Raw genomic sequence first — 144,179 nt, 5'->3', positions numbered from 1 at the left:
TGTTTTATTCCTTTTCTTTTTTAATTAAAATAGCTGTTATAACAATTATTAGTGTGTATGTGTGTATGATGTGTGTATTGTGTGTGAAGGATGTATGTGTGTGATGTGTGTGTGAAGGATGTATGTGTGTGTGAAGGATGTATGTGTGTGATGTGTGTGTGAAGGATGTATGTGTGTGATGTATGTGTGTGTGAAGGATGTATGTGTGTGATGTGTGTGTGAAGGATGTATGTGTGTGTGAAGGATGTATGTGTGTGTGAAGGATGTATGTGTGTGTGAAGGATGTATGTGTGTGTGAAGGATGTATGTGTGTGATGTGTGTGTGAAGGATGTATGTGTGTGATGTGTGTGTGAAGGATGTATGTGTGTGTGAAGGATGTATGTGTGTGATGTATGTGTGTGATGTATGTGTGTGTGAAGGATGTATGTGTGTGTGAAGGATGTATGTGTGTGATGTGTGTGTGAAGGATGTATGTGTGTGATGTGTGTGTGAAGGATGTATGTGTGTGTGAAGGATGTATGTGTGTGATGTATGTGTGTGATGTATGTGTGTGTGAAGGATGTATGTGTGTGTGAAGGATGTATGTGTGTGTGAAGGATGTATGTGTGTGTGAAGGATGTATGTGTGTGTGAAGGATGTATGTGTGTGATGTGTGTGTGAAGGATGTATGTGTGTGTGAAGGATGTATGTGTGTGTGAAGGATGTATGTGTGTGTGAAGGATGTATGTGTGTGTGAAGGATGTATGTGTGTGTGAAGGATGTATGTGTGTGTGAAGGATGTATGTGTGTGTGAAGGATGTATGTGTGTGTGAAGGATGTATGTGTGTGTGAAGGATGTATGTGTGTGATGTGTGTGTGAAGGATGTATGTGTGTGTGAAGGATGTATGTGTGTGATGTGTGTGTGTGAAGGATGTATGTGTGTGTGAAGGATGTATGTGTGTGTGAAGGATGTATGTGTGTGTGAAGGATGTATGTGTGTGTGAAGGATGTATGTGTGTGTGAAGGATGTATGTGTGTGATGTGTGTGTGAAGGATGTATGTGTGTGTGAAGGATGTATGTGTGTGTGAAGGATGTATGTGTGTGATGTGTGTGTGAAGGATGTATGTGTGTGTGAAGGATGTATGTGTGTGATGTGTGTGTGAAGGATGTATGTGTGTGATGTGTGTGTGAAGGATGTATGTGTGTGTGAAGGATGTATGTGTGTGATGTGTGTGTGTGAAGGATGTATGTGTGTGATGTGTGTGTGTGAAGGATGTATGTGTGTGTGTGAGAGTGATATATAAGTGTGTGTAGGCAGAGACCAACTGGTTCTCTTCACCCCACCTTCACTTCTGGTCTCGAGCCCCAGCCTTTGTGACTGAGACCTTTCTGCAATCCTCATTCCGCCTTTAGTTCTTAGTTCCAGGGATAGAACTCAGGCCATGAGGCTTCCAGCACCCAGCAGCAAGCGCCTTCACCTTTGAGCCATCTTTGCCAGGCCCCTTCCATCTCCTTTAATGACAATGTGACTGAAGTCTCTAAAGAAACTGCGTCTGTATCGAAGACTGACTGACTGGCCCTAACCTCACCATAGAGTTAGTCAGTAGAGATATGCGTGGTTACGTATGAGAGTCACTTCAGTCCGTTCATGGCTCTTTGTTGCCAATCCATGTCTCTTCTAGTTAAAACTTTTGAAATGTGTTATTATCTGACTATGGACTTCTACCACCTCTAAATCTAAACATTATAAGTTAGCCTCAGAAACCTCCAGAATGGGCGTCATCCCGCACTGCTTCTGCTGTACCTGGCCGCTTCCTGTCCCCATTGACGCGTTTCATCGATGTGTTGATTTGGACTTTTTTTCTTTGTTCTGTGATCCTAAAACTTCACGGAATCTCTCTGAAGTGAGGTGTATATTTTCAAGTGCCCCGAGGCTGTGGTCCTGAGCTATGAATACTGATGTTTGGCTTGAGAGAAGTGCTCTTCCGTTCCCTCTGGAACAAGACCTGTGTTTGCATGAACACCGTGTATCATGAATCGTATGGAAGATTCTTTTGAACTTTTATCATGAATTGTATGGAGAATTCTTCCATAGCTTTTAGATGTGGGCTTGTTTTCCCCTTTTTGCCCCTCTGATAAAAAGTCCTGGTGGGTACATGGCTGTCTGTCAGGCCTCTTAACGTTAGTGGTGCTGTGTGGGGATGGGTGGGGGCTGCCTGTGTGATGCAGGGCATTTAGACATCATACCTTTGGCATTTATCCCCCCCCAAACAGTCATCCATCCCCTCCTGCTGTGACATCAAACACTGGTCCAGACACCGCCCAATGTTTTCTCTGGGGCACAGTTGGACCCTCCCCACCACCATTGACAGCAATGACAGACAATGACAGATAAGTCACTGTCTCACCTTTAGCACTGTGGGTCAATTTTTCATTATTCTTGCTTTCCGAGAAAGCTATACCTACATAAATACATTTCCTTCAACAGTAAGAATTCTAAGTGTGGAAAAGCTGAATTAAATATCCATTTTATTTTAACTTATAAAATAGTCTTGAGGCAATTAGAAAATGTTTTCAGTATTTCCCCTTAGCCCTTTAAACAGTATTTTTCTTTGAAAAAGCTTATGAAGACATGCGTTGCACTCTGTATTCTCGTGAGTCTGTGAACCGCCACCTACTGGCCTTTTGCCGTAATGACATTATCCTGTTCCTTCCAAAAGGAAAATTGTGGCAGTTGAAGGTGACTTAATTCATAGAACATGTGTATATTTGTGAATAAAATAATGAAGCTATATGGCAAAATTAGCATTGGAGAGTCTGTGAAAATTGTGTCTTCTTTGTGTAATTTTGAGTTTAAACAGACATTTTAATTTTAAACTTCATCAGTCTGAAAAATAAAGGTAAAACCTAGAGAGCGTTTAAAACCCCTGACTTGCCCAGGTTGTATTGGTCAAGGAGTGGACCACAGAGACAGGTCCTCATGGGTATCTAGCATTGCAGGTGAGGATGCAGGATGACCCTAGCAGGTCCCGCAGCATCACTCTCGGAAGTAATCTGTCTGTGTTGGTGTCCGGCCATTTGATGTTTATGCCAGTATCAGGGGATGGATGGTCTACTTAGGAAGAAGCTAAAGTTGGATGATGGGCTCAGGGCCAGGGAGAAGCTGTTGAAATAAGAGCGGCAGGGCTGCGTCCCCAACACCCCGGCTGCCTGCTTGGCTAGCTTTTGCCCCGAAATAATTACACACAAACTGTATTCATTTAATCACTGCTTGGCCCATTTCTATCTAGCCTCTTCTAGGCTAATTCTCACATATTAATTTAGCCCATTTCTAATCATCTGTGTAGCGCCCCTAGGTGCGCTTACCGGGAAGATTCTAGCCTATGTCCATCCTGGGTCGGAGCTTCATCTCGCGTGCGTCTGCCTGGGAGCTGGGAGCATGGCGTCTCTCTGAGGCATCTGCTCCCAAGAGGAGAGCTGTGGAGTCTGAGCTCACTTCCTCTTCCTCCCAGCGTTCTGTTCTGTTTACTCCTCCCACCTATCTTCTAACCAATGAGGACCAAGCAGTTTTTTATTTAACCAATGACCTTCCTCCATCAAGAAGCCAGTGTGCATGCTTAGCCGGTGGGCTGCAGAGTCAGGACGAGGCAGGGGTCACGGTCATCAGCAAGTCTGAGATAGAAAACCCTAGTGTTCAGTAACAGGAGCACAAGGGCTTTCTGTAGTTTCCTCGGAAAGGTCACAGATTTTCCTGGGGATAGGAATAGAGGCCCGGTGGATGGTGTTTCAGACTCTACTGACCCCAGTCATGCTGAGCAGTAGCCACCAGGCACTATGCTAACTGTCCTCCCTCAGCTGTCCCTGGAAACTAGACCCGTTTGCTGCTGTGGCCACCACCATCTCCAGAAGGATTGGAAGGATTCAACATGTTGGCTGTTTCATTATGCAAACATAATTTTCCATTATTATTATTATTTGCAGGAAACACCTTGCTCAAGAAGTCAATGTCAAGCTGCGAAGGAGACTGGGAAGGTGATTACCTGGCCATTTTAATCGCATCACCAAGAGAGTAGCAAATGTCTATCCAGAAAACAGGCAAAGAAAGGAAGGAAGGAAGGAAGGAAGGAAGAAAGGAAGGAAGGAAGGAAGGAAGGCCAGTCATGTAGTGTGTAGCTGTCATCTAGAGAAAATTTCTCAACCCAAACATGTGTTTCTGTGGAAGAGGAAAACTTGCTGTGTTAGACAGGAAGCCCAATGAAGCCTTAAGTGTGAGGGTGGACGGTGGAGGAGATGGGGTCCAAGAAAAGGCAGGAACTGGGCAAGGTTGCACCTTGTAAAGTAACATGGCTTTTAGTGTAAGCACAATGGGAAGTTGCTTGTATTCCGTTCCTTGGGTGCCACGCACCGCACCCCCGTGTCTGTGTTTGGTGCGCTATTACCCAGTTACCCAGCTTCGGGCAAGGGGCTGGAGGTTAAAATACACAGACACACACAGACAGAGAGACAGTGACACGGGTCATCCTTGAATTCCCCAAGAATGCCCCCTTTATTGTGTTCAGGGGCAGATTATATAGAGATAGCCATGCCCCAGCCAAATCCACCAGAAACCACTCTCCTGCCATCAGGAACTCCTGAAGGTCTCGTGCTCAGAGCAGCTGTAGGTACTCAGATCAGGGGAAAACAAGTTGTTTACAAGAAATTCAGGATCTGGGGTCTCATTGCTCCAAACACTTGGGGGCTACTGTAAAAACATATCACAAACTTGGTTGGCTGAAATGAAATAAGCCCCCCTCCCCGCTAGTTCTAGAAGCCAGACTTACCAGGTTACGGTGTTGGCAGGATAGGATACTTGCAGATGCTTTGAAAGAAGGATCTGTTCCACACCTTACCCAGCCTCCGCTGACTTTGCCAATCCCGTCTTCCCTTGCCCAGGAGCCCAGCACTCGCCTCTGCTTCCATCTCCACATAGCCAACCCTTGAGTTGCTGCGTCAAGTCTCCCTGTTAGTTCTAAGGATACCAGGAGAATCTTTGCCCTTAGGTCTGCGACTTAGTCACATCTTCAGAGACGCCACTCCAGTTATTCACAGGCTCTGGTGTCAGGGCTTGCATGCATCATTTCAGAGATACTCTGAAGGAGTTTTGATGCAAGGGGGTGGTGTGGTGGGACAATACGGTATGTGATTTGATGAGCTGGATCTAGGAAGGTAACAGAGACAAGCAGGAGGCTAGACGAGGGTTAAGACACGTGGTGATCTTTGCGGAAGTACAAAGAAGTAGCCTTAACGATCTTTGCTGAAGTATAAAGATGTAGCCTCGGAGAGACAGCGAATGGTTTGGAAGGAGCCTTGGTGACTGACTTCCTGTTGGTTGCATAGAGAATGTGGGAAGGGAGGGCATCAGGAGGAATCCGGGCTCTGAGCCTCCATGAGTCTGGACATTTCCTGAGACAGAGACATGGGAAGGAGAGATTTAGGTAGAACCCAAGATTCTGTGGTAAACATGTTTTAGTCTGAGGAATTCCATCTGTGCTGTGTGCACTGGGACTTCTGGGGCCACGGCAGAGGGAAAACATGGTGACTCTGCTGCCACCTGCATTTGTCCCGGGTTATTTTGCTCTGCTTTTCATTTTTAAAATACCCCCTTCTTTATTTTTAAAATTTTATAAGCTCTATTATTAAAAAAATAACTTATGAAAACCCCCTAAAACATCATACAGCAAAATTAACCAGACCCAACACCTGTACAACTCCATGAACTATTCTAACTCCAGTTAGAATATGTAGTAATAAGAGCGGCGGGCTGCGTCCCCAGCACCTGGCCGCCCACATGGCTAGCTTTAGCTTATGACCCAAAATAATTACACGGAAACTGTATTCTTTTAAACACCGCTTGGCCCATTTCTATCTAGCCTCTTCTAGGCTAACTCTTGCACCTGGACTAGCCCATTTCTAATGTTTGTAGCATCCCATGGTGCGCTTACCAGGAAGATTCTAGCCTACGTCCATCCTGGGTCGGAGCTGAATCGCGTCTGCCTGGGAGAGGGGAACATGGCGTCTCTGTCTGAGGCATCTTACCTCACTTCCTCTTCCTCCCAGCATTCTGTTCTGTTTACTCCACCCACCTATGTTCTAAGCTATGAGCCCAAGCAGTTTGTTTATTACTTAACCAATGAAATCAACAGATTGATATATGACACTCCCACATCAAGAATAGGCATTTGAATAAAGAAGGAGAGCTTTCGATATCACACGTATTTTATGTTCTTAGTCACCACCCAAATGAAAAAATAGATGTCAGAGTTAGAACTAGAAGAACAAGTAGCTCGGCACCCTTTCTTCTTTGTAACTCATGCATATTACCTCCACCCAATCCTTCCGTATAGTTAGCCCTCTTGTCTTTCCTCAAAGTTATCCCTCACCCACATTTGTTTACAGATCTCCATGTATCATTGGCTAGATTCTTCATGGAGAGACACATGGGGGACACCCTTCCTGGTATTGGGGTCAGGAAGAGCTTTTGAAATAGAACACCAACAGCACGGGAGTCACCCCAAGCAGCAACAGATGGGGCTGCACAGCAGTGATACACCATGGAGTGCTACACAGAGGTAAAAAATAATGAGATCTTGAAATTTGAAGGCAAATGGATGGAACTAGAAAACATCATATTGAGTGAGTTAACCTAGACCCAGGAAGACAAATATCATATCTCCTCACTCATAAGTGGCTTTTAGACATTAAGCAAAGAAAAACCAGCCTACAGTTCACAATCCCAGAGAAACTAGACATCAAAAAGGACACTAAGAGAGACCTACATGGATCTACACAGAAAGGTAAAAAAGACAAAATCTTCCAAGTAAATTGGGAGTGTGGGGGTCATGGGAGAGGGAAGAAGGGGAGAGGGAAGAAGGGGAGAGGGAGAAAAGGAAGTGGAGTGGAGAAAAATGTATAGCTCAATAAAAACAATAAAATAGTCTAGTGCTGAGTCCTCTTCTGATTGTACCAAAGGCCACTGAAACAGACACTTTCAGTAGGGGGAAGCCATCTCGACTGTGTAATTAATCCTGGCAATCTCTTCTATAGTTTTTCCATGGCTTTTGAAACCTTTTCTCTCTTCAAACTTATAATAACCTTTCAACTCTGTTTTCTTCCAGTTTTACATATGGCCTCTAATCCATCTGGAAACGATTTTGGTATGTGGTATGTAAAGTATTTATTGAAAAAAATAGTTTTAGTAAAACTGATGCGGTAGGCCAGACTCTTTGAGAACAGGAAGCATGTTTTGATTCACTCTCGGAGATCCTGGCCTTTCCCAAGCAGAAGCATGATACACTTACCCTCTGTCCTTAGGGCTCTAGAAGCCGGAGTAAATTTAGAATCGATGGCTTCTCATGATAGACAGTATGCCAGTGACAGTATTCATGACACTCTATTGATGTCAAGACATCTCCCACTTGACCTGCGACATCTTCCACCCTAGGTCTCCATAGACTCAGGAAAATGTTCCTATAGCCCTGGCGATTGCCCTGCCACTGGTCAACAGCACCCCCTGGTGTCACCTTGCAGTTGCCTGCACTGTCATGCCATGTGGGCAAATTGCTTTCCACTTGAATAGTGCCTCCCCATTATTAAGAGGCAACCATTTCCTGGTTACCTCCTAATAATAATGGTGTCGACGACGACGATAATAATAATAATTTGATATGGATTAGAGGAACTATTGGGGGTGGAGCTGTTAACTTGGCTCCTTAGTAACCAACACTATGGTCTTCCCACACCATTGTCTGGAGCTGAGAGTTCCAATCGCTGCTCTGCCTGGGGATTTAAAACAAGGTCCATAAAATGTGCTGAAATTGAATTTTATTAGACAAGGAAGAATCCTTGAAATTTCCAGAGAGCAGAGAGTTTAAAGAATCTAGTAGTACGTGCTCAACCCAAATTAAAGGCAATACAGGATAGTATTGCTGTACAAAAGATGTAGTTGATGCTAGCAAGCAGAAGCCAAAACATGAATACTAAACAAAGCCCTGGTACAACGCTCTGCCTGCATACCCGAGACTGAACTCAACTGACTGTATGTAAAAAATAGCCCTGGTGAGGAATCATTGTGGCTAAAATCACAGTAGCCACAAGTCGTGAATAAATACGGAGAGATACACTGGAGTGGGTCGTTAAGGATGGCTACAGGGACTACTAAGGCACCCCTTGCCACAGCATTTAAAAAACGTGGGAGAAAACATATATGATTTATTCTGGGAGGGTACTGTGGCAGGACTCCCCATCTGTCTGGAACCCAAACCTTCCTCAGCTTTTCACAAACGTTTGCTTAGACTGACAAACTGTGTGTTCTATGCTTCACTGCACCTGAAAGCGGGAAAATCTGCTTCCACTTCTAAATCAGGGAAGTTCCGCACCTTGACCTCTTTTGGAAGGGCACGAGCCTCTGGCCCTGGCCAACCTCCTGCCTTTCTTTAAAGGTCTTCTGGGGGCCGTCTTTGTTCTGTAGACCTTCCGGTTTCCCTCTTTGTAATCTGACTCCCTACTCAGCAGTGCGCTCACTTTGGTTTCTTTTTCCCCAGCTGCCTTTCCTTAGTTGACCACGTGGACTTTTTCATCTTTCAGGTTTTTCCCCTTCGGAGGGACCATGCTCAGTGTTAATAGTGTGGGCGTAGAAAGAGTGGTTCTCGCGTGAGTTGACTCACATATATCAAGGCAATTGAGAAGGATGCTTTGTTTGTCTCTGTGTGTGTTTCTTAAAACTCGTGCTGGGTTTATTTCAGTCCAGCATGTACAGCACCTATAATCTCAGCACCAGGGAGGCTGAGACAGGAGGATTGAGAACTAAAAGCCAGCTCGGGACCATCAAGATGGCTCAGTGTTTTTTGCCAACACTCAACACCTGAGTTCTCTCCCCAGAACCCACACAGTAGAGAAGACAGACTCCTGCAGGCTCTCGACCGTCTTCCACACATACCATACATGGTATGACCGTGTAAACACACACACACACACACACACACACACACACACACACACACACACACACTAGAACAATAGATACAAAATAATTTTTAGAAAAAAGAAGGCAGCCTGGGCTACACAGTGAGACCCTGTCTCAAAAACAAACAGAACACTATTTCATGGTTCAGAATTAGAGTGACATTGCTGAAATACATCCCTAAGATGTACCTACACTTCCATTTTCCTGTTCCTTTTTTAAAATTTATTTTAAGTTTTCATCAGTTACACATAAACAGGAGCCTCTATCTAATTCCTATTTGATGCTGTAAGTACTTCCACACATGATGGTGTGAGGGTAAAATGTGCTAATACATACCTGAATAGAAGAATACAGAGAAAATGATCTTATGCTCGGGAGGGCATGAACAAAAGGATTAGGTGTACACCCGGGCTCTTGTTCCCTTGTAGCTCATATTTTTCACATGTCTTTTCTGTTCCATTTATAGTAAGTACCCTAACATTTGTACGAAGGAATGCCTTATTTTCTTATGATTCAGATAAATTCTTTAAACACTTGAAATAATAAAGCTAAAAATCTTTGTTTTTTTCTGCCACTACCACCATCCCAGGTAGAAGAATATGATAGTTAAGGGCATGGGTTAATGTTCCCATCCTTTGTCTGTGTGACAGGTTGTCCTCACTGGGTCTCAGTATCCTGATATTTAAAAACAAAATCACAATAATAGTAAACAGGTTGGTTGTGAATAGTTATCTCTGTAAACACGGTTCTTGGCATATAATAGAGTGTTTCAGACACGATAGTGGGGGGAAAGGGGGATTTGCATCAAGAGAAAAGAGGGTGATTTGCAGACCAGCAAAGGCAGCAGAGGACAATACAGCAGCAATGCTTAGCTGAAGGATGGGACAGAAACCGGATGTCTGTCTCTTTCTCCTTCAAAGGCCGTGACCATGTTGGTTGCTAAGGACCACAGCTGCTTTGAACCTGAGGAACTAGCTAGGGAGAAATGATGCTCCTGGCGTGTTTCAAAGCATGTTTACTGAGATTCTGTTGGCTGAAGGAGGATGGGGGAATGGCAACGGGAAAGGTGCATTGAAACTGTTTGAAGGCAAGCTTTAGCGAAGAGGTCTTTGACTATGTGTAAATGCTTTCTGCTGTTAGATTTCATTATTTTCCAACAGGAACTATGGTTCAGTTCTCAGATTACTATAAAAGATACACACTGCACAGACTCATTTCGTCCTAGCATTTAGTTTTCCTCTGGAGTTTGTACACAAATTCAAATAGGAACTCTTGCTTTTTTTCCCTCTTTCCTTCACAGAGGAAAGCTGTTAGCTGCATTCATTAGTCCTGTCCCTCGCTTCTAATTGAAAATCTGAAGGCTTCCCAGCAAAGTGGAGGCTCGTTTATTTTGGTCAGTGCACAGGGCTTTATGATGGGGTAAATAAAGGCCAGTTCCTATTGAGAGACACTTACCTTTCTGCTGCTGCTGAGTGCGGCTATGAATGAGCTTGTTCTTGGGTCTCTGTGTATGTATAACAGCTTAAACTTCCAGAAGTAGAATTATTGGGCCACTAAGTAAGGATCTCGTGGTTGTAAATGGATGTTTGCAGGTTATTTTTTCCAAGGATTTCTACTAATCTTGGATTTTACAAGCACTGTCCCGCAGAGCCTGGCTTGTGATTCCCCTCTTGGCTTTGGAAGCACCGCTGACGCTTTCCCACGCACCCATGTTCCTTCTCACAGATGGGAATACACGTTTTCTTTTATGGCTTTAGGAAGGCATCCCCACTCTGATATTTTAAAGGAATTCACACCTGCCTTCTGGGGCTTCTCATCACTTCATGTTTTAATTTTTGAGTCTGACCCTTTGGGAATGTATCCTTTGTGGTATGAAGTCTGGATGCATCCCGTGTTTCCAGTTGGCTACATAGATGTCTATAGATGATCGCATTAGAAATCCGGTATTTCTCCTGTCTTCAAACACCATCATATTATATCCAGAACTCCCCTGTGTGTCTTCATGTGTCTGTCTGTCTTTATTTTTAATATGCGTTTTTTTGTCCCAATGGCCCTGTAGAGTCACACTCTGAAGGCAAACATGAATAAATTAATCCTGTGGTAGCTCAGGGTTATGTATAATAAAGGGGTTCTTTATTTAGGGGGAACTCTGTACCAACCAGAAACAAGACTGAATCCAATATCCAGGAGAGAGAGAGAGAGAGAGAGAGAGAGAGAGAGAGAGAGAGAGAGAGAACCATTTTGGTATCCAAGACCACGCCCAATCTGGTGCAGCCTCTCAAAGCCATTGGCTGAAGGATGTTCCCCATCAACACTCTGGTGTTATCATAGTTCAGGTTTTACAGGCTGTGTTGAATCTGATAGATAGAAGCAGTGCCTGATTGTTGCTTTCTGAATTTTTCTGGGTTTTTGTCCCTCCTACCAGGTTTGTATCTGGAAAAAAAAAAACAAACAGAATTTGCTTTTCCTCGCTATAGTTACAGAACTCACATATTCTTTCTTTTGAGTACCATTGATCAATAAAGGTACTAAACATCCACAGCATAGTGGGCATTCTATTGCTCCTAAGTTTGGGGAGAATGACTCCCATGATTGCTGGTGAGATAATTGCTATTGTGCTGATATTCATGTGTGATTTTTTTTATGTGTATGAGTGTTTTACCTATGTCTGTGTACAGTGTATGTGTCTGGTGCCCAGAGAAGCCAGAGGAGTAGGTCAGATTCTTTGGGACTGGAATTAAAGGTAGCTGCATATGGTGTTGGGACTTGAACTCAGGACCTCTGGAAGAGCAGCCAGTGACCTTAACTGCTGAGCCATCTCTCTAGTCCCTATGTGTGTGAAATTTTGAACATTTAGAAACCCAAAAGATGCACAAATATTTAGAGTTGCAAAGATAACACAGATGACTAACGTATGTCTTCTATTTAGAGTCCGTGGATGCTAGCATCCTATCTCATCATGAAATAATTATCAAAACCAAGAAATGAACGTTGGTTACATGTGTGTGCTGAATCAGATTAAAGGGGAAATTCATTTATTCTTCTTTCTGAGTCTCTTTTGTAAAAGTTGCACTCTGTCTTGAGAGGGCTGCAGGCAGTGAGGGTATCGAAGTGATGACTGGTCTGTGACCCTCACAACTGCTGCAAGCCCAAAACCCTGGGGAGGGAATGTGGGGTAGGGGTGTGTGTGTGTGCACGCATGCGTGTGTGTGCACTCAGAGGTTTTCTTGAGCTGAAGTGCCCTCACTTCTTAGGCATTCCTAACAGTCCAGTGCCAAGACCACTGCGGAAAATGGAAGGTAATGGATGATTGATCGACACCTTCTCAAAGCTCCAGAGAACCAGTCCCTGCAGGCTGTTGAACTAGTGGGGAATCACTTGGATTCAGAAATAGAATCACATTGAAGGAGGTGAACTGAGACTCCTCGAAGAACACGGACTCCAGAAAGCTCAGCTGAAGCAGGAAGAAAGGCTTTCTGAAAAACGTGGGGAGTACAGAGAAAACCCCAGTGAGAGAGACTCCATCCAAGGAGGAGCCCTGAAAAGTGGCTTTCCCTTTCCACAGAGACTTCACACTCACGTGTCAAATACTAGACAGATATTTAGCAATAATGGCCGAAAAACATCTTGAAACCAAATTTTCGAAGCTGAATGTGGAAAGGGCACCATTACTTTGTGGCAGACTTTGGATCAAAGTCACTCCTACACTGGCTCTCTCAAGAGAGAGAAAATGCAGGATTATGCTGTAGGACGCACAGCTGAGTTCGCTGTGAAATTTTTGAATGGGTGCTCTGATATCACGAATCACTTAGAAAATTCAATGGCGCCGCCTTCTCAGAGACAAGAGAAGTTTGGGACAAACTTCACAGAGCTGGGAAGGGAAGCTGTTTGAGGGAAGAGATAGGATTCCAATCCTGCTTCAATTCTGTGCAAACTGTCTGTTTATGTGAGATTTAAACACACTTTCTAAATTCTATTGATTTTGGTTCATAGACCATCTGATATTTATATTCTGGCATTCTTCACTGATCTGTTATATGCAAAGACAATTTGACTAGTTTGTCTGTGGCCTCGTGTCTTAAGTGAGCCATCTCTCTAGCCCTTGTGGTTTTTCTTTCTTTTTTTTTTCTATTTTAAAGTAATCTTAATCAGGTTTCTGTATAAATGCTGCTCTTTCAAGAGTGTCTTATGGGGTAAGTTGGTCAGAAGTTGAATAACTATGTTTCTTCCAGTTTGCTGGGGGCTAGTTTGGGGAAGTTGCCTAGAAAGCCATAAATTCTTCTAGGTATTCAGTTTTATTTCCAAAATTTAGCAAACAGCATTTTTCTTAACTTAAAAAATAATCTTGTTTTGATCTGCATATTCTACTTTGTAGACTTTTTCTCATAGCAGTATGCATGTTGGCTTTTATTTAACAAACTTATTTGTTTTACAGCTTTTTAACTTTTTTTTACTTTTATTCCTGTGTTTTTTTTTTAAATTTTTCTCAGTTTTCTGTTTTCTCTAAGTGTTGATGCGTGTTTAATGCTTTTATTTTTTTCATGTTACTATTTGAGATAGGTCCTAACTCCTTCATGCTTATCCACTAGTAGTAACCTATTTGCATTACTATTCTCAATATTCCTAGAGTTTTAATTAGTTTTTTTGTTTTGTTTTTTTGTTTTTCAGCACAGTTGCATAATAGCTGTGACAATGAGATGCCTCACTTGCCACCAAGGGCCTAGTGCCCCGAGTTTCCATTCTGGGAACCTGTATAAAGGTAAAAGGAGAGAACTACCTCCTTAAATTTGCCCTCAGATCACTACACACGTGCATGCACAACACACACTAAATAAATAACTATAAAAAAGGAAGGACAGGTTTTGGGTTGGTGAGATAGCTTAGTGCATAAAAGCACTTATAGCCAACACTGATGAAACCCACATGAAACCAGGCCCTGAAACCCACATGTGAAGGAGAGAACCAACTTCCACATGTTGCCCTCTGACCTTTACCCGATGCTTGTTCAACACCCTTCCAAACACATTTTTTTTTTTTTGGTTTTTCGAGACAGGGTTTCTCTGTGGTTTTGGAGCCTGTCCTGGAACTAGCTCTTGTAGACCAGGCTGGTCTCGAACTCACAGAGATCTGCCTGCCTCTGCCTCCCGAGTGCTGGGATTAAAGGCGTGTGCCACCACCACCCGGCCCAAATACGTTTTTTAAACACTCTGATTTTGCTAACATTTTTACCTTTATCTATTTCTCTTTAGATTTAGGGCATTGAATCTTACTGCTGGATGCTATCTACTTGCTATTTCTGTGAGCAAGGGTTACCACTGGTAGGTTGTGTCTCTTCCTACCATAGCCTGACTCAGTCTTCATTTTCTTTTCTTTTTTTTTAAGATTTATTTATTTATTATGTATACAACATTCTTTCCATGTATGCTTGCATGCCAGAAGAGGGCACCAGACCTCATTACAGATGGCTGTGAGCCACCACGTGGTTGCTGGGAATTGAACTCAGGACCTCTGGAAGATCAGTCACAGTGCTCTTAACCTCTGAGCCATCTCTCCAGCCCTCAGTTTTCATTTTCTGTCTTGACCTTTGTGTAAATATTCTGAGCTGATTTTTCAGACACACCGCTGCCATCTGACCAGACTATTGGATGCAGAGCAGCCTAGACACAGGCTCAAGCTCAGTCAGCACATCTTCCAAAGCTCAAAGACTTCCTTCATCTGCCTGCTTCCTGCAAACACGGCACTTCTTCTACACGGTCCCTCTTTGAAGCCACAGCTTTTGCTCTCCAAACAAAGTGGGGCTCAGGTGGCCTCTGAGACTCTCTAATGCTCTGCCCTGCCCCCAAGGTGACCCTCTCATGTTCAGGGGCCCTTTCACTGCCATCGTCCGAGCTCTGTTAATGATGGGACATGGTAACACCTTTTCTTCCTCTTCCAACTTACAGGAGCTCGGTTCTGCTCTCAGTTCAGTTCTCAGAGTTAATCCCTATCCATACCTCCTAACAGTGCTACTCCCTATGGGATTATGGGGGCCAATTACGTTCAGACTTTTACACACACACACACACACACACACACTTCCCAAGGGGCTCTCGTTCTGTGGATATCTACTTTTCCAGGTGTCTCTAGGACTTATTACTCATGGGTCCCTTTCCCTCTCATCCCTACACTCTCCTGTGCAAATGGTTCAGTCTCACTACATTTTGGAGCTTCTCTGTGTCTCATAAGATCACGAATTATGGAATGTATAGAGTTGGTTCTTCTGTGCTCACTTGTTACCTGGTAGTTTTCAGAAAGGAAGATGTTTGGACCTCGGCTGTGGCCAGGCTCCTTTTAGAAGGGTTTCATGCCTTGTGTAGCTAGATGGCAGCCTGAGGATGAGGCATTCCATATAGTTAGAATCATACTTGAACACAGTAGAACAAAACAGACTCATTGTAGCCTTTTTAATGTCTTGTATTGAAGACTTCTAATGATAGCTTTTTTTGCTAAAATAAACAGAAAAAAATATATCTTAAATGAATTAGTTTTATATTTCTGGAAGTTGAGGCTGGGGCCGTGCACATTCTAGAACACTCTACTTGAGCTGCATCCCTGAGGAGGGAAGCACAGGTGTCCGACAACTTACATGGGTGTTAGGTCCAATAAGGCATCATGAATTGAAAACATCACTCTCAAAATTTACCTGATCTACCGAACATCACAGCTTCACATAGCCTACCACGCACAGGTTCAGCGTACTTAACCCCGACTACAGTTGGGTGAAATCATCTAACCTAAAAAAACCCTCCCTAATAATAAAGTAGTGACAACCTTTTCCATTTGTTGAATACAGCATTTCTTGGTGTTCTTGGGAGGGGGGACACCTAGATCTAGGACTCTTACAAGTCCCTTAGATAAAATGCTACTGTATTTGCACATAAACCTACACACCCTATGTTCCTTAATTATCTGCCAACTGATTGCAATGCCTAATAAAACGGATCGTAAACATCAGTTACAGTATGTTGTGAGAATAACAAGGGGGAAAGTTTGTACAAGTTAGTACAATTCTTTTTTTCCCCTGAATAATTTCAGATCTGTGGTTGGTTCTCAGCCTAGAACTCCCAAAGTGCAGCCAGCCTTCCGCTCCTTTAACCAGGACTGCAACAGTGGGCCATGCCAGTGACTGGAGGCTGAGCCAAGCTCTTGCTGCCTAGCAATGGGCCTGGGGTGGGGGGAGGTCTGTGGGTTCAGTCTGCCTACTGATAGCTTAGGAAAAGACCCGAAGGGTAGTTTCCACTGAATGACTTTGTCACAGTGTTGCAGCAGCCCAGAGCAAATGACCAACCATAGTCTGTAGCGACCTGGACAGAGTTAGCAACATTATATCACACTACCTGGCCCCAGACAGCTCCCTTTGGCTTTCCCCAAGAGCACTTCTGTATCAGAATTTCATTCTGTAGATTCCCTACCCACCACTCTAGACAGAGGAAGCCCAGAGCCTTGAGTTTCCAGAGCGCCTCTTCCAGCCTCACGTCCACTGGCAGCCCGGCCCCATGCTTGCCTCCTATCCTGGGAGAGATGTCCCTTCTCTCCAAGACTGCAATCTTCCTAAAGCTCCTTTCTGCTCTTTGACTTTTAGAATTTCACCAGTTATCTTTGTCTCCTCAGGTTTCATTTACAAATAAATTTTTACCTCTTCATCCCAAACCACCACACACATCCCTTCTCTTGATTCGTCCAGCGTTCTGCTCTTCTTTCTCTCTGAAGCACACACAGCCTTTTTCCCACATGGGCCCCCAGCCCTCCCAGCCATTCTATTTGTCTGTCCCCCTCCACAAATGGACACTGTTGTCACTAAGAGAAAGCCAACCCCGTCCCAATCATTTCCTTCTCTAGAAACCTCATCAAGTCACGACACCCAGTATTTCAACTTCTAGAAAACAATACAATCACACTCTTACTGGTCTTTTCTTCCCATCACTAAACCCTCACTCTTCACCGGACTCCTGTCTGCAACCACGGCGCAACTTTTTTTTCTTTTTTGCCATCTTCTTTGGAATTCAAATCTGAGGCAAAATATACCCAGTGGAGAAGTATTTTTGTTTTTTCGAGACAGGGTTTCTCTGTGGCTTTGGAGCCTGTCCTGGAACTAGCTCTGTAGACCAGGCTGGTCTCGAACTCACAGAGATCCGCCTGCCTCTGCCTCCCGAGTGCTGGGATTAAAGGCGTGCGCCGCCACCACCACCCGGCATGGAGAAGTATTTTTACAACTTTTCTGCTCCTGGCCATGTTCAAATGTGAGCAATTACAAGCCATTTAGATTATTACTTGAAAAAGTAATTTACTTCAATTTGCAAAACTTATGTGAAAGGGACTGCAAAACACATTTTTCTTATGGACCAGAAGAGAAAACTACCCATTCTTTTTAAAAGTGTTGGTTTTGTTGTTTGGTTGCAGGTGAACTGAAGCTCAGATTTAGGTGGGGGAGATGTGACACAAGAGAATTAATTTACAGGAACAATGAGGCATGTCTAGAGTGGCACTCTGTTTCAGAAAATTGTTCTTTATCAGTAACTGCTAGGTTTCAAATCCAGGACAAAAGGTTGAGGTGCCTATTTAACATAGCCAAGTGGACTTGGAGGCCAGGTTTCTCCTGCATCCCTCAGTTCCTCCCAGCCTATTACAGGGCCCTCCTGTTGGCACACCTCACCCTCTACCCTTAATTCTCCCTCCCACCCAGCTGTCCTTCCTCCAGCTGCCCCTCCCTATATAATCCAGCCATTTTGGTTACTCCTTCCTTTTTGGGGTCTCCTGGTTAATGCACCCAGTTCCCCTCTCCCATCATTTCCCTTCTCCTCACATGGCTCAGGGCCATGTCCACTCTTGTGTCTTCCAGATGTTCCTGCATTTCTATGTCGCCTTTTATCTACAATAAACTTTCTCCTTCACCATACCTAGCTGCAGTTGTGTTCCCCCTCTCTCTCTTTCCCTCCCTCCCTCTTTCATTCAGCAACAACTCGTACTGACAGTAATATTACAGAAATGATGCAGTAGGCCAGGAGCCCAGAAAGGGGACACAGAACCATAAAGGAGGTAAGGCTGCCAGCAGTGATGTCCATGAGACCTGTAGCCTCGTTAGTCTCAGGAAAAGCATTTCAGTAACTTTATTTTCCAAAAATATGCCCCACGGGTATGTTTTCTACCACACCATTCTTACTTCTTTAAAAAAAAATAAGCAGAAATAAAAAGCTTCTCTCAGCCCAGGCTGGATGGAGTCAGCCTAGTGCTGCTCGAAAGGCGTTCAGGTCCCTCAGGAGCAGTTCTGCACCGGGCCTCTGCAGGGCGCGGGCCTCCCAGCAGCTACAGAGGATGCTCTGCAGCATCTGCCCCGTCGGGGAGGCAGTGAACACCGCCCCTGCCAGCGAGGGGCGCAGCTTGTAGGCCACCACGGCGTACAGCACCTGCAGAGGCTCCCCTGAGTAAGGCACTTCCCTGGTGGCCATCTGCCAGAGGGTGATACCGAAAGAGTAGATGTCGGCTTTGGGCGTGGCGCTCTCTCCTGTCAGGAGCTCGGGAGCTTGGTGCGTGTAGGTGCCTCCTATGTGGTGAGGGCGCGTCTGACTGCACCACAGATCTTGCAGCTTCTGGGAGCAGCCAAAGTCGCCAATCTTACAGATGTCCTGCTCACTGATCAAAATGTTCGCTGGTTTCAGGTCCAAGTGCAAAATGCTTTGTGAGTGGAGAAAAAGCAGGCCGCGAACAATATCTAGGGAATACTGAAGGCACTTCCCCAAACTCAGTGGCTCTCTGCTGCAGCTTAGAGTTCCTGGAGAGCTGGTGGCACCGTAGATGACTTGGTGTAGAGTGACATTGCCCCCAAACTCCATGATTATGGTACCCAGGCTGTTGGAGCCTTTGGGCGTGAGCGTGCTGGCAGCCACAACCCCGACTATGTTGTCGTGGCGCAGTCTTGCAATGTTGAGTTCAGCCCAGAAACTCTGCTGGGATGCACGTAGGTTCTTGGTGCGCTTGTTCACTTCCTTTATGGCCACGGGAACACCACGGTAGGTGGCTTTGTACACCGACCCAAACCCTCCGGAGCCCAGCTTGTACAGCAGGCATACCTGTTCCCAGTCGATGGAGCACCAGGCCTGCCGGCGTGGCAGCCGCGGGGCCCGAGGAGAAGCGGCCCCCAGTAACAGCTTCCTTGCTTTCCTGGGAAGCACCAAGGGGCTGCTGCAGGGCCGCGAGTCCACCGAGGGTGACAGCTTGCCATGGGCGTAGCGATACAGGGCTAAAGGCGATGGCATCACACCTTCAGGTAGGAGAGGCACGGGGGCACTAGGGAGAAATGACTAGGAACAACCAGGAGGCGTTGGAAGCGTGGTGGAGTGTTCCTGCCTTCACCCTAGCCCCTTTTACTCCTTCCTTGTATTCTTAAAACGAGCCACAGCTGCGCTATTACTTGGCAAGATAGGGTGGGGGTGGGGCGCAGGTGAAGCAGGGCAGTCTCTTTCAGATGAAACCATTGCTGTCTCACAGCTAAAGTAAATCCTTAGCAAAAAAACGACCTCTCACAGGTTAGAGAGCACCGGCCTGCCTCAGGGCTCACCTCTCCTTTAAACTGTCTCTTTAATCATAATACGATGAAAGCGATGTTCAAGTATCATCTGATACACCGGCCCTTAGACTGAAGAGGAAAAACAGAAAAAGCAGTGACCTTTGGTACACTTTCCAGGCTATAATGATTGTCGGTGCTAGTCTTCACCTGCATTAAATCACTGTCAGCAGCTACTGGCTGCGAGAGTCGCAATACAAATAGCAGACATTTGTGGAACCACTTGCCAAGATTATTAGGTACAACCTTCATAAGAATTAACAATTGTAACTTCGTGTCATTGATCCAAATAGGAATTCTGATGCTGTATTCAACTTCTACAGAGAGATAACAAGACATCTTAGCAGCACCCTGACTTCCTACCAGTCTTTCCCTTCCAAGGCAAGTCAGGTCACTCACAGCTCGCTCACTTTCAAGACAGATTCCACAGTCAAGGAGCTACTTGGAATTTAATGCAGTGTTGGAGGAAGGGAAAAGGAACACGATTCTGATGGGCACAGCTGTAAATAACAACAAGCATAGAAAAAGCAGGAGAAACAGACACGGCACAGAATCACCTACACTACAGAAAATCAGGTACTGAACGTAAATTCAGAGTCTGGACACCAAACCACAGACCCATCTTTTCTGATTTTTACAGTAAAGCACTCTTTTTCTTTTCTCTCTCTGTCTCTGTATCTCTCCTCTCTCTCTCTCTCTCTCTCGACAGGGCTTCTCTGTAGCTTTGGAGCCTGTCCTGGAACTAGCTCTTGTAGACCAGGCTGGCCTCGAACTCAGAGATCCTCCTGTCTCTGCCTCCCGAGTGCTAAGATTAAAGGCGTGCGACACCACCGCCAGGCCCCTACAGCACTCATTTTCATGCCATATCTTTGGGGGAAAAGAAGAGAGCAACACTATTACCCTGTCATTCAAAAACAGTCCCTAAAAGAGCTACATTTTCAGCTGCTTGGTAAAGCTTTATTTTCTTTTTTTGCTTACAGGTGACAAGTGACCACTTTTTTTTTTTTTTTTTTTTTTTTTTTTGGTTTTTCGAGACAGGGTTTCTCTGTGGCTTTGGAGCCTGTCCTGGAACTAGCTCTGTAGACCAGGCTGGTCTCGAACTCACAGAGATCCGCCTGCCTCTGCCTCCCGAGTGCTGGGATTAAAGGCGTGCGCCACCATCGCCCGGCAAGTGACCACTTTTTATGTGACAACTATGTGCTTCTGATTTTAGAACTACAAGTTTTGAGGAGGCAAGTTAGTATTCCTATAAACAACTCAGAATTCAATTAGCCATTCCTATAAACAACTCAGAATTCATACAACTCCAAGTCTCTACTCGATGGTAATAAATATGGCTTAGTCTGTAACCTTGGGCATAATATTTTGTTGATTGCCTTGGTGGGTTACTTAGTCTAGGGGTTGTAACCCACCTGGCAGTTCAGTTATTCCAGGGTCACGGAGAGGCACTATCTGGAATATAAATGGGCTAAGAAAGAGGAAGGAGGCTAAGCGGGGTTCTTGTCAAAGCCTCCATTTATTAGAGATGGGGTACAGCTTATATAGGGTAAGGAGTTGGGGGGTGGGCACAGGGGCCTGGGCTCTTGCCGCATGGTTCACGTTGGTCACATGGTCCGTGTTGGTCACGTAGCCAGGAGGTTACCTTCGGTCAGGTCACCTAGGCCAGGAAGTCACGAGTTGACACACCTAGTTCTCTAGATAGTTTGGAATGTGAGGTGGGTTCCGCTAACAGATAGCTCTCCATTAACAGCCAATTTGGGTGTGGGGTAGACTCTGTCAATAGAATGATTCCTAACACAATTAGGGATGTGGGGTTCTCTGCAGACTCCCCAGGGTGATGGTTCCTGCAATGATTTTAGGAGGAAATTGGCTCCTGCCAGATCTGTAGATTCCCCAGGGTGATGGTTCCTGTAATGATTTTAGGAGGAAATTGGCTCCTGACAATATTTAATTGTTTAGACCTCAATGCATTATGTAAGAAATTGGGATAATAATAATTATCAAAATAAATATTTTGGAAGAATAAAAGTTGGGTAGTTCTGAACAGATTAACAGGATAAACTATTTAAAAAGCAAACTATAGTGCATTTTAATAAAATCTTCATTCTCTGCTGTTTTGCCTGTAACACCCAATTCTGTGTTACCCCCTTGGTACAATTCGCATGCCACTGTATCGCAAGTGAGCTGGGCAAGGGCCTGGAGATTGAAAGAACACACAGAGACCTGGGTCTATTCAACTTTGGGGAAATCTTTTATACCTAGCTGCTGCACAAGGAGTTCCCCCCAGGCAGGTGGGAAATTGCCACACCCAAGATGGAGTAAACAATGCCCTACAGCTAATCACCGGGCAGGGCAGGGGGAGCACAGGAACAGAATGCTTTAGCTGGCTGACCAGAAACTGTCCTCAAGATGAACCCCAGGAACAAGGGTAGACCCAGGCCCTACAGGTCCCCCTTTTATGTAAATTATATGACTAGGCCTGTCTTAGGTGGCATTGGACGTCAGGCAATATTCCTTACCCATCATGGGAAAGCATCCAGGTCAAAACACATTTTCTGTTTTAGGTTGGGGCAGCCCCCCCAAAACCTTTCCCGTCATTGGCTCAATAATCACCCATCACCGAGTTCAGCCAGATTTGTGCTGAAAGATTCTCTGGGGCAATAGCTAAGAGGACTTGCCACATGACATGAGCTTGCCCATGGCTCTGGCACCATGAAGATGATGCTCCAGCACATATAAGCACTCCTTAAGTAGACTGTGCCTGCTCAATCCTTAATAAGTCTGCCCAAATTGGAGCCCTTTAAGTAAGGTCTCAGTGCTGGTGAAAGGAACCCTGGTATAGCTAACTAGAATAATCTCAAGAGCCAATTTGTAAATTGTACACTCCAGGGTCCATGAATAACAGCAATAAGCCTTTTACTGTATAATCTAGCAGTGGTCTTCAACCAAAACCAATAGCAAAATTAACTGCAATATTCATTTGTAAATTTAGCTCAATTTGAATGGCCAAGGCATTTTCAGCCTGTCCTGAGAAGGTATCCATTGTGCTAGCAGAAGCAATTGACTAATGAAAAATCCAGCAGCTCTAGCTGCTCTGGCATCCACAGCAATGGCTTCATTATCATGGGATGGGCTGATAAGTAGAGGAACAATTTTTACAGGTGACACATGTTCATGTACGCATAGAATGGGTTCTTTCTGCCAAAAAACTCCAGTAGGACTATGCTGATAGGGAAAAATTATCAACAGCAGCGGCTGACTATAGTCAATATAATGAATATGAGCAGAGGCAAGCTTTTCTTCAATTAAAGTAATACATTGCCTTGCCTCAGGTGTCAACTCACAAAAGGAGGTTGGATCTGGATTCCCCTGCAGAATGTCAAAAAAGTGGTTTTAAGACTCCAGTAGGAATTCCCAGACTGGGCTGGACCCAATTGAGGTCTCCAAGCAATTTTTGAAAATCATTCAAAGTTTGTAGTTTATGTTATGGTTTCCTGCCTCTTTAAGAGACAAGCCATGCCCACTCCCTCCCCCATCCCCTGAGGCAGGCTGATCTTCAGCTTCCGGCCTGAGCTCACTCTCTTTTCCATCTTCCTCTCATAGAGGCGGCTTCGCTTCTGCCTTTCTCCCCACTTCTCTGCTTCCCCCCTTCTCTGTCTCTTTCTCCTCTTCTCTCTCTCTCTGTCCCCACTTCCCCCTCCACAACACCCTGAATAAATATTCAACCTAACTCTGCAAGTCGTGTCTATCCATGTCTCTGTCTCCTGCCAGCCTGCCATGTGTCTCCCTTCCTGGGACCAGCCACTGCTCGAGGACAGGCAGCCATCTCTGGCTGCTCCCAGGGCCCGCTGCCTGCCGCCACATGGCCCGCCACCACCGCTCGGGCCACCACTCTGGGACCAACAGCTGTGTCTGCCTGGGACTGCCTGCTTGCAGGGCATGCTGTCTGCCACCACATGGCCAGCTACCACCATTTGGGACCTACAGCATTTCTGCTGCCTACTGCTGCCAGGACCTTGCACCATTTAAAAAAAAATATATATATATAGTTATTCTTTCGGTCCCTGCCCTAGCCACGCCCACTCCTTTTTAACCTCTGATCTCCGCCCGCCATCGCTCTTTCTCCGTTTCCTCTCCCGGCGTACTCATGAGGCTTTGCCTCTCTCCTTCTCTCTCTCCCTCCTTTTCTTCCTTTCTTTCTTCTCTCTCTCTCTTTTCCTTTTTCTCTTTCCCTTTCTTAATAAATGTTTATGGCTATTTTCTGTGTTTATATGTCTGTTACCGCCGCCACCGCCAGCGCGGCTCGTGCCCTCCCGCTGGTGGGAAACTGTAGCCGCTTTTCTCATGGCAACTCTGCCAGCCCGCCCTGGGGACCAACAACCGTCTCTTCGGGGCTAGCAGCTGCTTTTATGGCTCCATGGGTCTGCTCACATGCGCCCGCTGCATTGGGGGTTCCGCCGCGTGGCTTCCCGCTGCCACTGGGAACCCCCCATATATTTTTAAGAATAACAAATGGTGTTGTGACTCGGATGATTTGCATGCCCCGGACTTCTACCTGGGGCTGGAGTTCCGGCTTTTGGCACCGGCCGGGACTCTGAGCTCCCTCTCGGGGCAGAATCAGTCCCTGAGGACCTTCTCTGCAATGACCACGTGTTCCATCTGCCTGGATGCAGCTCCTCCAAACAACAAATCAACTAATCGTGAGTGTCCCCATCTTGGCCAGCTTAACCATCTCTTTTAACCCAAGGGATTGACTGTTGAGCTCCCAGCAACCCTTCACGGTTTTTAGGGATGGGGGGACCTCCAACCGCGGGCTTTCAGGGCCTCAGTTGTTCCCTTCACTGGCATTCAATCGGCTTGTCTCCTGTGCTAAGCCTGTGCCGAGACGGCTGGCCTTAGCCAGCTCCCTCAGCCCACCCGCGCCTGGAGGCCCGGGGCCTCCAGTCTTCCTCTTTTTCTTTTTTCATTCTTTTTCTTCCTTCTTTTCGTCGTAACTGTTGTGCTTTCCTGTCGCTTTAAGGGACAAGCCACGCCCATTCCCATTACCTCGGACCTGCCTGCCACCATCTTGGGCTCTTCCTTTTCTGCTTCCTTGACGTGTGTGCTTTTTATTATAAGGAAGACCTGGGAATGTTATGGTTTTGGTCCCTTTAAGAGACAAGCCACACCCATTCCCCTCCCCATACGCTGAGGCAGGCTGATCTTCAGCTTCTGGCCTGAGCTTGTTCTCTTTTCCATCTTCCTCTCGGAGAGGCAGCTTCGCTTTTGCCTCTCTCCCCACTTCTCTGCTTCCCCCCTTCTCTGTCTCTTTCTCCTCTTCTCTCTCTCTCTCTCTCTCTCTCTCTCTCTCTCTCCCTCTCTCTCTCTGCCCCCCTTCTGCCTTCCTCCTCCATAACCCCCTGAATAAACATTCAACCTCACCCTGCATGTCATGTCTATCCATGTTTCTGTCTTCTGTCCGCCCGCCATGTGTCTCCCTGCCTGGCCTGCCACCACTGCTCTGGGACCAGCAGCTGTCTCTGCCTGGGACTGGCTGCTCCCAGGGCCCACTGTCTGGCCCGCTACCACCATTTGGGACCTACAGCATTTCTGCTGCCTACTGCCGCGGGGATCTTGCAGCATTTTTTAAAAAGAATAACATTTTGGTGCCGTGACTCAGATGATTCGCGCGCCCTGGACTTCTACCCGGGGCCGGAGTTCCTGCTTTCGGCGCCGGCCGGGACTCTGAGGTCCCTCCCGGGGCAGAATCAGGACCTGAGGACCTTCTCTGCAATGACCACGTTTTCCATCTGCCTGGATGCAGCTCCTCCAAACAACAAATCAACTAATCGTGAGTGTCCCCATCTCAGCCAGCTTAACCATCTCTTTTAACCCACGGCATTGACCATTGAGCTCCCGGCAACCCTTCACGGTTTTTAGGGATGGGGGGACCTCCAATCGCGGGCTTTCAGGGCCTCAGTTGTTCCCTTCGCTGGCATTCAATCGGCTTGTCTCCTGTGCTAAGCCTGTGCCTGGGATGGTGTGTCCTTAAGCCAGCTCCCTCAGCTCACCCGCGCCTGGAGGCCCGGGGCCTCCAGTCCTCCCTCTTTTTCTTTTTTTATTCTTTTTCTTCCTTCTTTTCATTGTAACTGCTGCTACGGTGCAGCACGCCGCTACGGTGCGGCCTGACCTAGGCTGAATCCCTCCTGCCTGCGAGTCGATTCAGCTAGGTTATAGCTCCCCCCATGGAATCGGATGCCTTTTCATAGGGCCCGGGTGTTCGTGCCATCTGCATCATGCTTTAACGGGGAGCCGTTCTCGTTGTAGGCTTGAGGTGCCACGGTTTTTGCGGGTGTTTGCACGGCCTTGACCATGGGAGCCAAGCCATCTAGACCTATCACTCCGGCCTCATGCTTTAATGCCTTACACTTATCCGTCTCTGTCCAAATAAATGGCCCCATTAAAACTATACACAGCCGTTTTTCGGTTCCAGCCTTTTGCCCCTTCCCTGTGCGGCTTTTGTTGTGGCATGGCGGGCTCTCTAATAGAGCAGACAACATGTGGCGGGCAGACAGAAGACAGAAACATGGATAGACACGACATGCAGGGTAAGGTTGAATGTTTATTCAGGGGGTTATGGAGGAGGACGGGAGAAGGGGGGCAGACAGAGAGAGAGGGAGAGAGAGAGAGAGAGAGAGAGAGAAGAGGAGGAAGAGACAGAGAAGGGGGGAAGCAGAGAAGTGGGGAGAGAGGCAGAAGCGAAGCTGCCTCTCCGAGAGGAAAATGGAAAAGAGAACAAGCTCAGGCCAGAAGCTGAAGATCAGCCTGCCTCAGCGTATGGGGAGGGGAATGGGTGTGGCTTGTCTCTTAAAGGGACCAAAACCATAACATATATAAAAGTTTATCTAAGCGAAGATTAACTTTCTGTGGTTTTACTCCTGTTTGTAACAGCCGATGCCCCAAGTATTGATACGGAAACTGTTATTGTACCTTTTTAGAAGCAATCATTAACCCAGCTAGGCATTCTTGCAAGTCAGCAAAAGACTCAAGGACTATCTCTGGGTCCTGTCCAGCTAATAGAATGTACCTTATTGGGGCAATAACCTGGGCTACAAACATTTGGCAAATGACAGGACTATTGGCCATGCCCTGGGGCAATGCTACCCATTGGTAGCACCTGTATTGTTCTTTGAAATTTATAGATGGTACAATGAAAGCAAATTTATCAGTCTTTTGGATGCAAAGGAATGGTGAAAAAACAATCCTTCAGGTCAATAACTAGAAGATGGTATCTTGCAGGAATACCCACAGGCTGAGGCAACCCAGGTTGAGTTGTCCCCATAATTTTCATACAATCATTTACTGTTCTAAGATCTTGCAGCAGCCTCCATTTACCAGACTTTTTCTTAATAACAAAAATAGGAGTATTCCAGGGAGAAGTGGATGCCACTATGTGTCCTGCCTCTAGCTGTTCCAGGAACTCATTCTGTAGACCATGTTGGGCTTGAGTTCCACCAGTCTCTGCCTCAAGTTGTGAATCATATCAGCTTTTTTTCTGGGATGATTAACTGTCCCTTTACCTGTAGGGTAGTTTCTTTAGATGTGTCCTGACCTTCTGCATTGAAAACAAATCCTTGACCTAGCTCCACCTTGACCCTCCTTAAGGACAGAAACAATTACCTGACCCATTATGTGAGTGCCATCAATGTCCCTGCATAACCGGATAAAGTCATTTAAATCTCCATTTCTATGGGGGCATAAAACCTCTTGACAAAATCTGTTAGCATTTTTTTTCTATTTTTGATTTTCGAGACAGGGTTTCTCCGTAGCTTTTGGTTCCTGTCCTGGAACTAGCTCTTGTAGACCAGGCTGGCCTCGAACTCACAGAGATCTGCCTGCCTCTGCCTCCTGAGTGCTGGGATTAAAGGTGTGGGCTACCACCGCCCGGCTAGCATTTTTTAAAAAATATTTATTTATTTATTTACTTTTTATGTATACAATATTCTGTCTGCATATATGCCTGCAGGCCAGAAGAGGGCACCAGACCTCATTACAGATGGTTGTGAGCCACCATGTGGTTGCTGGGAATTGAACTCATGACCTTTGGAAGAGTAGGCAATGCTCTTAACCACTGAGCCATCTCTCTAGTCCCCCAGCTAGCATTTTTATAGGCCAATTGCTTTATGACTGGCATAGCTGAGTCCACATCCCCAAAAATGCGACTTCCCACCTGTAGCAGGCGGTCAATAAACTCAGAATAAGGTTCTGAAGATACTTGAAGGGTCTTAGAAAGCTGTTCTCCTGCTCTTTTGTTAGGTAAAGTTTTCCAAGATTTAACGGCCGCAGCTATCTGAGCATAAATCGTGGGATCATATGCAATCTGTGCTGCTACACCAGCATATTGTCCTTCACCAGTTAACATGTCAAGGTTATGATGGGGAAAACCTGCAATGGCATTATTCCGTGCGGTCTCTTTGCAATTTTCCTGCATTTCACCTCTCCATAACAAATAATCTCCTCATGAAAGACAAGCCCTGCAAAGCTGCATCCAGTCACTGGGTGTAAGGTTGAGTTCTGCAAAGGATTCCAATAAAGCTATAGTGAAAGGAGCATGAGCTCCATAGTCCATAACTGCTTCTTTTAACTGCTTAATATCCTTAAAGGCCAGGGGGTTATGTTGCCTGATCCTCTGTTCTTGCGGATCAATAATTTCCACAACAGGATAAATCTGCCTCTCTACTTAGATTAATCTGTTCTGGATCTCTCGGATTTCCGCCTCTAAGTCTATAGGGGCAGAAGCAGTAGTACAAGGATTTGAAGTGTCAAGGAATGTTTTTTGAGGCGGAGGTCTCATGGAGACATCTGTTTGCTTCCTTCCTTTCCTCTTTTTCTAACTTTTTATCAGTGCAATCTCCTTTTCTAAAATTTCTTCTTCCTCTTCTATATCCCTACTAATACTCTTAACTTCCTGCTCCTCAAAACTCTTAATAGAACTCACAGATTCTTCCTGAATCTCCTCAAGGGTTTTGTTCAAATTCTCTAATTGCTCTTTTACTTTGACATCATCACTGAGAAGAGCATCTCTGACTAAGTGCCATAGTGAAAATATCACTGTGGGGAATTCTCTGGCCCTCGCTCTTTTGAAGGTCAGCCTTTACCTGTTCCCAATCGGTAGTATTAAAACTTCCTGAATGTAGAAACTAGGGACTAAACTCTAAAACTGTCTTAAAGATCTCTTGTGCTGTCTCAACTTTAATACCGGTGCCTTGTTTCTCCAAAAGAACTAACAATTGGCTTGTCAACCGGCCCCTTAACACTGGAACAGAATTAATTGCACCCATTACCAATACACCCCCACCACTCAATTTCTTACCTGCTGGCCAGCCTTCCGAGGGCGACCTCTCAGGGATCCTACTTCCCGGTCTCGCAGATGGGTCTGATGATCCCAGGGGTGCTTCCAATTGTAACACCCGATTCTGTGTTACTACCCCTCGGTAAAGTTCGCGCGCCACTGTACTTACGGGCAAGTCGGGCAAGGGCCTGGAGATTGAAAGAACACACAAGAGACCTGGGTCATTCGAAAGGAAATCAGTGGAATGCCGTTTATTCAACTTGGGGAAATCCTTTATAAATCCTTTATACCTAGCACAAGAAGTTCCCCCCAAGGCAGGTGGGAAATTGCCACACCCAAGATGGAGTAAACAATGCCCCACAGCTAATCACCAGGCGGGTCAGAGGGAGCACAGGAACAAACAGAATGCTTTAGTTAGCTGACCAGAAACTGTCCTCAAGATGAATCCCAGGAACAAGGGTAGACCCGGGCCCTACACATTTGGGTAAATACTAAATTTGCATTTAGAAATGAAATATTTACAGGTCTCAGGAGTGGATAATGCCGGCATATGGAGATAAATTACAAAGGTTCTGGGGTTAGATGGATGGGGTTGCTTACTGTCCCATCAGCTCAGTTTCCACCCATGGACAAGGTGCTGAACACAGCCAACCATGGGCTTGTGATGAAGACTCAGATTTTCAAAACTCCTTCGCTCAGGGTTTATGATAGATGGCACGTAACTACTAACTATTGTTTATGAAACCCATAGAAATAAAACTCTGGTGTGTGTGGGCTTATCCCAAGTAAGAAACACAGATGTGTTAAGAGCACTAGTTTAAAAAATAATGTACTGGGGTTAAATAAATTCATTTTATTTTAAGTTAAAAGTCTAAACTGTGTTTTCCGGCACTTTTGTTTTCAAATAAAGATGTAAAAGCACGGCCGGGCGATGGTGGCGCACGCCTTTAATCCCAGCACTCGGGAGGCAGAGACAGGCGGATCTCTGTGAGTTCGAGACCAGGCGAGACCAGCCTGGTCTACAGAGCTAGTTCCAGGACAGGCTCCAAAGCCACAGAGAAACCCTGTCTCGAAAATCAAAAAAAAAAAAAAAAAAAGATGTAAAAGCACGTCACAGTATCCACGTACGGCCAATCCGTGGAGCGTTAACTTTTATCTCATTAAGTACAACAAGGCTTTGTGATCTCCACAGGCAAAAGGCAACTCCTGAAGGTCAGGGCACGTGCGACCTAAGGTTGGGAAGAGGCTGCGCTGGTCCAGACCGCTCCTGGCAGCCTGCACATCCTCTGTGTGTGTCCCCCCCCCCTCCCCGCCCCAGATGCAGACTTCGGGATCTGCAGACCTCAGCACGTTTATCAGAGGCGACAACAGACCGGAATCTACAGCTCCCGGGACGCGGTTCCCTACGGAGCCCCTCGGGGAGCACAGGCCGGCCCCGCCCCGTCGGGCGGCCCGGGCGTTTCCTTCCTGCTCCGGGTCCCGGAAGTCGAGCGGCGGCGCCGTCGGACCCGCCCGGTGGCTGAGGCCTCGGGGGTCCCCAGAGGAGGACCCCGCCACCGAGCGGCGCCCCGCCCTTCCCCACAGGCTAGCGCGTCCCAGGGTCGTCGTGTAACCGTCGGGAGACATTTTGAAAATGCTTTGAAACTCCACAGACGTCACAACGACGCTCAAGACCCTCCGGGGTGGGGGAGAGCGGCACGGGCGACGCCGCGTTCGCGCACGCGCAGTCTTGAAGATGGGGGGGGGGACTCGGAGAGCTGGGGGGCGGGACCGCTGCAGGGAGCTCGGGTTACGTCCAGCAGGATTTCAGAATGGCGAAATTAGAAGTAGGAGAGTATTGGAGCCCTTGGCAATCCCACCCTCAACCCCGCCCGTTTACAAACGCGAATTAAGGCCGAAAACTCACTTTTGAGTTAAACCAAAAACCCAAACGTTCAAACATAGACAAATACTTATCTTACTAAGAATTTCAATGCAGAGATTCTTGGGTCAAACTTGAAATAGCATTATGCTACTTATATTCTTCTGGAATTTGAATTTCATACCTTGTAATAGAACACCGACTTGTTTCTAAATCTGTGAAGTGCGCATAGAATTACTGCCATTTCTCTGCGATCAACTTCGAATTTCAGAGCTTGATCTACATTTTGTAGAACGGAGGCAAGTCCCTGGGTGAGATTTGTGTACATGCCTTTGTTCTGTTCTAGAAGCGGCACTCTCTACCATTTGGGTTGGTCACTTGGATTTTGAATTTTAACTCTGAAAATATATATCATATAAATACATATATATTTAAATACCTTCTCACTTGACAAGATTTTAATAATTCAGATATTCTATAACAGCTTGCTATAGAAACTTTTGAGTTGAATGATATCCTGCAATTTTTTTATCTTATTGAAAATAAACAGGCTCATGGACTTTTGAGAGCGCATCAGACTGAGATTTGGCCATTCTTAATGTCTTTGTCACAGCTTAAGAGAACATTCTGTTGCCATCCTTCTCTGAGCCAGAAAGCATTACGTGTTTAATACTTATAAAGTCTGTATTTCTCACTGGTGGTAAGTGAATCCAAATAACACTTTTGATTAAAGGACTCAAAGCTAATACAGGCTATTCAATTGATGATCTTTATTCAATTTTAAGCATTTTTGTTAATATGGACACATGACTCTTTTTCATACATCCAATGTGTCTTAATGCACTACAGTGCCAGCACCGCCCGGCTTACAGTAATAATTATCTTTTATTGCTCAAACTGCCCAACTTTGGTCCGTGGATTTGACCTTGTTGTTTTTGTGTAGCATTGTCCCTTTGATCTGAATTATTTCTTGTCCTCCTAACCTTAAGTTGGATCAGGCTCACAGTGGCTTGTGGAATCCATTCCTCAAGTGTGCCCTGGCAAAACAGAGTTGGAAATCATGACTGTAGAGGTATTTCACACATGAGGTTCATTGTCTTCCCTCTGTTCCTCTTCCACTTCGAGACAAAAACTGGAAAACATACTCTTTTCTTTTAATAGACAAGTGTTGCTATTGCTTTTTCTAATTCAGTCTTAGCAGCACGGTTCCCAGTTAAATCTTCTTATTGTGTTTTCTTCCCATTCTTAGTTATAGCATCTTGAGTCAAGAAAATTAATATAGTTACTGATTTTTTATCTTAGAAATTACAAATGAATTTCAAAGTTTTTTTTTTTTTGCAGTTAACTTGTCCTTACACTGTAAGTCATCAGAAATATGTAGTCAAGTTATTTTCTTACATAGTAACTTATATTGTAAGGGCTCGATGGCATATAGAATGCATAATTACAGTAAAGTTTGGTAGTGTGTGATTATATTGAGAGAAGCACACCATATATTTAAAGAAAAATTTAAAAATTAAAAAAGAGGAAAACATTTAAAATATTGTTTTCAGTTCTGGGGGTGTTGTTGGTGAACTAGATGGCAGAGTTCTTGGATGGTAATGATTTTTCATGGTTTGGGGCCAGACATGGAGAGGAAGCCTGCTGCAAGTCTGAGGTCAGCGTGAGTTACACAATGAGTTCAGATCCGGGGTGATAGTTAAACTCTGTCTCAAAATAAACAGCAAACAAAGAGCAAACTAAAATAAGATAGTGAATCCTGGAGGATGGTCAAAAACTGTCCTTAGAGTATACTTCATGAGCTGGAGGGAGCTGAAAATAGAGCCTGTTTGTCTTGTTCTCAGCCTTCTGCTTAACCAAGTCATATGGAAGAAACTTCTCATCTACTACTGTAAATATTTCCTATGATTTGCTAAGCAAATTTTTAATCTTTGCTTTATCACCAATCCTGGCGTATACTACACGTCAGAGAGAAATGTAGTAAATCCACTTTGTGGGGCATAGGCAGACACAGCAGGGCTAACATGTAAAGTTAGAGCACCAGATGCTAATGGCAGGAAAGAATTAAAGTCTCAGATCAACAATCTGCAATTCAGCACAAGAACCTAGACAAGGCAGTAGACCGAGCCCGGAGGAGCATACAGAAGGAAATAATAGAAAGAGAAAGTCAACTGGGAAGATCTGTAGAGCAGAGATAGCTTTTCAAAAAGTTTGGCAAATCAAACCAATCTCTACCAAGGCTGACATGCGAAACAGAAGACACCCATTCCCAACCATACTGGTTAGAATAACAATGGCCCCTCTGGAAGTGCAGCTCTTAACTACTGAGCCATCACTCTTGTCCCTGCTTTCAAAACTACATTAGAAAGTTGTGTGCTATTTTGATTGTGTTCTGACAAATGAAGCTTGCCTGGAGATCAGGGGGTAGAGCTAGTCAGAGTTAACCAGAGATGTGGGGGCGGGGTGGTGCACGCCTTTAATCTCAGTACTTGGGAGGCAGAGACAGAAGTGATAAGGTAGGGTGTGGACAGGAGCCCTTTGGACAGAGGCATGAGAGAGGAAGGAAGCAACTAGTTTCTGCTCCAGGTTCTTTGATCTCCCAGGTTTTGCCCCTTTATCTGAATTGTGGTTTTTATTGATTAAGATTAAAATTAATTAGATTCACGCTTCAGAAAGCAGAAGAGGGGCTAGTTGGGGAAAAAGTGGCTCAGTGGGAGTGGGAACAAGGAAAGGTAATGTGGGGTGAACGTTTCCAAATCATATGTATTTATGAAATTTGAAAGATACAAATAAAAAGAAAAACACTTTAAAAATGTTTAATGATGCTTTAAGGCTATGATATAAATTTCCTTATTTCATGACAGTGGAATAAGGAGTAAAACAGAAGTGTATGTGTAAATATACATAAGCATATGTTTATAGCCATATGAGTTCATGGAGATATGTATGTCAGTTACAGTGCTCACGTCTGTCACTGGTCATATGGCCACAGCTGGCTATGTCTAACTACAAACGTCCATTACTCATTCTGGATCTTTCTGCCTTCAGCAAGCACTGGTTGGGCTCTCATCTAGTGAAGGACCTGACACTTCATACCTAAATGGTCTGGGCCATTAAAGGTCCTACTTGGGGTGGGATATCATTTTCTAGCAAGCATAACCATAGGGCATAATAATAGCAGAAGCCGTAAGAGATTTCCTATACGGCAGATATTTTCTTTTTTACCAACACTGTGTAGGAGTTGAACTTTCCTTTGGTAACCAGGGTCAGCCTCCCTTGTAACAGGGGAACAAACATCCCAAACATTCTAGAAGCAGATGAAGTCTTCTGGAGAACCTTGCCCAACCCTTCGGAGTGCTGTTCTCTCACTGGGACTAGAAAAGAGTCTTCAAAAGACAGCCCTTCCTTCTGTCAGTCCAGCTGATTCAGGATGGTGGGAACATGCTGTGACCCATGGAATTCACGAGCATGAGACTTTATCAAGTTTATTTTGCTGTGAACTCAGTTCTTTGCTCGAAAGCAATACTATGCAAGACACTACGGCAGAGGACAAAACATTTTGCAGTCTGTAGATAGCAATTGTGGCACAGCGTTAAATGCAGGGAAGAAAACCTATATTCGAAACAAGAATCTGTACTGGCAGGAATAAAACACCATCCCATCCTGTGTGGTAGTAGACCCACGTAAGCAACCTGCCATTAGGTAGCCGACTTCATTCCCCTGCGGGAAAGAGGCCATATAAGGCATTCAACATTAGTCTCTACCGCACCGTAGTCAGGATTGCCTTGCAGAATATAGTTCATGCTACAAGTCTGTACATAATCCTCATCCTTGCCTCGTGGCACTGCTGAGCATTGATTGAATCCATGGAACAGCTACCTAGCACGCACAAATGGCTCGTCCATCCCTGCGCTTATTAAAACATTTTTTTTTTTTTGGCTGAGGTTACCCCCGGGAATCATCCCCCCGGGATGCCAACACTTTCATGCTCACACCTCACTGTTCTGAGTTCTGCCAGCGGGAGGGCTTCTCTCCACCTTTCTGTAGGGATGGCTCAGAAAGGGCTGGGGTCCCGTTGCTGTCCAGTTCACAGTGTCAGAGCACTGCACAGGAACACCTGTAGCCAGACTTTTCTTTCCTCTTCCTCAGCTTCTGATCACAAGAACCACCCAAGAGGCCATCAGCGCAGGCTGGGAGAGAGAAGGGAAAGTAGCAGAAACAGGGACCTGTGGACACTGATTTCTTCTTCATGGGACTTACTTTTAGAGATTCAGGATGTGTTCGGGACCAATGGCCTGCACACACATTTCATCTGATGGTAGCATATAACTGTGCGAGCGTGTCCAATGTTATATATTAGTTAATCAGGTAACACCCAGCCCATGACGGGCAGCTCAGGTCTCACAGTAATGTGCTGGCTTACGGTGCTGATTTCATAATGAGGTCCAGGTTGTTAGCCATAGTATTTCAGATGATTGGTTATAAAGCTGGGTGCTGGGTGCATATATTACTTCCAGATAAAGAGATACATTTATACATTATTATTTGATTTATTTCTTTTCTTCTGCTTCCTCCTCCTCTTCTTTCTTTGATTATTCAAGACAGATATTTTTTTCTGTGTAACAGCCTTGGTCATCCTGGAACTCTCTCTGTAGATCAAGCTGGCCTTGAACTCAGAGATGCACCTGCCTCTGCCTCCTGAGTACTGGGATTAAAGGCGTGCACCACCACTGCCTGGCTATATTCCTTAACGAATATGATTGGTCTGCTCGTAACTGATAGATCTGTGTTATGGTCCTCAGCATATTTGAATATTTAAACTTGTAGATATCTGCAGGTTATTGACTATTTTGCCATGCAAGACCTATAAAGTAAACTGCTTTCCTTTTAAGTGTTTCTTAAATAAACTCTACATAAAACATATATACATATCTTTTAAAGATGTTTAAACTATTTATTTCATGAATTATGTTTTGGGGGCCTTGAATCTCTTGTGACTTCAACATTCAGGAGTGTGGAACTCAAGACTGTTTGTTCCCCACAAATCTATCAGTGTGGTAAGTTTCTAACTCAGACCATCTAGATCCCTCTGAACTAGATCACAGCACTGGACTGGAGAGCTGACAGCTTTGAGAGAGGAGGGGCACAGTGAAGGTGATTGTTGGCCTAGCCAACTAAAAGCAAAGTCATTTTCAGTATTTTTTTTCTTAGTGGGTATTGGAATTTTTTTTCTTTCAAAATTAGAAATTGTACACCAATCCCCAGGAAGTAATATACCCAAATCTGCCCAGCAGCTGTGACTATGGCCGTGGCCTGGTTAAGACATAGCCTGCTGCCAGTCTCCCAAATTCACTTATCTTTTGTAGTAGTCATGCAGATGAGTTAAACGAGGTGCAGGAAGAACCGCACTCCCATGGTGTTAGAGTCCTGGATGGTGGTTAAGTCCTCTGTGACACCTTCAGGAACTCACTTTCTCCAATCCCAACTTTCCTGGGGGGAAGTCAATCTAGCTGCTCACACTTACTGGTACTGTCCCCACAAGAACAGTCCCCATTCCACAGGTTGAGGGACAAAAGTGGGGATCATTCCAGAACTGAAGAAACAGTGACCAAATTGGTTCAGGAACCCTGTGGGCACACTGAGAATTGATCTGAGCTAAAATGCCAGTGTTTGCTTCCAGCAGGCTCTACATGGCTGGGCTGGTAACACAGTGGGTTCCGTGGAATTAGTGTCACATGAGAGCCAGAGTTCTTGTAGTTTCTGAAAGCTTTGGTGACTTTGTCCGAATGTGTGTACTCATTCTCATAAAAATCTGATACCTTAGGGGAACTGGAGGAAAGGTTAACAATATATACTTTTGGTCATATCCTTCCTTAAGGGGACATATTCTTCCCTTCATTCCAGCTATTATTAATCTGTAGATTGACTTAAGTCTGGGTACTGATTAAGTAACCATGCCTCTGTTTTTGACTCAAGTTTCAATCAATTGATTTAGAAATATGAAGTTATATAAATAGTAAGAGTTTAGTAGGCTTCCTATATTAGCTAATTTTTGGTTGTTGTGTCTGAAATACCACAGACTGGATAATAGTTTAATCAGCCAACAGTTATATAGGCTTGGAGGTTCAAGGTGGGGAAACTCATCTAATGAGAATGTTCTTGCTGGTGGGTGCTCTTAGCAGAAATGCAAGGTGATTCAGGAATTCTACACAAGGGAGTACAGACAGGGGATGAGCCAATCAGGACTTAGTAACAGATCCATTCTGAAGTACCTCATTAATTCACGGATGTGTGATTTGATGGATACATTCATGAGGGGCAAACTCACAGGACCCGAGGCAAAAACAGACAGAATCCTAATAATCTGACATGAAGCAAAATTCAAGATACATCAGTTAAGTAAAAAAGCAAAGCATAGGAAATGTTTCCTGTTAAAGATGACCAGAAATGAGAAACTATGCTTATGAAAGAAAAATAGAGTTTTAAGAAAGACTAGGCCAGAAATCAACAAGATTGCTTATTAAAACCAATGAGTAAAATGTATGAGGGTGTGAGGAGAGGTATTTATTTGCTGTGCTTTAAAAATATACATTATAGCCGGGCGGTGGTGGCGCACGCCTGTAATCCCAGCACTCAAGAGGCAGAGGCAGGCGGATCTCTATGAGTTCAAGGCCAGTCTGGTCTACAAGAGCTAGTGCCAGGACAGGCTCCAAAGCTACAGAGAAACCCTGTCTCGAAAAACAACATATATATATATAATACATTTCAGAATCATAATATTTAAAATGCTCAAAAATATCAGCAAGAACAAGGAATGAGCAGAAACAGGATGCAGAACACAGAAACAAATGAATCCACCTGTCTCAAACACAGCACACCTATCCTGAAAGAATCCACCTGTTTCAAACACAGCACAGCTATACTGAAAGAATCCACCTGTCTCAAACACAGCACACCTATCCTGAAAGAATCCACCTGTCTCAAACACAGCACACCTATACTGAAAGAATCCCCCTGTCTCAAACACAGCACACCTATCCTGAAAGAGGACACCGAGCGCAGAATTGTGACTCCATTTCTATCAGGTAAAGAACAGAAGGACTATAAATATTATGTTATTATAAATATGTATTGGTTCTGATGCTATTTTACATATATTTCATAATTAGTGGTTACGTAAACTCAAGATGAAAGCTAAGTTGCTCACTCGTGGAGGAGGGAATTAGCTTGTGGCCAGGAGAAAGGTTAGATGAAATCTTAGTTATTGTTGGATTGAAATCTTAGAATTTGTAAACAAGAATGAGCCTGTGGAAATGCATAAATACATTCTGTGCTGGCTAATTTTATGTCACCTTGACAGAGGCCAGAGTCATCTGAGAGAAGGGAATGCAGTTAAAAATCTGTCACCATAAGATTGGGTGTAGGCAAGCCTGCAGAACATTTTCTTAATTCGTGATTGATGGGGAAGGGCCAAGCACACTGTGGGTAGTGCCATCCCTGGGCTGGTGGTCCTGGGTTCTGTAAGAAAGCAGGCTGAGCAAGCAAGACATGATGAGCAAGCCAGCAAGCAGTTTCCCTTCATGGCCTCTGCATCAGCTCCTTCCCCCAGGATCAGGTTCCTGCCCTGTTTGAGTTCCTTTCCTGACTTCCTTCAGTGATGAACAGTGATGTGGACGTGTAAGCCACATAAACCCTTTCCTCTCCAACTTGCTTTGGTCATGGTGTTTTGTCACAGCCATAGAAACCCAAACTAAGACAAATATAAGCATAGTTTTGCATATATTATTAAGAAAAAGAAATAAAAAAATCTCTTGTGAACATAGACACAAAAGTTCCTAACACAATACTAAGAAATCGAATCCAGCATGCATACTTATAAAAGAGAATAACACCCCATTACAAAGTTGTGTTCATCCTCAGAATTTAAGGTCAGTTAAATACTCAAAAATCAATGAATATATCTCAGCAGTAAAAAGCATTGGCTGCTCTTACAAATGATCCAAGCACCCACATGGCAGCTAGCAACTGTCTGTAACTTTGGTACCAGGGAATCCAGCACCTTCTCTGGACTCTGAGGACACCAGGCATGCACGTAGAACACAGACATACAGGTAGGCAAAATATCAATTTATATAAACACATAAATTAGCTAATTTAAAAATGGATCATAAACATCCATTGAAAACATCATACTATGAACTTCTAGAGAAAATTTAAGAAAAAATATGCATACCTTTAAGTTTAGTGACAAGATTTTAGATTCTACTGCAAAAACATCATTCAAGAAAGAAAAAAAAATACATGTAAATAGACTTGACGAACTAAGAACACAAGTCACAGACTGAGAAAATATATGCAGATCACATAACTGACCATGCTTGTAATATTAAAGAACTCTTAAAACTCAACAATAAAAATAATCTAATAAATATATTTTTTCTAAATGGGTAAAAGACCTGAAGGAAAATTTTCTCAAATTTTGTACAGTTGGCAAATAAATATCTGAGATGGTCCTGGGCGTCATTTGTGATTAGAAATGCCAAGGAGAATGGCAAGGAGACAGAGCTAAAGTCCTCACACTCCACTGCATCTGACCCCACAAAGACGGTAGCAGCAAGGACTCTCCAGACAATCCGGAGCAACAAAAGGAACAGCGCTTTGGGAGCGAGATGCAGGAAGTCTGTGATCAAAGGAATCACGAAAGCAGACACAGTCCTAAAACCTCATCATAACACAGATCTTTGCTGCCTAGATTGACTGCACAGAGAATAACAAAAATGGAACAATAAAAAGCTCTGTGCATATTGTAACCGCGCGTTTTGTACCTTAGTTACACCCTAAAACTAGGGAAACGCCTAAGACCACGGTGAATAAAATTTACTTTCCGAGTTTCAGACAGTCTCAGGAGTAATTAAAACTGAGATGAAATTCAGTCTTCCATGAAAAACCAGACAACAGAGTTTGAAGGAAAATCGGCTGGTTAGGTGAGCAGAGGAAATCTCAGAAAAGGGACTCTCAGATTCTTTGCATATACTTGGTCCAAATTTCTGGCAGATTCCTGGCATACTCCTGTGTTGGGCAGACTCCAAGCTGCCATAGGTAGGCTAAAGGAACCTCTGTTTGAGCGCAGCCCGCCACCAAGGGATCAGGCTAAAGCAAACAATACCGCTCCTCAACACTCCTTAGAACAGCGGTTCTCAAACTTCCTAACACTGCGACCCTTTAATACAGCACCTCATGTTGTGGTGACCCCAACCATAAAATTATTTTGTTGCTACTTCATAACCGTAGTTTTGCTGCGTTATGATATGTAAATATCTGATACGCGACCCTTAGGGGTTGAGACCCATTGGCTGAGAACTGCTGCTTTTGAGATACAACCAAATCATTAAATTGTTGGAAACGCCAAGAAACAGGAACCTGTGTGCCACAGATAAGAGCAAAAGTGACTTGTGGAGGCTACCCTGGGAAGACACAGATGAGTTAGCAAAAGGGATCTAAAAGTGGTGCACAAGGGATGAACAACTTAATTTCAGTAGAGAAAAAGAAATCATTATCAGATATGAAGGTTCAGGAACTCAAAAACACTCTACTGGAACAAAACAGTCTGCAGGCTGGGGATGCAGTTGAGGAGGAGAGCTTGCCTAGCACCCAAGTGACCCTGTTTGCAGCAGAATATGCAGATGTGTAAAGAAACCGAAATATTACCCTAAATACTCATTGAGAGTTACACAAAAGCCTTAAATGGTAAGCCATGCTTGTGAAACTCCAGGGCTGTGCATGTGTACAGGGAATAGGTGAGGAGGGAAATTTGGCTGTGCTGTAGGCAGTGTCTCCACTGGTGGCTCAGTCATTTTCACCTGCGAATAAAAGGAAAACCAGGCATGGTGAATGATAAACCAGGGGGAAGGGGTTGGAAGTCATGGGTTGGATGAAAACTGACACAGGGACACCGACATTCAGAAGGGCAAGTAGGTGGCTAACAACTCTAAACCTCACAAAAACAGGGCCAGAGAAAGGGAGAACTAATCCTTAAGTCAATAATAAATATAAGAACAAAAAAAAAAAACCCAGAACCTAGGTGGAAAGGAGCTGAGTTAACCTATTAAACACCAACGAAGGCCAGCAATATGTGAATGACAGAAACAAAACCAGGTTCCTCCCCATCTCTCCCTTCCTCTCCTTCCTTTCTTCCTTTCCCACAGGTCACTTTCTCTCCCCCATTTCAGGTTTTTTTTTTTAAAATTGAAAATAGATTTTTTGTAGCAAGAATTCTAATTGGACTAGATATAGTATGAGTTCTAGTTGTTCTTAATAATAAAAACCTGGAGTCAGCTATCAGGGCCGAAAGCTGAAAGGTCAGAAAAGCAGAGCAGCCAACCATTAGAGAGCTCTTACCTCTACCAATGCTCAGACCAAAGGGGCTATTCTGTCAGACTGAATCCTGAGCTCCTGTCTCCTCCTGCCTTATATTCCTCTCTCTGCCCAGCCATATCACGTCCCATCAGAGACCCAATTGTTCATATACTCAGGAATTCCATAAAAAACATCTGGCAGACCTCTGCCAGATGTGTAGCTTGCAAAAATCTTTTCACATTCTGTAGGCTACCACTCTGTCTAAATGATGGTGTCTTTTGCCATGCAGAAGTGTTACAGTTTCTGGAAGAACCTTAAAACCAACTTTATGAAGATGATAGAGGTTCTCAAAGAGGAAATGAATAACCCATTAAAGAAAGCCAAGAAAAAAACAAAGATTTGAAGGAAATGAATAAAGCTGTTTGAGAATTAGAAATGGAAATAGAAGCAATAAAGAAAACACAAACGAGGGAATTCTGGAAATGGAAAATCTAGGTAAGTGAAAAGGAACTACAGATAAAATCATCACTAACAGAATTCAAGAGATAGAAGAAAGAATCTCAGGCACTGAAGACACAATAAAGAAATATATGGTCGGGGGCTGGAAAGATGGCTCAGTGGTTAAGAGTATTGCTTGCTCTTCCAAAGGTCCTGAGTTCAATTCCCAGCAACCACAAGTTGGTCAAAAATGTTATATCTAAAAATTTCCTGATGCAATACCTCCAGGAAATCTGGGACACAGTGAAAAGACCAAACCTAAGAATAATAGGAATAGAAAAAAAAGAACTCCAGCTCAAAGGCCCAGAAAATATTTTTAGCAAAATCATAAAAGAAAAATTTCCTAACCTAAAGAAGGACATGTGTATAAAGGCACAAGAAGCTTACAGAACACCAAATAGATTGGAGAAATAGAAAGTCCCTATGCCACATAATAATAAAAACACTAAACGTACAGAATAAAGGAAGAATATTAAGATTTGCAAAGTAAAAAGGCCAAGTAACATGTAAAGGCAGACCAATCGGAATTATACCCGACTTCTCGATGGAAACACTACAAGCCAGAAGGGCCTGGACAGATGTGCTGTAGATTCTAGGAGACCATGGATGCAAGCCCAGACTTATATACCCAGTAAAACTTTCTATCACCATGGATGAAGAAAACAAGAGGTTCCATGATAAAGTTAATCAACAGCTATCCACAAATCCAGCCCCATAGAAGGTACTAGAAGGAAAACTCCAACCCGAGGAGGCTAACTATACCCACTTGTACAGCCACCATGGAAATCAATATGGAGGTTCCTCAGAAAATTGGGAATCAATCTATCTCAAGACACAGCTATACCATGTAGCATGAATTCTAATTGGTCTTTTTTTTTTTTTTTGGTTTTTCGAGACAGGGTCTCTCTGTATAGCTTTGGAGCCTGTCCTGGAGCTAGCTCTTGTAGACCAGGCTGGCCTTGAACTCACAGAGATCCACCTGCCTCTGCCCCCATGTGCTGGGATTAAAGGCATGCTCCAATGCTGCCTGGCTCTAATTGGTCTTAATAGTAAATCTCAAAGTTAGATATTAGGGGGTGAAAAGTGAAAGACCAGAGAAGCAGGGCAGCCAGCCACTACAGTTCTTACCTCAATTGAATCCTCTAACCGAATGGACAGCAGTCTGTATCCACCTGCCTTATACTCCTTTCTTCACCTCCCTAGTGCTGGGGTCAAAGGTGTGAGCCACAGCTGCCTGCCTCTATGTTAGCTAGTGGCTAGCTCCCCCTCTGATCTTCAGGCATGTGTTAGAGCACAAAAAAATATCACCACAATACCACTTTCAGGCATATACCCAAAGGATACTCAATCATTCCACAAGGACACTTGTTCAACCATGTTCACTGACGCTCTATTCATAATAGCCAGAAACTGGAAAGAACTTAGATGTCCCTCAAATGAAGATTGGATAAAAAGGACATGGTAGATTTTTACAAATACAATGAAGTATTTACTCAGCTGTTAAAAAACGACATGAACCGGGTGGTGGTGGCGCACGCCTTTAATCCCAGCACTCAGGAGGCAGAGGCAGGCAGATCTCTGTGAGTTCGAGACCAGTCTGGTCTACAAGAGCTGGTTCCAGGACAGGCTCCAAAACCGCAGAGAAACCTTGTCTCGAAAAACAAAAAACAAAAACAACAACAACAAAAAAAAAACCAATGACATGATAAAATTTGCAAATGGATGGAACTAGAAAAAAAAATATCATCCTGAGTGAGTTAACCCAGACCCAGAAAGACAAAAATGGCATGTACTAACTTCTAAGCCATCAAGTAAAGGATAATCATACTACAATCCACAGACCCAGGGAGGCTAAATATCAAGGAGGTGGGGGAGAGAGAGAGAGAGAGAGAGAGAGAGAGAGAGAGAGAGAGAGAGAGAGAGAGAGAGAGAGAGAGAGAGAGAATATGAATACTGGGAGAGATGCCTGGAATTGGAAGTATCTGAATCTGGGTGATGTGCAGTGGGAACTCCCAGAATCTCCAAGAGTGAAGACTCCTAGTAATGGGGGATACTGAGTACAAAGTGGCCATCTTCTATAACTAGGCAAGGCTCGTAGCCATGGGAGCCAACGACAAAACCTTCGACCTACGATCTGTCCTGCTTGCAAGACATGTCAGGGCAATGGTGGTGCAGAGCTTGTGGGAGAGGCCAACCAATGAGAGGTCCAACTTGAGGCCCACACCAAGAGAGTGAACCCACAGCTGACACTGTGTGGATGGCCAGAAATCAATGGTAGAACAGCCCAGAGACCAGGATAGAGTCAAATAGAACTGGGTTAAAAAAAAAGTCAATGAAATGATTCCTAACGAGATTCTGCTATACTCATACATCAGTGCCTAGCCCAATTATCACCAAAGAGGCGTTATCCAACAACTGATGGGAGCAGATGCAGAGATCCACAGCTAAACACTAGACAGAACCAGAGAAACCCACAGAAGGGGAATAGGAAGGGTTGTAGGAGCCAGAGGAGTCAAGGACACCAGGAGAACATGGACCACAGAAGCAGGGGCCATAGGGGCTCACAGAGAATGAACTGACAATCACAGACCCTTTATGGGTCTGACCTAGGTCCTTATGTTTGCATAGCTTGGTGTTCTTGTAGGACTCCAAACAGTAGGAGGGGGACTGTCTCTGACTCTTTTGCCTGCACTTGGGACCCGTTTCCTCCTACTGGGTCACCTTGTTCAGCCTCGATATGAGGGTTTGTGCCTTGTCTTACTGTAATTTGCTATGGTTGATATTCTCGGGAGGCCTGTGTTGTGGAATATTACTTTAACTATGTAAAGATGTGTTACATTTGTGTATGTTGTGGAATATCACTTTAATTAGGTAAAAATGTGTTACATTTGTTTATATTTCATTTGTTTAACAATGTAAAGATGTGTTGCCTTGCCTGTCTAAGGCACCTGGTTGTTATATATTTAAAAAAAAGCTTACTAGCTAATAGCTAGTCAGTGGAGGGAAAATCAGGACTCGTGAGCAGAGGGAATAAATAGGAAGAGAGAAGAATGAGAGAAAAGAGAGGGAGATGCCTGGGGCTAGCTAACCAGGCAGCTGCCAGCCAGCCAGACACGGATTGGGACCTACAGAATGAAAGGAAGGTGAAAAGTCCCAAGGCAAAATGTAGATGAAGAGAGACAGGTTAGTGGAGCTACAAGAGCTAGTGGGGACAAGCATAAGATAAGGCCGAGCATTCATAATTGATAAGAAGTCTCTGTGTCTTGATTTGGGAGCTGGTTGGTGGCCCCAAAGAAAGCCTTCTATATATAGGCTGATGGACAGAGGGATAGGGAACCCAGGGCGACATGCTGACCTACTCAGCCAATAAATGACCAGAGCTGGAGGTGGAATAGACAGAAGCGGGAACCACAAACTTGGTCAGCTGTTGATGCCAGCACTGCTGTCTGTTCTTCTAGAAGAAATTAAAGTTCTATCTGCATCTTACACTTGATATAAAAACAAATACATTTAAATATAAAAGTGGGAACAAAAGTTATGACAAATCTGTGAGGCTAGGCAGACACAGGTGATTTTCCAACTGAGAAATTCTTTCCCCGGACTGTGTCCCACATAACAATGCCTGGAACTCTAGAGTCATGGGAATACAAATAAAAATCTGGATTTAATTGGAATGTAAAGCCTCAGGGGCTGGAGAGATGGCTCAGTGGTTAATAGCACTTGATATTCTTCCAGAGGATCTGGGTTCAAATGATCCCCAACAACAATCCAGTTTCAAGGGATCTGGCACCCTCTTCTGGTGGCTGAAGGCACTGCAGGCATGTGCTGCACAGACATATGTGCTGGCAAAACACCCATACACATAAAATAAATAAATATTAAAGAAAAAAGAAAGTTCAAAGCTTTAAAAGTTGTTTCTCTGCTATCTTTTCATGCCAAAAGGATAAAATAATATTGCTTGAAAATTCAGAATGCAGATGACCAACTTCTCTATCTAAAGAAAAATTTTATGAATATATTAGGAGCAAATATGAAAATGAGCAAAGGGTACATAAGCAGGTCACAGAAGCCATCAAATATAAAAGCTGATGTTTAAATTCAATAGTAAATTCCAAAAAACGAGAGTCAATGTAATAACCAAAATACCTCTTTGATCTCATTAAACTGGCAAAAGCTAACAGGAAGCATGGAAGTGCGGACATCAAGCAAACACAATCCGTGCATTCCTGGGCAGCTTTTTCTTGAACAGTCTATTTGAGGCAGGAAGATGCACCCTAAATGAGGGTGATAGCTCCTGGTGGCAGCTCAGGTAAAAAGATGTTGAAGAAGTGAACCCCATGAGGGGGTCAACGGACAATCTGCAGGGCTCTGCTATGCTGGCTGGGTGGTGAGCAGGCTGGGATGTACTGTTTCACTTTCATCATGTGCCGGATGTCTTGGGAACCCCATCATAACTAGGGAACATCTGTATTCGGAGACACATCCACTCCTCATGATGTAACACAAGGACAGGGGTTGTTTCGTCTGCTGTTTTTCCAGAATTTGGAGTGTCCGGTGCACCTTAGGTGATTAACAGATGATTGTATTATAGTCTTTGGCAGGCTCTCCCCACCACAGCTGTGCTGACCGGCCATCGAGCTCCCAGAATCTGCTTGTCTCCATCTACCATTGTTGGGGTTACAGTCGCATGCAGTTATGTCTGGTTTTTTTAAATATTTATTTGTTATGTATACTATATTCTATCTGTGTGTATGCCTGCAGGCCAGAAGAGGGCACCAGACCCCATTACAGATGGTTGTGAGCCACCATGTGGTTGCTGGGAATTGAACTCAGGACCTTTGGAAGAGCAGGCAATGCTCTTAACCGCTGAGCCATCTCTCCAGCCCCATGTCTGTTTTTTTTTTTTATGTGGGCGCTAGGACTGGAACTCACCTCCACCAGCTTAGACAGCACATTTACCGACTCGGCTATCACCTCAGCCCCCTTGAGTATAGGATTGTAATGAATGACCCACTTGCCTGCTTTCAAAAATGTCTGGCTCACAGACACTTTGACTTACATATTTATAATACACATTGGTATTCATTCTGAGCACAGCTCCACTGAGAAAGCAAGGCTAGGCTGTTCACAGGTTTAAAAAAATTGCTTCTTAAGAGAAAATCATTTTCGCCAGTAGCCTACGATCAGTACAAACAAGAATTCTAAGGATTAATTTGTGGATGCAACTCACTAAACACTGTGTCTTTGTGTTTTCTTTCTTGTTTTTTTTTTTTTTTTGGTTTTTTGAGACAGGTTTTTTCTGTAGCTTTGGAGCCTGTCCTGGAACTCCCTTTGTAGACCAGGCTGGCCTCGAACTCACAGAGATCCGCCTGCCTCTGCCCTCCCGAGTGCTGGGATTAAAGGCATGCGCCACCACTGCCCGGCTTGGAAGATTTATTTATTACGTATATAGTGTTTGGCTGCTGTGTATGTCTGCAGATAGTAGAGCAGGAGATCTCATTATAGATGGTTGTGAACCACATGTGGTTGCTGGGAATTGAACTCAATCTTCTGAAAGAGCAGCCAGTGCTCTTAACTGCTGAGCCCTCTCTCCAGCCCCCATCTTATGTGTGATCTAAAGGAGACAGAACCTGGGGATTGATGTGTTTTGCCATAAGCTATTAAAGAGTCTCCATTTCCTTCACTAAATGTCTCCTCTAAAGAATGACAGTTAAAGCTAGCTGTAGTAGGGGTCTGCAGAAAAACAGACAAATAGCCGGGCAATGGTGGCACATGCCTTTAATCCCAGCACTCGGGAGGCAGAGGTAGGTGAATCTCTGTGAGTTCGAGACCAGCCTGGTCTACAAAGCTAGTTCCAGGAAAGGCTCCAAAGCCACAGAGAAACCCTGTCTCAAAAAACAAAAAACAAAAAAAAAAAAAAAAACAAAAAAAAAAAAAAAGGAAAACAGACAAATACATCAGGCTGTGGCTAAGAAGATGGCTTACTTTGGGGCAAGTACTAATTTGTAGGGGAGGCAAGAAGAGCCTAGAAGAGCTTAGATTTCAGCTTGAGGTTGATGGATGTCCAGGAACAGGACTCTCTTCCTTGTGAAAATTCACTTTTTCCCCTATTGCATTTGAATAAGTATAAGAGGACATCCGGAGCTGGAGAGATGGCTCAGAGGTTAAGAGCATTGCTTGCTCTTCCAGAGGTCGAGTTCAATTCCCAGCAACCACATGGTGGCTCACAACCATCTGTAATGGGGTCTGGTGCCCTCTTCTGGCCTGCAGGCATACACACAGAGTATTGTATACATAATAAATATAAAAAAAAAATTAAAAAAAAAAGAGGACATCCCAAATCATGAACTATACTTTGCTTCACTTCTGGTCTACTAATTTCAATATTAACTATACTGAAAGAAATGTGCTCAAAGGGGCATCTAGACTGATTGACTGGAGAGAGACTGGCTACCAAACCTTGAAAAACTGACCAGGTGATTCTGATTTCTTTGTGAAATAGGTTACGGTTGAAATGAAGACATTTTGATGTTTTTGCTTTGGGTTGAAAATTCAAATACTTAACTATTTTTGCTCTAGGAAAACAAAAAGATAGCTCAGCACGGCTGAAAACAATGTTTGGGCTTTGGCTTCAGTCAAGATACTACCTCTACTCGCCTCAGAAACCTCATCAGGGAACACGCTCTCCCCTTGAATCAAGCGGACTTCTTTGGAGCTTCAGGATTTGGAGTAGCAGTGAGTGCCCTTGTCCTTAGGGTATGTCTGAGTAAACTTACTTAAGAGGTGGCAGCCCAGCTCAAGCTACACAGCTACACTGAATGTTTCCTCCCCATGACCAGCTTGACTATAAAGTTCTCATTCAGCTCCTAGGGTTGGCCGTAAGAAAACTACAGATCTAAAGAAATCTTCATAGAGGAGCTCATACACTAAACGCACTCATCTCAAATGTCCTTTCTGGGAGCATTCTGCTCTTGGGTATTATAAAAAGTCACAATTTCCCTCTCTCCGCCACCCGTGAAGCACGTCACATGATCAGATTTACACAGGCATGTATCTAGTGTTAATTCTAAGGATTGGTGTGGGATACTTTCATACTTGCTGGGACTAAGTGAAAACCAGAATTACAAATACGAGAGCTCCTATTTCCTTTACCTGATCGAAGCGCAGGGAGAAGCGGCTGAGACAAGCATGCTACTTCCCTAACTGGTTCCTGGAGGTGTTAAATAAATTTGCAGAATTGTTATCTTCCCTGAAAGCTGCTTTCTTGACTACGATGTTTTTAGCGGAAACGACGTGGTAACCACTCCGGCTCATCTGCATTGTCAAAGCTTGATTTAGTGAGCTGGGAGTGAATCCACCAACCCCATAGGAACTTGGGGGAAGGTAATTCCTATGAGCTGGAAGAAGACTGAATATTGACTTGATCTTTACACACATAACTACTTGAGCAGCATTTGTGAATTCTAGACGCAGCGGCATTCAGGTTTTGATGCTTTGACTTTTTGTGTTCTGTGTGCAGAGGCTGATGTTAGTCCTTAACTCATCCCAACTTCTGAGACAGGGTCTCTCGCTGAACTTGGAGCTCACTGATAGGCTAGACTGAAGGCCCAGTGAGCTCTGGGTATCCTTGTCCCTGCCTGCCTGTGGGGGATTGAAGTCCGGTTTCCAAAGCTTGCACAGCAGGCAATTCACAGCCGGAGCCATCTCCCTAGGCCTCCAAGTTTTGACTTTAAAAATAATACTCTCTGCCCCAATAATAATCTAAAAGCTCAAAAAAAGTCTTTTAAAAATACTTTATGGGTATGAACGTTTTGCTCACACGTGTGTCTGTGCACCATGTGGGCCTGGTGCCTGTGGGTGTCAAAAGAGGGCACTGGATTCCCTGGAACTGGAGTCGTGGACAGTTTTAAGCCACCGTGTGAGTGATGGTGATATAACCTGCTCCCGTGAGAAGAGTAATCTCTCCCGCCTCTCCCAAAGCTCAAAAGCCTCGTATATCTTGGGACCTGCAATTTCATTCAAAAAACAAACAGCCTTTGGAGGCTGCAGTTCCAGCCTTATATCGGCAAATCAAAAGATACTTAGTAGTTGTAGGCAGCCCACACTCCTCCATCCAGGAGTTATATGGACCACACAAAATGCACTCTGGGGTTATTAGAAAACAAAAGAACATGACCTTGGGAGATGGTGGGGAATGGTTCTGGGGATGTGAAGGGTAAATATGATCAAAATAATTACATACGTATATAAATTATCAAAGAATATTGTCTAAAAACAGAAGGAGGAAAACGTTACCGTAAAGGAGCATCTCTGAGGATTCAGGAGGGTCTGTGTTATCGAAACGTTCCGTATTTCTAGTCATATATTCTGTGGAACGCATGAGTCTTTTTCCTTACAATGAATCCCATTGCAGGCTATAAGAAGCTGCAGTAGTAAGTAGCAGCAAGTGAGGGTCTACACCTGGGTATCCCAACAGGAAGCAGCAGCCTGCTTCTTTGGATGTGAGTTTCTAAAGTACAGTTATCACTGCAGCCCCACGACGCGAAGCTGCCGTACAGAAGTCACACACACACACCAGGATGACCTTTGTCTATATTTTATACAAATACAACAGTAGTTTGTGAATACATTTTAAGTACATGATATACACGATAAGCCACTTGATTTTCCAATATCACAGAATAGCAATTTAAAATGCAATAAAAATATACAAAATTCAGTCTGGAATGCAGATTTTTTTTATTTCTATTTGACTCAAAACTTTACCATTAGAGCATTTTTAGAGTACTAGTCCAAACACTTTTTTCATTAGCTAAAAATACAATTTCAGCAGTCAGCTTATGTTCAGGCATGATGCAATCCATTTTCTTAATGGACTCCCAGTTTTTGTTAAATTCAAAGGGCTGTTAGTAACTTATAGTGTGTTCTTCACTCCACACCCTACGTCAAGCCCACTTTCCACTCTGAGTTACAGTCACCTTGTGGACAAAAGCTGGGTTTGTTCTGGTAACATTTGCACATCCACGATCTCCTTTTGCAAGCGCACATGAATACACTGTGGTGGTGTAAAAGTTTGTTAATGACAAATTAAGTCACAGTATAAAAATATATTGTACACCTTTACACCTATGTAGTCCTTTTCCTATGGATAAAAAAAATACAACTGAACGAGACAGAAGTTTGTAGCACCGTGAGAGTTGTGTCCCAAGTGACAGTAGCAGCATGATCCCATATAATGTTGAAGGAGGGTTTCTGAGAAGATAGACATTCATTCTGGTTCGTCTGTACCACTGAAGCTTATACAGAGAAGTCTGTGTCATCTATAGAGCTAGATAAGCTATCAAAAGACACTGCCTTCCATCCCCAGGGGCTGCTAACATTGGAGAAAGGCTTACTGGTGATCTGTGTGCTGTTACTAAGGCTGGTAGCGTTAGCTTGCATATAATCTCCGAGGAGCGCTCTGTGGCTACAATATGATTCAGGTATTCATGCAGGCCCACGTGATCAAGATACATCGTGTTGTGGACCTGGCTGCTGACAGCGTGTATAAAACAAAACAGACTCACCGAGGGACTCATTAGTCAGAAAAACCAGTCTGCCTTCACTAAGGACGAATACTCAACATTGAGAAGATCTCCTCCAATGTCACATGGATCTCAGTAGGCTAGAAGCAACTTGGGTGAACTGGTATCTTTTTTTTTTTTAACTTACTTACGGACTGGGAAGACAGTGTGCTTTGAGATACGTAAACCTTGTAAAAAAATAAACCATTGTAAAACCATATGAAAAGACACACACTGATTCTGTGCAATATAGCAAATCGATAAGAAAACACTGTAAAAATGTACCTGTTTAAAATACCATCTACCATTTTTTTTGTACACAAAGCATTACATATCAAAGGCCTACATATATATCATCTAATGGCACTTGAAACGAATATAATAAGTCTTAAAATAAAAGGCATAACCTATAGAAAGTTTCTGTAAAAGTTTAGGTTCATTTTGAAAGTGCTATATCTTGTAGTAATGTGAAGTATAGAGGTTGACCAAGCTCTATTTTTTTAATGGGCCTATATGTGTACTGCTCACTAGATGAACGATCCTGAAATATGTACTCTATAACATTCATTATTAGCTTAATAAAGCAATCAGCTCTGGCTCATGTTTCAGTCAGTATATGGTTTTAAAAAACCGTCACTGTCCAAATTAACACAATATATCACTATATTCCACAAATGGCTAAAAAAAAAAAAAGCACAAGCAACGAAGACGCAAAAACACACAGCTCGAAAGAAACGCTGACTGAAATAATAATAATAAAAAAAAAGTTGCACACAGAACGGTGCACAACCCACCAAGACAACTTAAGTCCTAGAAAACTGAGCGACGGAACAGGGTTTTAAATGAGAGCTTAACAGGGACCAATAACTACCAGGGTGGTATTAGTAAATATCAGTGGAGTATATTGCCTACGGCGCCTCGGTTCTCCCACCGCCGTGCTCCTGCAGCTGCTGATACAGTCTGCACGCACACGTGGGGGTCAAACTGATGAGGCTCGGTATCTTGTCTGAGCTCCAAACTCTACACTAAACTATTTTTCGTTAAGGTTAATCCCTTTTCTTTCAGCCAATCTAAGGCACTATCAGAAATGCCAAGGACGATGAATCCGGCCACTGGTGAATGAGAAACAGCATTGGCAAGAACTATCCCTAATCACGCCTACTTCAAATACGAACACAACAAGGGACAACATTTTCTGGGGGGCGGGGAGCCAATTCTGTGCCACATCCTTGTTAAAACATTGTGCAATTACATTACAAGCTGCCTGATCTTTAATAGAAAAAAATCTATCAAGAAAGGGTTTAGTGACCACTGCAGTCAATTAAAAAAACAAAACAAAACAAACAAACAAACAAAAAAAATCCAACCCAACTTGCTGGATTCCCTCTTACTTTGAAGTGTTCTTCAAGTCTGTGGGGGCAGCAATAGGCAGAGAGGTGTACATACGAAGAAAATGAAGACTCTACGTTTTAACACTGGTACCCTGGAAGATGTGTATTAGAGTTCTGTGCAGGGCAAGAATTAGGATAAAAATATATTTATATATATACAGATATGGCGCCTTTCCCATTTCAAAATGCTTTATTTCATATATCCTGGTACTCCCTTTTTTCAATTAGCAGTGAAATACAGCCCACAGAGGCCGACGTCTCAGGTCATTAGTGTGACTTTTTCTTACGCAAATTTGAGATAGAATAGGTTAGTGCTTTCGTATGTGGTGTCTGGGACCAACCTCTACATAAAAATAGGTTTTCTATTTACTTGTACTCTGTCACCAACTTTCTTTTCCTTTTTCCATGGTGAGTAAAGCAATATTGAACACTAATCATTCAACTAGAGCTTTAGGTAAGCGATCTGTTTCACAGAAACTAAGGAAGCCGCCTTGAAGCAGAGCAAAGAGCCCACGTGGAGAGTGAGCGCGCTCCCGACCACAGCTCAGGAGCAGCTTGAAGAGCTAAAAATGCATTTCCTTATTAACATATATAAATTTAATGCCTTTGGAACACTTTTTTAATAAAATGTAAATTTTCATAATAAAATTTAAATACATAAGTATAAAAACTATTGCTCCAGGGTGAAAACCGGGAGCGAGAGCCCTCCGGAGAGTGACTCTGAGTCTATGAAGTGCGCTAGACGTGTGTGTAACATACAGCAAAAGCCCCATCCATATGACATCTTACACTTCTCCTCGATTTACACTACTCCCAAGTATTTTAAATAATGCGTTATATTCAGCAATCTATACTCATGTTTAGAATTACTGGTAAACAATGCAATCTGCAGTGATAGTTGGCCCTAGGAAAGGGAACGGGTTTCCCCATACAGGGCTAATTGAGTGCTCAGAAATTCAGAAATATTTTTTTTCTTTTCTTTTCTTTTTTTTTTTTTAAGAGATACATACTCTTCTGTAAATTTTCCCCTACCCCTGCCCCAACAAAAGGGGTCTCAAAATAAGGAGTTAACAAGTGCTTAATAGATACAGCTTGTAGGCTGATGCCACGAGCAACCCTTAGGAAAATCTCCACAGCACCGCTGATCAGAGCCCTGGCTGGCATGAGGAAGCCATTACTACCGCGTCTGTGAGCACCATACCCTCGGTGCTTCCACACTCACTCGGTGTGTGCTTTATTTTCCTTGTTTCCTCTACAAACTCGGCTTATTGTGTAACACTCCTCCCACTCTCTAAGATGTGTCAAAAGTGGGGTTTTACTGTGTGGGTTGTGTAAGACGTCGTGGAGACTCCTCAGGTAGCGTTTTAATGTGTTTAAGTTCTCCATCCAACCACGGCGGGGCAAGGAGGACATACACTGCTGTTTTAGAAGTGATGGGATAGATAGGCTTTTACTCTGCCCCGAAAGAGTCCAGTTGTCAGCTCTGGCAACGGTGGGGATTCTCTAGACAAGTTCTGAGGTTTGGCTGTATGTTTGACATCCATCGTCCTGCCGAGGAGTCTACTCTGGGTTTCACTGACTACTGCCCCATAATGGCCCCAAGACTCTGGACTGACTACGGACAACATGCGACATTAAGAATGCTGGTACACTGAGGCCATCCTGGGTACGAAAGGCGAAAGACATGAAACAGGACATCTCTACCCTGCTCCTAAAGACTGATGCCACACACTGTTAACATAAAGAGAAGATGGTTGAGATGTGGCAAAACAGTGCCAACACAGAACACCCTGTGACCTCTCAAGGTTCCTTTTGGATACCGAAACTCTCTTCTCTCATTTTGTCAGACAACAGTCTTCAAAATACATTGATCTGAAATGATGGCATATTTAAGAAACCACTATAATCTCCCCAAGCTGGATTCTTGATTCCTTTAAAACACTTGATCATGAATCTATTTAGTGGCTAGCAAAACATGTAAAACACCTCAGCTATTCACACATGCTACATAAGATTTACATTGTATTGCATATTTGCAAAAAAAAATGAGCCAAATGTCCGATGCCCAATGCTATTAGACAAAAATGAAAATTTTAAAGTCTAATAGTAATTTGAACACAGGACCTGAAGAATTTAGTGATAATAATGGCGCTCCTATATGAAATAAAACTCTGAGACTATGACAACTGGCAGTAAATCGGGAGAAACAGCAAACATATTAAACAATGAACGGTTTCAAAGCTTACCGAAGAGGCTAGTTCCTATTATTTACTGGCTTCGTGAAACCTGATATTATACAAAAGCAGAAGTTTTTGTATTGTCTTAAAGTAGGCACTAAGATAAAAACTGTCAGCGAGGGCGGGACTACACGTGCTCCTCCCTCTCGAACCTGCCGCCAGGCCCTACTGGAAGGCCTGGTGGAAACGGGGCAGGGTGGTGCTGGAGCTCAGGCTGCTGGTGAACGCCGCCGAGAGCGAGTGCAGAGAACCGAGACCCACGGCGCTCGCAGGATCCTGGAGATCCTGTGTTTGGGCAGGCAGCTGAGAAACAGAAGAATGCGCTTCGTCTTGGGAATAGCTCATCCCGAGGCTCCCCACGGACAGAGGATTGTAAGGAGGGCCATTTAATGGTATAAAATTGAACAGCTGAGAAAAATCCAATGCTGGTGTGTTGAGGGGGTCACTGATGGAAATAGAGCTCTTTGACAGCGAGAGGTCCCCCGCACTGTCATCGAGGGACCCGCTCTGAGGATCTAACCCTAACTTAGATGACGATGCTTGAGAATCCTGGGAGGAAGAGGGCGCACCACTTTGTAACTCCATCAGGTAACTCTCAATTTCCCCTTTTAATGGCTGTTCTTTTTCAGGAATAGAGATTGCATATGAGGTAGAACTGAACGGGCATTTGAAAGCAAGATGGTGGGAGGGATGAACAGCATCCATATCTATGGGGCACGTCATTCCCAAAGGTAAGGTTGTGATCATTTGGTGAGCAGATCCGGAGCTCTGCATGGACTGAAATGGAGTGTTATAGAGGTTTAACTGCAAAGTGTTTGTGAATGGCTTGGACAAGAGTTCACTGGAAGGTAAGGACATCACCGGCAGGAGCTCATCTTTTATAGGCACAGACATGTTACAGGTGAAAGGGTCCAGGAAATCTACCGGTTCCGTTTTGACCTTGAGAAGCTCTTGGTTGTGACTCTTCTTCATGTGTCGAGTGAGGTGATCCTTCCGTCCGAATCTCTGGGCACAGTACTGGCAGAGGAAGTCCTTTCTCCCCGTGTGCACCACCATGTGTCTCCGGACGTCCTTCCGGGTGTAGAACCTGCGCTCGCAATGCTCGCACTGGTGCTTCTTCTCCTTCACGCCCCCAGAGGACTTGCCAGCGTGCGACTTCAGGTGCTCCAGGAGCACGCCCGTGCTTTCAAAAGTCTGCAAACACACCTTGCAGGTGAGGTCGCCGCTGGTGGCAGCGTGCAGGGCCAAGTGCCGCTTGAAGCCGAGCTTGGTGTTGTAGCTCTTGCCGCACTCCTCGCATTTGAAGGTCTCTTTGTTGGGGTCGTGGGTGTGGAGGTGATTCTTCAGGTGGTCTTTGCGGTGAAACATTTTCTCACAATAATTACACTTGTGGGTTTTCTCAGGAGAGTGAGTAGCCATGTGCCTTTAAACATAGATAGATTCTGTGAGTGAATATCTTAGCAAAAGGGTACATGCTCATTCTTCAAATGGGAAGCTAAACTATAAGGCTAGCTCACAGCTCTCTTAACGAGGGTCTCCCTGAGTAGCACACAGCACAGCACAGTCAACACACTGCAGAACCTGAGCCATCTACGTTGCCTCTTTAGTGCTGACTGCTTTTCAGTTCTCATTCAAAAGTAAACAAGCAAGACCGAACACATTCATGTAATGTCCACACCCTTTCCATGAAGAAATTTCTCTTTACACATAGAAATTCTACTCTCATTAAGCATTTTTACTTAAAAAAAAAATCCAAAGACACTACCACAGAAGTATGTAACTTAGAATATTTCAGGCTACCCAATGTCTAATCTACTTAACATTTCCTGTCTGCGAATGAGCTGAGAAATGTGTATACAGATACACACACTTACAACGGCTTCAGACGGCCAACACAAGAGAAAGCATAATCTGAAAGACAAATAGAGCGTAGTACCTTTGTAATTTGTACTTAGAAACAAAGGCCTTGGTGCAGTCTTGTTGTGTGCACTTGTAGGGCCTCTCTCCTGTGTGAGAGTAGGAGTGAACCTTTAATTTCTCAACACTGTTAAAGGCCTTGTCACACAGTTGGCAAGGGAAGTTTTTTCTTGGTTTGGTTTCACCACGCTTACGTTTCCCTGAAGGGGCTTTCTGGGTATCTCTTACTTCTGACAAATCACCAGGAATGACAGTGGCCATCGCAGCCTAAACCAGGCCTTCTTGTTGGACACCTGGGAACTGCCCAACTCCACTAAGTGATATAGCTTTAGGTGGCTTCTCAAGTTTCATGTGGTCGTAAAAGAAAGCAAAAAGGGACTGGAAAAAAAAATAAGAAACAACTAGTTTGTAACTAAACTCAATTAAAAAATTATTTGCTTTGTGATGCTTTTGAATTAAAAAAGAAACCATAAAATGGATTCAGCTGGTCCAATGTAATATCTGTAGGTTCCTTTGTATTTTCCAAAACAGATAGATATCAATGCATTGCTCAGAATGGACAGTTCATACATACCCTGAAATCGCACCTGACAAACGCTGGACTTAGCAGGACAGCAGTGAACTCACGAACTCTCAGAGTAGGGCCTAAAGGTTGCACCAGAAACTTCCCATCTTACAGCTGAACAGCCACTGCACTCTGTGCCCGCCATGCTGTGCACGTGGGTCACGCGGACACACACGCACTTAGAGCACCTGGCAAACCAGGGAGTCCACGGAAGAGGTGCGGGAAGCTGAGATCCCGTAGGAAGAGGTGGAAGCACCACTGAGTGCAAACTGACCCTTTGACCAGTGTTAGAATACTCCGAGGGGGCTTCTGAACAAGGGTGGAAGTGATTGATCTTCAGAACAAATATTCTTGAAATGGTAAAGCCTGTTGATACCACTTGAGGTGAACACTGCAGACCCTTGTCATCTGGGGAAGTAGGGTTAGTGTCCCTCAATTGTTTCTATGTCACAGAGAAGATTATTCTCACTGGGTGCACTAATGTTACTAATAAGCTGGAGCCATTAGGCCTCCCCAAGCTGAACAAATTAACTTTTGATACAACTGAACCTGAGTGTGGCACACCTGTTCAGAGTTCTCAACATCTGTGCAAAAACGCATCATCACAGAAGTGTTTCGCCCTGAGTTTCAATTCACTATCAGTGCTATGAGAAAGGACGAAGTATGTATCTTGAGCAACAAAGAGTATGTCGTTACTTTTAAACAAGATAAGTGAAACTAAACAGAAACCTCCATAGATAAGAAGTAGTTAATATAGTTAACTCTATTTCTCAGAGCAGGAAAATCAACTCCTCAAAGACTTTACTGCTATGTGAGTTAGATCAGTGGTTCTCAACCTCCCGAATGCCACCACCCTTTAATACAGTCCCTCATGTTGGAGTGACCCTCCAACTATAAAAGTACTTTGTTGCAACTTTATAACTACAATTTTGCTACTGTTATGAATCATGATGTAAACATTTGATATGTGACACAGGTGGGGTGAGAACCACTGAGTCAAATGTTCCCTCAAGGTTTCTTAAGGTAATTTAGAGGGGTTCTTCCAAGAGACCACAGAAGTGGTAGCAACTGTAATGCCTTTTAAAAGGATCTGACTACTAAATATAGTTAAATGAATTTGCCATCCTCTTATATATTTTAAAGAAAAAAAACAACTTCCTTATCTCACCTGTGTTTTGGTATACACATGCCTTTACACAATTTAGTGTGTTACACTCACTTTCATAGATTCCACTTAGATTTTTTTCAGGAATTCTAAACATCTACTTTTGGTAATACTTAAGTGCATGCCGTGTCTTTTTGTGCTTTAGCAGAGAGGCTGTCCCTAGTAGACTAAGCAGCAGTGAGCCATTATGACTGAAGCAGTACAGCATTCAGGCAAGCTGAGCACATACAGTTTCTTTTTGTAAGACAGATGCAGGCCTTTACATTGTTCTAAATATCAGGAAGCTCCTCTTGCAGTTTACAAATGATATTAATATGATGCAACGAGTATCACAATGCTGATGCAGCTGTTAGCTCTGACATCACACACTGATGCAGCTGTTAGCTCTGACATCATAGCACTGATGCAGCTGTTAGCTCTGACATCACACACTGATGCAGCTGTTAGCTCTGACATCATAGCACTGATGCAGCTGTTAGCTCTGACATCACACACTGATGCAGCTGTTAGCTCTGACATCATAGCATGGATGAGCTGTTAGCTCTGACATCACAGTACTGATGCAGCTGTTAGTTCTGACATCATATAACTCATACAGCTGTTAGCTCTGACATCATATAACTCATACAGCTGTTAGCTCTGACATCATAGCACTGTTGCAGCTGTTAGCTCTGACATCACAGTACTAATGCAGCTGTTAGCTCTGACATCACAGCACGGATGAGCTGTTAGCTCTGACATCACAGCACTAATGCAGCTGTTAGCTCTGACATCACAGCACTAATGCAGCTGTTAGCTCTGACATCACAGCACTAATGCAGCTGTTAGCTCTGACATCACAGCACTAATGCAGCTGTTAGCTCTGACATCACAGCACTAATGCAGCTGTTAGCTCTGACATCACAGCACTAATGCAGCTGTTAGCTCTGACATCACAGCACTAATGCAGCTGTTAGCTCTGACATCACAGCACTAATGCAGCTGTTAGCTCTGACATCACAGCACTAATGCAGCTGTTAGCTCTGACATCACAGCACTAATGCAGCTGTTAGCTCTGACATCACAGCACTAATGCAGCTGTTAGCTCTGACATCACAGCACTAATGCAGCTGTTAGCTCTGATATCACAGCACGGATGAGCTGTTAGCTCTGACATCACAGCACTAATGCAGCTGTTAGCTCTGACATCACAGCACTAATGCAGCTGTTAGCTCTGACATCATAGCACTGTTGCAGCTGTTAGCTCTGACATCACAGCACTAATGCAGCTGTTAGCTCTGATATCACAGCACGGATGAGCTGTTAGCTCTGACATCACAGCACTAATGCAGCTGTTAGCTCTGACATCACAGCACTAATGCAGCTGTTAGCTCTGACATCACAGCACTAATGCAGCTGTTAGCTCTGATATCACAGCACGGATGAGCTGTTAGCTCTGACATCACAGCACTAATGCAGCTGTTAGCTCTGACATCACAGCACTAATGCAGCTGTTAGCTCTGACATCACAGCAGTGATGAGCTGTTAGCTCTGGCTGTGGGTTTTCTGAAGCTCAAAGATTTGCTCTCTTCCTGTTACGAGCTCATTCAAAGGACAGATGTTTTGCCTCCCTCCATGTTAGGGGTAAGAGCTACTCTACAGATCAATAATGACAGTAAATTAGTATACAGCTTTAATTTTCATTGTGACCTCCTCACTTAATGCTTTCATAGACCTACTGAGACTCTGACCATGTCAATCATTTTCCAACTGCAGGATCAAAAGGGAATGCAAGGCATCTAAATAACTAGGTCTGAACACTGGTCATAATCACCACTGTAGCAACACAGCTGTGACGCTGAGGATTCCAGAAGAGAAAAGCAACTTTAATGCAACTCCTTCCTGACAAGACATTAAAAGGGCACCATAAAACAACATGCACGCATCTGATCATATTAAACCGGGGTACTCAATCTGAAGTAACGAATGGATGTTTCTGGATGTACATACTGAGCAATGAGGAAGTGCACTGATAGCAAATATTACACTTTTCTAAGACCAGCTGAAAATTTTCATGGCTGATAATGCTTTTATATTTTAATCCATTACAAAATTCAAATTACTTATCATAGGTACATTTAAAATTTCAGGATAAATATAAAGTTGTGAATGTAACATCAAATAAAAATTATATTCATAATATGTTTATCAACCAAATACTTTAAAGGCACATGCACATAACTAGTGATTTTTGTTCAATGTATACCTGATTAAGGATGGAAAAAGCCTCAGACTTTGATCTTAGCCAGTCCCATTAACTCTTCGTGGAAGAGAGCAGAATCCAGCCCTTCCCATTTTGGCCAATCTATGAAGAAGTAAAAACAGCATGGATTATAGTATAAGTGAAACTAGAGTGTGAAGGGCGGAAATAAAGCATGAACGAACTGCAATTCCATAGCGCATGCTATACTCCACTCTGCTGCTGGGCCGTGCATTAATCCCCACCAACTGCTTGCTTCGATTAGTTGTAAGCACACTTTACATGGCCAAATAAATGCACACATAAAAAGAAAAACAGCATTACCTAGAAAAAAAATGCCAATTTGTGATGCTGAATGATTCCCCACTTGTTAATAAAAAAGGAACCTAACCAAGGGAAATGGCTCTTAGAGTTACTGACCGCAAACAAAGCTGGCGAAGAGTCATTAGGCTTAATGTGGTGGAAGATACAAACTCAGTTTTCGTCAGGAGAATGCCTCTGGAAACCTCATCTCAGCATGGCTACCCACACTGCCTACACTTATAATGGGGGCTACTTGCAGAACTGCCAATTTAAACTGAAGAATGGGGTAAGGCTGGTTGGAATGTGGCAACCACTCTCTGTTCAGATTCCAGGTACATATGGGGACGTTAAATACAGCTTTGCTACAAGAGGCAGGTGTCAGAAAAAAGGCAATACTTGTTGCGTGAGACCACTGTTGAAAAGCCTGAAGATATCTTAAAGATGCCTGCTGGTAGCTAGGTCTTTAGCTGACTGATAGTATATATACAAACTGTCTTAATATTTACGATAAAAGAAAATGGCACAACAATGGTATAAAGTAAAAGAGATCTACAATTATTACAAAGAATACAAGGCAAACAGTGGTTAGTACGCTGTGATTATTTGTAATTAAGTACTCAGAAGTATTTAATTAGAAGAACTTGAGGGGTAATAAAAATCAAATACTTAAAAATCACTAACAAAAGGATTTGCCAATGACAGGTTCGCTTTAAAACTTTTCAAGTGTATAACAATCTAATAATATTTCTTAAAATCTTCACTTACTTTCAGAATTTTATGATATGTAAAATAATATAGAAAGAAAATATTTAATAGAGGACATTCAAGCATCGTTACAAAATTACTAAGTACATAGAAACCACATGTATTATTCACACCTTTTTAAAAAACTTTAGACAAATAAAGGTATTTTTAAAAGTCCAAGCAAAAGCCCCATTTTTATTAAGCATAGGACATGCATAAGTGGAAGAACATTAAAACTGCAAAACAGCAACATTAGTTTTGTCAATACTTACTTGCCCAGGGCACACACTGAATATTTGGTGTGGTAATTATGAACATAAAAGTTCATTTTATGTGCTATTACCTGAATAATGTAAATACTTTATAAAGAGTATTTTAATTTTTGGCCTTTCCTTGCAGTCATTGACCAAGATGGCTGCATCTACCCCCACTGCTAGTGAACTACATGCTGTCTGTGGTCAAGACAGGATTTAGGTGCCAACTCCTATCTCATCTCCATTCTACTGTGATCTGTGATAGGGCAGGTTAGCAAGACAACCTGCATGTGGAGAAATCCTGACATTACACTTAGAGCCCAGAAGGAGGTCAGTGCTATCATTATTCTATAAGAACTGCCAAAAAAAAAAAAATTCCAAAAGGAAGTAGTAACTAAGGAAAAAGTTTAAAAGCAATTTGCAAGGTAAATTTTTAAATAATTTAATTAATCATTAAAATAATTAGCAATACTGAGTGCATGATTTGGGTAGAATTCTAAAACCAAAGTTGACTAGCAAATAACAAATCTGTATTTTTTGTTATAAATCTTACTGTCTTCTAAAGACGTCACACTCTACCTATGCTGAGCTGTGCAGGGCATTTCATAACAGAAAGGCCTTAGTGGCTAAGGATTTCAGACAGTCCACAAACAGAACTGTCTACAAATTACCCCCGCTATATAGCTTATATCCAGAAATAAAATTGCAAATAAAGCCACCATGTTAATTTAGTTTATCTTAAAATGTAACTCCTAAATTAATTTCTCTAAATTTTACCCTACTTTGAATTTTTATTAGTTGCCAAATAATTTCAAAGAACTATTCATTATTTCCCTAAACAAAGGAAATCAGGAGTTGATTAGATTTGGACAGAATAAATATAAAAAATAAACACAGCTTATATTTATGTACTCCTAACTAAAATGCTAACTACACTTATCTGTGTATTCTGAGTCCAGCAGGGGTGGTGGGGATGGGGGTGGTGGTATCATCACCCAACAAACATACATTCATGCTTCCCTTTTCTAGTTAAATACTTTATCAAAGATCGGTTCCATCATTTAAGTGCTGGAATCCCTCTGTGCCTTTGTCTGAGGGATTGTAGAAGGTGGGGAGCACATACACCCACGCTATGCTGCCCTACAGTGACTTCAGAACACGCCCAGCCCTGCTGATTCCACCTCCACCCTACTCCGCAGGTTTCTGCTTTAGATAGCAGCGGTACCTGAGGGAAAGAGTCTATGCTTGGGCACGGAAGTTCATCTTCTTACGTTTTGTTTTATTTTGAGGAAATAGTGGCTCATGAAGAAAAATAACAAGCAAACAAATTGCACATCAGGAGGATTTACTGAAATTGATTTCTATGAGATGTTGAAACAGTTTTTGTATTTTGAATCCCACAGTTCTGAGAGTTGCTTTGTCAACAGTTATAAAGCCTGAGCCACACTTACCTGCACTGATAATGTTTTCATTTTAAAAAGCCAAAGAGATTTTGCTAAGAATCACCAAAGCTTTGCTCCCACTTATACGAATCATAACAAACCACTGGCTCACAATTCAGAAAGATGTCAACATGTGCTTAAAACACTTTCCGTAGAGAATGAACGGGGTGGATCACAGAAGGAAACTTAGCAGCGATAATACTTTATATGTATGATAAAATAGCAAAATGTTGAAGAACGGGAGATGAACTAGATTACATAACTGAACTCAACTTTGAAGGAGGCATACCATATATTTGGAGCACTGCTTTAAAACATCATTAATCCTATCTAACTTGGGAGTTCTCGGCAGTCAGCTCTCCGTCTACAGAGTCCCTTGCGAGAGAAGAATAAAAACTACATTGAATTACAAAACTTAAGAAAGGGTAACGAGGTGAGCATGATCAAAATGCATTCTATACACATATTAAACTGTCAAAAAATGAAGATTAAAAAGAAGACAAATGCAAAAATCAAACGAACAAAAAAGACCTTCAGAGAATGAGCAATCAACTGTAGGCAGCGCGGGGCAGGGTCAGGCCAGTTTTATTCACTGCTGTTTCCCATAAATGACAGTAAAGTAACTGTTGAATGAACAAGAAAGATTAAAACGGTAAGTGCTTACCACTAACATAACGACCTGCAGGCTTGCTCATCATAGCAGACAGAAGACAGCAAATACATATTCCAGTCCAAGATAATACTAGCACTTATAATAACTTAAAACCTGGTTGAAATATTCACCTTTTCCAGCATGCTCTAGTGGATGAGATCCTTATGGAATTAGCTAGCATGAGCAGAGAACATCAATCCAGCCCCACTCCTAATAAAAATTCCTAGAGTGAAAACATGCCTGGTACCTGTGCTACCTGGCCTGAAGCAGAAAGACGGCGAGATGCTCAGGTGGAGTGGACTATCTCTACAGGGGACAGAGGAGCAGCAAGCCCACGGGGAAGCAGTGAGCACAGCCAAGATGTGTACTTAACTCACCTGAATTTCGGGTCATCAAGAACTCAGCAATGAGACTTGAGCAAAATCACATTACTTACTTTTAACTACATTAGATGTCAGTCAATTAATCATACAGTTAAGGATGCCTTTTGAAAATTTTCTACATTTGATTTTTTTCTATTTGTTTTGAGTAATTTGTTTTACGACAATCTTTTTCAACTTTACCACAAAATTAGCCCTAATCATATCTAGACGCATCCTAAATTTAATATAAAGCAAAAACTTAGAGAGGCGAAGGAAATGGCTTATTTTTTGTTTTTAAGGACAGGGAGGGCAATGTCCACAGATTTCAAACTTGGCACCCCAGAGTTCCCAGAAACTCCACCACTACTCTTCTTTCTAGAGAGTCACACAGAACAGCAGACACCCAGGAACACGGGAAAGTCAAGCAAATGTGCTTTTAAATTCACAAATACGTGCCCTGGTTATTTATTATGGAGGAGAAGGGCCAGCGAGTTAAAGCGGATGAATGGGCGGTGACTCAGGAGACAGCATGCATGTCTTACGTGTACGGGAGATCTCTGTGACTGCACATCTTTATGAAATGGAAACCAGGACACGGAACATGCCAGGCATGTCTCACTTGGTGTAGGAACATTAGTTCTTGCACGGAGGAAACAAAAGATAAATCGCAGAAGAGGAAGTGAGGAGGGCGAGCAGGAGGGGCAGCTGATCGCGATTAGAACAATGCAAAGTAAGAAGGTTTAATCAATACTAGTAGCTGTTTTTGGAGGATTTTCTGGGCTTCTAAAAATGCACAAACATCTCCATATTTGCCATGCAGCTACACTAGGAAGGCGGTTGCCCATGAGTCACGTTCCTGAGTTCGTTTTCACTACCACAAACTGCATGTTTTGCTGGGGTGGGTGCTGATGAACACAGCGATGTCCTGAACCACTTGGAGTATGTCTTCTAGGATGAGTAGTTACCTAATGCAATTCAAATTACAGAATCCAGGTTTCATGTCTGGATTCTCAGGCACGCATAGCAAATCTGCAGATAAGCTCAGGAAAAGGTGGTGATCAGATGGAACGGAAGAAAAGTGCTAAGTAAAATCTTAGTTATAAAAACGTACATGAAGCCAGGCAGTGGTGGCGCACACCTTTAATCCCAGCACTCTGGAGGCAGAGGCAGGCGGAGCTCTGTGAGTTTGAGGCCAGCCTGGTCTACAAAGTGAGTTTAGAACAGGCTCCAAAGCTACAGAGAAACCCTGTCTTGAAATAAACAAAACAAAACAAAAATGTGAGAAATCACTTTCAAGCTATCAAAGTAGCGCACACTGTAAATGTAGGCCGTGCAGCGTGAGGAGGGATAAACGCTACCCAAGCTGCATGCTGAGGCTCAAGGAACAAAAAAATGCATGGCCACAGAACCTAGTCCTCACGAAAGGCCCTGCCCCTGCTACTAGTCTGTGCACACTGTGCTACATCGTGCGACTGTCAAGGTTAAAATCACATCTAGAAACAGAACTTCTCTTTAATCCCACATCTCCAAGATGACCAGGATTAGGCTAGGCAACATCATCAAGAGACCTAGCCAGTGTCCTGCCGTGCTGTGGTCATCTGATAAACTTTATTCATTTGGGGTTTTGTGTGACAGGGTTTCTCGAACTCAGAGACCCGCCTGCCTCTGCCTCCCGAGTGCTGGGATTAAAAGCGTGTGCCACCACTGCCTGGCTCTATCTGATAAATATTTGTTGAGAAGAGCCGCAGTCCCTGGTAAGCGATCGCAAGAAGCAGAGCAGGCAGGGAAGCATGTTGTGAGCTCTGGAAACATCAGCCAGCTGCAAAGCATGACCAGAGAAAACCTAAGGCAGTGAAATGGTTAGTGTGCTCTGACAGAGGGGTGAGCGGGATGTGTCCAGGATGGCTGGAGGCCACTGGGGAGCCTTACTGCTTCTGCACCCCAGCAGGTGGCCCCAGAAGACAGGAGTGCAAGCAGGGGCCTCAGGCACATGCTATTCAGACCAGGCAGGCTGGGAACTAAACGGTGGACATCCCAGAAACTGTCCTTGTTCACACGCTCTGCCCCCGTACCCATAAGCACATGTGCCCTGTGCTGATCACAATGCATCGTCTGGAAATGACGAGAGTCTTATGCAAAGAAAAATCATTTCAAGCGGAATTCTAAAGCCTTTAAAGAGAATATTCTATATGTGAGGTTAAGAATGAGGATGCCACTGTAAATATCAAAGGGAAAAAAAATCAACTGATCACAATACAAGAAAGTCAAAAAAGGTAAGCTTTGTATAAACAGTGTGGTTGAGAAAAAGTAAGTATTTTTCCTTTCTCTAGCTACTAAAAATAGCTCCACAGTAACAGAACTCAGAATAACACAATTGTAAAAGGAGGACATGAGGTGGGAGGGATGTGATTCAAAGTCCTAGGGGGAACTGGAACTGGGGTGATGGGTGGGTCTGGTACATTATGTACATGTACAAAATTTTCAAACATAAATAAAACTAAAAGTCCCTATCATTATCAATGAAAATTCCATCATTAATAACAGTTTAAAAGATAATCCCACAGGGGCTGGAGAGATGGCTCAGAGGTTAAGAACATTGCCTGCTCTTCCCAAGGTCCTGAGTTCAATTCCCAGTAACCACATGGGGGCTCACAACCATCTGTAATGGAGTCTGGTGCCCTCTTCTAGCCTGCAGGCATACACACAGAATATTGTATAAATAATAAATAAAGAAATAAATAAAAAAGATAATCCCACAAAATCAAAACAATCATTAACACTTTTATTAAAAATATCTGCAGTGCCAGCACTTGGGAGGCAGAGGCAGGTGGATCTCTGTGAGTTCGAGACCAGCCTGGTCTACAGAGCTAGTTCCAGGATAGGCTCCAAAACCACAGAGAAACCCTGTCTTGAAAAACCAAAAACAAAAACAAAAAAAACCCAAAAAAAACTGCAGTGTAGAGATGACTAAAATTTTATGCTAACTCAAGCTTAAGTGTTTATTCTCCATAGAATGCTGTTGGTATTAAGATTAGTTTATGACCCTTTAATTGGACGGTTAGTTCTTGTCATGTTTCTGAGAGGTTCTGTTTAGTTCTCAGTCCAAGGCCTAGTTTCTCGGGGCAGGGGGAGGGGAGGGCATTGGCCATAGATGACCAGCTTAGGAGTTTGAATCCACTGAGTAACCACTTTTTCCTTTTCCAGGCTCCTTTTCCTGAAGTCATGGGGTCTGAGACTCTGAACTCCAGTCTTGGGCTTAAGGTCCCACTGACAGACTTACCTGGCTCAAATCCAGTTGTGCTCGGGTTCCCAATATCGCTATACCTCGATTCTGTGCCGCTGAGTTATAACTACAGTTGGGGAATCTAGATGCGTTCGTGTGTCCTCTTCCCGGCAGTGGTGGGAAGCTGCTCGGGTCCCACTGGGCTCTGCACTCTGGCATCAGCCCCGTTCTGGAGAGCCTACCTAACACCTAATGTGCATCTCCTCCTGCACACAGCTTGTAAGAGCTCCTCAGCAGACGGGACACACAGTGGTTCTGGGGCGTAGTTTACCCCTCTGTGGGCTCTCTGAGAGGAGACACAAACAGGCTGTGCAGAAGCTATGCATTCTCTGCCTTGTCCAGATGACAGGTTAGTGGAAGTCCTGCAGATCACAGAACACTGCAAGTCCTAAGCTCCTATGTGGCAGGCTTATTACGTGGCATGCTTTTTAAAGCTGTTACTATGATAGCTCACATAATTAAGGATCGGGAGTCACTGATCCCTTTGAAAATCGTGCCATATAATGATAAAAGCCACCTACCTGAGGCCCTGTTCCAAACTCTAGCAAGGTCACCTTATTAATAGATCATCATAGAATGAAGCATTCTGGGTGCCCAATCCCACCAAGGCAGCACTGAGAGGCAACCTAGGAAGAAAAGAAGAATTAGTTTGGAATTCCAAAAGGCAGGCTTGATCTGCTTTACGGCGTATTCTTCATTCATTATCACTTATTCTTTGCTGGGAGCAAATGTAAAACAAAATATAGTATGTTGGAAAATGAATATACACAAATGAGTATCTACAACTTGAGCCACAGTTATCTAGCTGATATTTTTCAAATTGATCATTTATTTTCTTTTTGTATTCTAAAGACATCTATTCTTCTCCATGACATCATCACAAAAATGTTTTGTCATGTCCTTCTTGTTCTGAGCAAAGACGAAGGAAGAACCGTGTCCTGTGAGTGATCGCACAAAGGGTACGAGCTCCTGATGGCCAGACCCACCTTCAACAATATAGGAAGAAAAATCGAAATGTGTTCTCGAGTACACCACATGTGCAGTCAGCCTTGGTACCCCAGGGTTGCAAATTAGGAAGACAGACAGACCTCCAGGAGCATGTTCAAGACAGAAAAGGGAGGCCCCAGGGTCTACACAGAAAATCATCTGCTTCCTATCTGGAGCTGAGAGCCAAAGCCCAGTTCACACAGTGACCGCTCTATTAAGATGAGTGGCCGACACTGATGTAAAAAACATGACCAACACCCACTATTCACAGCGCTGCTTTGCCCTACCTGGGCACTGGCAGATGCGACCTCTGTCCTGCAGGACTGTGCAAACTGCCATGAGGTGGCGCTAGTGAGAGCAGTGAAACAGCGTTATACAGGACAAGGCACACGGGAAGTTCAGGAGGAAGAGATACTATTCATTTTTCATGACTTGCTTGAAGAATGTTCCCTTAAGACCCCTCTCCCTTAAAAAAAAAGTGTGTGCGTCCGGAGTCTGCCAGGTTGTACACACTGGTCACTGGGTTCTAACATGACCTCTAATTGCAGTGCAATGCAGCTTCCGCACTTTCTGAAACAAGCACAGTGCAGCTCTGATGCTGTGGATATGGCCACATGTGTGTCCTAATGAAATAATCAGGGGCTTTGGAAAACGTGGCCATGATGAAAGCACTGAGGTCGACAAATACTTGGGGAGGCAGGAGGAGAGTGTGCTCTCTTGAATGAAAGCTGTGACCAGAGGAGTGGCCCAAAGACAAGGTGACAATTAGCAAAAGGAACATTCCCCGGAGACTGCTTCTGTGTTGGTGTCGTCAAAGCAGTAAGATAAGCAAGAGGGGAGCCCAAGGCAGCATAGCCTGTGCCCAGACACACAACCAGCCAACTGGACACCAATGGCTACCAAGGTAGCACAGCCTGTGCCCAGACACACAACCAGCCAACTGGACACCAATGGCTACCAAGGTAGCGCAGCCTGTGCTCAGACACACAACCAGCCAACTGGACACCAATGGCTACCAAGGTAGCGCAGCCTGTGCTCAGACACACAACCAGCCAACTGGACACCAATGGCTACCAAGGTAGCGCAGCCTGTGCCCAGACACAATCAGCCAACTGGACACCACTAAGCGTTACCACTAGGAGATAAAACCACAGAATTTCACAAGGAAGGAAGGAAAAGGTAGTAAAACAAAAACAGCTCTACTAAGAGCCATAGAACAACTCATAAACATTGTCTAGCAATAGCCATTTGGGGAGAAGGACACTAACTTTAGCAATAAAAACTATGGGCAGCAGAGGCCGGGTAAAGAACGAGAGGAGGGGCAGCAAGGAAGCATAAAAGAGGCCTGGCTGCTTGGCGGTGAAGGGCTTCCAGCAAGATGATGTTTTCTATTGTAGCATTTAAGAACAGAAGAGAGGAAGAAGGAAAGAGAGAGGGCAGGAGGAGAGGGGGAAAGAAGAGAGGAAAAGGAAGGGGGAGAGGGGCAAGAAGGGCGGAGAAAGAGGAGGGAGAGGAAACTAGAGGAGGAGGAAGGAGGGGAGGATAGGATAGGAGGTTTAGTTACTCTTCTACAGCCGTGATAAAGCGCTGTGATAGAACAACTAAAGGATGCTTTATTCTGGGTCACAGCTGGAGGTGCAGTCCATGGCAGCACAGCTGGAAAAGGCTGGTCCCACTGCCCCCACGGGGAGGAGGCAGCTCGCCATGCATGCTGTACTCAGCACTCCCTCTTTATGTACTCTGGGACCCACGCCAGGGAATGTGCCATCCACTTTTAGGATGCTCTTCCCACCTTGGTTAACCTAATCCACAGGACCCCTCACAGACATGCCCCACGCTTGTCTCCTGGATGATCCAGGTCTTGCTAATAACCAACACTAGCCATCCCAGAAGGGGAGGGGAGGGAGGAAGAAGAGAAAGAGACTCAGCAGAAAGATCAGAAGGCTGAGTGTGAGCACAATATAGGGAAGGACTTGTGGCAAGCAGAAGGGGACCCAAGGAAGACTGGCAGATGACTTTGTAGTAAGAAAACTGGTTTCCCTATATTGACTAGGGGTGTGTGTGTTCATCTGCTGATCTTTTCTTGTCCCAGAATGAAAAAATTCAGTTTCCTCATGCTGGCCATGGCTGAGCAGAAGGGCCCGGTTTGTAGTTTTACAATAAAGAGCAAGGTAGTAGATGGAGGAAGAACAGGGGAGTCAGGACATCCTCCTGTTTCACAAAACAATAAACAGAACTTGGTACAAAGGACTCAGTCTTTTAGTTACTGCTGGTGGAAGACGGAAGACTAAACTGCCGAATCCTTCTGGAATATACTGTGGAAACGCAGAAAGTTCTTTAAAATCCAAACACATGGATTTGACAAATTATTTTTGAAAGTTAAAATGCTCTCTCTCTCTCTCTCTCTCTCTCTCTCTCTCTCTCTCTCTCTCAAAGAACTTAAGCATAAAGTCAAAATAGATTTTAAGAATAAAATTGATAATGTTTAATAAAATGGATGGCTCTCAGTGTACATGTGACAGAATAAATATGCAGCTATTAAAACTTAACAAGTTTAAGATCATAAAATTACATGGAAAAGAGCAGTTAAAGAACTTAATATATTAGGGCCACAGGGGAAAACATACAATGCTAATTTTTAATATTTATTATTGTTATTTTAAAAAAAAATGATTCTTTCTTTCTTTCTTTATTATGTATACAATATTCTGTCTGTGTGTATGCCTGAAGGCCAGAAGAGGACACCAGACCCCATTACAGATGGTTGTGAGCCACCATGTGGTTGCTGGGGATTGAACTCAGGACCTTTGGAAGAGCAAGCAATCCTCTTAACCTCTGAGCCATCTCTCCAGCCCTATTATTGTTATTTTTAATTGTGTGTTCTCAGAGGCCAGAGGCATTGAACACCTCACCTCCCCACTTGAGCCAAATTTACTAATGGAAGTTGTCAGCTGCACAATGTGGGTGCTGGGAATTTAACTCTGGTCCTCTATAAGAGCAATATGGTCTCTTGACCTCCAAGGCATTCTCTCCAGCTATGGCATTCTATTCAAACCTTTTCATGTATTTAGGTAACCAACAAATAAAAGATTGATAAGATAAAGACTGAACACTCTCTTATATTACCTAAATATTTTATTTTTATAATTAGTAATTTTTATTTTTACCAAAAATTATGTTTTTAACTGGAAAAGTTTGATGTCCATATATCTAGAAATGAAGTGAGTCATACTTCAAACCATATACAGAACTTGACTCTGGATCACAGATTAACTGTAAGATTTGGTCTGTGTAAAACCCAAGTTATAAAAAGCTTAGAAGAAAATATTAGAAACAAAACTCTCTGTGATGAGTAGGAAATTAGCTAATACCAATGAAAGCACAAACCGTTAAAACAATAAACAGGTAAACTGGACTTCAGCAAAACTTAAAAACAGTCTTCAAGACACCATTAAGAAAAGGGAAAACTAGGAGGTAGAAGACAGACAAACCCTTACTTGTATCTAGAAAAAAAGAATTTCTAAAACTCGACAAGATGTCAATAAAACAATTGAAAATGAATAACAATAATAAAAAATGCCAGGTGGTGGCAGTGGCTGACACCTTTAATCCCAGCACTTGGGAGGCAGAGGCAGGTGGATCTCTGTGAGTTCGAGACCAGCCTGGTGTACAAGAGCTAGTTCCAGGACAGGCTCCAAAACCACGGAGAAACCCTGTCTCGAAAAACAAAACAAAACAAAACAAAACCCAAAAAACAAAAACAAAACGAAAAACAAACCAAAAGCATTAAAAAAAAAAGACTAAGAAAGCCATTAGTAGGTATTCCCTCATGAAACCATAAACCAGCTGGAGAGATGTCTTAGCCATTAAGAGCACATGCTGCTCTCACGAAGAATCTAAATCTGTTCCTAGCACACATATCAGGTGGCTTCCAAGTGCCTGTAACCCCAGCACTGGGGATCTTGCGCCCTCTTCTGGCCTCTGTGGGCACCTGCACTCTCATGCACATACGTACTCACAGATAAACAGATAGATAATTGAAAATAGAATATTATTTTTTTAAAAGGAAAAATAAAAAAATGGCAAAAACTAACCCTACATGAATAGATGTTTGGCATCACTGGCTATCAGGGAAATGCAAATTAATAGCAGTGAGCTCATTCCATGGGTCCTAAGTGGCGGACTGGGTTTGGCAGTTATTGTGCAATAGGCCTCTCTGAAATTGTATTACACAGTGGGCACACCCGTAATGAAAAGAAGGTAACAATGATGCAATTCACTTTGAGAACAGTTGTGGTTTCTTAAAAAGTCAAACATGCGCCTGCCATGTGACAGCCATTTCGTTTCTATCTACTTAGGCAAAAGATAAAAGCATACATCCTTACAGAGACTTGTGCGCGGATATCCAAAGCGCCTTTGTTTGAATAGTCAAAATTATATAGAAGCCAAATGCCTGTCAATGTGGACCCAATCCGCTGGGGAGCAGCAATAAGGAATGAACAGCAGATATTTGCAGAAACATGAATAAATCTCCAAGTAATTATTTATGCTTGTTGAAACAAGCCAGGCCAGAAAAGGTACGTGCTGTGTGGTTCCATTCGTACGAACAGATGTCGAGGAAATGGGAAATACACTCCAGTGAGAAGACAGGAGGTAGAGAGGAGGATCGATCACAAAGGCTGTAAATAAGCCAGCAGGAACGGCAGATCACTCAGTGTGGGATGCAGGGACGGCCTCACAGTGGGGTCCAAATGGTATACTGTGTGCTTCCTATCTGTCTGCTTCATAGACACCGACCACACCTCAGTAAAGTCATGAGAAAACAGAACGGCAGTGTTTGTACTGGAAATACCAGTGAAGACAAAAACACATCTTCAGATGAATTCACTGAACTCTCAGGAGAAAACCCTCTAAGAATGGACAATCTGGAATCTTTACAAGGGCAACGGATCAACATGACAAAACTCTCTTCTCCCCATTCAGACGGGGAGACCATGTGAGGAAGTTCAGTGTAGCTGCGAGAAGCCTGCAGCCCTGGTGGGAAAGACACACATGCAAGAGGCTTCAGGACCACATTCTCAGCTGTTCTCCTCGGAGGAGCCAGGGAGGCTCACCTGTTGCTGATGAACCGGCATACCATACCACATGATTTCAAGGTTCCAGGAATACACTCTAGCTGGAACTGAGACCTGTGGACAATAAATAGTTCTAGGATTCATTCCATTTATTAAATACCAAGGAAGTGTCTGCTGCCGGGTCTGGGTGCAGCTTCTACACTGCTGTTGTAAATACTTGTCTTGGACTTCTGATGACCATTTAATTTGATTTTTTTTTAACTTCATACTTGCACAAAGGTGCACCCATACAACCCTTCTGACTTTACTTTCAGTATTTGATCAATGACATGGGATGTTCACTACCTCATTATAAAACTGGCTTTGTGTTTGGCGACTTTGTTCAACGCAGACTGCTGCAATGGCTAATGTGACGCTTGGCAGATAAGGCATAATGACACACTTTCTGCTACAGTAAAAGCCATTACTATGCTAACTTAAACATAAAGTTTCAATTGCAGGACTAAACGTTAAGCTTACACTAGGCTGTAGACTGTGACCCATTCATTGCAGGACCTAAAGACTGAGCTCATTGGCAACCATCTTGCAAGGAAAGATATCCCATGCTAACTGGTACACATGGTCCACCAGGAGCATCTTCATCTAGTTCTAAAGCAGACAATATATGATATTTAATGTTTCTGAATTATACATTTATCATTTTTTATTTTGATTAACACCAGAACCAAGACAAGCGTGACCCAAAGAACAAGTGCAAGCCATACATGGGCAGGTATTCCAGAACCAAGACAAGCGTGACCCAAAGAACAGGTGTGAGCCACACGTGGGCAGGTATCCAGGTAGGAGGAATTAGAAGCAGGACTAGATACCTGTAGGAAATATGTTATATTTCAAGCAAATGCAAGAGGTGGAGCCTGGAGCTATGTGATTAGATGAAGGGCTTCCCTGGACTCTTGCATACTGGCCCCACACTCAGACTGTTGAGAAAAAGCCAATCGCTACGTGCCCCTGTTGCTTCCTGAAACAGAACCAACTGGCCACAACCGTCTGGTTTCTAACTAGCTTAGCTTTTTTTTTAAGAAAAGAAACATCTTTCTTTAGTTATCAAACTACACTCACTCTGTTGTTTGCTGACAGGTGATAATCAAAGGGATTCCAATTCACCAATCTGAAGCTTGGGCAGCAACAGTGAAGGAAGCCCCCTTTCCACCACCCACAGACTCCTCAGTTCGCTCCACACCTCTGAGTCCTCTTCCTGCTGTGACCTAGAAACATGCTGGAGGAGTCATTTCATAATCTTAGCGAGTTTCTGGTCTTCACCTCCGCACGGTGTTCCTTTCAAAGTTTACTTGGAGAAAGCCCCAACACAGATTCTCACTCTGACACAGGCTAAAGCAGCAATAGTAGGCAAAGATGACCTACTTCTGAGAATAAAGGCTGGTCCAAATCCTACTTGAGCAGTATATCTTTGGGCAGTTTATCCTATTTTAAAAACTGTAAGCATGTATGTATGTATGTGGCATTTGTGAAGTACGAGGACAGCTTGTGAGGGTTGGGTCCTCCTTTCACCATGTGTATCTAGGGAACTGAACTCAGATCATCAGGATTGGTGGCAGTCATGGAAAGCTGACTATAGTCTTTAGTATAGTCCTGAGTGTTCAATATATAAAGCTATTGCATACAGCATGCTAAACAGGGCTGTCCTACCATGTCCTGATATGTACAGGACCAGGGCTGCTGAGATGGCTCAGTGGGTAATGGTGTCTGCTGAGCTCAGTCCCTGGAAACTATGTAGAAGGGAGAAACAGAGGATCAACTCTATAAGGTTGACCTCTCAACTCCACATAACACATTTACACAATAATGATAAATTATAGAAATAAGAACTGACCCTCCCCGACACAGGCTCTTATACAGATCACAGTCATCACAGAAACAAAAGAACATTTCATATAAAAGGCTTATGCACTCAAAGAGTAACATGGTATCTGGAGAAGTAGCATGCTTATAATTGCGTGTCTGTAGACAGGTAGGGTGTACCTTGGGTTTTATGATAATTGCAGTCACAGATAAACCCAAACCACAATTACAGAAACTGCTTTTCTGTGAAATGGAATGGCAACTTGGGCAAAAACTTTGCCTATTCAGAGATAAACTTACCAGGGCTTAACTGTGGCTGTAGAGGACTACTTTTTACTTTTGTTTGTTTGTTTGTTTTTTGTTTTGTGAGACAGGGTTTCTCTGTAGCATTGGTTCCTGTCCTGGAACTAGCTCTTGTAGACCAGGTTGGCCTGGAACTCACAGAGATCCGCCTGCCTCTGCCTCCTGAGTGCTGGGATTAAAGGTGTGCGCCACGACTGCCCGGGTAGAGGACTATTAAGCCCTTTAAAACACGTACAGCTGAGGTGGCTCTCTTTCACACAACCCAGTGTTTCTCAACTTTCCTAAGGCTGGGACCCTTTAATACAGTTTCACATGTCATGGTGACCCTCGAATGAAAATTATTTTCATTGCTACTTCTTAACTGTAGTTTTGCTACTGTTATGAATTGCAATGTAAATATCTGATATGCAGGATGGTCTTAGGTGGTGGCCTCTGTGAAAGGGTCCTTCACCCCCCCCCAGGGGTCATGACCTACTTACAATGCCCATTATCTCCTTTTCCCACCCCAGCTAATCACCCATAGTTCTCCTGTGGCTAAGGCAAGGGTTGGCCCGAGTTGTGTGGCCTTAACACCCATCCACCATATCCGGGCTGGTGAGGGAGATGTACTGAGGGGAGTCACAGGGAGAGATGAGGGAAGTCACAGGGAGAGGTGGGGTCCAATACAGCTAACAATTAGAATAGGATACACATAGGAGGCACTCAAGTGTTTTATAACGAATAGAAAATAGGAAGAGGGAGGGGAAGAGGAGGGCCCTTTCCACCTCGTTGGCCCACCAGGTGACGAAGAAAACAGTTGTCTCCACAAATGACTGAGAATTGAAAACTTGGAAGTTCTCTGGACTTTCAATTGCATATCAAGCATTTAAGGAGATAAGACCTTTTCTTGTCTTGGTCCATTCTCAATGATACCAGGAAGCTGTAGTCACTATGCCACCTTGTGGTCATGACTAGAAAGTTCATTTTCCCTTAATGGACCAGATAGTCCCCGGCTCTTGCACAAAGGCACCAAGAAATACATTAGAAGCAACTTAGAGACAAATAAATGTCATCTCACGTAGGTCTTAAAGTGCCACTGGAAACACAACACTCGATAGTCTACAGGGGAAGAGCTAACAAAGGGGCACCGATAATTCATCATTATTGACAACCAAAAGCAGAAGGTAGAAAACACCACAAAATAAATATAGGCTAGGTACAAAGACAGTCCACAGGAAGAAGAGATCTGGGTGGAGGGTGCTCCTGAGAGGAGGTACAGCTGAACAGGACCAGAGCTGGGGTGTGCTGAGCACCATGGGGACGAGGCTTCCCTTGGTGGGAGCCATGGGGTCTTAGGAAAGGAGTGTCGAGGGAGGCTGGAGAGGACACAGCAGAAGCAGCAGTGAGACTTGGTGGTGTGTGAGAGAAATTTCATCTGAGTTAAACAGGGCGCTGTGGTCTGCCTAAGCGGTTCAGCTATAAAGCAAGTTTATACTGGCCTGTCATGGGCAATGGGTGACAGTGGACAGGAGACGCATCCTGTAATGAGTCAGTAGAATTTTACATGAGCAGGAGCTAGTAGGGTGAAGACACTGAATGGCAACTTATTTAATAGATCCTGGGAAACTCGCAAAGTTGATTTCTTTTTTTAAATGCTGTAAATTCCTTTACTGCTATCTCTCCTACCTCTATCACCCCCAAATCATGTAGGGTTCCAGTTTTTCATTTCCTAACCATTTCCCCAAAAGGTGCTACCTCCTTCCCAGGCAACAGAGCAAGGGCAAGACTTCAGTCTAGACTCACTTTTGCTTCATCTTCCTCCAGCCTAGAGCCAGGAAGGCATGGTGACAGAGGGACGGACAGACGGACGGACGGATGAGTGGACAGCACAAGGGCCTGAGAAGATCAAGAAAAGGACTACTCTGTGCTGAGCACTGTCTTTCCAGACTTGGCCCCTGTGTGTGGGAGAGGTGAAGGCATGACAGACAGATCTGTCATAATAGCAGAACCATAATCCTGTCTGGGGTAGACCAATTAACGTGGATTTTCAGCAAGGCTGTACCTGGTGTTTTATAGCTGTTGCTGTGGACTGGCTTCTAGCTCTGATTCTTCATCAATCTGGTATTTATAGGTGGGAAGGAGAAGCAGTCCCTGCCTGCCCCCAAGATGGGCACTGGGGTAAGAGGTGGGAGGTAGCATGGTCAAAGGCATGACTACACTGGGGATGTAGATGTAAGAGCTAGGTAGCTGTCCCCAAAGTGACACTCCCATGGGACCTGGGGAACCCTGAAATATGCGAAGGGGCCAGGTCCCTGCACTGAGGACAGGAGAAAGGCCTGGTGACTGCTGCCCCTGGGGAAGTCTCCCCTCTACTCTCGTGGGTCCTGGAGGGAGCAGACAGGCCACAGAGGCTTCTCAGAGGAGTTAAGGGGGTGTAGTATATACCCTCTGCTCCCCCTTGGATCAATATACAGGGACCATGTTGATTCTTTCTCTGGGTCCCCTAGCAGGAACTTGATGTGAAATCCTTCCAGGATGGTTGTGGAATCCTGGATGCCCGATGGGCTTGGCCACGGAGCATGAAGGGGCTCAGGTCCTTGGCAAAAGCTCTGTGTGTCCAGGTCTGCCACTGCCACAGGCACAGGGCAGTGTTCTGAAGATACAGCACCTCTGCTGGGATCAGGCATGTGCATCACCCGGAAGTTGCCCTTAACCTGGCGTTTCACATGGTCCTTGAGCACCTTACAGAAGCAGGTGTTGGAGGAAAGGTTGTGGAGGATGGAGTTCTTCCAGCTCTCATAGTCGTCCCTGAAGAAGGGGAACACTGCCTAGACCCAGGGAATGATCTGGGCCAGCTTTAGCCCGAGGATGGAAGGATGCACCCTGAATTATCAAGGTGATCGTGGGCAATGAGGTTTGTTGGGCCTCAGGTGAGGCTGTAAGGGAGGCAGCCCTGGGCTGGGGTCTGGCCTAGCAGAGGGCTCAGGGCCACCAGATGGTGAATGTGGAGGCTGGGTGCCAGTCTGAGGCCATGCTACCATCAAAGGTTTGAAAGAGCAGGGTGAGAGCTGGGATGTCGCTCAGTGGTAGGATGCCTGCCTAGCATGGGTGAGACGACGCATTCAATAGCCAGGGCCACTATATATATATCTCACAGTAAAAATAAGCAAAGCTCAAGGTGCGTATGGAGAACGGCAGTGGCAGAGACACTTCAGACCTCAGGAGTGTGGGAAGGAACCCAATGCCAGGCAAGAGGAGCAAGGGGGGCTACTACACAGGATCAAGTCCCAATAAGCTCTCCTGCCTCAGAGGGAAAAGGGCACACGTCAGGAAGGAACTGTTCAGGGCGGGTTCCCTCAGAGCTCGCTCACTCCTTGCCTCCGGACTGGCTCTGACTACTGATCCAGATGTCCCATTCTGGCAGTAGCCCTCCTTACTTCTCGCCACCCCGGAAGATTCCCCCCTCCCTGCTTTTCTTGGCTCTCCAGAGCTTTTAGTAATCTTGGAAAGAGCCTTCCTTAGGGGAACAGCAGAGTCCAGAGACGAGAGATGGGAGAGAATGTTCTGGGCAGAGCTGGGGAGTAACTCTGGCTCAGATCCCGACAGGCACTGGACGCACTGTCACCTTGCACTTGCTGCGTTTAATCACCTAGTGACATCACTGTCCTCACTGTCCTTCGTCACAGGCGGGGGCAAGAGAAGCAAAGGAAGGAGTGGTCTTCCAGGTAGGCACTAGGGAGGGCTGCACTGCTCACACGAGTGTGTGCTGTGTGGTGCGTGGTGTATGTGGAGGACTGTAACATCAGGGCACCTTGGTCAGGACTTGTGAGTAGTTCCGATACTTCAGATGCCTCAGCTGAAGTCTTCCAGATAGCTCAAGTGCCAATTTACATTATCATTTTAAAACGATTATTTGGTAATGTGCACAATCTCTCTTTAATTTTCCTGCTTTGCCAAATCTAATGAGTTCGCTTTGACAGATGAGTCCTTTCCTACCTTAATGCAAGCCTGTAATGTCAAAGCACAACAATGATCGTGATGATCCTGAACATGGTGGACATGGGCTCTGAGCAGCCAAGCACCATACCAATGCCCCTCCCCAACACCGCGGTGTTAAACCAGGCACCATGTCCCTTCTGAGCCAGGTTTTCGGGTGAAAACAGTAAGTTGGATGATGGGATCTGGGGTCCGGGGAGATCAGCAGTCCAAGGCGATGATGACCGAGGTGACGGTTAAGGGGAGCAATGATGGACACGGGGGAGGAACAGAAGCACACGCAGTGTAGGTGGCGCTGACGGCTGAGATGCAAACACCCTCAGGTCCGACTTGGTCACCGAGAGTCTCTCCTAGAGGTCCAGATGACCATGTGACTGACATGCTAAGGAAAACACAGACATTTAGCTTTTTGCCCACCCAGTTTATACCTAAGAACTGAGCTGAAGAAAACTGTCAGAGAAGTAAACAATGATCTCTGCACATGACCACGTAAGAACTATAAACCTACCTAGCTAATAACTGGGAGGAAACTAGATAATTGTATTTATTCACCAATTCCGTGGATATTTTATTCACTTTACCTCCCTCAAGCATCTTTTCCCCTCGGCAGTGCCAACCTCCTGAGGAAACAGTTTGTGTTTTGTATGTGGTCTCAGTCCCTTACCATCCAGCCTATCACGGAAAAGAACAGCACCGTTTCCCTAGGAGGCAAACCTAGTGACATCCTTTTGTTATCACCATGGGGTGATCTTCAGTGCCATCACTGTGCAAACTCTAGCCTCTTGCTTTCCAGAGTCCTCTGTTTGGCCATTTCCTTTGCACTTTCCCTTGGTGGCACTGCTTTTCCACTTGTCCTTGCTCACCGGCAAGCCAGCGTGTCCTGACACTTGCAGGCTGCTGGATTCCCTAGCCCTCTGCGCACCCTCTCACTGAGCACCAGGTTCCTCCTGTGCTGTGTGCAGCTTCGTGCTCATGAAACCACTATCTCTGCCTCTCTCGTGGTCTCCCATGTGCCTTTCTATATAAGTCAACTCCCTACATGTCAATCTTTCCCTCCTGGGTTTTATGCATACTGCAGACTGCACCATGCCTGCTTCGAGTCAGATATCAGGTACTAAGCTAGAGCCTCTCCTCAGACTGCAAGCAGGGCTTCCTCAGGTGGCAGAAGACAGGAAGAAGGAATCCAAAGATGCATAGTTCTGAGGGACTGGATGAACAAGGACCCTCGGAGACAGCAGCAAACACAAAAGAATTTCTGTATAGTCGCCTGAATAACGAGGAACAACCTGGAAAACCTGGCAGGATAATGAGACAGCAGTCCTGCTCCAGTGAGGGGAAACTTTAGAAACTAGAGACGAAGGGAACAAGTTAGGGGACCAGCTAGAGAGGAACCTTCCCAAATGCCCTGTGCTCTCCTTGGGGACTGCCAGCCAGAAGTAAGTGGAGCTCCTGAGCCGCATAGGGTGCCCCTTGCAGGATGACGGTGACTGCTGTCCTCTCAAGGCCCATGGCTAGAGGGCAGGGGCTCTTCAAAAGCTACACAGCTCCTTAGACAAGTGAACCAGCCCCTTCTCTATCCTTGGGCTGCTCTCTGAGCTGCAGTGACAGTGCCTGTGTCCAGCCACCTTGTTACCCGCTAGGAGCTCAGTCCCATCTGTGTGTACCCAGTCTTCCTCCTGAGCTGGCATTAGAGGGCAAGGTGTGCACCTCCGGCTTTTATCTCTTCTTTCTCTGAGAACCAGACATATAGTGAACATCTGTGCAATCTGTAGGAGGAGTTGCGGGGAAGAAAGTCTGAGCAAACCTTGTGTAGCGGTTCGGAGCTCTGTGATAAAAGTCATCTGCCTAGGAAGACGTCCCCAGGAGTAATTATTGCCCCCACCTCAAAAGAAAAAGCTGTTTGGAGGAAAGCCATGACTACCGGAATTGTGTATTACAATGTTACTTGTATATCCCTCTCATGCTAAGGAAGCAAGTGTTTATCCTCAGTGGAGTAGAATATCAGGTGACTGGTCTGAGATCCTCACAGCAGGGCCAAAGTCTCAAAACAGGTTGTGTGCCTTTCTCAGTTCCTGAAAGCTGTGAGCATCATGCACTGTATGCAAATTGCCTTCGTCACTACTGGGTACCTTTCGGGACAGAACCACAGTGCTTGTAGCATACAGACAGACACACAGATTCCCTGCACAGCATTACGGGGAATGCCGCCTGCACGGATCATCTGAAATCTATTGTAGGCCATTTTAAAGATAGACAAAAGTTGAGAAAGTAGCAATATGAATTCTTGTAGCCATAACCGGTTTTGACAGCAGTGTAACAGAACAGCAGGACACAGGAAAGCAAGAGGCTAGAGTTTGCAGATGACGGCACCAAAGATCACCCCATGGTGATAACTAAAAGATGCCACTAGATTTGCCTCCTAGGGAAAGAGTGCTGTTTTCTTCCACGATAGGCTGGAAGGCTAGAGATGGGGAGGTAAAGGACTGAGACCACATACAAAACACAAACTGTTTCCTCAGGAGGTTGGCACTGCTGAGGGAAAGAGATACTTGAGGGGCTGGAATGGAGGTTAAGATTTGGGTTTTGCTTTTTTGATGGAAGAAAATATGAGCACAGTTTATAAGCAGAGAGGAAACATGGGAAATTCCAGTATGGGAGGGGGAGCCTACCAGGTTGTCTCAGCAGCTCGCCTCATACCATGCATAGACAGCTAGACAGCTAGGATACAGTCTCCCCAGGGCTTGGAAGAAGTGTTGGGCAACACTACAGAAACCCAGGCCACAGCCTGCTTTGGAAAGGCGGCAGGAGGCCTGGTGAGTCTTAGGTAAAGGCGCCAGTGGACACTAAGGGTGGGGACTGCAGGGAAAGGACTGAGCACAGGGCCTGAGTATCACTGGATCACCAAAGGTCCAGCGTAAGACTCAGGGAGCCTCTCTCCCAGCCAGGATAAAAGCCCACTGAAGAACTGACAAGGCATAGCCTTTGTCTCATTGGCTATCCTCTCCTGCTGTTCCTGCCCACTGCCATCCCCATCCTCAGTCCCAGGTCAGATCTTCACAGGGCTGTGTGCCCTTGCTCTAGGACTGCTCCTCTGAGCCTGGCTCTCCTGTCCTTTCTCCACATGTCCACTGCGACTATGCCCCTACAGCAGAAGTGCCAAACTTCAATTCTGGTTCCAACTGAGTGACCATGGGTGGTTTTATGAGTAGAAGCCAGATGTCTAAACTGTAAGTTGTAGGGGTTGCTGAGAACCAGTCACTACTGTAAACAAATACCCAGAATTCTGGTGAACATGGACCTGACGGGGAATACCTGAGCACTCCAAATAGCAGAGGATCACGTGAGGGCCTGCCCTGGTCAGACCCAGCACACCCATTTCCTCTTGCCCTGCACGGTTCCCTCAGGACCAGGATGGCGGTCTCAGCGCACCAGGCGAGAAGCACATCTCTGCCTCCTACTCCCGGTGAAACCATTTCTTTCACCTAAATGTCACTCCCTCTTTTTTCCTGCATCTTTCTAACTCAAGCCTTTTCCAAGGCCCATCTCAAGCTTCCCTTCTTTCTCCCATAGCGTTTGATATCTATGTTACTCTCTGGACATTTAAAAATACACTGCCTTTGTGTTTCTTTTGTACTTCCGCCTACCACTTAACTGGCATTTTTAAAAGCAAGCAAAAGTTAAGGCAGTGAACACAGGTACCCTAAAAGAGTGGCAAGAGTACTTCGATTCCCATTTAGCACAAGAATCAAGTTTTAGTTGTCAGGAAGCGAAGTAAAAAACAAAGTCATTCTGGTCTCTCACTACAGAACGGGTCAACGTTAGGTACCAATGACCATCTCGACCAGTGGCATGGTGCTCTGTCCTCGAGCAAAGGCAAGGAAGCTGCAGTCTGTCTTTCAAACCAGTGTAAATTCTTGTGATTTTAGGCAAATCTGTACAGCTGTTTACAATGCTTTGTTAAAATAATGTCAGCCGGTCTAGTTTTACCTTGAGGTTGCTATGAAGAGTAAGAAACAAGAGAAGCAAATAAATATTTAAAAAGTTTCTTTGAAAATGGTAGTATTCCAATACTGATTCAAAATTTAATCACATTTTCATATCAGTTACTTTTAAAAAGATTCCAAATGGTATTTACGGAGCTAAAAAAACGCCCAACCCTTCAACATGGGGACCATCACAGGACTGCCCAGGTGAAGCTCTCGCTCTTGGCCTTCTCACAGAGGGTAGACAGCACACACACACTGCAGTGATTTCCGTTACAGCTCCTGGGAGGGAAGGGCCATCGGTACACTCCGGTCTTAGGAGTTCAATATCGAAAATTAACCAGCCTAAGCAATACTTTCCACTGCTACCATATAGAATTACATTGTTTACTGAAGCAAAGCCATTCAAAACTCCTGAAAGAAACAGTGACCATCCAGAAATCAGGTGGTTTGGCAGTAAATCTGACTCAAATGAACTATGTCTGAGATCCTTCCTGTAAAACAAAGTTTAGATTTATAATATTTTTGAATCTACTTTCCCTTAGAAAGCACATACATTTCCCACCAATTCCATATATATACATATATATATGTATTTATATATATGCATATAAATACATAGCTTAATAAGCATCCATACAACACTCTCCAACCTGAGTGAATCAGTGAAACGTTAAGCCTCAAATTTTAATTCTTGCAACAAATTTATTACTTCTTAAATATGTTAATCTTGGTATTAATGAATTTATAATTAGCTTTTGTAGTCCGCTCATGCTGACACTCCCTCAATGCGTGCTGTACACCCACTCTGTCTGAACTTCCTATCTCAGGCTGCTTTGAAAATGAAACAAGAAAGGTGGAAGCAGACGGATGCTGCTGCGGTCCAGCCCAAGTGTTTTATGGCTGGAGCACAGCATTAATACTTAAATACGACGATGATATAATTTAAAAGTCATGTTGGTCAGTGATTCACAGAACTTAACCAATCAAGTTAAGTTTCCTTTCCTCCTAAGCAGAAACAGTCTCTTTTTGTGTGCGATCGTTTTGGTTTTGCTTTTACTAGGAAGAACTTGTAATTATAACTTGGCTAACATAAAAACTCTCACGATACTCCTCATCCTTACATGCTCGGGACCTCTGCTTCCTGACGTGACCAGTTTCAAGCCACACGTGAAGGACTCGCCCAGTGCTGCTTCGTTTTCAGTGACACGGCAGATTAGACAGACAGCAGCATTTACCTTCAGGGTTTTCCCAAATTCTCTCTTTTGGCAGCTGAACACGGCACTTGTGGGCTGCAGAACTTTTGAGACCTAGCTGGAGTGCAGCAGCACACGCAGAGGCAGGGCACACACAGGAGCATCCACACGCATCGCCCTGCACGCTCCTGTCCCACGGGTGCTCCAGAACCTCACCACTGGCTAACACAGCAGCTGGGTGCCTGCCGCAGCAGCTCTGCCATACACAGGGTGGCAGCAGTGAGAGCACAGCAGAGCCAAGCAGCAAGCACACTTGGATGCCAAGGGGAGCACACCAGTGTGTCTGAATCCTGATTAGGAAAAAAGTTCGCAGACACACGGGCATTTTGGTTTTAATTAACAAGTTCTTTTCATTCTGGCAGAGGGACCATGGACTGCAGGGAGGCATTATGAGTCACCCTCGGGACGGGACCCGTTCTGCTCTTTTAAGCTGCTTTCTCCTTTGCTTGCTGTGACCAAGAAAGGGTGAATTGAGTATCATTTCATTCAAGTACGACACTGGGCCAAGGTGGAGCCGAGCGGTTATATCTATAGTGCCTACTTTGAGATAACCTGAGCCGTGGGCAAAGGTACTTCAGAACACGACTCCCTTCTAAGAACAGCATGCAGCGAGAACAGGGGCACGCTTAAGAAATAAAAGTTTAATAAAACTGAATGGAGTTATAATATGCACAAAGAGGACGTTTGAAGAAAACACTCAGAACAGAGCCTTTACCCAACACTGAAGCAGCACTGTCTGCAAACATGTAACAGTTAAAGATCTCAAACACAGCGGATGCGCAGTGAGTACCACGCTATCTGTTAACACTTTTCTTTGAGAAACAACCAATATGATTGAAGATACTAAAATCTTTGATGCAATTTTGGCCATTTAGAATATGTTTATTAACTGTCAAAGACAAATGCTTAAGACCTTTTGCAGACTGCCAGACTTTATTTTATTTTAACAATTACTTTGTTTACAAACTTCTAGGACTTAAAAGCATATTCAGAAACAAAAACAATTCTTTCGGCTAAAATTCTGTCTCTTTCAACAGTAAATCAATTTATTCAGATAAATATTTAAATCTCTCTTTTTTTCCAGTTAAGTTTATTATTTGGTGGTTTATTTTCATCTTAGTTTGGGTAACCGATGACGGCAACACATCTTCACACACAGTCTTTTAAAACATGACGCATGACAGTTACTTTTGAGGACTGCCTTATACCTTTCTTTAGAAGTCTGAAAGGAACCCCTGGGAAGGCTGACATGTGCCCTGCCCACTGAGCAGACTGAAATTGGCTTTCTGTGCGCCATCCCTTCTGAGGATGCACAGGTTTTGCTTCGGGAAAGTAGAGCAGACGAGGTCCCCGAGTCCTACAGATGGACGCACGCTGTACTCACCTGGACGTTCGCTCTCTGGAAACCTCTAACTCTGCCAAGAAAGAACCAACAGGGCTGCTGCCACCACGATTGGTGCAACTATTTTATTGGCCGTCCAGTTCTACCTTAATGCTGAGATCACACACCTTTCAGACAGTTTTCAAATAAAATGCTAATATTAGAAGAGAAATACAACTAAGAGAGAAATTTACGCAATTAAATTGCCTCAGCAATAACAAATTACCAAAACACAGGAAAAACATTTTCTGACATTTACTTAAGCAGTTTTATGGGTCTGAGGCTGAGTTTGCAATCAGGTACATTGGACACACCACTGTTCATTTTAAGGACAGGACAGATCTTACCCATCACATGCAAAGTAGCAAAATTTCCATAAAGTTATAAAAATTATAATAAGTTTAATGTCAAAGCAGTAGAGCTAATTTCCTTCTCCAGAATGGAACCCTCACAGAAACTGTCCTTAGAAAATGCAAAAGGCAACCTAAGAAAGGGAACGCACTCTTATTTAAATGCTACTTTACTTCATTGCCTTAAGATGATACAATAGAATCTTTTATGGTAACTCCTTTGGGCACTCTGAGAACTAATTTGGGCTCTATAATTATAGCATTAAGACAATACAAGAAAATAAAGCTAATTTACTGAGAAAAGCTAGCAGACTAAAATTCAATCGGTGCTGTGTTGAACCTGCAAAGTTAAACAACCTCAAGTTTCCAGCTTTGGTTCCCTAAAATTCTCCCCATCTAGAACAATCCCTTGATGGATCTTCGGGGAAACAGAACCGACAGCTACACTTGCTGATTTTGCCTTTTAGACAAAAGACTTAAGAGTCCTCATTTAAAAACTGATTTTTAGTTTCCAAAAAATGTATCCTAAAGATTCTAATGCCCACTGATCAGGCAATAGTTTTTTTTTTTCCTTTTTTCGGTATGAGGCGCATCGTTTACTCTGACAACATTCTCATACTCAGAAACTGTAACATAGAAAAACCATAAACAACCTACACGCAGTACACCAACACTGGTCTGGGACAATAGTTTAATATTAACAACTGAAAAGTGTAAGATGAGGCTCTTGTTCTCAAAACAGGTAGATCTCAAGACTCTACAGTGCACTACGCTGCCAGAAGGACTCAGAGCAGGCTGCAAAACTAAAGGTGAATTCTAGAGACCACAAGAGAAGGCTTCAATTCTCCTTCAGAAAAATCAATGGCTAATTAGTAAATGAGAAAGAGAAACGTCTTTAATCAGCAGCATACACCTTAAAATGTTCTGAAAATCAAGTCTCATTTGTGGAATACTCCTATCTGCATCTTGTGAAAGGCTTTAAAGTGTTCTCAAGGTTGTAAGAAATTATTCAAATTGCCCCTAAAAATCCACAGAACAAAACTATTCTTAGAATGAGGCTTTGAAATTTATTTTACTAACCTAGAAAAGTTTTAAGCTTTCCAGTAAAGAACAAGGAAGGCAATTTTCAACGCCTCCTAAGGCTCTCAGACTATTTTACAGAACTACATACTTAAATCCTCTTTAAAATCTTTTTTAGAAACAGCAGAAAATGACTTTCTCCTTTTCCTTCTGTTAAAAAAAAGAATTTCAAATCATCACAACAAATCATTCGTAGAATTTAGTTTAATCCAAATCTAAAGAGAGAAGGGGCAGAGACTCTGAAGGTCTAATTTTAAAAGGTAGTTACAAATTCAGCAATTTACACTAAAATTATTCTCTGATAAAATCCCCCAAATTAACACTCAGATATCCTTTTGTAAACTTGCGATTTTTGCTTTATAGCTGGTTATGCTTTATTCATCAGTTGAATTTTAAGTTTATCATAATTAACTATTTTATTCTGAAATTCTTACTTCTCCAGTCTCTCATCATTATTTTGAACATTTAGTTTACATTGATGCGGAGTACACTTCGATTGTCAGAGTCTTATATTTAAATGGCACCAAAACCACATTTTTGTTCTCTACTATCTTCACATTTTAGGTTTTCTATGATTTTAAATTAGGAAAAAGTTCCATTTAAAAAACAAGGCAAAGAATACTCCTAGCAAACTGAGTTTCCCATCAGCCTAGGCTGTAGCAGCAGACATTCAGTCTGTGCACGCACGCCCATTTCATAGGTAGTCCTCTCAAACCCCAACATAGACTCTGGTTAGTTTCAACACCAGGATCCTGTGGGGACTCTGTTTACAAGGCACACAGGGACCTTGAAACACTAACAATTTTAATGTCACATCACACTACTTCCCTTTTTAAAAAATGAGATATTATTTGTTTTATAACTTTTCTGTACTTTGATATGCATTATAAAAAGTAAAAGCCTTAAGAATAACAAACACTAATACACATACAAAATCAGAACCCAAAAGCATTCAAATGTCTCTGAGAGTCAGCATCACCATATCCTGGTCAATTCTCTCCTGTATGGAGGACACACAGACAGGAGGACACACAAGGTAGAATGCATATCTCAGGGAGAAAGGCCAATAAATTGAAAAGTAAAATTCAAACTATGCCTCTGTCATAATGTCTATTGGGCTTTTCTGCAGATATATTTCTCATAATGTCAAATGTTAACACCTACATACCAACCTTTCATAAAAATTTATAATCTAGAAATACTCATTTACTTTCTCAAATTAAATCTGAAATTGAAATTTCAAATGAGATATAAATTTGCCCTGATACGAAGGAAAAGCATTAACAGCAGATTTCAGATTTCAGAGTTTCAAAAAAGTTAACAGTGATATGATTACAAAATAAAAGCAACAATAAATCACTTCTAAAGTGTCTTTGTGTCGGGATGGAAAAGAGCTCTTCTGCATGAGTTCTGAGATCACAGGGAACCATGGACCCTGCCCTTGCATTGAACTTGTTTGCAAACACTTTTCTAAGCCTACCTAAACACTTACTAATTGCTTAAATGTGCTGCCTACATTAATTCCTGTTAAAATTAAAGAAATTAAAGGTCTGCCTTTGTTTTCAAGCAATGACAGACATGTTTTCAACATATTCAGTGTTTTAGAAAAAAATGTTTCTAAGGTTCTTCAAATACTTGAGATGACGGCTCAAGGGAGGGCTTCTCTCTGTCACCCTGAACAGATCCCCCTTGCTTAGCTTTTGCTCAACAGATACACTTTTCTTCTGAAACTCTTCCCTCACATGCTCACATGGAACAGGTTAACTTTTTATATGTTAAATTCCCAAAGTAGAAAATTACAAATAATAATATCAAAATATTCCTAGAAGGGTGAACATTTTGATTATACAACTTGAGAAAAATGATTACTGAAAGCAAACTTCAAAGGCAGCAATGGACATGGATTTTAGTTGTCTTTTTAAAAATCCCAGTTACAATAGGAACATGACATTTAATTTAGAAACAACAATTTAATTCTTAGGTAAAATTCCAGGATACTATATGAAAATGTATTTCACAAAAATAAAAACTCTAATAACAATGAAGGAAAATTCCCATATTTGATTGATATTAAAACATAAACAGCATTCTTAAAATTTCCAACTATATTGATAGACAAATTCACTATTTTAGCTATAAAATGTATTTACTGAAATATTTTGATTATAATAAATACACAGATATGGAGTTTTATCAGTACTAGCCCACACTCACTAAATCATCTACCACAGCAGAAAAATTCTTTTCAGAATTCTGAACAGCAACACTGGGCATCTAGGTCTCAGACAGGTATCTAAATCAGTGAGGTTTCTCTGACCTTATGTGGAGCAGGAGATACCCTTAGATAATTTTGTAAACTGGTATAATTTAATAGGACTTCTAGACAAAGGACGTTCAACAGGTAGGATTTCTATGGCATCAGAAAACCTTAAAAAACCAGTTAAATCCAGCTATTGTGGCTCTCTATCTAAACGAGACTCTAAGACTCACAGGTTTTAATCTGGGCATTCTGAGCACATTTTCTGATTTAGAAAAGTAACTGGCTGTACAAAACCCAAACATAAAGTTTATATCACTCTATATGAGAAAGAATAACCTTTAATAGGAGAACTTCTGTTGAGGTTGACAATAAAGAATGGAATCCTATTTTTAAGTGCCCAAACAACTTAATAGCTCAATGAGCTAACAACTAAAAGCAAAAACCTGCCTTGACTTTGACTGACACTGAATTTATTGGTATTAGTATTTGGTTTGCTGAAGTGGCAACTGTTCAGTATCCAAAAGTCTGGTGTATTTTAAGCACAAAGCACAATCCTGACTACTTATAGTCAAAGTAACTATCTTAAGCCAAAAACACAATGAAAATACAAAATAAACTTCAGAGGTTTTCGAAGTAATGCAGGAATTTCTGAACCCTTTGGACAGAAGGTTAAAGTGGGGAGGGGTTATCTTCTTCATTGATACTTTAATCTCTTTTCAACCCATTATGATTTAATAGTGATTTGTGACACTGTGTTTTCTTTAGTGACTTCTTAGAAAGCTGTGGCTGTTTCCCAAGTGGGAAACCACAGGATGATGCTCGCAGGACACTGAGAGAATTCTCGTGAAGGTATTTACAGAAAGGTGCTGAGAAATGTTCAGTTAGAAACAGGAACTAGCACACAATGGACTTCAAAATAATAACTTTCATACAGTATGGCAAAAGAGAACATTGCCTAAGAAGCCTAGAAATTCAGTTCTAACTCTGATCCATTTCTACAAACTGTAAAAAACAAAGCAACACAGAGGTGCATTTCCCAAACTCCATATGCCTGTGGAAAACCCAATGTCAGTTGTTTCCAGTCCAGATCAGTCTTCATCTCAAGTACCAGGACAGTTAACAATTTGACCTTTCGAAAATAGTGTGGCCAGCGAAGGCACAAGAGCCGATAGGAGCTAAAGATCAGTAAACATTGCCTGTTAGACACAAATCCCTTCTGCTGAAAAGATGCAAATTGATAGGTTTCAGGATTTTCAAGCATTTTCACTTCCAAAGGGTAAAGTTACAACATATGCATAGGGTGGACTTGAAAAATGGATGTGTATATAAAGTTTTCCATGGTCTTCACGAGAGCCACTCCCGCCTCCCCAGAAATGCCTACTGCTTACAATGTTCAAGAATCTTCACCACTTTGCCTGTAACTTCCAACCAGAAGTCCTCAATGTACCTGAAGCCAAACTGAATATTAGGTATTTTACAAAATGGCTGTAAACCCCCATTATGGGCATCCATGGCTCTTTGATCTCACTGCACAGAATTCATAACTGTTCAATAATGCTATACCATTACACCACACACCTTCAAGTATTTCCATTTTTCCACAATTCCTTCCAAAATCAGCTTCCAGAGAAAAGCAATGTAACATGAAAAGTTTCTGGGAGGGCTCGTTACATAAAAGAACAGCGTGGATGAAAACTAAGCCACACACATATCCATCTTCTGCCGGGCTTGTTTATCCCTCCTCTCCCTCCATCACTCCTAAACGTGGGTGCACTTAGTAATGGAAAGAGAAGGCTCTTCCATCAGCACCCACTTCCAGCACCTCTGCCTTTGGTCTTCAGACAGTAAGTCTGCTTAGGTGATGCAAACCCTAAGAAAAGAGAGGCTGTCCCTTTAAAATGCCCTGCTCTGTCCCAGATCCCACGTGGAACCAACATCAGCAGCACTTTCCCACTACCATCAATGTGATGCAAGAGGCACCATCCTTTTATATACATAAAACCAGAAACCCTCAGTCCAACATTCCTTAGTGAGGGCGAACAGGTGAAGCAAACGTGTCAGGAAGGGAGAAGCCAAACAACTCCCCACCCCTCCCCAGAAGGTTCGCCAGTCTCGCCCTCCAGTCTCTCTGGGCAACAGCACCTTTCCACCCCTCCTCTGGAGAGCCCAGTTTAAAGAAAGGAGGGAGCCACTAACAAAACCTGAGGCATAAATGCGACGAAAATGCAATCTAAAGCCGCAAAGGTTTATTCTTCCAATCACACACATTAACTCTATTAAGAAAATGGCATCACTTTCTTTCCTACCAAAAAAAGCAAACCCCGCAAAGATCATTAAAAGGGAGTTATAAAATAGCAAATATCGTGTTTATCTTATCTCAGATCAGTCCACATTACCAATAAGTTTAGCAGTTTCTGCACTACCACCTCCCCCTCCCTCCCCCTGCTTCTCTTGCATTGGATTTTCACGTTTTCTCATTGTCGGTGGAGTTATAAAAGGCTTTTGCCCTTCGAAAGTTTTAAAAAATAAATAAATATTAACTCCTTGGTCCCTGCAAAGTCAAAATGGACTTCAGGGGAAAGGCGGTTCACACTTTTACCTTTAGCGAGAAAGGGGGGAGCATCCCGGATTTTTAGGGATTTTTTGCGATTTTTTAACAATTTTTATTTGGTTATATGCCTGAGTTCTCCCTCCATTTTGGTTGTTTATGATACTGACAACAAGCTGTCCCTGCTCCGTCCCGATCTCCTGCTTTCATTTAGCACCCCCTCCCCCTACGCCCCCGCCGCCACCCTGCTGGGTCCGGCGCCCCGCGGACCCCGCACCCCGACTCGGCTATCCCACCTGGGCAGAGGGCAAAAACAAATGCATTTCTCCAGAAAAGAAAAACCTCTTCGGAAAAGGGGGCAAAGTTACCCCAAGTCACTCCCAGTGCCCCCCAAATATTGCCGACCGCGGGTCTCCGCCAGGCCCTTTGGGAAGCGACCTTCCCCCGGGATGTTTTGGTGGAAAATGCGGAGAGTTTCCTCTCAAAACCGAATTTATATTAATTTTTCCCTTATTTTTCGGGTCTCTAATGTCTTCCGCTCTCGCTGCTGCCGCTGCCGCTGTCACAATATTCACAGCACCAGAGAGGAGGAGGAGGAGGAGGAAAACTTTTCAAACTTTCCAGACCCTGAATAAAAGGGTTTTTTTTTTCCCACCGACCTCACCTTCGGGTCCCCAGACGCGTCGCCCCCTGCCCTGTCAGCAGCGACCTCGGGAGTCCTCGCAGCCCCGCCGCACGATTTTATTTGATTTTTTATTATTATTTTTCTCTCTGGGGTCCTGAGCAGGGGCTGGGAGTAGCACAAACTTTTCCTCCTCCTGCCGCCGCCGCGGCTCCTCTGCCCCCTCGGCTAGTCCCATAATTTAAATAACCCTGATATTCCTCCCGCTAAACGCCTCCCCGCCGTCCCGGACCCCGGGAGAACTCACCGCGGGGCTTTAACATCCTCCCTCCGGCCCGTCCGCCGCCTTTACACCGCCCGCGGAATTTCTAATAATTTTTTTCTCATATTTCGGGCTGGACGCGGCGGGCCTGGAAATTGTTTCCTTACGCCTCTTTCCAGCAGCCATTGTAGTGTATGCGCTGCCCCTGCAGCTCAACTTGCAGCTGCCGCCGCCGCTGCCGCCGCCGCCGCCGCCGCCGCCGCCGACGTCGCGCCCACTGCCGCCTCCCCCCGCCCGCTCGGCCGCCGCCCCCGCCCCGCGCCCGCCCGCCGGCCCGCCCTGGCCCCCGCCCGCCTCGGGGCCCGCCCCCCGCCCGCTCCGCCCCGGGTCCGGCCAATCCGTGAGGCCGCCGCCGTATTCCGGCAGATCCATTGGTTGGCGGGGCTGCCCGTCAGGCCGAAGTGTTAAGAGCGAGGCTGTAGGGCGGGGGGCTCGGTGGGGCGGAGCGAGGGCGGGGTCTCACACCGCCCCACCCACTCCTTCTGCCTGGGCCCTCCTCCCACCGCCCGGGGGCGGAGCGAACAGGGCCCGCCCCCACCGCACAGAGTCCCGCGCGCCTGTCAATCTGGCAGCGCCGCGAGTGGATTGGACAGGCCGAAACGGGGGGCGCGGGGGCAGCACGTTGGGGTGCGCGCTACTTAAGGTCCTGCTGCGTGAGCCACTGACGTGTTTGGAGCTGGAGCCGGCTCGGGTGCTGGCGGAGTTGCGACCGGTGGTGAGTGGTCGTCGGCCCCTCCCTCCCTCCACCGCAGGCCCCGGACCACACTAGCGGAGGAGCCCGACCCTAGTTCGCGGGGCCACATCGTCTGCGGCGTGCCCCGCTGTCGCTGCTCGCGCTACGCGATCCCGCTGGGGCAGCGGAAGGTGACCCCATGCAGGTCTGGACACCCCGGATAGTGTCACTCTCTGCCCTGCTCTCCCCGGGTCCCCGCGCTCTGCTGCTCCCCCCACTCCCCAGCCCCCGTGTCGTGTTCACCTGTGCCGGGTGTCCACGGTCGGACACAGCGGAGCGGCACCCCGGAAGGCGAGGCGGTCCGGGAGTCGCATGCATTGGGCTCTCCTCCGATCTCCCAGTTCTCGGGGTGGTGTGTACTTTGACTTTATGTCCCTGATTCTCTGTACCCAGGTTTACAGCGTGGTGTGTTTCTGCTTCCGGATTTAGCTCTCAGACCTGACTCTGAGCAGCCTAGGGGCCTGGACGTGTTCAGTAACGCGCCCTTCCCCCACCACGGATCAAAGCTACGAGGAGAGTGGGAATCGGGCATCAGGAACTCTTTTGGTAAGCAGTTTGCCCCTTAGAGTAGATTTTAGAGTTATTCCTCACGTGTGCTGTAGGTTTGGAACCTTCCCTCAAACCTTTGATTTTTTTTTTCTTTCTTTCTGAATATCCATCCACTTGGAAGTAGTAGAACTTTGTAACAGTTGTTCACTCCTGAATCTTCAAAGAGTCAGCAGATAAGGCCTCTTCAGCAGGGCACTCCATCTCGCCCTTCAGCAGCACTCTACCAAGTAAATTGACATTTCCTCTTCCTGAACAGTTCACACAGGGATTCATGTGAAGGAGGGGGCATTCGGAAATCCATGTTTAAAGTGACTTGTGTTTAGAATCCAGAATAAAAGACAACGAAGTGGGAATAGCTCGAAGCAGCAAATTTGATACCTGTATTGTGTAGGTATTTTTAAAGATTTTTCTGGCAGATGATACTGACAGAACAGAATCCCTTTGTGGTTAGGACAGAGCTTGAGTTCTGTTTGTGTCTTATTGTTGCTGAGATTATTATATGCCTGGTGTATGAAGAATCAAGCAGAGTTCTGTGAAGACATGACAGGATAGATATGGAAGAGAAGATGGTAAATTTTCTTAGACCCGTTATTTCTCTTAGGAAGAGGCAGTCCTGTAACAATCTGCCCTCCGAGGAGCAAAGGTTTCTAGATACAGTTGGACTCTGTACTGAGTTTCTGTCAAGATGCTTCTATTGGCTGGATATTTTCAATGAAGGTCATGAAATAAAATAATTATTTGGTAATTACTGAAAGTTAAAGAACTGAAGAATAATCAGAACCATCCTTTCTATCCCACAGAAGGGTTAGACTCCTTTAGCCTAGACATCTGGCTGTTTCTCAGTATAGAAGGAACTGGATAGGGTGACCATTGACTGAGAATACATTTACTTATCTGGCGTTCAGGGGCTTGAATTACTTTTTCTGAAGATATGTTATTTCTTTGAACATTTTTGTGACATTTCATACAAAAATTCTAGCTTCTCTGAAAATGCCCATGCATGTTTTTGTCTTTTTTTTTTTAGTTCAGTGGTATTGTGAACATCATATTGTCTTGTTTCTCTGGAATCTACTTTGATTTTTAGGTAGAAAAATGATTAAACTAGGGCAGGATTTGGGCATGTATGCCACATCAGCGCCTTATGCTTGGTGCAGGGATTTTTTTTTTCAAAGATGGTGGGCTGCGTATTAATGCCATATCAATGTATTGAAACAAATAAAGATGACTCTGAAGTAGCTGAGACTACTGCTGTTTTCTTTGAAGAGAATTGTCACCAGTTTCTCTTGAGCTGGATTCTGAGGCGCAGTTGTCCTGAACCATGACTGATAGACAGCTTTACTTCCTGAAGTGTGGTCCTCTCCTTGGGATAGCTGAATGGCTCTCAGGGAAGTGTACTGTCTTTAATCAGTCAAGACTTCTTGCAGAACTGTATGTCTAAGACTCCAGTTGGAAAATTACTGAGCCACAGTAGCATTCCCTGACTTCCTCCAGCCCAGGGGTGTGGCCTTTAAGTAGAGGTAGCGCTGGAAGAAAACTCTTCATTGGAACGCTCACCACTTGGCTTTTCGAGATACTCACTGCTAAAGTACCTTCTGCTTAGAGAGTTAAGTTTTCCATGATTGTGAGGCCGGTGATGTTTTCTGGTCGTTTCCTTCTGACCTGTTTTTCTCCCAGGTGTCTGCAGTGAGAAGACAAGATGCCCCTGGTCACACGGCGCCTGAGGGACCCTGACATAAACCCTTGCTTGTCGGTAGGGTGGTTTGTTTTTCATTGTCGTGAGTGTTAACTTGGGAAAACCGCTCTTAATTTTGTTGGCGTTTGTTTCCGACAGTTATTGAATAAAGTATTATTCTATGAAAAAGATATTCCTGGCCAGTGTATTTTATTTCACTCTGACATTTAAAAATGACCAAAATGTAGCTAACAAAGACTCTTTTCTTCAGTTTTGCTTAGTTGTGAAGGAAGCCGCGTTTGGTTGTCGCTGTAAAGCTTGGCCAGCATATGTAACGCCAAGGAAAATCTTAAAATCTAAACGTGGTACAGCACAGCAAACTCTTAAAAACAATGGTTTTAATCACAACAGTTATTTAATCTGTCTTTGAGACAACCTGGCTGAGTCATAGGGTGCCGGTACAATTAGCTTATTTTAAAGCTTAATGGTTCTCACAAAGGTATCTTAAAAACAACATTGTGTTGAAATAATAACCTTTTGTTCACATTAATTGGCTATAACTTGTAACACTCTGTTGTGTCCTTGCCACTCCTGAGAAATACAAAAGTCATCGTATTGTGGCCATGTGGAGCACTAAGGCACCCTCCTGTATGGACTTTTCAGACATACACACTATACAGGATATACCCATTGGTCTGTATACTCTGTTTCCAACAACTTTATTAAGTATGCAAATATTGTTTAGATAAGTTATATTTCTTAGAATGGTGAAACAGATTGTCTACCTATTGGAAACTTTATTTTGATAACTTCTCATAGCCATACCTTTTTTTTTTTTTGAAGCTCGTTGTCCAAACCGCTTCTAGTTCAGGCAGCTTAAGTTTAATTACCAGTGCTACCTACTTCATTTCAAATGCACGGCCCCGTGCTGCTAACTTTCTTTTTGAAGTCACATTAATGATAACTATTAAAACTGCATATGTAATAGTACGCTTGCGTAATGGAGTGAACGATAGCCAAAAATGCATCTAGATGAATGCTGTTAATTTAGGTGGCCTTGATGTAGATCACTTACTTGTGTAATTTACCTGGAATCTCAAAACGAGCGTTAAGATCAAACATCAAGTCAAAATGAGAATTGGGGAAAGCCAGGAGCGCGCCATGAGCTGGGAGACAGGTTTCTCCCGCTTGCTGTGGAGCAATGCTCCGCATGGTAGATCTCGCTTCAGCTTCTGGGACAAATGACCACAGTCAGTGCTTTGGCTCAGACTCGTGTGATCAGATACTTAGAAAACTGGCCCGGACTGGAAAAAAAAGATGTCTTTTTAAGTTGAGTGATTTCTGGAATAGTTGGCTATATTATTTGGGTTTTATAAGTCTACCCACTAAAATATGAACGAAAATAAACCATTTCCCATCTGCTCAGAGGGGAAGCGATTTCAGAAGCCTTTGTGTTGGGGTCTTTTTTAGATCACATTCCACATTTTAAATGACGACTCTCTTACATATTTAAGGAATCTGATGCTTCTACCAGATGTATGGATGAAAATAACTATGCCAGGGAAAGATGTTCAAATTACTTCTTGAAGTACAAAAACTGCCGGCGATTCTGGGTAAGCCCACTTTGGCACGCTTCTGGTTAAAACTCTGCTCTTGGCTCTTGACTGAAGCTGATATCAATCAATAACCCACATTCTTTCCAATAATGGCTGGAGGGAAATTTAACCTCCAGCCTTACCTCCCGTGTAGTATTTCAACCCTATGGGGTCCTTGAGAGATTGTTTTATTCTAGTGTAAGGGTTAATGCTTCAGTTTCAATATAAATAAGTCTTCCCAGGGAAGTATCTGCAATCATAAAATAACCTTGTTATAAATTTGTGTTTCCTGAAGAAGAGGAGAAAGTATAGTTTACCTTGATGTCATACATCCCCTTAGACTTTCATTTCTGTCTCCTTTCCCACAGCAATTATAGTGTTAAAATGTGATTAATACATTGATAATTCATTTGTTTCCTTGAGTACTATAGCCAGCTCCTTCCTTTTCCTTTTCTGATAATTAGTCTCACTTAATCATGCCCAGCTCTTGTAGGGGAACTGTATACACTCTTGTATATATACTTCATGGCATATTCCTACCCCACTCGGGCTGATAATGTTTTCTGTGGGAATAATTACTTCAGTGTAAGTAAATGTTAGTAGATTGAAACATCCGGAGTTCCAGAAGTAGGTTTTGGAGTTTTAAAACTTAGGTTTCACCCAGCACTTGGGAAGCAGAGGCAGGCGGATCTCTGTGAGTTCAAGGCCAGGCTGGCCTACAGAGCTAGTTCCAGGACAAGTTCTAAAGCTACATAGAGAAACCCTGTCTTGGGGGAGGGAGGGAAACCCTTAGGTTTTAGAATTTTCTTTTTGAAGAAACAGTGGAAAATTACTGGCAAGTTATTGCCATTTAATACATGACTGATTTTGATGCTTTCTTCTATGCCTATGTACAGAATTCTGTCATGATCCAAAGAAGACAAAATGGAGTTGAGCCATCTATGCCTACGGCAGCAGAAAGAGATGAAATTTTGCGAGCAATGCAAAAGATGCCCTATTGACTGTCTGCATTAAAATTGTTTCTATAACTTGAAGGAGATGACTTTTTTTTTTTTCATAAATGTTTGCTGAAATCTTAAGACTATACTTGTTTCCATCCCAGGCAGTTTTGAGTTGTACAAGGTGAGGCAGAAGTTCAGTTAGCCTCTTTGGTGTTTTTGCTTTCAGTGCTGTGACAAGAATATGTTATTTCTATGCCGCCCCTCATAGAAGGACAGCAGTGTTAGGAAGGGCTGTGGGAACTGAGCCCACTTGGCCCGGAAAGAGACTTAACATGAGAACAGACTCCTGGGGCTCTTACATAGGTAGACTTTCTCAGGAAAGGGAATGATGCAAGCATCACTATGGTGGCCGGAAAGGGGACCATGATGACTTGAAGAATATCCTGTGTTTAAAACGAGTAGAGATGAGGTGGAGAGGGGATTGGCAGGGTGCATTGTGGGTGGATGTGTGGTGGGCTGCAGACTTGGTCTCCCCTGATGTCTTCATCCTGCTGCACCCGTCATCTTTAAGGTTAGCGCATTCACTAGGAGGTCAGTGGGCACGAGAAGAACCATCCTTTAAGGAAAGGCTTGAGTTTTCTGATCACCTAAAGCCATAGGACTAGTTTTTAGACCACAGTTATAGGCAAAAAAAAAAAAAAAAGGACCTTCCTAGAAGTAGGATTTCTAGTTTCAGGATGAGAGGGCATAAAACTTAGGGGATTTTTGGATGAACCAGTGTGGACAAGCTTCACTTCAGTTAATGATAACAATGGAGTGTTTGGTGTGGTGACTGGGTGATACAGGAGCCCTCCTTGTTCCTGCTGCTTTTTCATTGTTTTGTATTTAATAATAATGTGTTTTAGGAAGTCAAGGCAAACTGTTGTATTCCTTCCCATCACCTGGTCCTGAATCAAGAGCATCAGTGGCTACTGACAATGAAATCTCCAGTCGTAAACCCAGCTCAGAAATGTCTAAACCAGATGACATTATTTTATTTTATTTTTGAGACAAGGTCTTGCTGTGTAGTCCAGCCTGGCCTGGAACTTGGAGGTTCTCATACCTCAGCCTTCTGAACACTGGGATAACATGAGCTACCACATCTGGCTTAACCTGATTGTTGGATGTGATTCTGTTTGAATAAAAATGGATGGAAAATATTTTGTGGTGCAGAATTTGGGGGAGTAGCCAATTAATGTTTAGTTTAACTTGAGGGTCATACCAGGAGAGGGAGCCCATGTCCTACACTGCTTGGATGGCTAGGAACCAGAGACTGGACAGCCCAGAGACCTAGGATTGGTGCCTTGTCCAGTCATCACCAGAGAGGCTTCCTCTGGCAGCAGATGGGAGGAGGTGCAGAGACTCACAGCTACATATGAGGAGAAAGAGTCTAAGTTGGAGGTTTTCATCAGGTCCCTCTCCTCAGAGATCGAGGCACCCTGTGGAGGAGTGTGAAGAAAGATTGTAGGAGTTAGAGGGGATAGAGGACACCTGGAGAACATGCCCCTCTAAACTAAGCAGAGCTCGCATGGGCTTACAAGAGCTCACATGGCCTCGCGTGGACTCACAGAAACAGAAATGGGCCTGCATCACATCCTCTGCATTCACGTTATGGCTGTTAGCTTGGTATTCTTGTGAGACTCCAAACAGTAGGAGTGGGTGTGTCTCTCTGGCTCTTTAACCTGCTCTTGAGACTCTCTTCCTTCTAATGGGTTGCCTTGTCTAGCCTCAGTATCGGGGCTTTCGCCTTGTCTTACTGTATCTTGTTTTGTCCTGTTTGACTGTTGTCTATTGGAGGCCTGCTCTTTTCTGAAGAGGAGACAGGTGGAGTGGATCTGAAGGGGAGGAGGGGAGATGGAGGTGGAGAACTAGGAGGAGTGGAGGGCAGGGAAATTGTGGTTGCTATGTATTGTGAGAAGAATATTTTCAATTTAAAAAAGAGATAAAACATTTTAAGTTGATTTCTGTGAAAGTGATGAATTCAGGTAGAATTTCAGAAGATTTTCTACACACTTTCATGAGCATGTAAGCATATTCCCTGGTCTAGAATTTTTGCATCACTTCTACGTGCTTGCTAGATCTCAAACCCACATAGCTGAGGTACCTACTTAACATACCAAGACAGACAGACCTGATTGCCAGGTTCTCCCAGCATCCCTCAGTCCCTCCCTGTTACAGGGTCCTCCTGACTGGCATATCCCACCTCCTGTCTTAAACTTTTCCAGCCCAGGTATTCGTTTGGGCTTCCCTCCCCAAGCTGCCTTTCCCTATATAATTCAACCATTACCTGGCACTTTGGTCTACCCTTTACTCTCATGGCCTCTTGGTTCTGTTCCTCTGCCCTCTCTTCACATGGCCTGGCTCAGTCTGGTCATGTTCACTCTGGACTCTCCCAGACCTCTCTGCCTCTGACTATGCTCTCCCTTTTGTCTATAATAAACTTTCTCCTCCATTATAAGCAGTAATGCCCTTCCTTTTCTGTGTCATTCATCTGATGTGGAAACCCAGGAGTGGTATAAATGAGTTCCCTTCTAAGGCCTCTCCAAACCAATCGGCTGATTGGACTCTTACAAGGTATGTATGGATCATTTGATTCTGCTGACTTCTGCTGCCCACAAAATTTGGTTCCCACATCAAGAGTTCAATTGTTCAGTGGCTGCTTCTTCTACCTGTTTTCTGGGCTCTACCCTGCTCTGCCCTCCATGTGGGCACCTACGAGTTTCTCTGGCTCATGAAGCCCGCTATGCCTCTGGCCTGCTACACCCATCTGGACTTCTCCTTTTTTCTTCTGCTCTCTCCCCCTCTCCTATACTGGATAAGTGCCACTGTGGAGTTCCCTGCTGTCTCCTTTTACAACGAAAATCACACTGGTGTGCTAGGAAGCTCCTCTTGCCCCCACTGGGCTCCAATCACAAGGATGTTGGATGCCTTTCTGTTGTACAATATTATTTAAAAATCTATTACTTTTGTTTATGCTGTGAAATGTTTGTTCAACGATGCAAAGATGGGTTGCATTCTTTTATGTTGCATTTGTTTAACTCTGTGAAGCTGTGTTTCTTTGCCTGCCTAAAACACCTGATTGGTTAAATAAAGAGCTGAACAGCCAATAGGTACAAAGGAGAAAGGATAGGTGGGGCTGTCAGACAGAGAGAATAAGCAAACAGCACAAGGAGTGAGAGAAGGAGGAGGACTCCAGGGGCAGTCACCCAGCTACATAGCCAGCGACTCAGTAAGAAGTAAAAAAAAAAGGTATAGTCATTATGGGGCATTATGGTTTACTGCAGAAAACTGATAGAGGCTCAAACCCAAAATTATGTACAGGAAGGTAGATGAAGTCTTTTTTCTAGAATTAGTTGGTACTCTATAGGATCATCAATATCATAACAAAACGTATATATATAGATATGTATTAATCATATAAAATTTATACCTTAAGAAAAGCTTTCAAAGGGTCAATATAAAACCAAAGAATTATGAGAGTAGTGTCAATAAAAAAGTCCTTAAATTTTTGTTTTTCTTCTGTCTCACATTGGGTGGCTCTTATGACAGGGGACATTTTGGATTTCATTTTAATAAGCATGCTTGACTTTAGAGAAGGAGGGAGCCACACTCTCAACTCCAAAGCCAGCTTTAATCTTTAAGGACTGGGGCTACAAAAAGACCATTTGCATTATGTCTGTAGGGAACAACAGAAACAAAAATTTGGGAAGATTTATGAATTTTATCCTCTTGGAAAATTGATATACAAATAAGTCTATCTACTCTTTATCTTGAGACTTTTTTTTTTCTGGATGAATTTTCCTTTTTCTTCAGATGTCTCATTTGTTCAGTGGTCTTCAGATTCTTTACCTTTATTCTCCTGAAAAGACAGAAATAAAACCCTTCCCCAACACTAATTTTAGGGAGATTGTCTTTTGGCAAGTTAGATCTGGTCAAATGAAAAGGATTTGCTAGTTTTATACATTAGTTGAGATTAAATGGCCTTGCTATTTGATGAACCTCTTCTAATCAAGATGCCTCTCCTGTTCAAATCAAACCTTTATCAATTTTGATGGTATCCATAGATTTTCTTCTCCTGTGGAAACAAAAACAAACCCCCTTCTCTTATGTAACACATATCCTGATTTCCATTCTGAGGTCAGTACTTTTTTAAAGTATAGTGGCTGATTTAATTCTGTAGGGTTTTTTTTTTTTTTACATTCCAATGTCTCTCTGCAGTTGTTGGTCCTTTCTCATTAACATTTAGAAAATTCAAAGTTAATAAAGCATTATTCAATCTACTGCTGGGGTCTTACCATTTCATTCTGTTTATTTAACATATCCTTTAGAGTTTGATTTGATCTTTCTCTAACTTCCTGGCCTGTAGGATTGTGTTGTATACCTGTAATATGCTTTATATTATAATAAGCAAGAAATGATTTAATTTTCTTAGAGACACACCCTGGAGCATTGTCTATCTTTTTTTTTTAAATTTATTTATTTATTATGCATACAATATTCTGTCTGTGTGTATGTCTGCAGGCCAGAAGAGGGCACCAGACCTCATTACAGATGGTTGTGAGCCACCATGTGGTTGCCGGGAATTGAACTCAGGACCTTTGGAAGAGCAGGGAATGCTCTTAACCACTGAGCCATCTCTCCAGCCCAGCATTGTCTATCTTTATTTGTACAGTTATACCCATGATGGCCATAACGTCTAGCAAATGTGTTATTACCTAAAAAGCCTTTTTTGAACTCAAAGTAGTTGCCCACAGAAAAGCTGAATAGGTATCAGTGGTGTAGTGTACATATTTTAGTTTTTGAAATTCTACAAAATGGAAAAAATCCATTGGCCAGATTTCATTCCTTTGAGTACCCTTTGGGCTACTTCCTACAGGTAGTGGTGTTTGAGTGTATAAAGAACAAGTAAAACATTTCCTTATAATTTCTTTGGCTTGTTGCCATGTGATGGAAAAGTCTTTTTTTAAAAACCTTTATTAGGGCTGGAGAGATGGCTCAGTGGTTAAGAGCATTGCCTGCTCTTCCAAAGGTCCTGAGCTCAATTCCGAGCAACCACATGGTGGCTCACAACCATCTGTAATGAGGTCTGGTGCCCTCTTCTGGCATGCAGACAGAATATTGTATACATAAAAATAAATAAATAAATATATGAGAAACAAAAATCTTTATTATCGACATGATGCTTTTTAATGAAATTTTGAGGCCTTCAGCATATTTCCAGTCAATAATAGAACAATTTCTGATGTGGGATTCCCCTCTGTATTCTGTGAATACCATTGGTTAATAAAAAGCTGCTTTGTGCCTATTGCAGCACAGAATAGGGCAAGGAGGGACTTCCAAGCAGATAGAGGAGAGATAGTAGGCAGAGTCAATGAGAAACCACGCAGCCACCACAGGAGACAGATGCCAGACACAGGACAGAACCTTACTGGTAGGCCTCAATCATGTTGTGGTACACAGATTAATAGAAATGTGTTAATTTAAGATATAAGAGCTAGCCAATAATAAGTGTGAGCTAATAGGCCAAGCAGTGTTGTAATAGTATCATTTTAGGGTCTGAGTGGCCGGGAACAAACAAGCAGCCTCTGCCTACAGATTTCTGCATTACCTTGTGTTAGAGGACCTCCCTGACATGTGTGGGATTGGATGTGTGTTATGTATATGGGGAGATTCCTATTCCTGATTGTGTCTCGTAACTGAGTAAATAAAAAAGTCAATTCTGTATCATCTGGTATAAAATTAGTTGTTCCAATATGCAAAACAATTTTTTATTCATATTGTGAATCAGTAACTATATTGAGAGTTTCTTTAAAATTCTTAGTACCATGAGAATAGCAAATAATTCTGACTTTTGGAAAGAATCATAAGGGCTTTGATCCATTCACCTAATTTTGTTGATTTGTAGCCTGCGTTTCCTGATTCATTTGCATCAGTATAAAATGTAGGAGTTCCAGTTATTGGTGTGACCTGCACAAGGTGAGGAAGAATACAGAGAGTTCCCTTTATAAGTTGACTCCTCTTGCTTTTGGAATAATTGTTGTTAATCTCTCCCAAAAATTATTGTAAGCTCTTTGCCAGGGTTCACTTTCTGCCCATAATTTGTCAATTTCATCATTATTAAAAGGTCCTATAATTTTTGCTGGGTCTATTCCTACTAATTGACAAAAATCTCAAATTTCCATTTAGAATTAACTACGTAAGTTAGTTTCCACACAAGTTTTTATTTTTTTACTTGATCTATATGATAAAAAGATCCATTCTAGATAGTATCTTCCCTCTCCATTAAAATGTCTGATGGGAAATGTTTGGAGGGTAATATGACCAGAATGTAGTTAAGATTCAGGTCCACATGATCCACATGTTCCTTCTGTAATTTCTCTTCAATCAAAGTCAATCCTCTCTTAGGGCTATTTAAGTCCTTGTAACTATGTAAGGTTGTGTTTAAATTAATCAGGGCATCAGGACCTCTCCCAATGGTGGGTCATAGATGGGAAATGTCTCCTAGCAATCTTTAGAAGTCATTAAGAGTTTGCAATTGATCTCTTCTAATTTGCATCTTTTAGGCTCTTATTTTTTGTAAACCTAATTTATAGCCTAAATAATAGAATCTCCTCTTTGTATTTTTTTTCAGGAGCAATTTGTAATCTCCAACAAGGAAAAATTTTACTTCTTCAGATGTTCTTTATAAAGTATCTACAATTGAATCAGACAGTGAAATGTCATCCATGTAATAATAAATTGTAGATTCAGGCTATATTACTTATGTATCATTTCCAATGGCTCATTTATAAAATATTGGCACAGGGTGAGACTATTTAACATTCCCTGTGGGAGAGTCTTCCATTAATACCTCTTAGCAGGCTAATACTTATTATAAGTATGCACTGTGAAGGCAAATTTTTCTCTGTCCTTTATTTGTAAAGGTATAGTGAAGAAAGAATCTTTTAAATCAGTAACTATAAGAGGCCATGCTTTAGGCAATAGAGAAGGCAAAGGAATGCCATAGTGTGGAGAGCCCATTCGTTGAATCACCTTATTAATAGCTCTTAGATCTGTTACCATTCTCCATTTTCCAGATTTCTTTTTAACAACAAATACAGGAGAATTCCAAGGGCTGGTTGATTCTCTAATATGCTGAGCATCTAGTTGCTCCTGTACCAGCTGTTTTAAAGCCTGAAGTTTCTCTGTTGTTAAAGGCAATTGCTTAACCCACATAGGTTTGTCTGTCAACCATTTTAAAGGTAGGGCTGTTAGTTCCTTTGCAATATCAGCAACTGTTGTGTCCCGCTCTTGTACAAACTGAATGGTTGGTGGTTGTTATGTATAACATCTTGTAGTTATTTTTCCAGAAAAATACATTAATGAATGGTTTGTTTCTAAGATTGGGGGAATGTTAACCTGAGTCTTTTATTACTTAACAAATAATGTTCCCACAAATTCCTTGCTATGTTAGCTACATATAGATTTTTTTTTCGAGACAGGGTTTCTCTGTTTGGAGCCTGTCCTGGCACTAGCTCTTGTAGACCAGGTTGGCCTCGAACTCACAGAGTTCCGCCTGCCTCTGCCTCCCGAGTGCTGGGATTAAAGGTGTGCGCCATCACCGCCCGGCTACATATAGATTTAATATTCCTCTCTGTCCTTCTTTGATCCATTTCACGCTCTGCTTTACCTGAGATAAAATTCCAATCTCTAAAAACTGAACATTTACATCCTGAAGAAGCCAATTTGAATGCAAAGACACCTGAGTCTATGAGACATTCAATAATAATGTCATTTATTTATATTTTTAAATTTTGCCTTTGTCTATTTATAGAAGTTTGCCAAAATACCTGCTGTATGGTTTCTCCTGAATTTTTGTTCTCTTTTCCATAGCTGTCCTATTATCCAGAGCAGCATGGTTTCTTACAATAGGCATTAGGTTTTTAAATTGTTCTGGGAAGGAGTTTCCTCTACGTTGACAGAAAATGACTGAACTGGATTTGGCATAGAGGCCTGTGAGAGGCCCCCTTGTGGAGCTTCTCAATGGCAAAAGATTACCTTAAATATTCCTCACTGACCTACATTCAATAATCCAATGCCCGTCTTTGCAACAACTTTGGCATAATCCAGAAGAAAGGAATGGATTATGCTTAGAAAAAAATATTGTTTCTAGGAATTCCCTGTCTATAATCTCTTTTAAGGTGAAGGTGACCCTGTTTGCCACAATTATACCATCTGACATTTTGTTTTATCCTCAAATCTCTGGAAATCACTTCTCCTACCCATGTATCATCACAGTTATGAGATTTGATATTAATTGTATCTCAAATCCATTCCTCCAAAATTGCCAACCTTGCCTTTGTTGGCCTTATTTTCTGTTTGCATGGAGAACTGGCATTTTTTTTTTAAAAAACCCCACGTGAGGAACTGTTCCCTTTCATTTATTTATTTATTTGTTTATTAAGTATACAATATTCTGTCTGCATATATGCCTGCAGGCCAGAAGAGGGCACCAGATCTCGTTACAGATGGTTGTGAGCCACCATGTGGTTGCTGGGAATTGAACTCAGGACCTTCGGAAGAGCAGGCAATGCTCTTAACCGCTGAGCCATCTTGCCAGCCCGAGAACTGGCATTCTTTAAAAGCCAGAGATTCAATTATTATTTGTCTAGATTCTGAATTTGGTATCATCCTATTTACTGCTGAAGTAAATCTCTGTAAGAAACCTGTAAAGGCTTCTTTTGTGCCTGGTATAACTTTATAAATGACTAAGTTTTCTTTCCTATTTCTCCAATTATTTCTCAAGCATTCAAAACTGCTGCATGTTATAAATCTAGGGTGTGGTCATCATATATAGCTTGCCTTTTTCTAGTAGCATAATCTCTGTCTCCAAGGATTTGTCCTTGGGAGATTTCCCTACCTCTAGCTTTAGCCCATTGTTCAATAATCTTAGCCTTTTCTCTGAACCAGTTACTCCATTATAATTGTGGAACAGGCTTTAAAACACAGTTAATAAATTCTATCCAGTCTTTAGTGATAATGCTATTATAAACTGACTGTGAGTTTAACATTTGCTTCACAAAAGATGAAGGCATGCCATATGAGAATATTTTTTCCTTGAATCTCCTTAAACCTAACATTGGCACAGGAGTTCAGTTAGCAGTAACAGAGCCTCTGCCATTTGGCAATTGCTGTAAGGTTACTGGATATATTAAATTTGGTTATTTGAAAATTTTAGGCTCTTTCTCTCTATTCTTATAATGCAGTGCTTAGATTGATTCTCCATTAAATTCCTCTGTCTAGATTTGAATATCTCTGTGATCTGTATTATTAGGTTTTTCTAAGGCCTGTATCTTAGCACTCAGATGGCTAACGTTTTTAGTTAAAAAACAAAAATGATAAAGCTGATAATGTTTACAATTGGCATTACATAAATCCCATCTAAATTAGAGATCCTCTCATTTCATTGTTTCATTTTCAAACTATCTAGCATATTATCATATAGAGAACCACACCCCTCCATTGCAATGCTTTTTTTTCCAATTTTTTTTGAAATAATATTTCTCTGTAGCTTTAGAGCCTTCCCTGGACTTGCTCTGTAGACCAAGTTGGTCTCAAACTCACAGAGATCCAGATGTCTCTGCTTTCTGAGTGCTGGGATTAAAGGCGTGAGCCACCACTGCCCGGCTTGGTTTTTCCAAATTTTTAATGTGGGGGGAAAAAAACTGTCTCTTTTAACTAATTCATCCATTGAAGAATTCCCAATTGTCTTACCAAATCTACCGATGATGTTGATGAAAATGTGAGACTTATTGCTGCTGTGTAGAACAGTAAAAGCCTAACTTGATTTCAAGTCAGCTACCTAGTTTGGCAACAGCCAGAGAAGGGGGTTCAGGGAGAGCCCATAAACCATGGGAGAGAGGTGGGGGGAGAGGGGGAGAGGGAGAGGGAGAGGGAGATGAGAGAGAGAGAGAGAGAGAGAGAGAGAGAGAGAGAGAGAGAGAGAGAGAGAGAGAGAGAGAGAGAGAGATCTGAGAGAAGCACAGGGGATTGTTGGGGGGAAGTACATGTGGGGGGGGGAGTTGCCTGAAGCCAGAACCAGTCAGTCTAGGGCAGATGAGTCCTGTGGTGTTTGAAGCTCAGGTGCTTCTGGAGTTTGGGTGGTAGCTGGAAACCGTTTCAGAGAGGCTATAATGGGAAAACCCCAAACTTGCTCAGAGGCTTGGGGGAAAAAAAGCAAGTCTAGCTGGGTGGGGCTAGAGTCTCACATGTAGCTCCGGCCTGTGCTGGTGGTTAAAGAACCACAGGCAAATGAATTTTTCATGAATTTGTACCCTGAACGTTGGGCACCAATTGTACTATGAATAATGAAACCCCAGAGACAGATATTGGGGTTCAACCTGAAGATCAGAGAAGCAAAGCAGCCAAGCCACTAGAGAGCTCTTACCTCTAGGAAATCTTCAGACTGAAAGAGAATGAGTTTCTGTCTCATCCCGCCTTATATTCCTCTCTAGTGCTGGGGTTAAATGCATGCATCACCACCACCTGGCCTCTGTGGCTAACTAGAGTGGCTGCTGGGATTAAAGGTGTGTGCCACCACTGCCTGGCCCATATGGCTAACTAGTGTGGCTGTTTTGTTTTCTGGTCTTCAGGCAAGCTTTATTTATTAAAATACAAATGAAAAATCATGGCACCAACAGCCTAGATTTACCCACCTGCCTGATCCTGAGGACAGGATCTCTCTCCTCCTATTCTCTAATCTTGGGGCTCCCCTCCCCCAACCGCCAGGACCATGGGCCCAAAAGTCTCAAACGTACACTAAAGTTTCCCCTAAGCCCCTTAGAAATTTCCCATAAACCCCTTTCCTACTCTATCTAGTCTGTCTATCCTAGCAGATTGCATGCCAACTACAGACTGCTCCAGAAACTGGCCGGCCCCAGATGTTCCCCCAGAACTGGCCTCCCAGATTGGTCCAGTCTCACAAACTGCTCCAAAATGACCTGCCCTTCCCTAACCCCAGATGGTCCTGCAAAGCCTCCTGGATAGCAAGTGAAACAACCTATCCTTCCTGGACTTGGCCAGCATTCCAGTTTCCTTGGGTTCCCACCAAGGATGCTTCAATGTCAATAGGAAATAGTCATAGAAGATTATGTTGCCCTTCTCGTTTATTTGTTATTGACAAGAAGATTGGGGTGTTAGTTCTCAAACCCGTAACAAATGGCTGAGGTGCCTGCTTACCATATCAAAGTAGATCTGGCTGCCAGGTCCTCCCAGCATCCTTCAGTCCTCCCAGTATCCCTGTTACAGTCCTCCTGGATGGCATACCTTGCCCTCTATCTTAGGCTGCCCTCCCAAAGACTGCCCTTTCCAACCCTTTTGGTTACCTCACCCTTTGGTCCACCCTTTATCCTCATGGCCTCTTGGTCCTGCTCCTCGCCTCTCTCCCCTCTCCCATCTCCTCACAGGATCCAGGTCAGTCTGGCCATGTTCACTCTGGATTCTCCTAAATCTCTCTAGCATTCTTTCATTTCTGTTAATCTGTGTATTACTTCGAGGCTTTGGCTTTACCTCATTTTCTACATGTCTTGTCTCCTCAGCAGTTGGCTGGCATCTTTTCCTTCAGCAGCTACATGGTGTCTCCTTGACTCAGCCTACTTTCTCTCTACAGCTCTGTTCGAATTTCCTGGCTGGCTTTACTCTGCTAAGCCATTGGCCAAAGCAGCTTTATTTATCAACCAATAAAAAAAAACACATACACGGAAGGACATCCCACATCACCGCAGCTATTAGTTTTCTTCTCCTTTGTAAGTAATACTACAGATACCTCTTCAGAGGCCGACCTGCTCAATTAGGAGATCCCATATGAAATTAGAAGAGATACCAAAACCAATAGACTAGTGGGAAAAAAATTTTAAAAATCAGGGAGGAAATTTGAAAATTCCTAGACAAATGAAGATAAAAGCAAAACTTACCAGAATCTCTGGGATACAGCTAAGTTATCTATAGAGGAAAGTTTACAGTCAATAAAGCCACCTCCTGAATAACCTGATGCCTCATCTCAAAATCTTAGAAAAACAAGAACAATCCAAATTCCAAAGCAGTTGACAGCAGGAAATAATAAATGTCAGGGCAGAAATAATGACAGAGACAAAGAGAACAATATATATACGTAAACAGTTGGTTCTTTGGAAAGACAACCAAGACTGACAAACCTCTACCAGATTTAAGAGAAGACTTGAGTTAGCAAAGTGAGAGATGATACAGCAGAATCCAATACATTCTAGAGGACACTAGGGAATCCTTTGACAGCTTTTCCAATAAGCTGAAAAATCTAGAAGAAACGAATATATTCCTAGACAGCTATGAACTGCCAAAATTAGGAAGAAGCTTAAATAGACCCTTAGCAGGCACTGAGAGAAAATTGGTGTCTTAAAAAGCCTCAAAAAAGAAAATCTCAGGACTAACAAATGTATCAAGCTGTACCAAATGCCTCAGGAAGAGCTAATGCCAGCACCCCTCATGTTGTTGCACAAACGATAGGGAGGGACATGCTATTGTGGGACGTGCCATGGTTACAGTTCTCCAGCATCACGATGTGTGAGATGTGGAGCTGGGTAAGTTGGTAATTAAATGTGTCAGGATGTTAATGAGTATTTCACAAAATTTTCATATAAGGCAATTTTATATAAGACTATTCAAAAACAATCTATATGCATATATATACATATACATACATATATATGTCATTTTATCACAGTCCTGTACACCTAATATAGAAGCTTCAGGTTATCAGTGGATTGAGAAGGATGATATTACGTGTCTGTAATATGAAACAATCCTTTTTAAAAACCACTGTATTTGCAAAATCCTGGAAGCCATAAATGATATAACTTATGGTTATAGGCATAATGTCCGATAACCTTCCAGTGCATAATAAATGACCAACAAATGTATGTGTTTGGGGTAGATTATAACTTTTGGAACTGAAAAACGTACAAGGCTCAAACAATGTCAAAAGACTGACAACAGCACAGTAAATCCTCCTAGAAGCAGTCAATGCCAGGGTTCTTCAAGATGTCTCATGTACATGTGAGAATTATCTGCATATTTTCTTTGTACTAGAGGAATACCATAGTAGATAAGCTCCATCGTAGTTTGCTTTTTGCTTTTAACAGGCATAGTTTGAAATAACTTGAAACAAGATGATAGCAGTCATTTGTGTTATATTTTATCTATCAGATAATTTATAAGAGTTGAAATTTTAGATGGAAGGTTTTGGGGTCTTAAATTTTGTTGATACTGATAAATCAATTGCTCTCCAAGGAGAAGCACATCAATTTACTCCGATAAATGAAGACTTGGAGTGTTTCTTTCCTGGTATCTTCCAACCCAACTGGAAACTCTCTTCATCTTTACCAATCTGATCAGCGACACCAGAACAGATGCGTTCTTCTTCTTTGGCCCTCTCCTTTTAAGATTGTTGCTGTAAATGGACTAGAAGCCCTTGGCTATTGTTGGGAAAGTATCTGTCATATTTGTTCTGTATATATTTTTACTTTCCAAATTATTATTTTTATATATCTTTTATTTTTTTTAATCATTTTCTGTACAGTGTTTTATGATGTCATATAACTAACTGGATCATTTTACTTACGGTTTTTGCAGTTTGAAAATACTAAATAACAAGTACAAAAAAACCCCAACCCTATCAGTTAAGTTATCCCCAGCAAACATCTGCCAAGTGTCTCTGGTGAGTGGTATGCTCTGCTAACAGTGCAGGAGCATATGGATGCTCAGCTAACAGTGCAGGGGTGTATGGATGCTCAGCTAACAGTGCAGGGGTGTATGGATGCTCAGCTAACAGTGCAGCGGTGTATGGATGCTCAGCTAACAGTGCAGGGGTGTATGGATGCTCAGCTAACAGTGCAGGGGTGTATGGATGCTCAGCTAACAGTGCAGGGGTGGATGGATGCTCAGCTAACAGTGCAGGGGTGTATGGATGCTCAGGTAACAGTGCAGGGGTGTATGGATGCTCAGGTAACAGTGCAGCGGTGTATGGATGCTCAGCTAACAGTGCAGGGGTGTATGGATGCTCAGCTAACAGTGCAGGGGTGTATGGATGCTCAGGTAACAGTGCAGCGGTGTATGGATGCTCAGCTAACAGTGCAGGGGTGTATGGATGCTCAGGTAACGGTGCAGGGGTGTATGGATGCTCGGCTAACAGTGCAGGGGTGTATGGATGCTCAGCTAACAGTGCACAAGCATATGGATAAGAAAGTTTCTCAAGGGACTTCACTGTGTGACTGGAGACTGCAAAATAGCACTGTGGTAGGAATAATAAAAAATCAGAAGGGAAACAACTCGAATAACACGGAGGTGCACATGTCTGTGTCATTTTGGGGAACTCCTTATTAATGGAAGCCACAGCATATGAAGGGAATTAGCACAAGAGAAAGAAATGTAGAATGGGTTCAGATTGCTATGTTTGGTGCTTCATAGCTTGCTTTCTATGTAAGGGAAAACTAGATAGAGTTTTGAGACAAAAATTCAAATGCAATTTGTATGTTAAACATAATTCTGGAGGCAGAGAGATTTTTGCAGTGATCCCAGATCCCTGTGATGGTTTTACCTGTTCCAGGACACTGATCCTAATATATTTTCCCTCTCCCCAGCAGTAGGTGAATCTGTCAAAATTGCAGGAATTCCTTCATTTAAAATCCCCCGAACCTACCGCCCATCCTCTCAGGCTGATGCCCACATTTCTTTCCAAGACTTACAAAACACTCTGCGATCTGGAACCTGAAGGGAACAGATTGGAAGAAGAGGTTCCAGTGCTTGTACCCAGTGGCCTTAGATTTCAGGAACGAGGCATGAAATACTGAAATCCCTCCACACAAGGACTTGACCTTCCTACTTACTATTGCCCACCACACCCTCTTTTCTCATCTTGAATGTCTGTACTCTGCTGCCCTCAGCCCCACTGTCTCCTCAGGCTCAGCTCTCAGGTATTTTTATTTTATGAGGTCCCCAGTCAGATTCATTGTGCTTCGTCTTCATTCCTGCACCGGTACGGTGGCATTTGTACTTTACCCGGCACAGCTGGGAGACACAAATAAATTTGCTAAGACCAGATAGGGGAGGACCTCTATATGTACTGTTAATACTCCACCTTCGATGTTTTAGAGGAAGAACAGGAGACTGGAATGCCTCGCTTCAAAAGGGACAGAGGCGGCGCGATTTGAGTTTTGTTTGCGAGCTCAGCCGTTCCCAGTGATAACTCTCAGTTTCAGGAGTTGTTCCAACTGTTGTCACTTTGTCATACAGCAGCTGAGCATCCTGTCACTGTATAGAGAGGCGTTTGTGTGGTCGGCCTCTGGGCTGCGGATTGTGCTCAGTCCCAGAAGTTTGTAGGATTTTCTGTTGTGGGGCTCTCTTCATTGTAAGAATTAGATGGTGCTATCACACTGTGAGATGTGCACTGGGAATGTGCATGTATCTCCCTGCTGCATATATGATACCCACATTCCTTAGGCAAATTCTGAAGTCACATTGAAAAAAAAATGCTTGGTGGCTGGGAAGATGGCTTCAGTGGTGGAGTTCTTTAGCACCCATTAGCCTCCAAAAAAGGTCACCCGAGCCTCCCATTCAGCTTCTCCCTTCTTGCTTTATTTAGTTCCTACTAGGATTCCTCCTTCAAGTCCTGCCAGTCCCCTTAAAGAAATGAAAAGAAAAAAGGGTCATTTCGAAGCTCACCTGGGTTGAGGAAAAGGAGGGGCAAGCAAATTCAGACAAAGGGGAGAACAGAAAACGAGAGGGGTGTGTAGCCTTGAAGGGAGAGAGAGCTATTCAGCTAAGTGCAGGGTGCTGGGCAAGAATGGTTATGGTGGCTCCTGAAGCAATCATAATGTAAGTGAAGAGCTAAGTGTCAGCATCTGAATTAATGTCCTGATTAGTAATACAAGTATTGCATGGCAGATCATGGTAAGAACACTGTGTTTATATGAGTTTGGGTTCTGCCTCCTCTTGAGTATCATCTGCTTCATCCTTGAGCTTCTTCTGTGATTTGAAATGTACAATTTAAAAGAGTCGGATACTGGGCAGTGGGGGCACATTCCTTTGATCCCAGCACTCAGGGGGCAGAAGCAGGTGGATCTCTGTGAGTTTGAGGCCAGCTTGGTCTATGGAGCAAGCTCCAGGACAGCTAGGGCTGTTACACAGAGAAACCCTGACACAAAAAACCAAAAAGAAAAAAACAGTATAGTGAACCCAGAGAGACTTCCATTTGTTGGGTGTGTGGGTGCTGACATTTGAGAGATGTGTATAGTACTGGTGTATTCACAAGTAAAAGCTGCAGTGAGTCTAGGCGAACTCTGATGCAGTTATGGCCCCAGCCACCTACTCTTGCTTTACTCAACAATCCCAAATCTTCCCTTCGCAAGTTCCAATGATAAAAGACAGAACTCTCATCTCTGCCAGAAAAAGGCTATTCAAAACCAAGCCGAACGCTCTTCTTTCCACACCCTTTCTTTCGTCCTTCTAGCATCTGGTCCAGATTGCTCCCTTATCATTCTTACTCCTACTCCGTCACTATCCCGCTTCCTTCATTACCATCTGAAATCCCCGGTAAGCAAGAGAAGTGTAAAAACCCACTGGTCAGAAACTGGAGGATTCCAAAAGGAACTGGGTGTTTTTACCACGTAACTGAGAATAGATAGTATTCCCATCAAGATTTAGGGCACAATTCACACAATGCAGCTGACTGTTGGCTAGATGGTTCTTCTTGCAGCAGCTAGAACCTCCTCTGCCCTCTTCTCCCCACCCATTGCCTTCCCCTCATGTCCCTTTCACTCCCCCTTTCAATCTGACCTTCATTCCCTTCAGAGAACCTCCTCTTACTGCCCAGTCAAATCTTGGCATTCCTGAAATGGCTCTTGAATTTTGCCCACACCTCCCCCATGGCCTCCATGATTTAGCATGGAGTACAGGTCTCCTTGACTCTGCTCACGATTATGTGATACAACTGTACACTGTCCTTGCGTTGCCTATGGGAGCTGTGTCCCTCTGGAAAGTGCAAAGGCAGAGACCATTGTGGCACTTCGTATTTGCATTTTCTTTTCATAAGCATAATTCTATTGAAAATGGATACGGCTCTGTGGACTCGGTCTTCTTGGTTTAAAGATGCCAAACTGAGACTCGGTGCATTGTGCATGAGGCAGAGTTGCTGGTGTTCTTCCTCTTCTTGTACAGTTGACCCTGCTTCTTAATGTCTATCCTATGTTTCAGATCTCCTGATTGTGGCTATTATCCGAATTGTCATTTCTTTCACCCGTTAAGTACTTACTGAGTTTGTAAAGCAGGCAGTGTTAAAGTGAGCGAGAGCAGTGTATTCCAGGAGGAAGTTACACATGAAGGATATGGATTGGTAGTTGATTCTCTACCAAACCTTTTCATTCACTCTAGGAAAGCTTTCAAAACTGTTTAGTGCTCTGGACTCTTTCCTCACTCTCTGCTACAGAAGAAGCTGTGGAGATGGCATTAGTGAGAGAGGAAAAAGTGTTCTCGGTCATAAAATAGCAAGAAAGAATGAAATAAGAAGCCTGGATCACGGCCAAGTAGCATATATTTTTCTCTTGGTAAATGTATTGGTTTGTTATTTTCCTGTGCTAACGACGCCCTGAAGAACTTGGTTGGGGAGCTGCAGATCCTGGAGGGTTGTCTTCAGTTTATACTCTGCGCTTGGCAACCGGTGTCATCCCTGTCTGTCTGTTTCATTCACTTCAAACGTACATGTCCCTGTGGAACGGCATTCCAATCCCATGACGACTCCCGCAGAGCATTCCCACACTGGAGAGTGTCTTTCACAACCCCAGTGGACCACATTTCTCTACCTCTGGAGGAAAACAAACTCTATGATTATCACCACCACCGAAAACTCACACCGGCATTCTTCTGCCGCTGTGCTAACCACGGTCTGTTCGACTCCAGTCTTGTGTAGCCTCACGGCATTCCACAGGATGAGTGCGGGGATGAATGCTTCACTCAGTTACCTCTGATGCCTTTAAATTTACTTCTTGCTCCTTTTACATTTTGAACTGGTGGATGAAGGCTGGGGAAAGCTGAGGAGGGAAGGTATGTTCTTGAGGGAAATATACCATCGCTGGTTGGAGGCGTGGCTAAGTTTATAATGTGGTTTTAATTCTAGCTCTCTCTCTCTCTCTCTCTCTCTCTCTCTCTCTCTCTCTCTCTCTGTGTGTGTGTGTGTGTGTGTGTGTGTAAGTCAGAGGACAATCTCAGGCCAGCCTCAGGAACACTATCCACCTTCCGTGAGACAGGGTCTCCCATTATCCTGAAACACACTAATTAGATAAATTGGCTGGTTAATGACTCTCAGGGATGGCGCTCTGGTGTCCCACCACACTTGGCATTTTCTATGAGTTCTGGGAATCGTCCTCATGCTTTTGAGGCAAGATCTAGCTTAACACCTATTTCCTGAGCCTTGGATAATTTCCTTAAGCTTTGAGGTCTCGTGTTCTGCATCTATAAAATGTCATCCTTAGAGAGCACACACGGCGTGGAGTAAGACAGGTGTATAAAATGCTGAGCACAGTGACTGGGCTAAAGAAGGCACACATAGCTATTTGTTATTCTTTTCTATTCCTTTTTTTTTTTTTTTTTTTTTTTTTGCATAGAGGCAAAAGTGAACCGAGGCTCTTGGAATCCCATTCAAGTAATCGGGTTTAAACCTGCAAAATAGGAATCTTACATTTGGGTTCTATACACTGGAATAATAGATCAATTACAACTTCTCCATGTTGTTGACCTTCAAGCTCGCATCCTAGTCTGGAGTCACAATTATTTGGTGCCACGCGCAGTAGTCTTTATGAAAACTTTGCTCCATTTATCGACAGCAGGAATTATTAACCTCCCACTTGCTAATGTTCAGAACCTGCTTTTATCTCTCGGGACCGCCCGTATCCATACATGTTTAATATCAGTTTGTTGATTGCTGCAGCTGTACATCTGGGTTATTGACAGGACGTCATCCAATCTGGAGGCCAATATCAAAGCTTTCCCTGGTCCAGGCAGCAAAGAACATCAGAGACGCCAGGGCAGTGAGTATGTGCCATGGATTTTGAATTCGTACAGAAAAGGTATATTGTCATGTATAAATACACTGCGCATGAAGTTGGAAAACAATTTTCAAATCTGAATCTGTAGAATGCTAAACATCCTTGAAGACAAAAATCCTTAGAGAAGTCTAATATTGTAACTCATCTGCTGATATTATGCCAATTTCTTCCACAATGGCTTCAGGGTGACTCTCAAGGATGTGACACTCTGTATTCATGGCCCAGACTGGAACTGAAATTGTACAATAATCTAGATGTTAGTTTGAGTTTGGAGTAATATAGTTTCATGTAGAAAAGAAGAACGCTTCACTGCCCTTGTCCTCCCCGACGGAGGCCGTGGTGTGTTAATAGAATTGTCCAGGGACCTTTATCTCTGACAGAGGCAGCCACATCAAACAAGCCCTGTCTCAAAACACGGGAGATCCATCTAAAGCACTGGTATAGACTGCGAACCTCTGATCTTCTGTGGGTTTAACATGGTGGGCGGGCACTTCTCTCTATGCCCCACCAATGGACTGGAGAACCAATTCGGGGGAAAGGGAAGGAATCATTGTGGTAAATTTAGGAACCAACCTGAGTCATCTGAGTTTCTCTAACTGTGCAGGTTGGAAGTCATTAGGTGGAGAAAGAGATCTAGTTAATCAGGATTTTTTTTTAAAAAAAAATTTATTTCAAATGCTCCAAAATGGTGGCTGAAAGTGCAAACCATAAAAATATTGTCCCTCAGCATCTGCACAGGTACCAAGCTCATGGGTGTGTAAGTTACATATCTTTACATGTTATATGTTCATGTCCCCTCATATACTTTGAATCATCTTTCAGGGGCTTACAGATATGAATATAATGTAAATGCTGTGTAAATTACTGGTAGGCTGTGGTGTAGGGAATAATGACAAGAAAAATAAAACCTGTCTATGTTTAGTTCAGACATAGTTTTAAAAAAGATCTTCTATTTATGTTGATGGAATTAAAAAAAACCACACTGTCCAGGCAGGCAGGAGGCCTGTGCACGGCTTCTCTGGACAAGTCAGAGGCAGTCGTGTCTGAACGAATGGAATGAGTGGGAAAAAAAAATCACACCCACTGTCAGGGCAGTAGGGTTCACCTAAATAGCTCGCTCACACAAGATGCTCCTCTCACAATCTGCCACTCAGATTCAAACAGGGGTGACAACTGGAGGGTGTAATTGGAACTGAGTGTAACTAAAGGAGGAGAGGGTCTGCGGCTAAACACAGGCAAACACAGAATAAGTCAATGGAAAATAGTCTGGTGCTGGGGACTGGGCCATGCCAGCCATGAGCTCTGCCACAAGGCCACATCCCCGCCCTTGCCATCTTGCTACAGCTCACCTTGGTTTACACAGAACTCATGGTCCTTCAGTGTCTATCCGCCGAGCGCTGGGCTTGCAGTGCCATCATGTCCAATCTCCATGAGGTTTTTTTGTTCCATTTTGTTTTCAATTTGGTGAATTCGTTTTTAGTTTGGTTTTTTTTTTCCCTAGAAAGGGTTTCTCCGTAGAGCCCTGGCTGTCCTGGAACTAGCCCTGTAGGCCAGGCTGGCCTCATATTCAGAGATCCGCCTGCCTCTGCCTCTCAAGTGCTGGGATTAAAGGCGTGTGCCACCACCACCTGATTAGTTTGGTGAATTCATTTACAGAAGATGTTCTGGGCACCAGATAGGGTATTTCAGAAGATGTAAAATGAAACAAAAACAAGGCAAAAAAAAAATTGAACAAGTGTAAAACAGATAGAATTGAACAAAGCCAGGGACTTGGGAAGACACATTTACCTTTCGTTTGAGTCTAAGCATTTTTATAGACTCCTGCAGAGTTTGTTGGCTTAGCTGTGACTCTGCTGCATATTGCAATTGTTCCATACAGCAGAAATAAGGAAACGTCCCCCCGAATTGTGTTTCCCCCGTTGGTTTTCCTTGCACCAGTTCTAAATGTCAAAACGAAAAGGTTTGCTCTGTGGCTCACTCTAAACAAGCTCAACTCAGCATCCAGGTAGCGCTGCTCAATCAGCCAACATAAGTACTTATTTTTGAAAGTGTATTTTTGACTTTAAACACTTAAATCCATTGTGGTTTATCATGTCAATATGTGTTTTGGCGACTGTACAGCTCCAAGGAGGCCTGTTAAAATTTGTCAGGCGGTCTGTTGGAAGGTCCAGCTTCAGCAGCCCGTTCCCCCTGTGCTCAGAGGGCTCTGAGGTACACCCAAACATGCGCTGTCCCCCCTACAGGGGAGATAATGCCAAGTCTAACCAGCAAATGGACTCCCAGCCAAATCAGTGTTTCACTGAGGAAAAACATAACCTAAGAACTGGAGTTTGTGTGGGTGACTGAGCTCATACTGTGAAATTAGAATAAATTAAATTCAGACAACATCTTCAATTAAACATCAATCCAGAATCTTCTCATCTAAACTTCAGCAACTCTGGGTTATTCCTCACGGGGGTGTGTGTGGGGGTAATAGTGTCTGTGCTTTCATAGATGAGGGAAACTGGACCTCAAGTATACTCGTGATGGCTAGGACACAAGATGGAAGATGGGCAAGGGTGAAACGCAATTGTTTTAATATTCAGTCTAGTGTGCATCCGTTACGTACAAAAGTGCCTCTTGAAAATAAATCAACTTTATACAACTACTTTAAAGTCTATATATATATATTTTAATGAAACTTCTATTAAAGACATGGATAGGAATTGTTGTTTTTGTTATCCCAATTATTAAAATAGCACTAGGAAGTCTTTTGAAAATTGAATCGAAAAGCTCTGGAGGGAAAGCATTGCACCGTTCCCTCCCTGTTTATCCAGAAAAGATGCATATTTGTGATGTGCCCCAGTCAGCAACGGGAACATTATTTCTGCCAAAAACATTTTTTCGGAAGTCGTCTACACACAATAATTACAAGTCGCCTCCCAAATAGAGCAATGCTATAACCATCACTGCTGCTGTCAGAACTACAAGACTGCTAAAAATAATAATTGCCGCTTTTCAAAGCTTCGTGCGCGCCGTGCACAGCGCCACACACTGGACAGATGAGCTGTTTGCAGTTCTCACCGTCACATCACCAAGGAAAGCTCTGCAGCTTGAATCATCTTGTTACTTATTTAAGTTCTGCACACTTATGTTGTGTGTGATGCATGTATATATGTGTGTGTGTGTGCGCGCGCGTGGGATATGTGTGTGCATGTGGATGCCAGAATCAGATGCCTTCTTCAATGACCTTCCACATTTTGAGACAGGGTCTGGCCCTGAACCCTGAGATCACTGTGTTGACTATTCTGTCTGGCCATCAATATCTGGGGACCCTCTTGTCTCTTCCTGACGCCAGGGCTAGGGTTGCAAGCACACGATGCCACGATTAGCATTTTTACATGAGCACTAGGCATCTGAGCTCAGGCACTAATGCTTGCACAACAAGCACCTTGTCCACTGAGCCACACCCGCGGTTGTAATGTAATCATGTAATGTGTATGGGATGGAACCGGGGTTTTAACTCAGAAACACAATTCCATAGCTCACATTCATGTCAAGTAATATTGCTGTGTTGGGTCATATAGGTGTAGGCAAAGGTTCTAAAAGCTGGGGCATTCAGGATTGAGGGGCTGCATCTGCTGCTCATTGTCCGGGGGTAGAAGTCATCACATGTGGGCAGGAGAGGGAGATAGAAAGGGAACCCGTTTATCAGGACCCTGTTAGCTGATCCAGTCTTGGGGGAAGGTGGATCCACTCAGGAGGCCCATTCGTAAGAACAGGGCCATCCTGACCTCATCCTTTTTAAATTCTCCCACTTCTTAATGTTGTCACACTGGGGGCTGAGATTCAAACTCACCCCCAGTAGCAATGCAGACACCAAGAAAGGTGATCTGGAGCTGTCATTTTGTTCGGCTTACTTCTTTGAAACATGCAGAGAGGTCACTTCAGCATTCATCTACCAAAAAATATTTCATAATTTCTTCTAGGTTACAGACATCAAGGAACAGAGGCCTAGAGGGAAGGAGGGAGGGGGAGGGGGAAGGGGGAAAAGGTGATGTGGGATTCCCCTCTGTATGCTATGAATAGTTTTTCTTTTAACCATTGGTTAATAAAGAAGCTGCTTTGGCCTATGGCAGGGCAGAATATAGCGAGGCAGGAAATCCAAGCAGAGATAGAGGAAGAAAGAAGATGGAGTCAGGCAGACACCATGTAGCTGTCCAAGAAACAAGAGGTGGCAAACCACAAGCCTCATGGTAAAATATAAAATAATAGAAATGGGTTAATTTAAGGTATAATAGTAATAAGAAACCCGAACTAATAGGCTGAAGAGTACACAATTAATATTAAGCCCCAGAATGGTTATTTTACAAGCAGCTGCAGGAACTAGTGAGTGGGCCCTGGTGGGTGGAGAGACAGTGGGGGGGGGGGCAGCAGAATGGAGAGTATTCGTGGCTACAGAAAGGAGGAGGGGGAGTGTCTTGCAAGAAGGTTCTGGAGAGATTTGGATAGAGACTTCAGAAGACAGCTTTTCTTCAGACTGGCCTCTAAGGGGAATCCCAGTGATGACCCCAATTCTTTGCCAGGACATCAGCAGGCTCTGATGGGAAAGGCTTCATAACCCTGAGCAAGCAGTGCAACCAGAATTTTCAAGTAAAATCACCTCCTTGCCTATGAAGCTCTCCCTGGCTCTGCAGCTTCCCCTTCCAGCCCACAAAAATTCCTTGAGACTATGGTGATGAAGCCGTGGGACTCACTATAGCCTGTGAGTGGGAATATGGAGCTGATAGGATCTTGGATTATTATCCTCCCCAGAAAAGGTGCTGGGAAACCCCAGACACCTTGCTCTACCCACAGTGTAGTAGATCTGGACTGAGATGGTCTAGACGGTGGCATACTAACAACCTTCTTTAATTTTATAAACTCAGAAAAGGGATCTTGTACATCAAAGCCTGGCAAACAGCATAGAAGCACAGGTTTGATTGTTTGAGACACTTTGGCAGGATTCTTGTTCTATGCCAGTTACAAAGAACCGTGTTCGATCACATTGCATAGACATGGAGTTGGGGCATTGCTTGTAGAACACAACTGGCAAGATTTCGTTTGTTTGGAGACCTTTGCAGACACTCAGTCTTGTTTCTTAGAGTTCAGATGCCCGCACTGTTTCCTCAGCAATGCGTTTGGTATTTGTGATTGATGTTTGTAAAGAAGAGGGTGGGGACAGGTTGAACTCATTCCCAGTGGCCTAAATATGCCTGACACTCCCCAGAAGGTATACGGATATATGAGCAAATACACAAAGCACGGAACACGGAACGCTGGCAGCTGCACGGTTTCAGCAAATTCATCATGTGAGATGAGGAAAGCAATGGTAGATGGTCTTTTTTATTTTTTATTTTTTCCCCGAGACAGGGTTTCTTTGCAGCTTTGGAGCCTGTCCTGGAACTAGCTCTCGTAGACCAGGCTGGTCTTAAACTCACAGAGATCCACCTGCTTCTGCCTCCCGAGTGCTGGGATTAAAGGTGTGCACCGTCACCGCCAGGCTAGATGTGTTTTTAGAAACACAAAACAAACTCCTTCCCCCCCAACCTCCATAAACTTCATTAGAAGATTCAGCAGATTTTAGGTTTTGTGTATAGGGTGGTAGTGAAGTCAACACGCAAACTCTGGTGAGTTTCCCATCTTCCAGGGATGAGTCAGGAGAAAATGCAGAGGATCCTGCAGTTAAAGCGTAAGTTCTGCTCAGTCACGGAGAAGAAGCGGAAGAGGAGTACACAGCCACAAAAACTTGTTTACTCTTGAAGATCAAGTCCATCATTGCCAGTCAGCAAAGGATTTCAACCTGTATTCACATTATCCAAAAAAACCCATCCAATGGCCAGCATCTTCCTACTGTAAATAAGCTTGTCTCTACCCTATGTCTCACTCTGCTTCTCTAAATGGGTTCTCAAAGAGATGTTTCTACTTACCATTGAAAGCAATAAATTTTGGGTTTGAGGATGGGGCTCAGTTGGTAAAGTTTGATTAGTGTACGTGAACACGACACCAAACTTCGGTGGCAAATACTTGCAATCCCAGCACACAGGGGGTGGAGTCAGGAAGATCACATGTAGTGAGTTCAAAATCATCCCACTTAAGAAACAAAACAAAATAAAAAACAAACAACAAGAATTTTTGGTTTTGTATAGTACAGGAAGGATAGTGCTGATTATTGTGTAAGGTTACTAGCTAATTCTGCAGATTTGTCCCCATTGGCTTATAAAAGCTCACCTGTGACATCTAAAAAAAGTTACATGAAAACGTTCTTTGCTGGGTTTGTAGCTTAGGGACCGGGAAAACACCTGCAACATCCAGTGACAGTGATTTGCTGTTTGTCACCTTACAGTTTTAATCTCAGTCAAAGATGGCGGTAAGATAGTACACACTAAGCTGCAATTTCTTTTTTAATAAGTTGTTAATTATTCAGTAAGTTTGGTAAGTGGGTGTATCTTTGTGTTTATGCATGTACCTATGTGTGCATGTGGGTATACGCTTGTGTGTGTGCATGCATGTAAGTCAGAGGGTAACCTCAAGTGTCATTTCCCAGGGGCTGCTGGCCCTCTTTGTGAGACAGGCTCTGTCCTTGGCCCCGGAGCTCAAGTAGACGAGGCTGCTTGCCTCTGTCTGCTAAGCACTGAGTTGTAGACCACTGCAGCTAGCTTTCTTGATGTAGGTTTTGGGGATTGACCTAAGCCATCTCTCATGACTACTGAAAATACATTTCGGAAAACTGTAAATGTTTGTGAACAGCTTAACTAACGGACTTTGTGTCTAACCTTTAAAAACATCTCTTGCTAAATTTACTATTTTAAATAAATAAAGTATACAGAACAGAGAGAAAGGAGGTTGGACCACCTGAGCATTGAGAGGCATGTGCAAATTATCTGACATGGCAGAAATTATCTATATAACAGTAACTGAGATGTGTTCATTACTTACTAACAAATTTTGTTTTCACAGAACTGAAGGACATTTGAAAAGGTCAGGTGGCTTGACTGAGTTCACATGACCTGTAAGTTAGGGGCTGTGGATTCAGATCCAGACTGCCCAGTTCTCGAAAAACAATTCTAGTTCCCTTTCCTGTGAATGAATTCAGAAATTAAATTTTAGGTCTTCATTTCTTCAGGCTAGGACTCTTTGCAGATCTCCAGGTGAGAAACTGAAACTTTGAATTGATAAGGACACATTAGAATCCCACAGAAGAACAAGAGCTTGAAAGACCTGTCTGAGCCTTGAGCCTGCAGCGATCACAATGGAGCAGCAAGAGTCTGCTCGTCCTGAAGATGCTGGATGCCTGATCTCAGATAAGCTTTGTGCTATTTCCATAAGCTCTCACTGGGCATAGATGGCAGCAGGGTCTGTTGCTGTCTCCCAGCGCAAGCACTTTGGGGATAGCGGTCTCTGCACAGAGCAGGCAGACCTCAAAGCTTACACCTCACCTAGCTTTGGCAGGAGTTACCCAGAGTTGCTGAGGGTGGCTGGCTAGCTGTTATGCTAATGTGGAAAACCACCATCACCATGACAAGGGACAAAGGCTGTCTTTATTATTGTCAGTCACTATAATGGCAAGTGTTAGCTTTGACCATGAGGCCCTCCCTTAATGCCCTTCTCTATATGGAAAAATTCTGAGTAGGGATATGCTGTGGGATGTTCCTGTGTGGACTACTCCTTTTCTTTGGCACGTTGTTTGAATTCAAAAGATGCAAAAGCCAAGACTTTACAAATCATGCTTGCATGGAGATATAAGCCCTCAGAGGAAGATGCAGCACTGACCAGCTGCCATTGCAAGGAAACAAAACCCTAATGGTTGTGTCTGAAGGGCTTCCTGGGACGGGTCTACTGTAGATAGGACCTTCATTTTAATCAGGGAGGTAGGTGTTCATTCTGACCCTTTCCCAGAGGCTTCCAGTCTTGTCTTCAGCTATCAGGCACACGAATAGGGAAGAAATATATGAATCTATGTCAGAAATGAAATTCAGCTGTTCTTCAGGAAGAGCCCTGGAAACCAGCCCGCTACCATCTAGTTTAGAAGTGACTGATGGGTAAGCTTTGTGTTGCTGAGATGCCCAAACACAGGTCTTGGTAAGGAGTCAATTAGTCACTCAGCTAGCCCTGTCCTCACCGTCCTGAGGCTGCCCGCGCTCATCAGTTCTTCCTACCCACTCTGAGGCACTTTGATCTCTGGTGTAGGCTTAAGGACCATGCTTTCAGAATCAGTGATCTAGTAACCTAAAAACCTGATTGTGCTTTACTTCCCAAGCTGCTGTCTAAAGGAATAACATCTTACTCACGGCGAGGAATGTTCTAGAGACATTTAATTACAGCATCTGGAGATGTGTCACTCAACCATAGCTGGTTCAAGTTGTGGTCAGCTGTTTTATTAAGTCATTTGTCATCTTCCTAACCTTTCAGCCTGTAATTATCTTTCTCTACCCCTCCAGTTCGTGTGAGGGAATTCTTCTGTCCTCTATCTAAACCCTAAGATAAACTGATAAACTTGTGCCTTCATAAGCGTTATGCTTGTATTCCCTTGCATTTTAAAACGCTTCACCTGGCAGTGGTGGCACATGCCTTTAATCCCAGTGCTCAGAGGCAGAGGCAGGTGGATCTCTATGAGTTTCAGGATAGCCTGGTCTACACAGTGAATTCCAGGATAGCCAGAGCTGCAAAGAGAAATCGTGTCTGACTGCTAAGAGGGATTGCCTTGATACAAATCCCTACTCTGCTAATAAAGCTGCTACAAGCCAGGCGGGTGTCGCACGCCTTTAATCCCAGCACTCGGGAGGCAGAGGCAGGTGGATCTCTGTGAGTTCGAGGCCAGCTTGGGCTACAAGAGCTAGTTCCAGGACAGGAACCAAAGCTCAGAGAAACCCTGTCTTGAAAAACCAAAATAAATAAATAAATAATTAAAGCTGCTATTTAATCAACTATCTCGATGCCAGAAATCAGTAAAACTTGGTTGAGCTGAGGAAAAAGACTCAAAAAAAAAAAAAAAAAAAGAAAAACAAACAAAAAGTTTCTGCTCATGGTTTTTGTTACCCGGTTATTTCTACTTATGAATTTTAGAGTCACCGTTTTGCAGAACTAGGGTGAATTTAGAGACTATCTATTGCCCATCTCCATTATAACTTAAAATTGAAAACAGGAAGGCTAGGCAGTTTGCAAAGTCTATAGCAGCTTGGTAGCAGCATCATGCTATTACATCAAGTGTGTAACCCTTGATTTGAAGATTTCCATGACCTCCCAACCTCATTGAGGTGAGGACGTTCTGGGTTAGTCATAGGTAGATATTCTTAGAGATTTGGACACAGTCACCTGAATTCAGAAATGCCTAGGTAGGGAGTCATGAAAGACAGGAACTTCGGTTGCCAGTTAAAGACAGTCGTAGAAAAGGAAAAACTGGCAGCGTCGGGGACACCAATTCTCTTTTCTAGTTTGATAGATTCTAAGTATGAGCTAAAGTAGCAGGATTAAACAATGTGTGAACATTTTCAAATACTAACAAAATAAATTCAACACGATGTATTTTTGCCAAAAATCACTACCTTAATTTTTCCCCCTTAAGGTTAATATGGACATTGTTAAAGTTTGCTTCACCTAAGAAAGGCAATGGCAGAAATGTCTTCTTACTGTCTTACATTCCTCCGTCGTTCCCGTCATTCAGCTCAGGTTTGTTGAGTAGCACCCGGGAGGAGGGGACAGGGAGGAGGGTGAGCCCAGTATGTAGATAAGACGGTGGCTTGGAGCAGAGGTCAGCACAGGGAACTAAGCTAGGAGGATACCTCTAGTCACGTGTCCCTGCATAAGAAGGTGCATCATGGCTAGGTTTATTTTCTTTTAAAAACTCCCTTTTTCCCCTTCAGAATAATGTTTTGCTAAGAAAAAAAAAAGAAAATAATAAAGTGAAAATTTTTTTACTGAATCTCAATCTGGGAAGTTTTTTTTTAATGAATTGATTTTCATTTTGAAATAATGTTAAATGAACGGAAGACATGATAGCACAAAGGACTCTCTTGTGCTGCTCACCCTGACCACCACTGTCAGTAGTTCCCAGCAGCCTTTCCTTCTCCTGCACATACAGTTAGAGTGCATCATCCCAGTTACCCCTAAATGTTTTAAGGATATGGATGTTGTCTAGGAACAAGAACACTCACTTGCGTAAATATGTACAGCGACCAAAAATCAAGAATCCTATATTAATAAATAGTTATTATCCAATTTATATCACATATGAATTTGGCAACTGTCTCAGTAACATCTTACATATCATTTTTTTAAATGATAAAAATCCAGTCCTGAGTCTGGGTTTAGTTTCACATTCACCTTTCATGCATGACAATTTTTTTTTCTCCGAGACACGGTTTCTCTGTGTAACTTTGGAGCCTGTCCTGGAACTAGCTCTTGTAAACCACACTGGCCTTGAACTCACAGAGATCCACCTGCCTCTGCCTCCCGAGCCTGGGATTAAAGGTGTGAGCTAGCACCATCCATCCACGCCTGACATTTTTATGAGTATGGGTGATTCATTTGTAGTTCCTCCTAATTTTGCTATCCTGTGACTGCCTCACCTCATAAGGGCTATGTTGTGTTGATAGGAACTCTGGAAAAGGCTGCTGTGTCCACCGTGCGTCATATCTGGAGATAAACACGTTTGCCAATATTGCTGATAAATGTGACTGTCGGTGCTGTTCACCTTCAAGTAAGGCCACGCATCATAGATGATGGGTTCTTTGGTTTCCTTCAACTCAAAGTTGAATCACCTTTAAGATGCTCCGTGCGGCTCACAGTCTGTTCGCATTAAAATCTAGGGTACTTCTAGAGGATAGGGTTGTGTGTTATAAAGACACACCAAGCCAGGGAACATAGCCTAGCAAGCACAGACGAAATTAAAATGCAAGTCAATGCCGACACAAACAGGATCGAATGCCTTGCGTTCAGCTGCTGCACGGACCTGTTTTCTAGGCAGAACCTTGAATGCACGCACCTTCCATTTCTGACAGCTAATATCCGCGTCCAAGGTAAGTTGTGTCATTTGAGGATAGCTTATATTTCTGACCTCCTTGGAAGGATTCTTTCTGTCTCCAACTAAAAACGAGAAGATTCAGAATGATCCCAAATGATCTTGGTTTGTGATGGCTCACTGTGATGCCTTCCTGTTTATAGCTGGGAACCCATCTTTCACATCCGCGATGAAATGTCATAAGGATTTTGGGCTTCTGGGGGAAGGTCTTGGATTGGTTACTCAGTGTCTGAAACTGTCTCAAGTAGTTGATGAGCTGACCAATGCCGACCTTTCTGCAGAGGTCACTGGATTTCTCGGGCACCTTTGCTTCCGAACCGATCCTGCTAACATGTGGTTTGTCTATAAGCCTGGAAGGGCATCTTGTTTCAATAACTTTTTTAGCTGTAGCTGAGCCTCTGTGGTTTACAAAGGATAGCCAAGTGCTGGCAGCTGAGGGGGTCTTGTGATGTGTTTTTGTTGTTGTTGTTTGTTTTGTTTTTGTTTGTTTAGAAACAGAGAGATTTACCGTCGTTCTACAGTCCCAAGCACAGCAAGCAGGACCGAGAATGAGGGAAGGAGAAGGTTTCACTATCACCGGCGCGGGGTCGGGTGGGGTGGGGTGGGCTGGGGTGAGCAGTGCCAGTGATTCCTGTTTCCTCAGTTGGGAACCAAGGTGTCTTAGAAAGCTGTTTCAGCCTGATAAAGCTGCTTCACGGCCCAAGGTTGAAAACGTGGTGGCTCCATGCTGCCATCTGGTGGTATATTGCCACACTGCCTCCTCTTAGTAAGTCCTGGGGATCAACCCCCAGTGGACCTAGGAAGGCCAATGTGAAACACCAGGAAGGTGGATAACTGATTAGGAGGCTCACCTGTGAAAAACACATACACACTTACAGCACTAAATTGATTCAGCAGGTTCTCTCTCTCTCTCTCTCTCTCTCTCTCTCTCTCTCTCTCTCTCTCTCTCTCTCTCTCTCTCTCCCTGTATAAAGAGATACAATAGTAACTAAAAAGAGACCATGAATTTGAGAGGTAGGGCAGGGTGAAACAAGACAGAAGGGATTGGATCGAGGAGGTGGGAATGATGTCAATATACTACCCATATTTGAAATTAGAAAAATAAAACAGCATGAAGTTTAGGACCTGAGATATAGCTCAATGGGTTAAAATGACTGTTTAAGTGTGATAATCTGGGCCAACCTGGGCCTCACAGGGCAGGAGGAAAGCTGAGTATAAATTGCAAGACTTAAATTGTTCTCCAATCTCCAGTCGCGCTTTGTGATTTATATACACACATAAAGATCTTGAAAATGGCCTAGACTCTTTGCCCAGCACAAGTCCTGGGACCTTTGCTATTTCTTTTGGGTTCTTTTGTCTTCTGTGAAGCACATCTTCTTTCCTTTGAGAGAATCCATCACTCTTTGCACTCCTCCTCCTCCTCCCATCTTATCCAACAACAAAATTCAAACCAAAAACAACAACAACAACAACAACAACAACAACAACACCGTTTGAGGTCTTTCGAGCTGCCTGGAGTGCTGAGCAGGAGAAAACAAGACGGGAGACAAAACAACAGGGAAGATTTTATTGACGAGGAAAATCTGTCTGTGATGGTCGAGCCCACGTGGGATCCTGGGTTCTCCTGGCTGGAGCCTGAACCACTTTTCTCATTTACACCTTGCCTTCATACCTGCTTGGGAAACTGAACAGTATATAGCCTGTCATGTGGACATTTTTTGTTTATTGATAATTGTGGAATAAATTTGTCACTATGAAAGTATGTCACACATTAATAAAAAGCTTAAAAGATGTCTGTGGATACAGGAAAGCCTTAGCCAGTGTCCTGTAAAATCTACCTATAATGGTTGGTTAAGAGCATTTGTTGCTCTTGTAGAGGACCTGGGTTTGGTTTCCATACCCACATGGTGGTTTTCAGAGATCTGTAACTCTAGTTCCAGGGGATCTGATGCTCTCCTCTAGCCTCTGCAGGTACACATGTCGTACACATACATACACATGCATACATAACACATACATGCAGACCAAAACATGCATACGCATAAAATACAAAAATCTAAAATTTTAAAACTACAACTAAAGCAATCATGTTTTTGAATTGCATGTGCCTGTGTGCATGCATGCATGCGTGTGTGTGTGTGTGCGCACGTGTGTGTAGTTCAGAAGTGGATACAGGTGGCATTATCTAAGTGCGTTCTACTTTATTTATTGACACAGGAAACCTGGAGCTTTCTGATTAGGTTAGGCTAGCTGGCCAACCCGCGCCAGCAATCTTCTTATGTACGCCTCCCCAGTGATGAAAATGGAAACATTTGCTACTGTATCTGAGTTTAGTTTCTCAGGCTTGCACCACACGCTTTACAGACTGAGCCATCTCCTCGGGCTGGAAAGAGCCTATGCAAGGTTCATGATGAGCCTAGAGTAGAATGAAGTGCATTAAACATCGCGACAGACAAGGAAGATGGCGCCTTTGAATGGGAGATTCTGTGCTAATGTTAATTATTGTTATGCTATAATGTGTGACAGAGTCCTATTAAGGTTCATGCATGACCGATACATTGTATTCAGTGAAGTAGCAATATTCAATTATAATTTTTTTGCTTAATTTAGAGAATTTAGAAGTTTGTCAGACTGACTTTAGAGCAAAGTAATTTTTAAAAGATTGGTCAATAACACTGTATAATTTGTATTGTTTCTGAATGAACACTTTTTATTTAAAAAAATATTTGAAAAAGAGTTATTTTTTTTCTGTGTGAGTGTTTTTCCTGCAAATATGTCTGGGCACTGCTTGTTTGCCTGGAGCTGTGGAGATCAGAAGAGGGTGTCAGATCCGTTGGAACTGGAATTATGGGTGGTTGTGAGCTGACATGTGGGTGCTGGGAACTGAACCAGGTCCTCTGCAAGAAAAACAAATGTTCTTAACTGCTGAGCCACCTCCTTAGCCCCCCTAGTTCTCTCTCTCTCTCTCTCTCTCTCTCTCTCTCTCTCTCTGTATGTATGTATGTATGTATGTATGTATGTTTTCCCTCCTTCCTTTCTTTTTTTTTGGGGTGGTGGGGCAGAGACTCTCTCTGTTTTTTGGCTGGTCTGGAATTTGCTGTGTAGACCAGGTTGCCCTCAAACTCACAGGGAGCTGCCTGTCTGCCTTCTGACCTTTGCCACCACACCCAGCTGTGTGTAACGGCTGACCAACCATCCATTCTACTCTCTAAGCACGGATCCTCTGTGCTTTCTTTCACTTTCTTTAACAATTATATCTGATGGTGTGGGATAAGCCCAGGGCCTCATGTGCGCCAGCACAAGGACCACCACTAAGCTACATCTCCAGCGCTACAAGCCATGCTCCTGTGAAACCCACGGGTTCAGTGATGCTGTAGGCTCTGTGCTTCCCAGAATTTCTCTATGATCTGTTTCATAAAAATTATTTAAAATTAAAATGAATTTCATAGTACATATAATGCCTTTCGATCGTCTCCACACAGACTGAAGGGCACTGTGCTCACTTGATAAACGTTGTGAGAGGAACTGGAGTGGAACCGCGCAGAAGAATCGAGTCCAGTAGCTTGGCCACCCCCAGAGCTGTTCTCTACAGTGAGCTGAGCCGGCTTTCTGTATCATTAGCTTCCACCGTGACAGGCAGCCTTGCCGGGGGTCCAAAACAATACGGCCAGCCGATCATGGACTAATACCCCCAAAGCTGTTCCAAAATGGTCCCTTTCTCACTGTAAGTAGATTCATCTTAGGTATTTGATAAAGTAACAGAAAACTAACACATCTTTCAACTGCCTTCCGAGGAAAACTCCTCGGTGCTGTGGTTCTGAGCATGAGGTGTGAGTGGAGGCGATAGTTGGAACAGTGAGCGGCATTTTACAGAAAAGACGATACTAGGTCAAATGCTCCTTTCAAGGCCCGGCTCTTTGTCTTGCTTGCTGAGACAACCCCTGGGAACCTATTGCTAGGGTTTCTCAGTGACTGAATAAAGAAACACCTGTTTTGTTTAAAACGACAGAAACAAGACTTTCTTCCAGGGGCTGGAGAGTGGGCTAAGCCCTTAGCAGTACTGCTGCCCTTGCCGAACCCCGGACTTAGTTTCCAGGACCCACGTGGTGACTTATGATCTTCCAGTTCCAGGGAGTCACATCCTCTTCTGACCTTCTCCGGTGCTGCACACATGTGGTGTGCAGACTTACATGCAGTCAAAACACTCATGCACATAAAAATCATAAAAATGAATTAAAACACAATTCCTTCTATTCACTACTGGACACACACACACACACACACACACACATTATTCAAGACAGGGTTTCTTTGTGTAGCCTTGACTGTCCTGGAACTCACTCTGTAGACCAGGCTGGCCTTGCTGGATATAGTCTTAATCAATAAAGGCTCCATGGAATGCCATGGTGATAGTTAGCCAGACCAGATCACTGAGGAAGCAGGATGCAGGGGTGCATATGGCTATGGCTATGCTAAGAGTAGCTGGAGGGGATTGAAGGGTGTCATTTCAACCAGCAGGACTGTGACCATAGAGTTAGAAGCCAAATGGAGTGGGAGGTGGAAGCAGATTCACCCTTGGGAGTTCTTTGCTGTGATTCCTTTGCGATCATCAGCTGGTACAGACTAAGGAAATAGCCACAAACCTCCCTCCCATCTCCCCCCTCTCTCCCTGCCTCCATCCCTTTCCTTCCCTTTCTCCTCCCTCACTAGATGTTAAGCATAAATTTGACAATGCTTTTGTATAAAATTTCAGGTAGTCTAATCTACAAGGGAAGTAGAAAAAGGCAAGATCTCCTGAGTATATTTGGAGTGTGGGGATCATGGGAGAGGGTAGACAGGGAGTGGGGAGGAAGAGAAGGGAGCAGAGGGAATATATATATATATATATATATATATATATATATATATCTCAATAAAAACAATAAAAATATTTTTATAAAAGCTCAGATAATAAACATGTAAGTCTGACAGGCTATTCTGTCCCTGCCCCAGTGAGTCCACACTGCCACGGTTGCCTCGAAGCGGCAGACAAACAGGGCTGTCTGCCGGCTGAACTGGGCTCATGGAAATGGTGTCATGCTAGATTTGGCCTGAGATCTATGGTTTCAGTCCTTTGCTCTAGATTGTAGAGTGGAAAAAAAATTCAGATTTTCTTTTAAGTTAGATATCTGTGTTTCCCCAAATCACATAGACACTGCTAATGTGTCTAGAAAACCTCATTCCTCTCTGAAGATTCTTTTCCTTAGGATTTTCCCCATAGATGTTACGTGATACCATGCGGATTCTGGGCCAGTTGCTGTTCTGAGGCATGATACCCCCATAGCAGGAGCTGACTGTGCACTCTGCCAAGCTCCGGCTCGTAAGATGTCTCCACTGGGCCTGGTGCATGTGTGCATGTGTGTATGTATGTATGTGTGTGTGTGTGTATGTGTGCGCGCATGCACACGCAAATAAATGAATTTTGAAACCACTGGATTTAAAAAGCTAACCCAACAACTTCCTCAAGTACTAGAACGTTATTCAGAAGCCACTGAAACTGGAATTTTGTGGGTCAACTTTCCCAGATCTGATCCTTCTCCTAACTTTTTTTTTCTTTCACTGTCCAGATTTCTCCACTCCTATCCTCCCAGGAAGATCTTGGCTTTCTTCCTGATTCATGCACTCTCACCCCAACATGTCACCTGCAAGTGTGGACAATACAAATCTCACGACATCACTCCCCCACTAAAGCCCTCAGGTGAATCGTTCCAGCAAGCCTTTCCTAGCTGGCGTTCACAAGGGTGTTACATATCTCCTGCGAACATTCAAGGTGTGGCCTTGGAGAAGGCAATTGAAACAGTTCTAGTGGCTCTGGGCTTCCCATATATGAAGTAGAGTGGGGTCTAAGAGATGATAAAGATACAGCATCTCTCCAGTCACCCGGACAGTGGCATCTTTTCCCTCCGACGGACGCTATGCTGGATTAGCATCGCAGTGCACACTCTTTGAGAGTCTGCTTTACAGAGATGGCAGTCCTTCTGGTAAGGACCCATTCTTCTGCACACCCCCACCCTGGGACCCAGAGCTCTTCCTTGAAGGCTTCCCACACCATGTTTTTCTCGTCTACATTTTCTGCCTTTTCCTTCTTACAAGTCAGCCTGGGCAAGTGGGGGAAGAATCCAGTTTTAGATGAAAGAGACCAGCCTTGGAATTTCAAGGATTTTATTAGATGTTTGAATCTAGGTGAACTTCAGTGGCTTTGGTCTTTCTCCTCATTAAAGTAGATATCCTGACACGATCTCATTGCATACAGAATCTGCAACAAGCAAGACAAAAGCAAAACCAGAGTCGGTCGAGGGTATAATGACTTGAGTATGGGGTAACAAATGAAAAGAAAGGATTGTCAGTCAGATTTCAGAAAGAATCAGCTAGAAAAAATGACTTTGGATATTATTGTACGGTGCTGACTATGGTCATTAATAATGCACGTTTCAAAAATAACTAAGAATAAATTCCAAAATATTAAGCGTTACTCTGTTTAATCATCTGTAGTATATATATATATATATCAGAATGTTACACTGTACTCCATTAATACATATGTTTATGATATTTCAAATAAAATAATAATTATGAGCCAGGCATGGTGGCACATGCTTTTAATATCAGCAATTGGGAGACAGAGGCAGGCGGATCTCCCTAAGTTCAAGACCAGCCTGGTCTACACAGTGAGTTCTAGGCAAGCCATAGGTTCATATTAAGACCCTGACTCCAAACAAATTATAATAATTAAAAAGAAAAGTCACCGAACAACTCGACTTTAATCATTTGATTGATGATACACTGTGTCAATGATTGCTATGGTTCCTCATGTTTGGACTTCCAGGAGATCTCGACAAGGATGTCACAGACCTAGCTCTCTCTGAATACAGTCTCCTAGTACAGCGGAGGACCTTGGGAAAGCATCCCCTGCAGTTGGCTCTCTGGGTGCCTGGATGTGCTGTGCTGTAGGGATGAGATGGCGTGCTTCTCTGTCTGGACTTTCCGAGCCACCAGGTTGCTGGTTCTGTTTCTGCTGCTCTCAGTGCATCCGGGGGATGTCCTTTTTCTAAAGACAGCAGCTTTGCACCCCACCGCCGGCGGCTGCCATGTCCCCTAACAATGTCAACATTCTGGACGTGGCCTTGTCACAAAACTCTTTAAAAAAAAACAACTCAGAAATTGCTAACAAAGCAAGTGACAGTTTGTAATGAGTAGCTGTCTAAATTTTGAAGTTGAGTTTCCAGGGTTTTTTTAATTTAGAGATAAATTTTAAGCATTTTAGAGATATTTAGAAAAAAATGCTACAGCTTTTAAGGATCTACTTACCTTTGTCTCCTGAGTGCTGGAATTAAAGGCATGTGCCGACAGCACCTGGCAAATACTGTTTTTTTTTTAAGTAGAAAAATGCTTAATAAGACATGCCTGAGAGCTCTCTGCTTTTCACTGCTCTGCTATGCTTTATTTGCTCAGTAGATGGCGCTCTTCTCCCACCTTTAAAGATTTTATTCACACTAGCGTATAAAAAGAGTTGATAATTTGTGACTAAATCCTCTTTGGGTCTTAGCTAGCGACGTTACAGAACCATCCTACTTCACACGTAGAATATATTGTATAATAAAGACCTATATATTTTTGCTACAGTAAAGAAGTGAGGCTTATTCCCGTGTTGATACAATTAATTCTCCCATTCACATCTTGCCAAAGTGCCCCATCTGCTCATCTGTTCTTCCTTCTACTCAGTGATTACCCATTCAGCACCTATCATATGCAAGGCTTCACCAAACTCAAAGGATGCAAAGATGTGTGAGCTGTGGTCTTTGCCATAATTTCAAAATAAAAGCCCGGATCCACGTAGAGAGAAACATAGTTACACTATGACACAACTGCGCTTATTACAACATTAGAACCCACACTGGGTGTGTGGAGAGGCCGGGGAAAGTGGACTGAGTTATCCTATGGGAGGAGTGTGGGAGTTCCTTGGCATTATTAACTCCACCCAGGCCAAGTCTTGAGAGATAAAGGGGAATAGTCCAGTAACCATCAGGCTGGAGGTGCATCCCAGGGATCCAGGGAAAAGCATGGGGGTGTGCAGGGATGCACCTATATGTACCTCTGCCTCTTCAAGCAGCTGGACCACAAACACCGCCTATGGTCCTCCATCCTGCCTGATAGCGAATTCAACTCAGGGCAATGGAAAAGTGGTATCCCTGAATGTAATGGTTAGCTGTTCTTCCTCCTCTCCTCTCCTCTCCTCTCCTCTCCTCTCCTCTCCTCTCCTCTCCTCTCCTCTCCTCTCCTCTCCTCTCCTCTCCTCTCCTCTCCTCTCCTCTCCTCTCCTCCCTTCTCTCTTTCTCTTCCTCTTTTTTTCCGGGGGGGGGATTTTTGTAGTGATATTTTGTTTGTATTTTAATAAATAAAACTTGGCTGAAGATCAGAGAGTAAAACAGCCCCACTGGTCAGCCTTACAGGCAGTGGTGACCCACACTTTTAATCTCAGTAGCCACACTAGTTTGCCACAGAAACCAGGTGGTAGTGGTGCACTCCTTTAATCCCAGCCCTAGAGAGGAATACAAAATGGGAGGAGACAGCTCTCAGACATAGTCTCATTCTGAGGATTCCTGGAGGCAGGATTGTCGTTTCAGACTGAGGTAGGGTAAGAGCCAGTAGCTGGCTGCTTTGCATTTCTGACCTTCAGGTTGAACCTCAATATCTCTCTCTGGGTTTTTATTAGATGTGCTACAAGATTTGAGATAGGATTTCTCTGTGTAGCCTTGGCTGTCCTGGAACTCGCTTTGTAGACCCAGTTGGCCTCAAACTCGCAGAGATCCTCCTGTCTCTGCCTCCCAAAGGCTGGGATTAAAGGCGTGTGCCACTCTGCCTCTATTGACAACTTTATTTTTTTATTTTTTATTTATTTATTTTTTTTGTTTTTTGAGACAGGGTTTCTCTATAGCTTTGGAGCCTGTCCTGGAGCTCGCTCTGTAGACCAGGCTGGTCTTGAACTCACAGAGATCCGCCTGCCTCTGCTTCCCGAGTGCTGGGATTAAAGGTGTGCGCCACCATCGCGCGGCTATTGACAACTTTAAAACTTTTAACTGTTTTGAAGATGTTCAGGGCATTTTTTTTTTAAATCTCAAGGTAATTTTAGGAAACATTTAGATTAGGCTACACTGTTCCAGTTGTTGAGTGATGGCAAATGATTTAAAAATGGCCACAGGGATCCTCAGTAGCTTTGAGGAGCTTGCTCAGGAGGTGAGTTCTGAGCCCCTCTCACAGTGATTCTGACCTCAGCCTGGTCGGCCTCGAAGCTGGATGTGTTATCACGTGCTAATCAGTGGTTGTGTGCTTTGTTTTGTTTGAGCAGGTGTGCTCGCCTGCGTGAGTAGCTGTGGAGATCCAGCCCACAGTCCTTGCCTCTGCTGGCTCCAGCCGGTACAGAGGAGACCGTGTGGAGCGGGAGTGTGTGCCATGGCTGCTCAGCTTATCGCAGACAGGAAGTTGAGGGACAGGGAGAAGCTTCAGAGGCCCGTCCTCAGTGAGCTCCTTCTTGTCACCTCCCAAAGTTTCCCCATCTCTTGGGGAAACAGTGCTACATCTGAGTATCAAGTATTCAACACAGACCTGTTTACATTCTCATCACAGTGGTGGTTTTTCTTTGTTACACTGTTTTTGTTCATTTGGCTATCAAGGAAATGAGTTTACTCTACTGATTATAAATCAGATGCGTACACACTATGAAATATATTTGACTAGACTTTATGTTTGATGGCCATGAAAGGGAAGAGACATTTTACTGTTCAGAAGATGGTATTGAGCAACTTGATGCAGTCGGTGGGGGGTGGGGGGTCGCTAGGTTGTTAACAGACTGCTGGTTGGCTCCTTTGGAGAGGGGTATGGACGCACCTTTGAAACTGTGTATGCCCCACCAAGCCTCACTCTGTCCTTTATAGAGCTGATGTAGACATTTAGGCATGGCCCGAAGTCTTGTTCAGTGGGTTATTTCTCCCTTTATGCTTTGCTCGAATCACCTCAACTGAGACAACCACACGGAAACCTTTCGGTTTTGCTGGGGTCAGTGGTTATTTTCCACTTACTGTTGTACTAATAGTGAACACCTCCGTCTAATAGTGTCAAAATTCTTTCTATGGAAAGTCATCTCTTGTTTGTGACTCATCGCCTTCATTAATGACACCATCTCTTTAAAAAAATAATGCCTTATTAATTTTTTTGAGAATTTTATACAATGAATTTCAATCACATTCAATCCAACTCCCCAGTTCCTTCCAGATCCACACCCTCTCTACCCTCACTTTCCTATCCACTCAACTTCCAGTTTTCTTCTTTTCCTTTTCCTTTTTTTCAAGACAGGGTTTCTCTCTAGCTTTGGAGCCAGTCCTGGAACTCACTCTGTAGACTAGGCTGGCCTCGAAGTCACAGATATCCGCCTTCCTCTGCCTCCCGAGTGCTAGGAATTAAAGGTGTGCACCACCACCGCCTGGCCTTTCTTCTTTTTTAAAAAAAGCCCATTGACTCCAATTTGGGGTAGTTTACTACCTTTGGGGGTGGGGCCTGCTTTGGAGTCTGGTTGACCTGCTAGCAGTCACACCATTAGTGAAATCCACTCTCTTTTTCCCAAAGCTATCAGATGCTGACAGCTTGTGGTAGGATTTCAGACTCCCTTTCCACCTCTATGCTGGGATTGTGTCTGAATAGAAGCTGAGCAGGGCTTGGGAATGTGGTTAAGATTCCTGTGAATTCGAGGGGTGCACCCACCCACTGTGACAGTGGAACTGATTTATTGGGAGCTCACCAAGGCCAGCGGGACTGGGACTGAATAAGCATGGGATGAAACCGGACTTTCTGAACGTGGCGAACAATGAAGGCTGATGAGAAGCCAAGGACAATGGCACTAGGTTTCGATCCTAATACATGAACTGGCTTTGTGGGAGCCTAGCCTGTTTGGATGCTCACCTTCCTGGTCCTGGATAGAAGTGGGAGGACCTTGGACTTCCCGCAGGGCAGGGAATCTGGACTGCTCTTCATTCTCGATAGGGAGGGGGAATGAGTGGGGGGGAGGGGGAGAGGGGGAGGAGAGTGGGGGGAGGGGGCGATATGTGTGAGGAGGGGGAGGGAAATGGGAAACGGGGAGGAGGAGGAATTTTTTTTCAACAACTAAAAAAAATAAACAAAAAAATAAACAACAACAAAAGATTCCTGTGAGTTCGTACGTGCAATGACCCTACTGTGTAAAGAAACTGCCACTGATTCCCTCTTCCTCTCCTAAGTCTAAAAACTCTCTAGCCACGGGATCTTGTTTCCATTAATAGCACCAGGTACGCGTTTCATCTCATGGGGTTGGCTTTAGATCACCTCAGAGAGTGATTAGTTACTTCCATAGCATTGTGCCACTATTGCATCGGTAGGGATAATTTGTCAGGCCGGTCGTTATTTTAGCTTCCAGAATCCACAGCTGGGTGATATGGGTGGTGACTTCTCTTCTCTTGTCGTGTGCACAGCGCCATCCAGCCGTGTGAAACTGTGTGCACAGCGCCATCCAACAGTGTGTGAACTGGTCATCTTGGAGGACGCTTTCAGGTGAGCACCGTGATTTCTGCACTCTGCGATTTATGTATGTGGTGTCTTCAGCAACAGAGTTTTACTATCAGATTTTGGAAGGTAACCAAGAGCATCAGCGACAACCTGTAATGTCTGGAAGACTATGGGACCCAAAAAGTCAAAAAGAAGTACCCATTTCTGAGGCTGGGGTTTTTGTTAGCCTCTGGTATCTAGTTTTGTGAGTTAAATCAACCAGAGAAAGAGAATACACATGGATACTCTTAAAGCCGAGAAGGAAGTCTTTATTGATATCCAGAGGCTGCATGGGGATCTTGCCCAAATCATACAGTCTTGATTCTCAGAGTTTTTGACTTTTATGCATAAAAATCACATCCTGGCTGACACACTTTACTTAGCAAGAAGCAGAACAGAAGCCCAAAAGAAGGTTGGTGTATTTAGGACTCTCTGGGATCCTGGAACTATGGACCAAGTCTTGAAGGATTAGGTCTTTATTTCCTCTTTTGCAGGTATTGGGGCCCACATGGTTTTAAGGTCACAATGGTATCTCAAACATGGCATCAGTTGTTCTAAGGTCTGTTACACTAGTAGGAACATTGTCTTTTTATCATTGGTTAACTCAGTGTTAATGTCTTTTATGCATGAGAAAAGACAAGGACTTTTTGCCAGAGTTTTCCTTGTTCTGGTTTGGTAGCTCAATCTCAAGCATGCCCTTTGCTTGAAATTATGATAGCATAAGCGAGACAAGATTTCACAACATGCTTTCTCCAAAGGCCAAGAGAGTGCAAAGATACGTATTTGCAATTTTTTTCTTAATTTTTTGTTTGAAGGTCTTCAGATCAGAGTAGAAACTTTGGAATAAGCCAATATTTGGTGAAATGCTGCTTGTGTTAAGACATCTGCTTGAACTGTTTCCAGTGACACTCTTTTGTCCAAACCAAGCAAGACAATCGTGGGCTATCTTGTATGCTTAGATTTGTAATCAGCACAATTTGGAAGAGCTGTCTTTTACATTAAAAAAATTCTGTTTCAATTATAGTGAAGAATGCCAAGAAATTCTAAATCACCATTTTTTTTACAGAAGTAAACACAATATTTGTTGGTTTTCACATTTAATATATTCTTCACAAACTGGAAAAAAGAACTACCAGGGAGGGGAAAAAGCCTACTAAAAGACTAAAACATCCCAATTCAACAAAATGTTACACATTTTCAGTAAAGCAGGCATGATGAATAGCAATACCTGTAATAACTTAAGACGGTTTTAAAATTCGCATATTTTTACAATCACCAGGATATCATCCTGGCCCCCCCTTAGCTTCTGGTCCTTGTGGTCTTCACCACCTGAATTCAGATGAGCACAGAGAACACAGTGTGGAAGGCAGGCAGGCAAGGCCAGCAGAGTGCATTACTGAATTATATGGCATTCTCCAGGGTGAGAATGGAAATGGCCAAGGGAACCACTGTAGAACCGGGACTCATGACATAATGAGACTTATCAGGCACCATTTTTAAAACTTCATACTTAACAAAAAAGTTGGGTGGGTTTGATGCACGCAACCAAAAGCTAGCACGATTGGCGAATCCGAAGTCTGAGGCAGGCTGTCTTGCAGGACAGAGTTAGGTCCCCGAATCTATTGTGGTCTGACTAAATCTTGTTCCCTCTAAAACTCATGTCAAGATTTAATCTCCATTATGAGATATTAAGAAATGAGGCAAGGTGAGACTTCACAATATGCGATTAGAACTCTGCCTTTGAGGGTGGATTAACCCATTAACACAATCAAAGAAGGAGTCTGCTATAAAAGCAAGACAAACAAGCAACAATAGAACAAGAGTGAGCCTGCTCTGAAGCCAGCTTGGCTTAGTCCCTCCTGTGAAGATCCTCAGCAGTCAGGATTGTAACTCTCCTTCTTTTCTGCTTTTGCGACATTCTATCATCTTTATTCTACCAGGTAGTAGCATCTCTCAGTAGCATCTTTTTCATCCAGCTCGAGCTTAGAGAGGAAATACACCGCTGAGACTTTTGTTGATGCTTCTTGCAAGAATATCTGTTGCTGCTTCAGTAAGCCAATTTTCCTTTGGTCTTCCCAAGGGGCAGAACGAGCTAGGGGCTCATCTCTGCTCTCAGTCACCTTCTTTGCTCCCTCCAATTCCTTCCTCTTCAGTCTTGGGAATTTTCAGCATCTCTTCTTTGGTTAATGAGACCAGCTTAACTGTATGATAGAACTTAAAACTACCTTTTCGGGCCCTTGAAAACACCACGTTTCTGAGCACTATAGGAAAGTTTCCGTACATTTCTGAATTCTCCTTACTTAACCCCTTATTTTGGTCTCTTCATTCAGCATCTTCAGAATTCACTCCTAGGCATCCTCTCCTCGTTCTGGCCATGCATTAGACTGGATATTGTGGCCAGTTTGCTGTATAACATGTTGTTCTTCTCTAGAGTCTGACACATTCCTCCACAGGGCTCTTCCCTGCTTGGCAAGGAAGTAATCTTAAAACAGATCACATGACCCATAGAAGCCCTACTTTGAGACTGCCCAGTCTTTCAGTATGGGGAGAAGGCATGCATTCAATACAGGTGATCTTTTTCTCTTTTCAAAGGGGAATTTGCCAGGAGAATCTGGGGATTAAAGTTTCTCAACTACATCTACGTTGGTCTTCCAGGACAAGTTTCAAAATTCCTTTGTTTCCCTGCCAGGGCCAAGACTTTGCTGTAAGAGACCGCTTTCTTTAAAGTTTTGCAACTAAGTTCCGTGCCTTATTGTGCCATACCCACAGGTCGCAAGAGGTGTTTATAACACCGACAAAGGGATTTCTGGCTCTCATGGCGTCTCTCGCACAGAGATAAGCTGAACAGAGTTAGTTGTTCTCTCCTTACAATTCAACTGAGCTACACAGTCCTTGTAAGTCTCTGTGTTTCTCTGTGTCACACGTGAAGAGATCATGCCCACCAGTATACTCAGGCTCCCATTGTACCTGAGCCATTGCATGGCCACACCATACCAGGGTTCACAAGTGGAGACTTCTTTGCTAACAGGTGACTCAATGCCAAACTTTCTTCTCTAGCGCCTGCTTCCTGGGCCTCGTTTTAACATCAGCTACCTTCGATCAGAATTCCTAGCAGCAGAATGTCAGATGAGATACGAGTGTGTGA

General features: G+C 43.6%; 3 protein-coding genes, 1 long non-coding RNA gene and 2 pseudogenes across 7 annotated transcripts; 2 read left to right on the top strand and 4 right to left on the bottom strand.

The window, feature by feature from the left end:
* Positions 1-4,645: 4,645 nt before the first annotated feature.
* LOC142847326 (uncharacterized) lies at positions 4,646-29,364 on the bottom strand. The gene is made up of 4 exons (XR_012910145.1): positions 29,338-29,364; positions 28,936-29,102; positions 4,803-5,179; positions 4,646-4,723 (listed from the first exon to the last, which is right to left on the bottom strand). It is a non-coding gene; the product is annotated as an uncharacterized LOC142847326 (long non-coding RNA).
* On the top strand, positions 12,252-12,953 carry LOC142846689 (thioredoxin domain-containing protein 9 pseudogene; annotated as a pseudogene).
* On the bottom strand, positions 18,111-19,497 carry Mos (MOS proto-oncogene, serine/threonine kinase). The gene has a single exon (XM_075968040.1). It carries the CDS (start codon positions 19,273-19,275, stop codon positions 18,241-18,243), a length of 1,035 nt encoding a protein of 344 aa, XP_075824155.1. The 5' UTR covers positions 19,276-19,497; the 3' UTR covers positions 18,111-18,240.
* A 20,857-nt stretch (positions 29,365-50,221) lies between the features above and the next one.
* On the bottom strand, positions 50,222-93,943 carry Plag1 (PLAG1 zinc finger). Of its 3 annotated transcripts, XM_075967035.1 has the most exons (5): positions 93,734-93,943; positions 68,268-68,372; positions 60,713-60,811; positions 56,757-57,115; positions 50,222-56,243 (listed from the first exon to the last, which is right to left on the bottom strand). In XM_075967035.1, exons 4-5 carry the CDS (start codon positions 56,996-56,998, stop codon positions 54,986-54,988), a joined length of 1,500 nt encoding a protein of 499 aa, XP_075823150.1. In that variant the 5' UTR covers positions 56,999-57,115; positions 60,713-60,811; positions 68,268-68,372; positions 93,734-93,943; the 3' UTR covers positions 50,222-54,985. The 3 variants fall into 3 exon arrangements, with proteins under 3 accessions (XP_075823150.1, XP_075823152.1, XP_075823151.1); XM_075967037.1 differs by lacking the exon at positions 56,757-57,115 and having other exon boundaries at positions 93,734-93,940; XM_075967036.1 differs by lacking the exon at positions 68,268-68,372 and having other exon boundaries at positions 93,734-93,930.
* Positions 78,021-78,983, bottom strand: LOC142846883 (forkhead box protein H1 pseudogene; annotated as a pseudogene).
* Positions 93,944-94,337: 394 nt separating the features above from the next.
* On the top strand, positions 94,338-99,381 carry Chchd7 (coiled-coil-helix-coiled-coil-helix domain containing 7). 2 transcript variants are annotated; one of them, XM_075967033.1, is made up of 5 exons: positions 94,338-94,463; positions 94,875-95,027; positions 96,705-96,780; positions 98,217-98,315; positions 99,194-99,381. In XM_075967033.1, exons 3-5 carry the CDS (start codon positions 96,727-96,729, stop codon positions 99,296-99,298), a joined length of 258 nt encoding a protein of 85 aa, XP_075823148.1. In that variant the 5' UTR covers positions 94,338-94,463; positions 94,875-95,027; positions 96,705-96,726; the 3' UTR covers positions 99,299-99,381. The 2 variants fall into 2 exon arrangements, with proteins under 2 accessions (XP_075823148.1, XP_075823149.1); XM_075967034.1 differs by lacking the exon at positions 94,338-94,463 and adding an exon at positions 94,470-94,626.
* The last annotated feature ends 44,798 nt before the right edge of the window (positions 99,382-144,179 follow it).

This window comes from Microtus pennsylvanicus, chromosome 3, assembly GCF_037038515.1.
Source record: "Microtus pennsylvanicus isolate mMicPen1 chromosome 3, mMicPen1.hap1, whole genome shotgun sequence".
Taxonomy (NCBI): Eukaryota; Metazoa; Chordata; class Mammalia; order Rodentia; family Cricetidae; genus Microtus; species Microtus pennsylvanicus.
The sequence above is the reverse complement of the archived record's forward strand: the minus strand, read 5'-3'. Positions and strand labels throughout refer to the sequence as shown.

What these genes read in the sequence shown, in the direction of transcription:
- Mos (XM_075968040.1), bottom strand. Translation starts at nt 19,275, where the DNA reads ATGCCATCGCCTTTAGCCCTGTATCGCTACGCCCATGGCAAGCTGTCA.
- Plag1 (XM_075967035.1), bottom strand. Translation starts at nt 56,998, where the DNA reads ATGGCCACTGTCATTCCTGGTGATTTGTCAGAAGTAAGAGATACCCAG. An exon ending in TCTAAGTACAAATTACAAAG is followed by an intron (nt 56,244 to 56,756) that starts GTACTACGCTCT and finishes CTATGTTTAAAG; the next exon opens with GCACATGGCTACTCACTCTC.
- Chchd7 (XM_075967033.1), top strand. Translation starts at nt 96,727, where the DNA reads ATGCCCCTGGTCACACGGCGCCTGAGGGACCCTGACATAAACCCTTGC. An exon ending in ACATAAACCCTTGCTTGTCG is followed by an intron (nt 96,781 to 98,216) that starts GTAGGGTGGTTT and finishes TACATATTTAAG; the next exon opens with GAATCTGATGCTTCTACCAG. An exon ending in AAAACTGCCGGCGATTCTGG is followed by an intron (nt 98,316 to 99,193) that starts GTAAGCCCACTT and finishes GCCTATGTACAG; the next exon opens with AATTCTGTCATGATCCAAAG.